The sequence below is a fragment of the Salvelinus fontinalis genome, unplaced genomic scaffold (assembly GCF_029448725.1).
Source record: "Salvelinus fontinalis isolate EN_2023a unplaced genomic scaffold, ASM2944872v1 scaffold_0002, whole genome shotgun sequence".
Lineage (NCBI taxonomy): Eukaryota > Metazoa > Chordata > Actinopteri > Salmoniformes > Salmonidae > Salvelinus > Salvelinus fontinalis.
In genome coordinates this window covers 1,770,295-1,914,473 of record NW_026600211.1, presented here as the reverse complement: position 1 = coordinate 1,914,473, position 144,179 = coordinate 1,770,295, and the positions used below count along the sequence as shown (strand labels likewise).

Here is a 144,179-nt window from a genome sequence, read left to right as displayed (position 1 = left end):
ATCTGACACAGGATAGAGTGGACACAGTAGTAGAGACTCAAAATATCTGACACACACAGGATAGAGTGGACAGTAGTAGAGACACACCATCTGACACACACAGGATAGAGTGGACAGTAGTAGAGACACAAACTATCTGACACACACAGGATAGAGTGGACAGTAGTAGAGACACACCATCTGACACACACAGGATAGAGTGGACAGTAGTAGAGACACAAACTATCTGATACACACAGGATAGAGTGGACAGTAGTAGAGAGACACCATCTGACACACACAGGATAGAGTGGACAGTAGTAGAGACACATCATCTGACACACACAGGATAGAGTGGACAGTAGTAGAGACACACCATCTGACAAAGGATAGAGTGGACAGTAGTAGAGACTCAAACTATCTGACACACACAGGATAGAGTGGACAGTAGTAGAGACACAAACTATCTGACACACAGGATAGAGTGGACAGTAGTAGAGACACACCATCTGACACACACAGGATAGAGTGGACAGTAGTAGAGACACACCATCTGACACACACAGGATAGAGTGGACAGTAGTAGAGACACACCATCTGACACACACAGGATAGAGTGGACAGTAGTAGAGACACACCATCTGACACACACATGATAGAGTGGACAGTACTAGAGACTCAAACTATCTGACACACACAGGATAGAGTGGACAGTAGTAGAGACACAAACTATCTGACACACACAGGATAGAGTGGACAGTAGTAGAGACACACCATCTGACACACACAGGATAGAGTGGACAGTAGTAGAGACACAACTATCTGACACACACAGGATAGAGTGGACAGTAGTAGAGACACAGCATCTGACACACACAGGATAGAGTGGACAGTAGTAGAGACACAAACAATCTGACACACACAGGATAGAGTGGACAGTAGTAGAGACACAAACTATCTGACACACACAGGATAGAGTGGACAGTAGTAGAGACACAAACTATCTGACACACACAGGATAGAGTGGACAGTAGTAGAGACACACCATCTGACACACACAGGATAGAGTGGACAGTAGTAGAGACACAACTATCTGACACACACAGGATAGAGTGGACAGTAGTAGAGACACACCATCTGACACACACAGGATAGAGTGGACAGTAGTAGAGACACACCATCTGACACACACAGGATAGAGTGGACAGTAGTAAAGACACAAACTATCTGACACACACAGGATAGAGTCGACAGTAGAAGAGACACACCATCTGACACACACATGATAGAGTGGACAGTAGTAGCGACACAAACTATCTGACACACACAGGATAGAGTGGACAGTAGTAGAGACACACCATCTGACACACACAGGATAGAGTGGACAGTAGTAGAGAGACACCATCTGACACACACAGGATAGAGTGGACAGTAGTAGAGACACACCATCTGAAACACACAGGATAGAGTGGACAGTAGTAGAGACACAAACTATCTGACACACACAGGATAGAGTGGACAGTAGTAGAGACTCAAACTATCTGTTACACACAGGATAGAGTGGACAGTAGTAGAGACTCAAACTATCTGACACACACAGGATAGAGTGGACAGTAGTAGAGACACACCATCTGACACACACAGGATAGAGTGGACAGTAGTAGAGGCACACCATCTGAAACACACAGGATAGAGTGGACAGTAGTAGAGACTCAAACTATCTGACACACACAGGATAGAGTGGACAGTAGTAGAGACTCAAACTATCTGACACACACAGGATAGAGTGGACAGTAGTAGAGACTCAAACTATCTGACACACACAGGATAGAGTGGACAGTAGTAGAGACACACCATCTGACACACACAGGATAGAGTGGACAGTAGTAGAGACACACCATCTGACACAGGATAGAGTGGACACAGTAGTAGAGACTCAAAATATCTGACACACACAGGATAGAGTGGACAGTAGTAGAGACACACCATCTGACACACACAGGATAGAGTGGACAGTAGTAGAGACACACCATCTGACACACACAGGATAGAGTGGACAGTAGTAGAGACACAAACTATCTGACACACACAGGATAGAGTGGACAGTAGTAGAGACACAAACTATCTGACACACACAGGATAGAGTGGACAGTAGTAGAGACACACCATCTGACACACACAGGATAGAGTGGACAGTAGTAGAGACACAACTATCTGACACAAACAGGATAGAGTGGACAGTAGTAGAGACACACCATCTGACACACACAGGATAGAGTGGACAGTAGTAGAGACACACCATCTGACACACACAGGATAGAGTGGACAGTAGTAGAGACACACCATCTGACACACACAGGATAGAGTGGACAGTAGTAGATACACACCATCTGACACACACAGGATAGAGTGGACAGTAGTAGAGACACACCATCTGACACACACATGATAGAGTGGACAGTAGTAAAGACACAAACTATCTGACACACACAGGATAGAGTCGACAGTAGAAGAGACACACCATCTGACACACACAGGAGAGAGTGGACCGTAGTAGAGACACACCATCTGACACACACAGGATAGAGTGGAGATAGTAGCGACACAAACTATCTGACACACACAGGATAGAGTGGACAGTAGTAGAGACACACCATCTGACACACACAGGATAGAGTGGACAGTAGTAGAGAGACACCATCTGACACACACAGGATAGAGTGGACAGTAGTAGAGACACACCATCTGAAACACACAGGATAGAGTGGACAGTAGTAGAGACACAAACTATCTGACACACACAGGATAGAGTGGACAGTAGTAGAGACTCAAACTATCTGTTACACACAGGATAGAGTGGACAGTAGTAGAGACTCAAACTATCTGACACACACAGGATAGAGTGGACAGTAGTAGAGACACAAACTATCTGACACACACAGGATAGAGTGGACAGTAGTAGAGACACACCATCTGACACACACAGGATAGAGTGGACAGTAGTAGAGGCACACCATCTGAAACACAAAGGATAGAGTGGACAGTAGTAGAGACTCAAACTATCTGACACACACAGGATAGAGTGGACAGTACTAGAGACTCAAACTATCTGACACACACAGGATAGAGTGGACAGTAGTAGAGACACACCATCTGACACACACAGGATAGAGTGGACAGTAGTAGAGACACACCATCTGACACAGGATAGAGTGGACACAGTAGTAGAGACTCAAAATATCTGACACACACAGGATAGAGTGGACAGTAGTAGAGACACACCATCTGACACACACAGGATAGAGTGGACAGTAGTAGAGACACAAACTATCTGACACACACAGGATAGAGTGGACAGTAGTAGAGACACACCATCTGACACACACAGGATAGAGTGGACAGTAGTAGAGACACAAACTATCTGATACACACAGGATAGAGTGGACAGTAGTAGAGAGACACCATCTGACACACACAGGATAGAGTGGACAGTAGTAGAGACACATCATCTGACACACACAGGATAGAGTGGACAGTAGTAGAGACACACCATCTGACAAAGGATAGAGTGGACAGTAGTAGAGACTCAAACTATCTGACACACACAGGATAGAGTGGACAGTACTAGAGACTCAAACTATCTGACACACACAGGATAGAGTGGACAGTAGTAGAGACACACCATCTGACACACACAGGATAGAGTGGACAGTAGTAGAGACACACCATCTGACACAGGATAGAGTGGACACAGTAGTAGAGACTCAAAATATCTGACACACACAGGATAGAGTGGACAGTAGTAGAGACACACCATCTGACACACACAGGATAGAGTGGACAGTAGTAGAGACACAAACTATCTGACACACACAGGATAGAGTGGACAGTAGTAGAGACACACCATCTGACACACACAGGATAGAGTGGACAGTAGTAGAGACACAAACTATCTGATACACACAGGATAGAGTGGACAGTAGTAGAGAGACACCATCTGACACACACAGGATAGAGTGGACAGTAGTAGAGACACATCATCTGACACACACAGGATAGAGTGGACAGTAGTAGAGACACACCATCTGACAAAGGATAGAGTGGACAGTAGTAGAGACTCAAACTATCTGACACACACAGGATAGAGTGGACAGTAGTAGAGACACAAACTATCTGACACACAGGATAGAGTGGACAGTAGTAGAGACACACCATCTGACACACACAGGATAGAGTGGACAGTAGTAGAGACACACCATCTGACACACACAGGATAGAGTGGACAGTAGTAGAGACATAAACTATCTGAAACACACAGGATAGAGTGGAAACAGTAGTAGAGACTCAAACTATCTGACACACACAGGATAGAGTGGACAGTAGTAGAGACACAAACTATCTGACACACAGGATAGAGTGGACAGTAGTAGAGACACACCATCTGACACACACAGGATAGAGTGGACAGTATTAGAGACACACCATCTGACACACACAGGATAGAGTGGACAGTAGTAGAGACACACCATCTGACACACACAGGATAGAGTGGACAGTAGTAGAGACACACCATCTGATACACACAGGATAGAGTGGACAGTAGTAGAGACACACCATCTGACACACAAAGGATAGAGTGGACAGTAGTAAAGACACACCATCTGACACACACAGGATAGAGTGGACAATAGTAGAGACACACCATCTGACACACACAGGATAGAGTGGACAGTAGTAGAGACACAAACTATCTGACACACACAGGAGAGAGTGGACAGTAGTAGAGACACACCATCTGACACACACAGGATAGAGTGGACACTAGTAGCGACACAAACTATCTGACACACACACAGGATAGAGTGGACAGTAGTAGAGACACACCATCTGACACACACAGGATAGAGTGGACAGTAGTAGAGAGACACCATATGACACACACAGGATAGAGTGGACAGTAGTAGAGACACACCATCTGAAACACACAGGATAGAGTGGACAGTAGTAGAGACACAAACTATCTGACACACACAGGATAGACTGGACAGTAGTAGAGACACAAACTATCTGACACACACAGGATAGAGTGGACAGTAGTAGAGACACATCATCTGACACACACAGGATAGAGTGGACAGTAGTAGAGACACAAACTATCTGACACACACAGGATAGAGTGGACAGTAGTAGAGACACACCATCTGACACACACAGGATAGAGTGGACAGTAGTAGAGACACACCATCTGACACACACAGGATAGAGTGGACAGTAGTAGAGACACATCATCTGACACACACAGGATAGAGTGGACAGTAGTAAAGACACAAACTATCTGACACACACAGGATAGAGTGGACAGTAGTAGAGACACAAACTATCTGACACACACAGGATAGAGTGGACAGTAGTAGAGACACAAACTATCTGACACACACAGGATAGAGTGGACAGTAGTAGAGACACATCATCTGACACACACAGGATAGAGTGGACAGTAGTAGAGGGACACTATCTGACACCCACAGGATAGAGTCGACAGTAGTAGAGACACACCATCTGACACACACAGGATAGAGTGGACAGTAGTAGAGACACATCATCTGACACACACAGGATAGAGTGGACAGTAGTATAGACACAAACTATCTGACACACACAGGATAGAGTGGACAGTAGTAGAGACACACCATCTGACACACACAGGATAGAGTGGACAGTAGTAGAGACACAAACTATCTGACACACACAGGATAGAGTGGACAGTAGTAGAGACACACCATCTGACACACACAGGATAGAATGGACAGTAGTAGAGACACACCATCTGACACACACAGGATAGAGTGGACAGTAGTAGAGACACATCATCGGACACACACAGGATAGAGTGGACAGTAGTAGAGACACAAACTATCTGACACACACAGGATAGAGTGGACAGTAGTAGAGACACACCATCTGACACACACAGGATAGAGTGGACAGTAGTAGAGACACACCATCTGACACACACAGGATAGAGTGGACAGTAGTAGAGACACACCATCTGACACACACAGGATAGAGTGGACAGTAGTAGAGACACACCATCTGACACACACAGGATAGAGTGGACAGTAGTAGAGACACATCATCTGACACACACAGGATAGAGTGGACAGTAGTAGAGACACATCATCTGACACACACAGGATAGAGTGGACAGTAGTAGAGACACAAACTATCTGACACACACAGGATAGAGTGGACAGTAGTAGAGACACACCATCTGACACACACAGGATAGAGTGGACAGTAGTAGAGACACACCATCTGACACACACAGGATAGAGTGGACAGTTGTAGAGACACAAACTATCTGACACACACAGAATAGAGTGGAAAGTAGTAGAGACACACCATCTGACACACACAGGATAGAGTGGACAGAAGTAGAGACACAAACTATCTGACACACACAGGATAGAGTGGACAGTAGTAGAGACACATGATCTGACACACACATGATAGAGTGGACAGTAGTAGAGACACAAACTATCTGACACACACAGGATAGAGTGGACAGTAGTAGAGACACACCATCTGACACACACAGGATAGAGTGGACAGTAGTAGAGACACAGCATCTGACACACACATGATAGAGTGGACAGTAGTAGAGACACAAACTATCTGACACACACAGGATAGAGTAGACAGTAGTAGAGACACAAACTATCTGACACACACAGGATAGAGTGGACAGTAGTAGAGACACACCATCTGACACACACAGGATAGAGTGGACAGTAGTAGAGACACACCATATAACACACACAGGATAGAGTGGACAGTAGTAGAGACACAAACTATCTGACACACACAGGATAGAGTGGACAGTAGTAGAGACACACCATCTGACACACACAGGATAGAGTGGACAGTAGTAGAGACACACCATCTGACACAAACAGGATAGAGTGGATAGTAGTAGAGAGACAAACTATCTGACACACACAGGATAGAGTGGACAGTAGTAGAGACACATCATCTGACACACACAGGATAGAGTGGACAGTAGTAGAGGGACACTATCTGACACCCACAGGATAGAGTGGACAGTAGTAGAGACACACCATCTGACACACACAGGATAGAGTGGACAGTAGTAGAGACACATCATCTGACACACACAGGATAGAGTGGACAGTAGTAGAGACACAAACTATCTGACACACACAGGATAGAGTGGACAGTAGTAGAGACACACCATCTGACACACACAGGATAGAGTGGACAGTAGTAGAGACACAAACTATCTGACACACACAGGATAGTGGACAGTAGTAGAGACACACCATCTGACACACACAGGATAGAGTGGACAGTAGTAGAGACACACCATCTGACACACACAGGATAGAGTGGACAGTAGTAGAGACACACCATCTGACACACACAGGATAGAGTGGACAGTAGTAGAGACACAAACTATCTGACACACACAGGATAGAGTGGACAGTAGTAGACACACACCATCTGACACACACAGGATAGAGTGGACAGTAGTAGAGACACACCATCTGACACACACAGGATAGAGTGGACAGTAGTAGAGACACAAACTATCTGACACACACAGGATAGAGTGGACAGTAGTAGAGACACACCATCTGACACACACAGGAAAGAGTGGACAGTAGTAGAGACACATCATCTGACACACACAGGATAGAGTGGACAGTAGAAGAGACACATCATCTGACACACACAGGATAGAGTGGACAGTAGTAGAGACACAAACTATCTGACACACACAGGATAGAGTGGACAGTAGTAGAGACAAACCATCTGACACACACAGGATAGAGTGGACAGTAGTAGAGACACACCATCTGACACACACAGGATAGAGTGGACAGTTGTAGAGACACAAACTATCTGACACACACAGAATAGAGTGGACAGTAGTAGAGACACACCATCTGACACACACAGGATAGAGTGGACAGTAGTAGAGACACAAACTATCTGACACACACAGGATAGAGTGGACAGTAGTAGAGACACAAACTATCTGACACACACAGGATAGAGTGGACAGTAGTAGAGACACAAACTATCTGACACACACAGGATAGAGTGGACAGTAGTAGAGACACACCATCTGACACACACAGGATAGAGTGGACAGTAGTAGAGGGACACTATCTGACACCCACAGGATAGAGTGGACAGTAGTAGAGACACACCATCTGACACACACAGGATAGAGTGGACAGTAGTAGAGACACAGCATCTGACACACACATGATAGAGTGGACAGTAGTAGAGACACAAACTATCTGACACACACAGGATAGAGTAGACAGTAGTAGAGACACAAACTATCTGACACACACAGGATAGAGTGGACAGTAGTAGAGACACACCATCTGACACACACAGGATAGAGTGGACAGTAGTAGAGACACACCATATGACACACACAGGATAGAGTGGACAGTAGTAGAGACACAAACTATCTGACACACACAGGATAGAGTGGACAGTAGTAGAGACACACCATCTGACACACACAGGATAGAGTGGACAGTAGTAGAGACACACCATCTGACACAAACAGGATAGAGTGGATAGTAGTAGAGAGACAAACTATCTGACACACACAGGATAGAGTGGACAGTAGTAGAGACACATCATCTGACACACACAGGATAGAGTGGACAGTAGTAGAGGGACACTATCTGACACCCACAGGATAGAGTGGACAGTAGTAGAGACACACCATCTGACACACACAGGATAGAGTGGACAGTAGTAGAGACACATCATCTGACACACACAGGATAGAGTGGACAGTAGTAGAGACACAAACTATCTGACACACACAGGATAGAGTGGACAGTAGTAGAGACACACCATCTGACACACACAGGATAGAGTGGACAGTAGTAGAGACACACCATCTGACACACACAGGATAGAGTGGACAGTAGTAGAGACACACCATCTGACACACACAGGATAGAGTGGACAGTAGTAGAGACACACCATCTGACACACACAGGATAGAGTGGACAGTAGTAGAGACACACCATCTGACACACACAGGATAGAGTGGACAGTAGTAGAGACACATCATCTGACACACACAGGATAGAGTGGACAGTAGTAGAGACACATCATCTGACACACACAGGATAGAGTGGACAGTAGTAGAGACACAAACTATCTGACACACACAGGATAGAGTGGACAGTAGTAGAGACACACCATCTGACACACACAGGATAGAGTGGACAGTAGTAGAGACACACCATCTGACACACACAGGATAGAGTGGACAGTTGTAGAGACACAAACTATCTGACACACACAGAATAGAGTGGAAAGTAGTAGAGACACACCATCTGACACACACAGGATAGAGTGGACAGAAGTAGAGACACAAACTATCTGACACACACAGGATAGAGTGGACAGTAGTAGAGACACATGATCTGACACACACATGATAGAGTGGACAGTAGTAGAGACACAAACTATCTGACACACACAGGATAGAGTGGACAGTAGTAGAGACACACCATCTGACACACACAGGATAGAGTGGACAGTAGTAGAGACACAGCATCTGACACACACATGATAGAGTGGACAGTAGTAGAGACACAAACTATCTGACACACACAGGATAGAGTAGACAGTAGTAGAGACACAAACTATCTGACACACACAGGATAGAGTGGACAGTAGTAGAGACACACCATCTGACACACACAGGATAGAGTGGACAGTAGTAGAGACACACCATATAACACACACAGGATAGAGTGGACAGTAGTAGAGACACAAACTATCTGACACACACAGGATAGAGTGGACAGTAGTAGAGACACACCATCTGACACACACAGGATAGAGTGGACAGTAGTAGAGACACACCATCTGACACAAACAGGATAGAGTGGATAGTAGTAGAGAGACAAACTATCTGACACACACAGGATAGAGTGGACAGTAGTAGAGACACATCATCTGACACACACAGGATAGAGTGGACAGTAGTAGAGGGACACTATCTGACACCCACAGGATAGAGTGGACAGTAGTAGAGACACACCATCTGACACACACAGGATAGAGTGGACAGTAGTAGAGACACATCATCTGACACACACAGGATAGAGTGGACAGTAGTAGAGACACAAACTATCTGACACACACAGGATAGAGTGGACAGTAGTAGAGACACAAACTATCTGACACACACAGGATAGAGTGGACAGTAGTAGAGACACACCATCTGACACACACAGGATAGAGTGGACAGTAGTAGAGACACACCATCTGACACACACAGGATAGAGTGGACAGTTGTAGAGACACAAACTATCTGACACACACAGAATAGAGTGGAAAGTAGTAGAGACACACCATCTGACACACACAGGATAGAGTGGACAGAAGTAGAGACACAAACTATCTGACACACACAGGATAGAGTGGACAGTAGTAGAGACACATGATCTGACACACACATGATAGAGTGGACAGTAGTAGAGACACAAACTATCTGACACACACAGGATAGAGTGGACAGTAGTAGAGACACACCATCTGACACACACAGGATAGAGTGGACAGTAGTAGAGACACAGCATCTGACACACACATGATAGAGTGGACAGTAGTAGAGACACAAACTATCTGACACACACAGGATAGAGTAGACAGTAGTAGAGACACAAACTATCTGACACACACAGGATAGAGTGGACAGTAGTAGAGACACACCATCTGACACACACAGGATAGAGTGGACAGTAGTAGAGACACACCATATAACACACACAGGATAGAGTGGACAGTAGTAGAGACACAAACTATCTGACACACACAGGATAGAGTGGACAGTAGTAGAGACACACCATCTGACACACACAGGATAGAGTGGACAGTAGTAGAGACACACCATCTGACACAAACAGGATAGAGTGGATAGTAGTAGAGAGACAAACTATCTGACACACACAGGATAGAGTGGACAGTAGTAGAGACACATCATCTGACACACACAGGATAGAGTGGACAGTAGTAGAGGGACACTATCTGACACCCACAGGATAGAGTGGACAGTAGTAGAGACACACCATCTGACACACACAGGATAGAGTGGACAGTAGTAGAGACACATCATCTGACACACACAGGATAGAGTGGACAGTAGTAGAGACACAAACTATCTGACACACACAGGATAGAGTGGACAGTAGTAGAGACACACCATCTGACACACACAGGATAGAGTGGACAGTAGTAGAGACACAAACTATCTGACACACACAGGATAGTGGACAGTAGTAGAGACACACCATCTGACACACACAGGATAGAGTGGACAGTAGTAGAGACACACCATCTGACACACACAGGATAGAGTGGACAGTAGTAGAGACACACCATCTGACACACACAGGATAGAGTGGACAGTAGTAGAGACACAAACTATCTGACACACACAGGATAGAGTGGACAGTAGTAGACACACACCATCTGACACACACAGGATAGAGTGGACAGTAGTAGAGACACACCATCTGACACACACAGGATAGAGTGGACAGTAGTAGAGACACAAACTATCTGACACACACAGGATAGAGTGGACAGTAGTAGAGACACACCATCTGACACACACAGGAAAGAGTGGACAGTAGTAGAGACACATCATCTGACACACACAGGATAGAGTGGACAGTAGAAGAGACACATCATCTGACACACACAGGATAGAGTGGACAGTAGTAGAGACACAAACTATCTGACACACACAGGATAGAGTGGACAGTAGTAGAGACAAACCATCTGACACACACAGGATAGAGTGGACAGTAGTAGAGACACACCATCTGACACACACAGGATAGAGTGGACAGTTGTAGAGACACAAACTATCTGACACACACAGAATAGAGTGGACAGTAGTAGAGACACACCATCTGACACACACAGGATAGAGTGGACAGTAGTAGAGACACAAACTATCTGACACACACAGGATAGAGTGGACAGTAGTAGAGACACAAACTATCTGACACACACAGGATAGAGTGGACAGTAGTAGAGACACAAACTATCTGACACACACAGGATAGAGTGGACAGTAGTAGAGACACACCATCTGACACACACAGGATAGAGTGGACAGTAGTAGAGGGACACTATCTGACACCCACAGGATAGAGTGGACAGTAGTAGAGACACACCATCTGACACACACAGGATAGAGTGGACAGTAGTAGAGACACAGCATCTGACACACACATGATAGAGTGGACAGTAGTAGAGACACAAACTATCTGACACACACAGGATAGAGTAGACAGTAGTAGAGACACAAACTATCTGACACACACAGGATAGAGTGGACAGTAGTAGAGACACACCATCTGACACACACAGGATAGAGTGGACAGTAGTAGAGACACACCATATGACACACACAGGATAGAGTGGACAGTAGTAGAGACACAAACTATCTGACACACACAGGATAGAGTGGACAGTAGTAGAGACACACCATCTGACACACACAGGATAGAGTGGACAGTAGTAGAGACACACCATCTGACACAAACAGGATAGAGTGGATAGTAGTAGAGAGACAAACTATCTGACACACACAGGATAGAGTGGACAGTAGTAGAGACACATCATCTGACACACACAGGATAGAGTGGACAGTAGTAGAGGGACACTATCTGACACCCACAGGATAGAGTGGACAGTAGTAGAGACACACCATCTGACACACACAGGATAGAGTGGACAGTAGTAGAGACACATCATCTGACACACACAGGATAGAGTGGACAGTAGTAGAGACACAAACTATCTGACACACACAGGATAGAGTGGACAGTAGTAGAGACACACCATCTGACACACACAGGATAGAGTGGACAGTAGTAGAGACACACCATCTGACACACACAGGATAGAGTGGACAGTAGTAGAGACACACCATCTGACACACACAGGATAGAGTGGACAGTAGTAGAGACACACCATCTGACACACACAGGATAGAGTGGACAGTAGTAGAGACACACCATCTGACACACACAGGATAGAGTGGACAGTAGTAGAGACACATCATCTGACACACACAGGATAGAGTGGACAGTAGTAGAGACACATCATCTGACACACACAGGATAGAGTGGACAGTAGTAGAGACACAAACTATCTGACACACACAGGATAGAGTGGACAGTAGTAGAGACACACCATCTGACACACACAGGATAGAGTGGACAGTAGTAGAGACACACCATCTGACACACACAGGATAGAGTGGACAGTTGTAGAGACACAAACTATCTGACACACACAGAATAGAGTGGAAAGTAGTAGAGACACACCATCTGACACACACAGGATAGAGTGGACAGAAGTAGAGACACAAACTATCTGACACACACAGGATAGAGTGGACAGTAGTAGAGACACATGATCTGACACACACATGATAGAGTGGACAGTAGTAGAGACACAAACTATCTGACACACACAGGATAGAGTGGACAGTAGTAGAGACACACCATCTGACACACACAGGATAGAGTGGACAGTAGTAGAGACACAGCATCTGACACACACATGATAGAGTGGACAGTAGTAGAGACACAAACTATCTGACACACACAGGATAGAGTAGACAGTAGTAGAGACACAAACTATCTGACACACACAGGATAGAGTGGACAGTAGTAGAGACACACCATCTGACACACACAGGATAGAGTGGACAGTAGTAGAGACACACCATATAACACACACAGGATAGAGTGGACAGTAGTAGAGACACAAACTATCTGACACACACAGGATAGAGTGGACAGTAGTAGAGACACACCATCTGACACACACAGGATAGAGTGGACAGTAGTAGAGACACACCATCTGACACAAACAGGATAGAGTGGATAGTAGTAGAGAGACAAACTATCTGACACACACAGGATAGAGTGGACAGTAGTAGAGACACATCATCTGACACACACAGGATAGAGTGGACAGTAGTAGAGGGACACTATCTGACACCCACAGGATAGAGTGGACAGTAGTAGAGACACACCATCTGACACACACAGGATAGAGTGGACAGTAGTAGAGACACATCATCTGACACACACAGGATAGAGTGGACAGTAGTAGAGACACAAACTATCTGACACACACAGGATAGAGTGGACAGTAGTAGAGACACACCATCTGACACACACAGGATAGAGTGGACAGTAGTAGAGACACAAACTATCTGACACACACAGGATAGTGGACAGTAGTAGAGACACACCATCTGACACACACAGGATAGAGTGGACAGTAGTAGAGACACACCATCTGACACACACAGGATAGAGTGGACAGTAGTAGAGACACACCATCTGACACACACAGGATAGAGTGGACAGTAGTAGAGACACAAACTATCTGACACACACAGGATAGAGTGGACAGTAGTAGACACACACCATCTGACACACACAGGATAGAGTGGACAGTAGTAGAGACACACCATCTGACACACACAGGATAGAGTGGACAGTAGTAGAGACACAAACTATCTGACACACACAGGATAGAGTGGACAGTAGTAGAGACACACCATCTGACACACACAGGAAAGAGTGGACAGTAGTAGAGACACATCATCTGACACACACAGGATAGAGTGGACAGTAGAAGAGACACATCATCTGACACACACAGGATAGAGTGGACAGTAGTAGAGACACAAACTATCTGACACACACAGGATAGAGTGGACAGTAGTAGAGACAAACCATCTGACACACACAGGATAGAGTGGACAGTAGTAGAGACACACCATCTGACACACACAGGATAGAGTGGACAGTTGTAGAGACACAAACTATCTGACACACACAGAATAGAGTGGACAGTAGTAGAGACACACCATCTGACACACACAGGATAGAGTGGACAGTAGTAGAGACACAAACTATCTGACACACACAGGATAGAGTGGACAGTAGTAGAGACACAAACTATCTGACACACACAGGATAGAGTGGACAGTAGTAGAGACACAAACTATCTGACACACACAGGATAGAGTGGACAGTAGTAGAGACACACCATCTGACACACACAGGATAGAGTGGACAGTAGTAGAGGGACACTATCTGACACCCACAGGATAGAGTGGACAGTAGTAGAGACACACCATCTGACACACACAGGATAGAGTGGACAGTAGTAGAGACACAGCATCTGACACACACATGATAGAGTGGACAGTAGTAGAGACACAAACTATCTGACACACACAGGATAGAGTAGACAGTAGTAGAGACACAAACTATCTGACACACACAGGATAGAGTGGACAGTAGTAGAGACACACCATCTGACACACACAGGATAGAGTGGACAGTAGTAGAGACACACCATATGACACACACAGGATAGAGTGGACAGTAGTAGAGACACAAACTATCTGACACACACAGGATAGAGTGGACAGTAGTAGAGACACACCATCTGACACACACAGGATAGAGTGGACAGTAGTAGAGACACACCATCTGACACAAACAGGATAGAGTGGATAGTAGTAGAGAGACAAACTATCTGACACACACAGGATAGAGTGGACAGTAGTAGAGACACATCATCTGACACACACAGGATAGAGTGGACAGTAGTAGAGGGACAATATCTGACACCCACAGGATAGAGTGGACAGTAGTAGAGACACACCATCTGACACACACAGGATAGAGTGGACAGTAGTAGAGACACATCATCTGACACACACAGGATAGAGTGGACAGTAGTAGAGACACAAACTATCTGACACACACAGGATAGAGTGGACAGTAGTAGAGACACACCATCTGACACACACAGGATAGAGTGGACAGTAGTAGAGACACAAACTATCTGACACACACAGGATAGTGGACAGTAGTAGAGACACACCATCTGACACACACAGGATAGAGTGGACAGTAGTAGAGACACACCATCTGACACACACAGGATAGAGTGGACAGTAGTAGAGACACACCATCTGACACACACAGGATAGAGTGGACAGTAGTAGAGACACAAACTATCTGACACACACAGGATAGAGTGGACAGTAGTAGACACACACCATCTGACACACACAGGATAGAGTGGACAGTAGTAGAGACACACCATCTGACACACACAGGATAGAGTGGACAGTAGTAGAGACACAAACTATCTGACACACACAGGATAGAGTGGACAGTAGTAGAGACACACCATCTGACACACACAGGATAGAGTGGACAGTAGTAGAGACACATCATCTGACACACACAGGATAGAGTGGACAGTAGAAGAGACACATCATCTGACACACACAGGATAGAGTGGACAGTAGTAGAGACACAAACTATCTGACACACACAGGATAGAGTGGACAGTAGTAGAGACAAACCATCTGACACACACAGGATAGAGTGGACAGTAGTAGAGACACACCATCTGACACACACAGGATAGAGTGGACAGTTGTAGAGACACAAACTATCTGACACACACAGAATAGAGTGGACAGTAGTAGAGACACACCATCTGACACACACAGGATAGAGTGGACAGTAGTAGAGACACAAACTATCTGACACACACAGGATAGAGTGGACAGTAGTAGAGACACAAACTATCTGACACACACAGGATAGAGTGGACAGTAGTAGAGACACAAACTATCTGACACACACAGGATAGAGTGGACAGTAGTAGAGACACAAACTATCTGACACACACAGGATAGAGTGGACAGTAGTAGAGACACACCATCTGACACACACAGGATAGAGTGGACAGTAGTAGAGGGACACTATCTGACACCCACAGGATAGAGTGGACAGTAGTAGAGACACACCATCTGACACACACAGGATAGAGTGGACAGTAGTAGAGACACATCATCTGACACACACAGGATAGAGTGGACAGTAGTAGAGACACAAACTATCTGACACACACAGGATAGAGTGGACAGTAGTAGAGACACACCATCTGACACACACAGGATAGAGTGGACAGTAGTAGAGACACACCATCTGACACACACAGGATAGAGTGGACAGTAGTAGAGACGCACCATCTGATACACACAGGATAGAATGGACAGTAGTAGAGACACACCATCTGACACACACAGGATAGAGTGGACAGTAGTAGATACACATCATCTGACACACACAGGATAGAGTGGACAGTAGTAGAGACACAAACTATCTGACACACACAGGATAGAGTGGACAGTAGTAGAGACACAAACTATCTGACACACACAGGATAGAGTGGACAGTAGTAGAGACACACCATCTGACACACACAGGATAGAATGGACAGTAGTAGAGACACACCATCTGACACACACAGGATAGAGTGGACAGTAGTAGAGACACATCATCTGACACACACAGGATAGAGTGGACAGTAGTAGAGACACAAACTATCTGACACACACAGGATAGAGTGGACAGTAGTAGAGACACACCATCTGACACACACAGGATAGAGTGGACAGTTGTAGAGACACACTATCTGACACACACAGAATAGAGTGGACAGTAGTAGAGACACACCATCTGACACACACAGGATAGAGTGGACAGTAGTAGAGACACAAACTATCTGACACACACAGGATAGAGTGGACAGTAGTAGAGACACAAACTATCTGACACACACAGGATAGAGTGGACAGTAGTAGAGACACAAACTATCTGACACACACAGGATAGAGTGGACAGTAGTAGAGACACACCATCTGACACACACAGGATAGAGTGGACAGTAGTAGAGACACACCATCTGACACACACAGGATAGAGTGGACAGTAGTAGAGACACAAACTATCTGACACACACAGGATAGAGTGGACAGTAGTAGAGACACACCATCTGACACACACAGGATAGAGTGGACAGTAGTAGAGACACACCATCTGACACACACAGGATAGAGTGGACAGTAGTAGAGACACATCATCTGACACACACAGGATAGAGTGGACAGTAGTAGAGACACAAACTATCTGACACACACAGGATAGAGTGGACAGTAGTAGAGACACACCATCTGACACACACAGGATAGAGTGGACAGTAGTAGAGACACAAACTATCTGACACACACAGGATAGAGTGGACAGTAGTAGAGACACACCATCTGACACACACAGGATAGAGTGGACAGTAGTAGAGACACACCATCTGACACACACAGGATAGAGTGGACAGTAGTAGAGACACATCATCTGACACACACAGGATAGAGTGGACAGTAGTAAAGACACAAACTATCTGACACACACAGGATAGAGTGGACAGTAGTAGAGACACAAACTATCTGACACACACAGGATAGAGTGGACAGTAGTAGAGACACACCATCTGACACACACAGGATAGAGTGGACAGTAGTAGAGGGACACTATCTGACACCCACAGGATAGAGTGGACAGTAGTAGAGACACACCATCTGACACACACAGGATAGAGTGGACAGTAGTAGAGACACATCATCTGACACACACAGGATAGAGTGGACAGTAGTAGAGACACAGCATCTGACACACACAGGATAGAGTGGACAGTAGTAAAGACACAAACTATCTGACACACACAGGATAGAGTGGACAGTAGTAGAGACACAAACTATCTGACACACACAGGATAGAGTGGACAGTAGTAGAGACACACCATCTGACACACACAGGATAGAGTGGACAGTAGTAGAGGGACACTATCTGACACCCACAGGATAGAGTGGACAGTAGTAGAGACACACCATCTGACACACACAGGATAGAGTGGACAGTAGTAGAGACACACCATCTGACACACACAGGATAGAGCGGACAGTAGTAGAGACACACCATCTGACACACACAGGATAGAATGGACAGTAGTAGAGACACACCATCTGACACACACAGGATAGAGTGGACAGTAGTAGAGACAGATCATCTGACACACACAGGATAGAGTGGACAGTAGTAGAGACACAAACTATCTGACACACACAGGATAGAGTGGACAGTAGTAGAGACACAAACTATCTGACACACACAGGATAGAGTGGACAGTAGTAGAGACACACCATCTGACACACACAGGATAGAGTGGACAGTAGTAGAGACACACCATCTGACACACACAGGATAGAGTGGACAGTAGTAGAGACACACCATCTGACACACACAGGATAGAGTGGACAGTAGTAGAGACACATCATCTGACACACACAGGATAGAGTGGACAGTAGTAGAGACACAAACTATCTGACACACACAGGATAGAGTGGACAGTAGTAGAGACACACCATCTGACACACACAGGATAGAGTGGACAGTAGTAGAGACACAAACTATCTGACACACACAGGATAGAGTGGACAGTAGTAGAGACACACCATCTGACACACACAGGATAGAGTGGACAGTAGTAGAGACACACCATCTGACACACACAGGATAGAGTGGACAGTAGTAGAGACACATCATCTGACACACACAGGATAGAGTGGACAGTAGTAAAGACACAAACTATCTGACACACACAGGATAGAGTGGACAGTAGTAGAGACACAAACTATCTGACACACACAGGATAGAGTGGACAGTAGTAGAGACACACCATCTGACACACACAGGATAGAGTGGACAGTAGTAGAGGGACACTATCTGACACCCACAGGATAGAGTGGACAGTAGTAGAGACACACCATCTGACACACACAGGATAGAGTGGACAGTAGTAGAGACACATCATCTGACACACACAGGATAGAGTGGACAGTAGTAGAGACACAAACTATCTGACACACACAGGATAGAGTGGACAGTAGTAGAGACACACCATCTGACACACACAGGATAGAGTGGACAGTAGTAGAGACACACCATATGACACACACAGGATAGAGTGGACAGTAGTAGAGACACACCATCTGACACACACAGGATAGAATGGACAGTAGTAGAGACACACCATCTGACACACACAGGATAGAGTGGACAGTAGTAGAGACACATCATCTGACACACACAGGATAGAGTGGACAGTAGTAGAGACACAAACTATCTGACACACACAGGATAGAGTGGACAGTAGTAGAGACACAAACTATCTGACACACACAGGATAGAGTGGACAGTAGTAGAGACACACCATCTGACACACACAGGATAGAATGGACAGTAGTAGAGACACACCATCTGACACACACAGGATAGAGTGGACAGTAGTAGAGACACATCATCTGACACACACAGGATAGAGTGGACAGTAGTAGAGACACAAACTATCTGACACACACAGGATAGAGTGGACAGTAGTAGAGACACACCATCTGACACACACAGGATAGAGTGGACAGTAGTAGAGACACACCATCTGACACACACAGGATAGAGTGGACAGTAGTAGAGACACACCATCTGACACACACAGGATAGAGTGGACAGTAGTAGAGACACACCATCTGACACACACAGGATAGAGTGGACAGTAGTAGAGACACATCATCTGACACACACAGGATAGAGTGGACAGTAGTAGAGACACAAACTATCTGACACACACAGGATAGAGTGGACAGTAGTAGAGACACACCATCTGACACACACAGGATAGAGTGGACAGTAGTAGAGACACAAACTATCTGACACACACAGGATAGAGTGGACAGTAGTAGAGACACACCATCTGACACACACAGGATAGAGTGGACAGTAGTAGAGACACACCATCTGACACACACAGGATAGAGTGGACAGTAGTAGAGACACATCATCTGACACACACAGGATAGAGTGGACAGTAGTAGAGACACAAACTATCTGACACACACAGGATAGAGTGGACAGTAGTAGAGACACAAACTATCTGACACACACAGGATAGAGTGGACAGTAGTAGAGACACACCATCTGACACACACAGGATAGAGTGGACAGTAGTAGAGGGACACTATCTGACACCCACAGGATAGAGTGGACAGTAGTAGAGACACACCATCTGACACACACAGGATAGAGTGGACAGTAGTAGAGACACATCATCTGACACACACAGGATAGAGTGGACAGTAGTAGAGACACAAACTATCTGACACACACAGGATAGAGTGGACAGTAGTAGAGACACACCATCTGACACACACAGGATAGAGTGGACAGTAGTAGAGACACACCATCTGACACACACAGGATAGAGTGGACAGTAGTAGAGACACACCATCTGACACACACAGGATAGAATGGACAGTAGTAGAGACACACCATCTGACACACACAGGATAGAGTGGACAGTAGTAGAGACACATCATCTGACACACACAGGATAGAGTGGACAGTAGTAGAGACACAAACTATCTGACACACACAGGATAGAGTGGACAGTAGTAGAGACACAAACTATCTGACACACACAGGATAGAGTGGACAGTAGTAGAGACACACCATCTGACACACACAGGATAGAATGGACAGTAGTAGAGACACACCATCTGACACACACAGGATAGAGTGGACAGTAGTAGAGACACATCATCTGACACACACAGGATAGAGTGGACAGTAGTAGAGACACAAACTATCTGACACACACAGGATAGAGTGGACAGTAGTAGAGACACACCATCTGACACACACAGGATAGAGTGGACAGTAGTAGAGACACACTATCTGACACCCACAGGATAGAGTGGACAGTAGTAGAGACACACCATCTGACACACACAGGATAGAGTGGACAGTAGTAGAGACACATCATCTGACACACACAGGATAGAGTGGACAGTAGTAGAGACACAAACTATCTGACACACACAGGATAGAGTGGACAGTAGTAGAGACACACCATCTGACACACACAGGATAGAGTGGACAGTAGTAGAGACACACCATCTGACACACACAGGATAGAGTGGACAGTAGTAGAGACACACCATCTGACACACACAGGATAGAGTGGACAGTAGTAGAGACACACCATCTGACACACACAGGATAGAGTGGACAGTAGTAGAGACACACCATCTGACACACACAGGATAGAGTGGACAGTAGTAGAGACACATCATCTGACACACACAGGATAGAGTGGACAGTAGTAGAGACACAAACTATCTGACACACACAGGATAGAGTGGACAGTAGTAGAGACACACCATCTGACACACACAGGATAGAGTGGACAGTAGTAGAGACACAAACTATCTGACACACACAGGATAGAGTGGACAGTAGTAGAGACACACCATCTGACACACACAGGATAGAGTGGACAGTAGTAGAGACACACCATCTGACACACACAGGATAGAGTGGACAGTAGTAGAGACACATCATCTGACACACACAGGATAGAGTGGACAGTAGTAGAGACACAAACTATCTGACACACACAGGATAGAGTGGACAGTAGTAGAGACACAAACTATCTGACACACACAGGATAGAGTGGACAGTAGTAGAGACACACCATCTGACACACACAGGATAGAGTGGACAGTAGTAGAGGGACACTATCTGACACCCACAGGATAGAGTGGACAGTAGTAGAGACACACCATCTGACACACACAGGATAGAGTGGACAGTAGTAGAGACACATCATCTGACACACACAGGATAGAGTGGACAGTAGTAGAGACACAAACTATCTGACACACACAGGATAGAGTGGACAGTAGTAGAGACACACCATCTGACACACACAGGATAGAGTGGACAGTAGTAGAGACACACCATCTGACACACACAGGATAGAGTGGACAGTAGTAGAGACACACCATCTGACACACACAGGATAGAATGGACAGTAGTAGAGACACACCATCTGACACACACAGGATAGAGTGGACAGTAGTAGAGACACATCATCTGACACACACAGGATAGAGTGGACAGTAGTAGAGACACAAACTATCTGACACACACAGGATAGAGTGGACAGTAGTAGAGACACAAACTATCTGACACACACAGGATAGAGTGGACAGTAGTAGAGACACACCATCTGACACACACAGGATAGAATGGACAGTAGTAGAGACACACCATCTGACACACACAGGATAGAGTGGACAGTAGTAGAGACACATCATCTGACACACACAGGATAGAGTGGACAGTAGTAGAGACACAAACTATCTGACACACACAGGATAGAGTGGACAGTAGTAGAGACACACCATCTGACACACACAGGATAGAGTGGACAGTAGTAGAGGGACACTATCTGACACCCACAGGATAGAGTGGACAGTAGTAGAGACACACCATCTGACACACACAGGATAGAGTGGACAGTAGTAGAGACACATCATCTGACACACACAGGATAGAGTGGACAGTAGTAGAGACACAAACTATCTGACACACACAGGATAGAGTGGACAGTAGTAGAGACACACCATCTGACACACACAGGATAGAGTGGACAGTAGTAGAGACACACCATCTGACACACACAGGATAGAGTGGACAGTAGTAGAGACACACCATCTGACACACACAGGATAGAATGGACAGTAGTAGAGACACACCATCTGACACACACAGGATAGAGTGGACAGTAGTAGAGACACATCATCTGACACACACAGGATAGAGTGGACAGTAGTAGAGACACAAACTATCTGACACACACAGGATAGAGTGGACAGTAGTAGAGACACAAACTATCTGACACACACAGGATAGAGTGGACAGTAGTAGAGACACACCATCTGACACACACAGGATAGAGTGGACAGTAGTAGAGACACACCATCTGACACACACAGGATAGAGTGGACAGTAGTAGAGACACATCATCTGACACACACAGGATAGAGTGGACAGTAGTAGAGACACAAACTATCTGACACACACAGGATAGAGTGGACAGTAGTAGAGACACACCATCTGACACACACAGGATAGAGTGGACAGTAGTAGAGACACATCATCTGACACACACAGGATAGAGTGGACAGTAGTAGAGACACAAACTATCTGACACACACAGGATAGAGTGGACAGTAGTAGAGACACACCATCTGACACACACAGGATAGAGTGGACAGTAGTAGAGACACACCATCTGACACACACAGGATAGAGTGGACAGTAGTAGAGACACACCATCTGACACACACAGGATAGAGTGGACAGTAGTAGAGACACACCATCTGACACACACAGGATAGAGTGGACAGTAGTAGAGACACATCATCTGACACACACAGGATAGAGTGGACAGTAGTAGAGACACAAACTATCTGACACACACAGGATAGAGTGGACAGTAGTAGAGACACAAACTATCTGACACACACAGGATAGAGTGGACAGTAGTAGAGACACACCATCTGACACACACAGGATAGAGTGGACAGTAGTAGAGACACACCATCTGACACACACAGGATAGAGTGGACAGTAGTAGAGACACATCATCTGACACACACAGGATAGAGTGGACAGTAGTAGAGACACAAACTATCTGACACACACAGGATAGAGTGGACAGTAGTAGAGACACACCATCTGACACACACAGGATAGAGTGGACAGTAGTAGAGACACACCATCTGACACACACAGGATAGAGTGGACAGTAGTAGAGACACACCATCTGACACACACAGGATAGAGTGGACAGTAGTAGAGACACAAACTATCTGACACACACAGGATAGAGTGGACAGTAGTAGAGACACACCATCTGACACACACAGGATAGAGTGGACAGTAGTAGAGACACACCATCTGACACACACAGGATAGAGTGGACAGTAGTAGAGACACACCATCTGACACACACAGGATAGAGTGGACAGTAGTAGAGACACACCATCTGACACACACAGGATAGAGTGGACAGTAGTAGAGACACATCATCTGACACACACAGGATAGAGTGGACAGTAGTAGAGACACAAACTATCTGACACACACAGGATAGAGTGGACAGTAGTAGAGACACAAACTATCTGACACACACAGGATAGAGTGGACAGTAGTAGAGACACACCATCTGACACACACAGGATAGAGTGGACAGTAGTAGAGACACACCATCTGACACACACAGGATAGAGTGGACAGTAGTAGAGACACATCATCTGACACACACAGGATAGAGTGGACAGTAGTAGAGACACAAACTATCTGACACACACAGGATAGAGTGGACAGTAGTAGAGACACACCATCTGACACACACAGGATAGAGTGGACAGTAGTAGAGACACACCATCTGACACACACAGGATAGAGTGGACAGTAGTAGAGACACACCATCTGACACACACAGGATAGAGTGGACAGTAGTAGAGACACACCATCTGACACACACAGGATAGAGTGGACAGTAGTAGAGACACACCATCTGACACACACAGGATAGAGTGGACAGTAGTAGAGACACATCATCTGACACACACAGGATAGAGTGGACAGTAGTAGAGACACAAACTATCTGACACACACAGGATAGAGTGGACAGTAGTAGAGACACAAACTATCTGACACACACAGGATAGAGTGGACAGTAGTAGAGACACACCATCTGACACACACAGGATAGAGTGGACAGTAGTAGAGGGACACTATCTGACACCCACAGGATAGAGTGGACAGAAGTAGAGACACACTATCTGACACACACAGGATAGAGTGGACAGTAGTAGAGACACACCATCTGACACACACAGGATAGAGTGGACAGTAGTAGAGACACATCATCTGACACACACAGGATAGAGTGGACAGTAGTAGAGACACAAACTATCTGACACACACAGGATAGAGTGGACAGTAGTAGAGACACACCATCTGACACACACAGGATAGAGTGGACAGTAGTAGAGACACACCATCTGACACACACAGGATAGAGTGGACAGTAGTAGAGACACAACCATCTGACACACACAGGATAGAATGGACAGTAGTAGAGACACACCATCTGACACACACAGGATAGAGTGGACAGTAGTCGAGACACATCATCTGACACACACAGGATAGAGTGGACAGTAGTAGAGACACAAACTATCTGACACACACAGGATAGAGTGGACAGTAGTAGAGACACAAACTATCTGACACACACAGGATAGGGTGGACAGTAGTAGAGACACACCATCTGACACACACAGGATAGAATGGACAGTAGTAGAGACACACCATCTGACACACACAGGATAGAGTGGACAGTAGTAGAGACACATCATCTGACACACACAGGATAGAGTGGACAGTAGTAGAGACACAAACTATCTGACACACACAGGATAGAGTGGACAGTAGTAGAGACACACCATCTGACACACACAGGATAGAGTGGACAGTAGTAGAGGGACACTATCTGACACCCACAGGATAGAGTGGACAGTAGTAGAGACACACCATCTGACACACACAGGATAGAGTGGACAGTAGTAGAGACACATCATCTGACACACACAGGATAGAGTGGACAGTAGTAGAGACACAAACTATCTGACACACACAGGATAGAGTGGACAGTAGTAGAGACACACCATCTGACACACACAGGATAGAGTGGACAGTAGTAGAGACACACCATCTGACACACACAGGATAGAGTGGACAGTAGTAGAGACACACCATCTGACACACACAGGATAGAATGGACAGTAGTAGAGACACACCATCTGACACACACAGGATAGAGTGGACAGTAGTAGAGACACATCATCTGACACACACAGGATAGAGTGGACAGTAGTAGAGACACAAACTATCTGACACACACAGGATAGAGTGGACAGTAGTAGAGACACAAACTATCTGACACACACAGGATAGAGTGGACAGTAGTAGAGACACACCATCTGACACACACAGGATAGAATGGACAGTAGTAGAGACACACCATCTGACACACACAGGATAGAGTGGACAGTAGTAGAGACACATCATCTGACACACACAGGATAGAGTGGACAGTAGTAGAGACACAAACTATCTGACACACACAGGATAGAGTGGACAGTAGTAGAGACACACCATCTGACACACACAGGATAGAGTGGACAGTAGTAGAGACACACCATCTGACACACACAGGATAGAGTGGACAGTAGTAGAGACACACCATCTGACACACACAGGATAGAGTGGACAGTAGTAGAGACACACCATCTGACACACACAGGATAGAGTGGACAGTAGTAGAGACACACCATCTGACACACACAGGATAGAGTGGACAGTTGTAGAGACACAAACTATCTGACACACACAGAATAGAGTGGACAGTAGTAGAGACACACCATCTGACACACACAGGATAGAGTGGACAGTAGTAGAGACAAAAACTATCTGACACACACAGGATAGAGTGGACAGTAGTAGAGACACAAACTATCTGACACACACAGGATAGAGTGGACAGTAGTAGAGACACAAACTATCTGACACACACAGGATAGAGTGGACAGTAGTAGAGACACACCATCTGACACACACAGGATAGAGTGGACAGTAGTAGAGACACACCATCTGACACACACAGGATAGAGTGGACAGTAGTAGAGACACATCATCTGACACACACAGGATAGAGTGGACAGTAGTAAAGACACAAACTATCTGACACACACAGGATAGAGTGGACAGTAGTAGAGACACAAACTATCTGACACACACAGGATAGAGTGGACAGTAGTAGAGACACACCATCTGACACACACAGGATAGAGTGGACAGTAGTAGAGGGACACTATCTGACACCCACAGGATAGAGTGGACAGTAGTAGAGACACACCATCTGACACACACAGGATAGAGTGGACAGTAGTAGAGACACATCATCTGACACACACAGGATAGAGTGGACAGTAGTAGAGACACACCATCTGACACACACAGGATAGAGTGGACAGTAGTAGAGACACACCATCTGACACACACAGGATAGAGTGGACAGTAGTAGAGACACACCATCTGACACACACAGGATAGAATGGGCAGTAGTAGAGACACACCATCTGACACACACAGGATAGAGTGGACAGTAGTCGAGACACATCATCTGACACACACAGGATAGAGTGGACAGTAGTAGAGACACAAACTATCTGACACACACAGGATAGAGTGGACAGTAGTAGAGACACAAACTATCTGACACACACAGGATAGGGTGGACAGTAGTAGAGACACACCATCTGACACACACAGGATAGAATGGACAGTAGTAGAGACACACCATCTGACACACACAGGATAGAGTGGACAGTAGTAGAGACACATCATCTGACACACACAGGATAGAGTGGACAGTAGTAGAGACACAAACTATCTGACACACACAGGATAGAGTGGACAGTAGTAGAGACACACCATCTGACACACACAGGATAGAGTGGACAGTAGTAGAGGGACACTATCTGACACCCACAGGATAGAGTGGACAGTAGTAGAGACACACCATCTGACACACACAGGATAGAGTGGACAGTAGTAGAGACACATCATCTGACACACACAGGATAGAGTGGACAGTAGTAGAGACACAAACTATCTGACACACACAGGATAGAGTGGACAGTAGTAGAGACACACCATCTGACACACACAGGATAGAGTGGACAGTAGTAGAGACACACCATCTGACACACACAGGATAGAGTGGACAGTAGTAGAGACACACCATCTGACACACACAGGATAGAATGGACAGTAGTAGAGACACACAATCTGACACACACAGGATAGAGTGGACAGTAGTAGAGACACACCATCTGACACACACAGGATAGAATGGACAGTAGTAGAGACACACCATCTGACACACACAGGATAGAGTGGACAGTAGTAGAGACACATCATCTGACACACACAGGATAGAGTGGACAGTAGTAGAGACACAAACTATCTGACACACACAGGATAGAGTGGACAGTAGTAGAGACACACCATCTGACACACACAGGATAGAGTGGACAGTAGTAGAGACACACCATCTGACACACACAGGATAGAGTGGACAGTAGTAGAGACACACCATCTGACACACACAGGATAGAGTGGACAGTAGTAGAGACACACCATCTGACACACACAGGATAGAGTGGACAGTAGTAGAGACACACCATCTGACACACACAGGATAGAGTGGACAGTTGTAGAGACACAAACTATCTGACACACACAGGATAGAGTGGACAGTAGTAGAGACACACCATCTGACACACACAGGATAGAGTGGACAGTAGTAGAGACAAAACTATCTGACACACACAGGATAGAGTGGACAGTAGTAGAGACACAAACTATCTGACACACACAGGATAGAGTGGACAGTAGTAGAGACACAAACTATCTGACACACACAGGATAGAGTGGACAGTAGTAGAGACACAAACTATCTGACACACACAGGATAGAGTGGACAGTAGTAGAGACACAAACTATCTGACACACACAGGATAGAGTGGACAGTAGTAGAGACACACCATCTGACACACACAGGATAGAGTGGACAGTAGTAGAGACACACCATCTGACACACACAGGATAGAGTGGACAGTAGTAGAGACACACCATCTGACACACACAGGATAGAATGGACAGTAGTAGAGACACACCATCTGACACACACAGGATAGAGTGGACAGTAGTCGAGACACATCATCTGACACACACAGGATAGAGTGGACAGTAGTAGAGACACAAACTATCTGACACACACAGGATAGAGTGGACAGTAGTAGAGACACAAACTATCTGACACACACAGGATAGGGTGGACAGTAGTAGAGACACACCATCTGACACACACAGGATAGAATGGACAGTAGTAGAGACACACCATCTGACACACACAGGATAGAGTGGACAGTAGTAGAGACACATCATCTGACACACACAGGATAGAGTGGACAGTAGTAGAGACACAAACTATCTGACACACACAGGATAGAGTGGACAGTAGTAGAGACACACCATCTGACACACACAGGATAGAGTGGACAGTAGTAGAGGGACACTATCTGACACCCACAGGATAGAGTGGACAGTAGTAGAGACACACCATCTGACACACACAGGATAGAGTGGACAGTAGTAGAGACACATCATCTGACACACACAGGATAGAGTGGACAGTAGTAGAGACACAAACTATCTGACACACACAGGATAGAGTGGACAGTAGTAGAGACACACCATCTGACACACACAGGATAGAGTGGACAGTAGTAGAGACACACCATCTGACACACACAGGATAGAGTGGACAGTAGTAGAGACACACCATCTGACACACACAGGATAGAATGGACAGTAGTAGAGACACACAATCTGACACACACAGGATAGAGTGGACAGTAGTAGAGACACACCATCTGACACACACAGGATAGAATGGACAGTAGTAGAGACACACCATCTGACACACACAGGATAGAGTGGACAGTAGTAGAGACACATCATCTGACACACACAGGATAGAGTGGACAGTAGTAGAGACACAAACTATCTGACACACACAGGATAGAGTGGACAGTAGTAGAGACACACCATCTGACACACACAGGATAGAGTGGACAGTAGTAGAGACACACCATCTGACACACACAGGATAGAGTGGACAGTAGTAGAGACACACCATCTGACACACACAGGATAGAGTGGACAGTAGTAGAGACACACCATCTGACACACACAGGATAGAGTGGACAGTAGTAGAGACACACCATCTGACACACACAGGATAGAGTGGACAGTTGTAGAGACACAAACTATCTGACACACACAGAATAGAGTGGACAGTAGTAGAGACACACCATCTGACACACACAGGATAGAGTGGACAGTAGTAGAGACAAAAACTATCTGACACACACAGGATAGAGTGGACAGTAGTAGAGACACAAACTATCTGACACACACAGGATAGAGTGGACAGTAGTAGAGACACAAACTATCTGACACACACAGGATAGAGTGGACAGTAGTAGAGACACACCATCTGACACACACAGGATAGAGTGGACAGTAGTAGAGACACACCATCTGACACACACAGGATAGAGTGGACAGTAGTAGAGACACATCATCTGACACACACAGGATAGAGTGGACAGTAGTAGAGACACAAACTATCTGACACACACAGGATAGAGTGGACAGTAGTAGAGACACAAACTATCTGACACACACAGGATAGAGTGGACAGTAGTAGAGACACACCATCTGACACACACAGGATAGAGTGGACAGTAGTAGAGGGACACTATCTGACACCCACAGGATAGAGTGGACAGTAGTAGAGACACACCATCTGACACACACAGGATAGAGTGGACAGTAGTAGAGACACATCATCTGACACACACAGGATAGAGTGGACAGTAGTAGAGACACACCATCTGACACACACAGGATAGAGTGGACAGTAGTAGAGACACACCATCTGACACACACAGGATAGAGTGGACAGTAGTAGAGACACACCATCTGACACACACAGGATAGAATGGACAGTAGTAGAGACACACCATCTGACACACACAGGATAGAGTGGACAGTAGTCGAGACACATCATCTGACACACACAGGATAGAGTGGACAGTAGTAGAGACACAAACTATCTGACACACACAGGATAGAGTGGACAGTAGTAGAGACACAAACTATCTGACACACACAGGATAGGGTGGACAGTAGTAGAGACACACCATCTGACACACACAGGATAGAATGGACAGTAGTAGAGACACACCATCTGACACACACAGGATAGAGTGGACAGTAGTAGAGACACATCATCTGACACACACAGGATAGAGTGGACAGTAGTAGAGACACAAACTATCTGACACACACAGGATAGAGTGGACAGTAGTAGAGACACACCATCTGACACACACAGGATAGAGTGGACAGTAGTAGAGGGACACTATCTGACACCCACAGGATAGAGTGGACAGTAGTAGAGACACATCATCTGACACACACAGGATAGAGTGGACAGTAGTAGAGACACAAACTATCTGACACACACAGGATAGAGTGGACAGTAGTAGAGACACACCATCTGACACACACAGGATAGAGTGGACAGTAGTAGAGACACACCATCTGACACACACAGGATAGAGTGGACAGTAGTAGAGACACACCATCTGACACACACAGGATAGAATGGACAGTAGTAGAGACACACAATCTGACACACACAGGATAGAGTGGACAGTAGTAGAGACACACCATCTGACACACACAGGATAGAATGGACAGTAGTAGAGACACACCATCTGACACACACAGGATAGAGTGGACAGTAGTAGAGACACATCATCTGACACACACAGGATAGAGTGGACAGTAGTAGAGACACAAACTATCTGACACACACAGGATAGAGTGGACAGTAGTAGAGACACACCATCTGACACACACAGGATAGAGTGGACAGTAGTAGAGACACACCATCTGACACACACAGGATAGAGTGGACAGTAGTAGAGACACACCATCTGACACACACAGGATAGAGTGGACAGTAGTAGAGACACACCATCTGACACACACAGGATAGAGTGGACAGTAGTAGAGACACACCATCTGACACACACAGGATAGAGTGGACAGTTGTAGAGACACAAACTATCTGACACACACAGAATAGAGTGGACAGTAGTAGAGACACACCATCTGACACACACAGGATAGAGTGGACAGTAGTAGAGACAAAAACTATCTGACACACACAGGATAGAGTGGACAGTAGTAGAGACACAAACTATCTGACACACACAGGATAGAGTGGACAGTAGTAGAGACACAAACTATCTGACACACACAGGATAGAGTGGACAGTAGTAGAGACACACCATCTGACACACACAGGATAGAGTGGACAGTAGTAGAGACACACCATCTGACACACACAGGATAGAGTGGACAGTAGTAGAGACACATCATCTGACACACACAGGATAGAGTGGACAGTAGTAAAGACACAAACTATCTGACACACACAGGATAGAGTGGACAGTAGTAGAGACACAAACTATCTGACACACACAGGATAGAGTGGACAGTAGTAGAGACACACCATCTGACACACACAGGATAGAGTGGACAGTAGTAGAGGGACACTATCTGACACCCACAGGATAGAGTGGACAGTAGTAGAGACACACCATCTGACACACACAGGATAGAGTGGACAGTAGTAGAGACACATCATCTGACACACACAGGATAGAGTGGACAGTAGTAGAGACACACCATCTGACACACACAGGATAGAGTGGACAGTAGTAGAGACACACCATCTGACACACACAGGATAGAGTGGACAGTAGTAGAGACACACCATCTGACACACACAGGATAGAATGGACAGTAGTAGAGACACACCATCTGACACACACAGGATAGAGTGGACAGTAGTCGAGACACATCATCTGACACACACAGGATAGAGTGGACAGTAGTAGAGACACAAACTATCTGACACACACAGGATAGAGTGGACAGTAGTAGAGACACAAACTATCTGACACACACAGGATAGGGTGGACAGTAGTAGAGACACACCATCTGACACACACAGGATAGAATGGACAGTAGTAGAGACACACCATCTGACACACACAGGATAGAGTGGACAGTAGTAGAGACACATCATCTGACACACACAGGATAGAGTGGACAGTAGTAGAGACACAAACTATCTGACACACACAGGATAGAGTGGACAGTAGTAGAGACACACCATCTGACACACACAGGATAGAGTGGACAGTAGTAGAGGGACACTATCTGACACCCACAGGATAGAGTGGACAGTAGTAGAGACACACCATCTGACACACACAGGATAGAGTGGACAGTAGTAGAGACACATCATCTGACACACACAGGATAGAGTGGACAGTAGTAGAGACACAAACTATCTGACACACACAGGATAGAGTGGACAGTAGTAGAGACACACCATCTGACACACACAGGATAGAGTGGACAGTAGTAGAGACACACCATCTGACACACACAGGATAGAGTGGACAGTAGTAGAGACACACCATCTGACACACACAGGATAGAGTGGACAGTAGTAGAGACACACAATCTGACACACACAGGATAGAGTGGACAGTAGTAGAGACACACCATCTGACACACACAGGATAGAATGGACAGTAGTAGAGACACACCATCTGACACACACAGGATAGAGTGGACAGTAGTAGAGACACATCATCTGACACACACAGGATAGAGTGGACAGTAGTAGAGACACAAACTATCTGACACACACAGGATAGAGTGGACAGTAGTAGAGACACACCATCTGACACACACAGGATAGAGTGGACAGTAGTAGAGACACACCATCTGACACACACAGGATAGAGTGGACAGTAGTAGAGACACACCATCTGACACACACAGGATAGAGTGGACAGTAGTAGAGACACACCATCTGACACACACAGGATAGAGTGGACAGTAGTAGAGACACACCATCTGACACACACAGGATAGAGTGGACAGTTGTAGAGACACAAACTATCTGACACACACAGGATAGAGTGGACAGTAGTAGAGACACACCATCTGACACACACAGGATAGAGTGGACAGTAGTAGAGACACAAACTATCTGACACACACAGGATAGAGTGGACAGTAGTAGAGACACAAACTATCTGACACACACAGGATAGAGTGGACAGTAGTAGAGACACAAACTATCTGACACACACAGGATAGAGTGGACAGTAGTAGAGACACACCATCTGACACACACAGGATAGAGTGGACAGTAGTAGAGACACACCATCTGACACACACAGGATAGAGTGGACAGTAGTAGAGACACATCATCTGACACACACAGGATAGAGTGGACAGTAGTAGAGACACAAACTATCTGACACACACAGGATAGAGTGGACAGTAGTAGAGACACAAACTATCTGACACACACAGGATAGAGTGGACAGTAGTAGAGACACACCATCTGACACACACAGGATAGAGTGGACAGTAGTAGAGGGACACTATCTGACACCCACAGGATAGAGTGGACAGTAGTAGAGACACACCATCTGACACACACAGGATAGAGTGGACAGTAGTAGAGACACATCATCTGACACACACAGGATAGAGTGGACAGTAGTAGAGACACAAACTATCTGACACACACAGGATAGAGTGGACAGTAGTAGAGACACACCATCTGACACACACAGGATAGAGTGGACAGTAGTAGAGACACACCATCTGACACACACAGGATAGAGTGGACAGTAGTAGAGACACACCATCTGACACACACAGGATAGAATGGACAGTAGTAGAGACACACCATCTGACACACACAGGATAGAGTGGACAGTAGTAGAGACACATCATCTGACACACACAGGATAGAGTGGACAGTAGTAGAGACACAAACTATCTGACACACACAGGATAGAGTGGACAGTAGTAGAGACACAAACTATCTGACACACACAGGATAGAGTGGACAGTAGTAGAGACACACCATCTGACACACACAGGATAGAATGGACAGTAGTAGAGACACACCATCTGACACACACAGGATAGAGTGGACAGTAGTAGAGACACACCATCTGACACACACAGGATAGAGTGGACAGTAGTAGAGACACATCATCTGACACACACAGGATAGAGTGGACAGTAGTAGAGACACAAACTATCTGACACACACAGGATAGAGTGGACAGTAGTAGAGACACACCATCTGACACACACAGGATAGAGTGGACAGTAGTAGAGACACAAACTGTCTGACACACACAGGATAGAGTGGACAGTAGTAGAGACACACCATCTGACACACACAGGATAGAGTGGACAGTAGTAGAGACACACCATCTGACACACACAGGATAGAGTGGACAGTAGTAGAGACACATCATCTGACACACACAGGATAGAGTGGACAGTAGTAAAGACACAAACTATCTGACACACACAGGATAGAGTGGACAGTAGTAGAGACACAAACTATCTGACACACACAGGATAGAGTGGACAGTAGTAGAGACACACCATCTGACACACACAGGATAGAGTGGACAGTAGTAGAGGGACACTATCTGACACCCACATGATAGAGTGGACAGTAGTAGAGACACACCATCTGACACACACAGGATAGAGTGGACAGTAGTAGAGACACATCATCTGACACACACAGGATAGAGTGGACAGTAGTAGAGACACAAACTATCTGACACACACAGGATAGAGTGGACAGTAGTAGAGACACACCATCTGACACACACAGGATAGAGTGGACAGTAGTAGAGACACACCATCTGACACACACAGGATAGAGTGGACAGTAGTAGAGACACACCATCTGACACACACAGGATAGAATGGACAGTAGTAGAGACACACCATCTGACACACACAGGATAGAGTGGACAGTAGTAGAGACACATCATCTGACACACACAGGATAGAGTGGACAGTAGTAGAGACACAAACTATCTGACACACACAGGATAGAGTGGACAGTAGTAGAGACACAAACTATCTGACACACACAGGATAGAGTGGACAGTAGTAGAGACACACCATCTGACACACACAGGATAGAATGGACAGTAGTAGAGACACACCATCTGACACACACAGGATAGAGTGGACAGTAGTAGAGACACATCATCTGACACACACAGGATAGAGTGGACAGTAGTAGAGACACAAACTATCTGACACACACAGGATAGAGTGGACAGTAGTAGAGACACACCATCTGACACACACAGGATAGAGTGGACAGTAGTAGAGACACACCATCTGACACACACAGGATAGAGTGGACAGTAGTAGAGACACACCATCTGACACACACAGGATAGAGTGGACAGTAGTAGAGACACACCATCTGACACACACAGGATAGAGTGGACAGTAGTAGAGACACATCATCTGACACACACAGGATAGAGTGGACAGTAGTAGAGACAGATCATCTGACACACACAGGATAGAGTGGACAGTAGTAGAGACACAAACTATCTGACACACACAGGATAGAGTGGACAGTAGTAGAGACACACCATCTGACACACACAGGATAGAGTGGACAGTAGTAGAGACACACCATCTGACACACACAGGATAGAGTGGACAGTAGTAGAGACACACCATCTGACACACACAGGATAGAGTGGATAGTAGTAGAGACACAAACTATCTGACACACACAGGATAGAGTGGACAGTAGTAGAGACACATCATCTGACACACACAGGATAGAGTGGACAGTAGTAGAGGGACACTATCTGACACCCACAGGATAGAGTGGACAGTAGTAGAGACACACCATCTGACACACACAGGATAGAGTGGACAGTAGTAGAGACACATCATCTGACACACACAGGATAGAGTGGACAGTAGTAGAGACACAAACTATCTGACACACACAGGATAGAGTGGACAGTAGTAGAGACACACCATCTGACACACACAGGATAGAGTGGACCGTAGTAGAGACACAAACTATCTGACACACACAGGATAGAGTGGACAGTAGTAGAGACACAAAATCTGACACACACAGGATAGAGTGGACAGTAGTAGAGACACACCATCTGACACACACAGGATAGAGTGGACAGTAGTAGAGACACATCATCTGACACACACAGGATAGAGTGGACAAGAGTAGAGACACAAACTATCTGACACACACAGGATAGAGTGGACAGTAGTAGAGACACACCATCTGACACACACAGGATAGAGTGGACAGTAGTAGAGACACAAACTATCTGACACACACAGGATAGAGTGGACAGTAGTAGAGACACACCATCTGACACACACAGGATAGAGTGGACAGTAGTAGAGACACACCATCTGACACACACAGGATAGAGTGGACAGTAGTAGAGACACATCATCTGACACACACAGGATAGAGTGGACAGTAGTAGAGACACATCATCTGACACACACAGGATAGAGTGGACAGTAGTAGAGACACAAACTATCTGACACACACAGGATAGAGTGGACAGTAGTAGAGACACACCATCTGACACACACAGGATAGAGTGGACAGTAGTAGAGACACACCATCTGACACACACAGGATAGAGTGGACAGTTGTAGAGACACAAACTATCTGACACACACAGAATAGAGTGGACAGTAGTAGAGACACACCATCTGACACCCACAGGATAGAGTGGACAGTAGTAGAGACACAAACTATCTGACACACACAGGATAGAGTGGACAGTAGTAGAGACACAAACTATCTGACACACACAGGATAGAGTGGACAGTAGTAGAGACACAAACTATCTGACACACACAGGATAGAGTGGACAGTAGTAGAGACACAAACTATCTGACACACACAGGATAGAGTGGACAGTAGTAGAGACACAAACTATCTGACACACACAGGATAGAGTGGACAGTTGTAGAGACACAAACTATCTGACACACACAGGATAGAGTGGACAGTAGTAGAGACACAAACTATCTGACACACACAGGATAGAGTGGACAGTAGTAGAGACACACCATCTGACACACACAGGATAGAGTGGACAGTAGTAGAGACACAAACTATCTGACACACACAGGATAGAGTGGACAGTAGTAGAGACACAAACTATCTGACACACACAGGATAGAGTGGACAGTAGTAGAGACACACCATCTGACACACACAGGATAGAGTGGACAGTAGTAGAGACACACCATCTGACACACACAGGATAGAGTGGACAGTAGTAGAGACACATCATCTGACACACACAGGATAGAGTGGACAGTAGTAGAGACACCATCTATCTGACACACACAGGATAGAGTGGACAGTAGTAGAGACACACCATCTGACACACACAGGATAGAGTGGACAGTAGTAGAGACACACCATCTGACACACACAGGATAGAGTGGACAGTTGTAGAGACACAAACTATCTGACACACACAGGATAGAGTGGACAGTAGTAGAGACACACCATCTGACACACACAGGATAGAGTGGACAGTAGTAGAGACACAAACTATCTGACACACACAGGATAGAGTGGACAGTAGTAGAGACACAAACTATCTGACACACACAGGATAGAGTGGACAGTAGTAGAGACACACCATCTGACACACACAGGATAGAGTGGACAGTAGTAGAGACACACCATCTGACACACACAGGATAGAGTGGACAGTAGTAGAGACACAAACTATCTGACACACACAGGATAGAGTGGACAGTAGTAGAGACACACCATCTGACACACACAGGATAGAGTGGACAGTAGTAGAGACACACCATCTGACACACACAGGATAGAGTGGACAGTAGTAGAGACACACCATCTGACACACACAGGATAGAGTGGACAGTAGTAGAGACACACCATCTGACACACACAGGATAGAGTGGACAGTAGTAGAGACACACCATCTGACACACACAGGATAGAGTGGACAGTAGTAGAGACACACCATCTGACACACACAGGATAGAGTGGACAGTAGTAGAGACACACCATCTGACACACACAGGATAGAGTGGACAGTAGTAGAGACACACCATCTGACACACACAGGATAGAGTGGACAGTAGTAGAGACACACCATCTGACACACACAGGATAGAGTGGACAGTAGTAGAGACACATCATCTGACACACACAGGATAGAGTGGACAGTAGTAGAGACACAAACTATCTGACACACACAGGATAGAGTGGACAGTAGTAGAGACACAAACTATCTGACACACACAGGATAGAGTGGACAGTAGTAGAGACACACCATCTGACACACACAGGATAGAGTGGACAGTAGTAGAGACACACCATCTGACACACACAGGATAGAGTGGACAGTAGTAGAGACACACCATCTGACACACACAGGATAGAGTGGACAGTAGTAGAGACACATCATCTGACACACACAGGATAGAGTGGACAGTAGTAGAGACACAAACTATCTGACACACACAGGATAGAGTGGACAGTAGTAGAGACACACCATCTGACACACACAGGATAGAGTGGACAGTAGTAGAGACACAAACTATCTGACACACACAGGATAGAGTGGACAGTAGTAGAGACACAAACTATCTGACACACACAGGATAGAGTGGACAGTAGTAGAGACACACCATCTGACACACACAGGATAGAGTGGACAGTAGTAGAGACACACCATCTGACACACACAGGATAGAGTGGACAGTAGTAGAGACACAAACTATCTGACACACACAGGATAGAGTGGACAGTAGTAGAGACACACCATCTGACACACACAGGATAGAGTGGACAGTAGTAGAGACACACCATCTGACACACACAGGATAGAGTGGACAGTAGTAGAGACACACCATCTGACACACACAGGATAGAGTGGACAGTAGTAGAGACACACCATCTGACACACACAGGATAGAGTGGACAGTAGTAGAGACACACCATCTGACACACACAGGATAGAGTGGACAGTAGTAGAGACACACCATCTGACACACACAGGATAGAGTGGACAGTAGTAGAGACACACCATCTGACACACACAGGATAGAGTGGACAGTAGTAGAGACACACCATCTGACACACACAGGATAGAGTGGACAGTAGTAGAGACACACCATCTGACACACACAGGATAGAGTGGACAGTAGTAGAGACACACCATCTGACACACACAGGATAGAGTGGACAGTAGTAGAGACACACCATCTGACACACACAGGATAGAGTGGACAGTAGTAGAGACACATCATCTGACACACACAGGATAGAGTGGACAGTAGTAGAGACACCATCTATCTGACACACACAGGATAGAGTGGACAGTAGTAGAGACACACCATCTGACACACACAGGATAGAGTGGACAGTAGTAGAGACACACCATCTGACACACACAGGATAGAGTGGACAGTAGTAGAGACACACCATCTGACACACACAGGATAGAGTGGACAGTAGTAGAGACACACCATCTGACACACACAGGATAGAGTGGACAGTAGTAGAGACACATCATCTGACACACACAGGATAGAGTGGACAGTAGTAGAGACACCATCTATCTGACACACACAGGATAGAGTGGACAGTAGTAGAGACACACCATCTGACACACACAGGATAGAGTGGACAGTAGTAGAGACACACCATCTGACACACACAGGATAGAGTGGACAGTAGTAGAGACACACCATCTGACACACACAGGATAGAGTGGACAGTAGTAGAGACACACCATCTGACACACACAGGATAGAGTGGACAGTAGTAGAGACACATCATCTGACACACACAGGATAGAGTGGACAGTAGTAGAGACACCATCTATCTGACACACACAGGATAGAGTGGACAGTAGTAGAGACACACCATCTGACACACACAGGATAGAGTGGACAGTAGTAGAGACACACCATCTGACACACACAGGATAGAGTGGACAGTAGTAGAGACACACCATCTGACACACACAGGATAGAGTGGACAGTAGTAGAGACACACCATCTGACACACACAGGATAGAGTGGACAGTAGTAGAGACACATCATCTGACACACACAGGATAGAGTGGACAGTAGTAGAGACACCATCTATCTGACACACACAGGATAGAGTGGACAGTAGTAGAGACACACCATCTGACACACACAGGATAGAGTGGACAGTAGTAGAGACACACCATCTGACACACACAGGATAGAGTGGACAGTAGTAGAGACACACCATCTGACACACACAGGATAGAGTGGACAGTAGTAGAGACACACCATCTGACACACACAGGATAGAGTGGACAGTAGTAGAGACACATCATCTGACACACACAGGATAGAGTGGACAGTAGTAGAGACACCATCTATCTGACACACACAGGATAGAGTGGACAGTAGTAGAGACACACCATCTGACACACACAGGATAGAGTGGACAGTAGTAGAGACACACCATCTGACACACACAGGATAGAGTGGACAGTAGTAGAGACACACCATCTGACACACACAGGATAGAGTGGACAGTAGTAGAGACACACCATCTGACACACACAGGATAGAGTGGACAGTAGTAGAGACACAAACTATCTGACACACACAGGATAGAGTGGACAGTAGTAGAGACACACCATCTGACACACACAGGATAGAGTGGACAGTAGTAGAGACACACCATCTGACACACACAGGATAGAGTGGACAGTAGTAGAGACACATCATCTGACACACACAGGATAGAGTGGACAGTAGTAGAGACACCATCTATCTGACACACACAGGATAGAGTGGACAGTAGTAGAGACACACCATCTGACACACACAGGATAGAGTGGACAGTAGTAGAGACACACCATCTGACACACACAGGATAGAGTGGACAGTAGTAGAGACACAAACTATCTGACACACACAGGATAGAGTGGACAGTAGTAGAGACACACCATCTGACACACACAGGATAGAGTGGACAGTAGTAGAGACACAACTATCTGACACACACAGGATAGAGTGGACAGTAGTAGAGACACAAACTATCTGACACACACAGGATAGAGTGGACAGTAGTAGAGACACACAATCTGACACACACAGGATAGAGTGGACAGTAGTAGAGACACACCATCTGACACACACAGGATAGAGTGGACAGTAGTAGAGACACAAACTATCTGACACACACAGGATAGAGTGGACAGTAGTAGAGACACACCATCTGACACACACAGGATAGAGTGGACAGTAGTAGAGACACACCATCTGACACACACAGGATAGAGTGGACAGTAGTAGAGACACACCATCTGACACACACAGGATAGAGTGGACAGTAGTAGAGACACACCATCTGACACACACAGGATAGAGTGGACAGTAGTAGAGACACACCATCTGACACACACAGGATAGAGTGGACAGTAGTAGAGACACACCATCTGACACACACAGGATAGAGTGGACAGTAGTAGAGACACACCATCTGACACACACAGGATAGAGTGGACAGTAGTAGAGACACACCATCTGACACACACAGGATAGAGTGGACAGTAGTAGAGACACACCATCTGACACACACAGGATAGAGTGGACAGTAGTAGAGACACATCATCTGACACACACAGGATAGAGTGGACAGTAGTAGAGACACAAACTATCTGACACACACAGGATAGAGTGGACAGTAGTAGAGACACAATCTATCTGACACACACAGGATAGAGTGGACAGTAGTAGAGACACACCATCTGACACACACAGGATAGAGTGGACAGTAGTAGAGACACACCATCTGACACACACAGGATAGAGTGGACAGTAGTAGAGACACACCATCTGACACACACAGGATAGAGTGGACAGTAGTAGAGACACATCATCTGACACACACAGGATAGAGTGGACAGTAGTAGAGACACAAACTATCTGACACACACAGGATAGAGTGGACAGTAGTAGAGACACACCATCTGACACACACAGGATAGAGTGGACAGTAGTAGAGACACAAACTATCTGACACACACAGGATAGAGTGGACAGTAGTAGAGACACAAACTATCTGACACACACAGGATAGAGTGGACAGTAGTAGAGACACACCATCTGACACACACAGGATAGAGTGGACAGTAGTAGAGACACACCATCTGACACACACAGGATAGAGTGGACAGTAGTAGAGACACACCATCTGACACACACAGGATAGAGTGGACAGTAGTAGAGACACATCATCTGACACACACAGGATAGAGTGGACAGTAGTAGAGACACAAACTATCTGACACACACAGGATAGAGTGGACAGTAGTAGAGACACAATCTATCTGACACACACAGGATAGAGTGGACAGTAGTAGAGACACACCATCTGACACACACAGGATAGAGTGGACAGTAGTAGAGACACACCATCTGACACACACAGGATAGAGTGGACAGTAGTAGAGACACACCATCTGACACACACAGGATAGAGTGGACAGTAGTAGAGACACATCATCTGACACACACAGGATAGAGTGGACAGTAGTAGAGACACAAACTATCTGACACACACAGGATAGAGTGGACAGTAGTAGAGACACACCATCTGACACACACAGGATAGAGTGGACAGTAGTAGAGACACAAACTATCTGACACACACAGGATAGAGTGGACAGTAGTAGAGACACAAACTATCTGACACACACAGGATAGAGTGGACAGTAGTAGAGACACACCATCTGACACACACAGGATAGAGTGGACAGTAGTAGAGACACATCATCTGACACACACAGGATAGAGTGGACAGTAGTAGAGACACAAACTATCTGACACACACAGGATAGAGTGGACAGTAGTAGAGACACACCATCTGACACACACAGGATAGAGTGGACAGTAGTAGAGACACACCATCTGACACACACAGGATAGAGTGGACAGTAGTAGACACACACCATCTGACACACACAGGATAGAGTGGACAGTAGTAGAGACACACCATCTGACACACACAGGATAGAATGGACAGTAGTAGAGACACACCATCTGACACACACAGGATAGAGTGGACAGTAGTAGAGACACATCATCTGACACACACAGGATAGAGTGGACAGTAGTAGAGACACAAACTATCTGACACACACAGGATAGAGTGGACAGTAGTAGAGACACAAACTATCTGACACACACAGGATAGAGTGGACAGTAGTAGAGACACACCATCTGACACACACAGGATAGAATGGACAGTAGTAGAGACACACCATCTGACACACACAGGATAGAGTGGACAGTAGTAGAGACACACCATCTGACACACACAGGATAGAGTGGACAGTAGTAGAGACACATCATCTGACACACACAGGATAGAGTGGACAGTAGTAGAGACACAAACTATCTGACACACACAGGATAGAGTGGACAGTAGTAGAGACACACCATCTGACACACACAGGATAGAGTGGACAGTAGTAGAGACACAAACTATCTGACACACACAGGATAGAGTGGACAGTAGTAGAGACACACCATCTGACACACACAGGATAGAGTGGACAGTAGTAGAGACACACCATCTGACACACACAGGATAGAGTGGACAGTAGTAGAGACACATCATCTGACACACACAGGATAGAGTGGACAGTAGTAGAGACACAAACTATCTGACACACACAGGATAGAGTGGACAGTAGTAGAGACACAAACTATCTGACACACACAGGATAGAGTGGACAGTAGTAGAGACACACCATCTGACACACACAGGATAGAGTGGACAGTAGTAGAGGGACACTATCTGACACCCACAGGATAGAGTGGACAGTAGTAGAGACACACCATCTGACACACACAGGATAGAGTGGACAGTAGTAGAGACACATCATCTGACACACACAGGATAGAGTGGACAGTAGTAGAGACACAAACTATCTGACACACACAGGATAGAGTGGACAGTAGTAGAGACACACCATCTGACACACACAGGATAGAGTGGACAGTAGTAGAGACACACCATCTGACACACACAGGATAGAGTGGACAGTAGTAGAGACACACCATCTGACACACACAGGATAGAATGGACTGTAGTAGAGACACACCATCTGACACACACAGGATAGAGTGGACAGTAGTAGAGACACATCATCTGACACACACAGGATAGAGTGGACAGTAGTAGAGACACAAACTATCTGACACACACAGGATAGAGTGGACAGTAGTAGAGACACACCATCTGACACACACAGGATAGAGTGGACAGTAGTAGAGACACACCATCTGACACACACAGGATAGAGTGGACAGTAGTAGAGACACACCATCTGACACACACAGGATAGAGTGGACAGTAGTAGAGACACACCATCTGACACACACAGGATAGAGTGGACAGTAGTAGAGACACACCATCTGACACACACAGGATAGAATGGACAGTAGTAGAGACACACCATCTGACACACACAGGATAGAGTGGACAGTAGTAGAGACACATCATCTGACACACACAGGATAGAGTGGACAGTAGTAGAGACACAAACTATCTGACACACACAGGATAGAGTGGACAGTAGTAGAGACACAAACTATCTGACACACACAGGATAGAGTGGACAGTAGTAGAGACACACCATCTGACACACACAGGATAGAGTGGACAGTAGTAGAGACACACCATCTGACACACACAGGATAGAGTGGACAGTAGTAGAGACACACCATCTGACACACACAGGATAGAGTGGACAGTAGTAGAGACACATCATCTGACACACACAGGATAGAGTGGACAGTAGTAGAGACACAAACTATCTGACACACACAGGATAGAGTGGACAGTAGTAGAGACACACCATCTGACACACACAGGATAGAGTGGACAGTAGTAGAGACACAAACTATCTGACACACACAGGATAGAGTGGACAGTAGTAGAGACACACCATCTGACACACACAGGATAGAGTGGACAGTAGTAGAGACACACCATCTGACACACACAGGATAGAGTGGACAGTAGTAGAGACACATCATCTGACACACACAGGATAGAGTGGACAGTAGTAAAGACACAAACTATCTGACACACACAGGATAGAGTGGACAGTAGTAGAGACACAAACTATCTGACACACACAGGATAGAGTGGACAGTAGTAGAGACACACCATCTGACACACACAGGATAGAGTGGACAGTAGTAGAGACACACCATCTGACACCCACAGGATAGAGTGGACAGTAGTAGAGACACACCATCTGACACACACAGGATAGAGTGGACAGTAGTAGAGACACATCATCTGACACACACAGGATAGAGTGGACAGTAGTAGAGACACAAACTATCTGACACACACAGGATAGAGTGGACAGTAGTAGAGACACACCATCTGACACACACAGGATAGAGTGGACAGTAGTAGAGACACACCATCTGACACACACAGGATAGAGTGGACAGTAGTAGAGACACACCATCTGACACACACAGGATAGAATGGACAGTAGTAGAGACACACCATCTGACACACACAGGATAGAGTGGACAGTAGTAGAGACACATCATCTGACACACACAGGATAGAGTGGACAGTAGTAGAGACACAAACTATCTGACACACACAGGATAGAGTGGACAGTAGTAGAGACACAAACTATCTGACACACACAGGATAGAGTGGACAGTAGTAGAGACACACCATCTGACACACACAGGATAGAATGGACAGTAGTAGAGACACACCATCTGACACACACAGGATAGAGTGGACAGTAGTAGAGACACATCATCTGACACACACAGGATAGAGTGGACAGTAGTAGAGACACAAACTATCTGACACACACAGGATAGAGTGGACAGTAGTAGAGACACACCATCTGACACACACAGGATAGAGTGGACAGTAGTAGAGACACACCATCTGACACACACAGGATAGAGTGGACAGTAGTAGAGACACACCATCTGACACACACAGGATAGAGTGGACAGTAGTAGAGACACACCATCTGACACACACAGGATAGAGTGGACAGTAGTAGAGACACATCATCTGACACACACAGGATAGAGTGGACAGTAGTGGAGACACATCATCTGACACACACAGGATATAGTGGACAGTAGTAGAGACACAAACTATCTGACACACACAGGATAGAGTGGACAGTAGTAGAGACACGCCATCTGACACACACAGGATAGAGTGGACAGTAGTAGAGACACACCATCTGACACACACAGGATAGAGTGGACAGTAGTAGAGACACACCATCTGACACACACTGGATAGAGTGGATAGTAGTAGAGACACAAACTATCTGACACACACAGGATAGAGTGGACAGTAGTAGAGACACATCATCTGACACACACAGGATAGAGTGGACAGTAGTAGAGGGACACTATCTGACACCCACAGAATAGAGTGGACAGTAGTAGAGACACACCATCTGACACACACAGGATAGAGTGGACAGTAGTAGAGACACATCATCTGACACACACAGGATAGAGTGGACAGTAGTAGAGACACAAACTATCTGACACACACAGGATAGAGTGGACAGTAGTAGAGACACACCATCTGACACACACAGGATAGAGTGGACAGTAGTAGAGACACAAACTATCTGACACACACAGGATAGAGTGGACAGTAGTAGAGACACACCATCTGACACACACAGGATAGAGTGGACAGTAGTAGAGACACACCATCTGTCACACACAGGATAGAGTGGACAGTAGTAGAGACACACCATCTGACACACACAGGATAGAGTGGACAGTAGTAGAGACACATCATCTGACACACACAGTATAGAGTGGACAATAGTAGAGACACAAACTATCTGACACACACAGGATAGAGTGGACAGTAGTAGAGACACACCATCTGACACACACAGGATAGAGTGGACAGTAGTAGAGACACAAACTATCTGACACACACAGGATAGAGTGGACAGTAGTAGAGACACACCATCTGACACACACAGGATAGAGTGGACAGTAGTAGAGACACACCATCTGACACACACAGGATAGAGTGGACAGTAGTAGAGACACATCATCTGACACACACAGGATAGAGTGGACAGTAGTAGAGACACATCATCTGACACACACAGGATAGAGTGGACAGTAGTAGAGACACAAACTATCTGACACACACAGGATAGAGTGGACAGTAGTAGAGACACACCATCTGACACACACAGGATAGAGTGGACAGTAGTAGAGACACACCATCTGACACACACAGGATAGAGTGGACAGTTGTAGAGACACAAACTATCTGACACACACAGAATAGAGTGGACAGTAGTAGAGACACACCATCTGACACCCACAGGATAGAGTGGACAGTAGTAGAGACACAAACTATCTGACACACACAGGATAGAGTGGACAGTAGTAGAGACACAAACTATCTGACACACACAGGATAGAGTGGACAGTAGTAGAGACACAAACTATCTGACACACACAGGATAGAGTGGACAGTAGTAGAGACACACCATCTGACACACACAGGATAGAGTGGACAGTAGTAGAGACACACCATCTGACACACACAGGATAGAGTGGACAGTAGTAGAGACACAAACTATCTGACACACACAGGATAGAGTGGACAGTAGTAGAGACACACCATCTGACACACACAGGATAGAGTGGACAGTAGTAGAGACACACCATCTGACACACACAGGATAGAGTGGACAGTAGTAGAGACACATCATCTGACACACACAGGATAGAGTGGACAGTAGTAGAGACACAAACTATCTGACACACACAGGGTAGAGTGGACAGTAGTAGAGACACACCATCTGACACACACAGGATAGAGTGGACAGTAGTAGAGACACACCATCTGACACACACAGGATAGAGTGGACAGTTGTAGAGACACAAACTATCTGACACACACAGGATAGAGTGGACAGTAGTAGAGACACAAACTATCTGACACACACAGGATAGAGTGGACAGTAGTAGAGACACACCATCTGACACACACAGGATAGAGTGGACAGTAGTAGAGACACACCATCTGACACACACAGGATAGACTGGACAGTAGTAGAGACACAAACTATCTGACACACACAGGATAGAGTGGACAGTAGTAGAGACACACCATCTGACACACACAGGACAGAGTGGACAGTAGTAGAGACACACCATCTGACACACACAGGATAGAGTGGACAGTAGTAGAGACACACCATCTGACACACACAGGATAGAGTGGACAGTAGTAGAGACACACCATCTGACACACACAGGATAGAGTGGACAGTAGTAGAGACACACCATCTGACACACACAGGATAGAGTGGACAGTAGTAGAGACACACCATCTGACACACACAGGATAGAGTGGACAGTAGTAGAGACACAAACTATCTGACACACACAGGATAGAGTGGACAGTAGTAGAGACACACCATCTGACACACACAGGATAGAGTGGACAGTAGTAGAGACGCACCATCTGACACACACAGGATAGAGTGGACAGTAGTAGAGACACACCATCTGACACACACAGGATAGAGTGGACAGTAGTAGAGACACACCATCTGACACACACAGGATAGAGTGGACAGTAGTAGAGACACACCATCTGACACACACAGGATAGAGTGGACAGTAGTAGAGACACAAACTATCTGACACACACAGGATAGAGTGGACAGTAGTAGAGACACACCATCTGACACACACAGGATAGAGTGGACAGTAGTAGATACACACCATCTGACACACACAGGATAGAGTGGACAGTTGTAGAGACACAAACTATCTGACACACACAGGATAGAGTGGACAGTAGTAGAGACACACCATCTGACACACACAGGATAGAGTGGACAGTAGTAGAGACACACCATCTGACACACAGGATAGAGTGGACAGTAGTAGAGACACACCATCTGACACACACAGGATAGAGTGGACAGAAGTAGAGACACAAACTATCTGACACACACAGGATAGAGTGGACAGTAGTAGAGACACACCATCTGACACACACAGGATAGAGTGGACAGTAGTAGAGACACACCATCTGACACACACAGGATAGAGTGGACAGTAGTAGAGACACAAACTATCTGACACACACAGGATAGAGTGGACAGTAGTAGAGACACACCATCTGACACACACAGGATAGAGTGGACAGTAGTAGAGACACACCATCTGACACACACAGGATAGAGTGGACAGTAGTAGAGACACACCATCTGACACACACAGGATAGAGTGGACAGTAGTAGAGACACACCATCTGACACACACAGGATAGAGTGGACAGTAGTAGAGACACAAACTATCTGACACACACAGGATAGAGTGGACAGTAGTAGAGACACAAACTATCTGACACACACAGGATAGAGTGGACAGTAGTAGAGACACAAACTATCTGACACACACAGGATAGAGTGGACAGTAGTAGAGACACACCATCTGACACACACAGGATAGAATGGACAGTAGTAGAGACACACCATCTGACACACACAGGATAGAGTGGACAGTAGTAGAGACACATCATCTGACACACACAGGATAGAGTGGACAGTAGTAGAGACACAAACTATCTGACACACACAGGATAGAGTGGACAGTAGTAGAGACACACCATCTGACACACACAGGATAGAGTGGACAGTAGTAGAGACACACCATCTGACACACACAGGATAGAGTGGACAGTAGTAGAGACACACCATCTGACACACACAGGATAGAGTGGACAGTAGTAGAGACACACCATCTGACACACACAGGATAGAGTGGACAGTAGTAGAGACACATCATCTGACACACACAGGATAGAGTGGACAGTAGTGGAGACACATCATCTGACACACACAGGATATAGTGGACAGTAGTAGAGACACAAACTATCTGACACACACAGGATAGAGTGGACAGTAGTAGAGACACGCCATCTGACACACACAGGATAGAGTGGACAGTAGTAGAGACACACCATCTGACACACACAGGATAGAGTGGACAGTAGTAGAGACACACCATCTGACACACACTGGATAGAGTGGATAGTAGTAGAGACACAAACTATCTGACACACACAGGATAGAGTGGACAGTAGTAGAGACACATCATCTGACACACACAGGATAGAGTGGACAGTAGTAGAGGGACACTATCTGACACCCACAGAATAGAGTGGACAGTAGTAGAGACACACCATCTGACACACACAGGATAGAGTGGACAGTAGTAGAGACACATCATCTGACACACACAGGATAGAGTGGACAGTAGTAGAGACACAAACTATCTGACACACACAGGATAGAGTGGACAGTAGTAGAGACACACCATCTGACACACACAGGATAGAGTGGACAGTAGTAGAGACACAAACTATCTGACACACACAGGATAGAGTGGACAGTAGTAGAGACACACCATCTGACACACACAGGATAGAGTGGACAGTAGTAGAGACACACCATCTGTCACACACAGGATAGAGTGGACAGTAGTAGAGACACACCATCTGACACACACAGGATAGAGTGGACAGTAGTAGAGACACATCATCTGACACACACAGTATAGAGTGGACAATAGTAGAGACACAAACTATCTGACACACACAGGATAGAGTGGACAGTAGTAGAGACACACCATCTGACACACACAGGATAGAGTGGACAGTAGTAGAGACACAAACTATCTGACACACACAGGATAGAGTGGACAGTAGTAGAGACACACCATCTGACACACACAGGATAGAGTGGACAGTAGTAGAGACACACCATCTGACACACACAGGATAGAGTGGACAGTAGTAGAGACACATCATCTGACACACACAGGATAGAGTGGACAGTAGTAGAGACACATCATCTGACACACACAGGATAGAGTGGACAGTAGTAGAGACACAAACTATCTGACACACACAGGATAGAGTGGACAGTAGTAGAGACACACCATCTGACACACACAGGATAGAGTGGACAGTAGTAGAGACACACCATCTGACACACACAGGATAGAGTGGACAGTTGTAGAGACACAAACTATCTGACACACACAGAATAGAGTGGACAGTAGTAGAGACACACCATCTGACACCCACAGGATAGAGTGGACAGTAGTAGAGACACAAACTATCTGACACACACAGGATAGAGTGGACAGTAGTAGAGACACAAACTATCTGACACACACAGGATAGAGTGGACAGTAGTAGAGACACAAACTATCTGACACACACAGGATAGAGTGGACAGTAGTAGAGACACACCATCTGACACACACAGGATAGAGTGGACAGTAGTAGAGACACACCATCTGACACACACAGGATAGAGTGGACAGTAGTAGAGACACAAACTATCTGACACACACAGGATAGAGTGGACAGTAGTAGAGACACACCATCTGACACACACAGGATAGAGTGGACAGTAGTAGAGACACACCATCTGACACACACAGGATAGAGTGGACAGTAGTAGAGACACATCATCTGACACACACAGGATAGAGTGGACAGTAGTAGAGACACAAACTATCTGACACACACAGGGTAGAGTGGACAGTAGTAGAGACACACCATCTGACACACACAGGATAGAGTGGACAGTAGTAGAGACACACCATCTGACACACACAGGATAGAGTGGACAGTTGTAGAGACACAAACTATCTGACACACACAGGATAGAGTGGACAGTAGTAGAGACACAAACTATCTGACACACACAGGATAGAGTGGACAGTAGTAGAGACACACCATCTGACACACACAGGATAGAGTGGACAGTAGTAGAGACACACCATCTGACACACACAGGATAGACTGGACAGTAGTAGAGACACAAACTATCTGACACACACAGGATAGAGTGGACAGTAGTAGAGACACACCATCTGACACACACAGGACAGAGTGGACAGTAGTAGAGACACACCATCTGACACACACAGGATAGAGTGGACAGTAGTAGAGACACACCATCTGACACACACAGGATAGAGTGGACAGTAGTAGAGACACACCATCTGACACACACAGGATAGAGTGGACAGTAGTAGAGACACACCATCTGACACACACAGGATAGAGTGGACAGTAGTAGAGACACACCATCTGACACACACAGGATAGAGTGGACAGTAGTAGAGACACAAACTATCTGACACACACAGGATAGAGTGGACAGTAGTAGAGACACACCATCTGACACACACAGGATAGAGTGGACAGTAGTAGAGACGCACCATCTGACACACACAGGATAGAGTGGACAGTAGTAGAGACACACCATCTGACACACACAGGATAGAGTGGACAGTAGTAGAGACACACCATCTGACACACACAGGATAGAGTGGACAGTAGTAGAGACACACCATCTGACACACACAGGATAGAGTGGACAGTAGTAGAGACACAAACTATCTGACACACACAGGATAGAGTGGACAGTAGTAGAGACACACCATCTGACACACACAGGATAGAGTGGACAGTAGTAGATACACACCATCTGACACACACAGGATAGAGTGGACAGTTGTAGAGACACAAACTATCTGACACACACAGGATAGAGTGGACAGTAGTAGAGACACACCATCTGACACACACAGGATAGAGTGGACAGTAGTAGAGACACACCATCTGACACACAGGATAGAGTGGACAGTAGTAGAGACACACCATCTGACACACACAGGATAGAGTGGACAGAAGTAGAGACACAAACTATCTGACACACACAGGATAGAGTGGACAGTAGTAGAGACACACCATCTGACACACACAGGATAGAGTGGACAGTAGTAGAGACACACCATCTGACACACACAGGATAGAGTGGACAGTAGTAGAGACACAAACTATCTGACACACACAGGATAGAGTGGACAGTAGTAGAGACACACCATCTGACACACACAGGATAGAGTGGACAGTAGTAGAGACACACCATCTGACACACACAGGATAGAGTGGACAGTAGTAGAGACACACCATCTGACACACACAGGATAGAGTGGACAGTAGTAGAGACACACCATCTGACACACACAGGATAGAGTGGACAGTAGTAGAGACACAAACTATCTGACACACACAGGATAGAGTGGACAGTAGTAGAGACACAAACTATCTGACACACACAGGATAGAGTGGACAGTAGTAGAGACACACCATCTGACACAGACAGGATAGAGTGGATAGTAGTAGAGACACAAACTATCTGACACACACAGGATAGAGTGGACAGTAGTAGAGACACAAACTATCTGACACACACAGGATAGAGTGGACAGTAGTAGAGACACACCATCTGACACACACAGGATAGAGTGGACAGTAGTAGAGACACATCATCTGACACACACAGGATAGAGTGGACAGTAGTAGTGACACATCATCTGACACAAACAGGATAGAGTGGACAGTAGTAGAGACACTAACTATCTGACACACACAGGATAGAGTGGACAGTAGTAGGGACACACCATCTGACACACACAGGATAGAGTGGACAGTAGTAGAGACACACCATCTGACACACACAGGATAGAGTGGACAGCAGTAGAGACACAAACTATTTGACACACACAGGATAGAGTGGACAGTAGTAAAGACACAGCATCTGACACACACAGGATAGAGTGGACAGTAGTAGAGACACAAACTATCTGACACACACAGGATAGAGTGGACAGTAGTAGAGACACAAACTATCTGACACACACAGGATAGAGTGGACAGTAGTAGAGACACATCATCTGACACACACAGGATAGAGTGGACAGTAGTAGAGACACAAACTATCTGAGACACACAGGATAGAGTGGACAGTAGTAGAGACACACCATCTGACACACACAGGATAGAGTGGACAGTAGTAGAGACACACCATCTGACACACACAGGATTGAGTGGACAGTAGTAGAGACACATCATCTGACACACACAGGATAGAGTGGACAGTAGTAGAGACACAAACTATCTGACACACACAGGATAGAGTGGACAGTAGTAGAGACACATCATCTGACACACACAGGATAGAGTGGACAGCAGTAGAGACACAAACTATCTGACACACACAGGATAGAGTGGACAGTAGTAGAGACACAAACTATCTGACACACACAGGATAGAGTGGACAGTAGTAGAGACACACCATCTGACACACACAGGATAGAGTGGACAGTAGTAGAGGGACACTATCTGACACCCACAGGATAGAGTGGACAGTAGTAGAGACACACCATCTGACACACACAGGATAGAGTGGACAGTAGTAGAGACACATCATCTGACACACACAGGATAGAGTGGACAGTAGTAGAGACACACCATCTGACACACACAGGATAGAGTGGACAGTAGTAGAGACAAAAACTATCTGACACACACAGGATAGAGTGGACAGTAGTAGAGACACACCATCTGACACACACAGGATAGAGTGGACAGTAGTAGAGACACGTCATCTGACACACACAGGATAGAGTGGACAGTAGTAGAGACACAAACTATCTGACACGCACAGGATAGAGTGGACAGTAGTAGAGACAAAAACTATCTGACACACACAGGATAGAGTGAACAGTAGTAGAGACACATCATCTGACACACACAGGATAGAGTGGACAGTAGTAGAGACACAAACTATCTGACACACACAGGATAGAGTGGACAGTAGTAGAGACACATCATCTGACACACACAGGATAGAGTGGACAGTAGTAGAGACACAAAATATCTGACACACACAGGATAGAGTGGACAGTAGTAGAGACACAAACTATCTGACACACACAGGATAGAGTGGACAGTAGTAGAGACACACCATCTGACACATACAGGATAGAGTGGACAGTAGTAGAGACACAAACTATCTGACACACACAGGATAGAGTGGACAGTAGTAGAGACACACCATCTGACACACACAGGATAGAGTGGACAGTAGTAGAGACACAAACTATCTGACACGCACAGGATAGAGTGGACAGTAGTAGAGACACACCATCTGACACACACAGGATAGAGTGGACAGTAGTAGAGACATAAACTATCTGACACACACAGGATAGAGTGGACAGTAGTAGAGACACAAACTATCTGACACACACAGGATAGAGTGGACAGTAGTAGAGACACAAACTATCTGACACACACAGGATAGAGTGGACAGTAGTAGAGACACACCATCTGACACACACAGGATAGAGTGGACAGTAGTAGAGACACACCATCTGACACACACAGGATAGAGTGGACAGTAGTAGAGACACAAACTATCTGACACACACAGGATAGAGTGGACAGTAGTAGAGACACACCATCTGACACACACAGGATAGATTGGACAGTAGTAGAGACACAAACTATCTGACACACACAGGATAGAGTGGACAGTAGTAGAGACACATCATCTGACACACACAGGATAGAGTGGACAGTAGTAGAGAGACACCATCTGACACACACAGGATAGAGTGGACAGTAGTAGAGAGACACCATCTGACACACACAGGATAGAGTGGACAGTAGTAGAGACACAAACTATCTGACACACACAGGATAGAGTGGACAGTAGTAGAGACACACCATCTGACACACACAGGATAGAGTGGATAGTAGTAGAGACACAAACTATCTGACACACACAGGATAGAGTGGACAGTAGTAGAGACACATGATCTGACACACACAGGATAGAGTGGACAGTAGTAGAGACACAAACTATCTGACACACACAGGATAGAGTGGACAGTAGTAGAGACACATCATCTGACACACACAGGATAGAGTGGACAGTAGTAGAGACACAAACTATCTGACACACACAGGATAGAGTGGACAGTAGTAGAGACACATCATCTGACACACACAGGATAGAGTGGACAGTAGTAGAGACACAAACTATCTGACACACACAGGATAGAGTGGACAGTAGTAGAGACACATCATCTGACACACACAGGATAGAGTGGACAGCAGTAGAGACACAAACTATCTGACACACACAGGATAGAGTGGACAGTAGTAGAGACACAAACTATCTGACACACACAGGATAGAGTGGACAGTAGTAGAGACACACCATCTGACACACACAGGATAGAGTGGACAGTAGTAGAGGGACACTATCTGACACCCACAGGATAGAGTGGACAGTAGTAGAGACACACCATCTGACACACACAGGATAGAGTGTACTGTAGTAGAGACACATCATCTGACACACACAGGATAGAGTGGACAGTAGTAGAGACACACCATCTGAAACACACAGGATAGAGTGGACAGTAGTAGAGACACACCATCTGACACACACAGGATAGAGTGGACAGTAGTAGAGACACAAACTATCTGACACACACAGGATAGAGTGGACAGTAGTAGAGACACACCATCTGACACACACAGGATAGAGTGGACAGTAGTAGAGACACGTCATCTGACACACACAGGATAGAGTGGACAGTAGTAGAGACACATCATCTGACACACACAGGATACAGTGGACAGTAGTAGAGACACAAACTATCTGACACACACAGGATAGAGTGGACAGTAGTAGAGACACACCATCTGACACACACAGGATAGAGTGGACAGTAGTAGAGACACAAACTATCTGACACACACAGGATAGAGTGGACAGTAGTAGAGACACACCATCTGACACACACAGGATAGAGTGGACAGTAGTAGAGACACGTCATCTGACACACACAGGATAGAGTGGACAGTAGTAGAGACACATCATCTGACACACACAGGATAGAGTGGACAGTAGTAGAGACACAAACTATCTGACACACACAGGATAGAGTGGACAGTAGTAGAGACACATCATCTGACACACACAGGATAGAGTGGACAGTAGTAGAGACACAAAATATCTGACACACACAGGATAGAGTGGACAGTAGTAGAGACACAAACTATCTGACACACACAGGATAGAGTGGACAGTAGTAGAGACACACCATCTGACACATACAGGATAGAGTGGACAGTAGTAGAGACACAAACTATCTGACACACACAGGATAGAGTGGACAGTAGTAGAGACACACCATCTGACACACACAGGATAGAGTGGACAGTAGTAGAGACACAAACTATCTGACACACACAGGATAGAGTGGACAGTAGTAGAGACACACCATCTGACACACACAGGATAGAGTGGACAGTAGTAGAGACATAAACTATCTGACACACACAGGATAGAGTGGACAGTAGTAGAGACACAAACTATCTGACACACACAGGATAGAGTGGACAGTAGTAGAGACACAAACTATCTGACACACACAGGATAGAGTGGACAGTAGTAGAGACACATCATCTGACACACACAGGATAGAGTGGACAGTAGTAGAGACACACCATCTGACACACACAGGATAGAGTGGACAGTAGTAGAGACACAAACTATCTGACACACACAGGATAGAGTGGACAGTAGTAGAGACACACCATCTGACACACACAGGATAGATTGGACAGTAGTAGAGACACAAACTATCTGACACACACAGGATAGAGTGGACAGTAGTAGAGACACATCATCTGACACACACAGGATAGAGTGGACAGTAGTAGAGACACACCATCTGACACACACAGGATAGAGTGGACAGTAGTAGAGAGACACCATCTGACACACACAGGATAGAGTGGACAGTAGTAGAGACACAAACTATCTGACACACACAGGATAGAGTGGACAGTAGTAGAGACACACCATCTGACACACACAGGATAGAATGGATAGTAGTAGAGACACAAACTATCTGACACACACAGGATAGAGTGGACAGTAGTAGAGACACATGATCTGACACACACAGGATAGAGTAGACAGTAGTAGAGACACAAACTATCTGACACACACAGGATAGAGTGGACAGTAGTAGAGACACATCATCTGACACACACAGGATAGAGTGGACAGTAGTAGAGACACAAACTATCTGACACACACAGGATAGAGTGGACAGTAGTCGAGACACAAACTATCTGACACACACAGGATAGAGTGGACAGTAGTAGAGACACAAACTATCTGACACACACAGGATAGAGTGGACAGTAGTAGAGACACACCATCTGACACACACAGGATAGAGTGGACAGTAGTAGAGGGACACCATCTGACACACACAGGATAGAGTGGACAGTAGTAGAGGGACACCATCTGACACACACAGGATAGAGTGGACAGTAGTAGAGACACACCATCTGACACACACAGGATAGAGTGGACAGTAGTAGAGGGACACTATCTGACACCCACAGGATAGAGTGGACAGTAGTAGAGACACAAACTATCTGACACACACAGGATAGAGTGGACAGTAGTAGAGACACATCATCTGACACACACAGGATAGAGTGGACAGTAGTAGAGACACAAACTATCTGACACACACAGGATAGAGTGGACAGTAGTAGAGACACATGATCTGACACACACAGGATAGAGTGGACAGTAGTAGAGACACAAACTATCTGACACACACAGGATAGAGTGGACAGTAGTAGAGACATACCATCTGACACACACAGGATAGAGTGGACAGTAGTAGAGACACATGATCTGACACACACAGGATAGAGTGGACAGTAGTAGAGACACAAACTATCTGACACACACAGGATAGAGTGGACAGTAGTAGAGAAACAAACTATCTGACACACACAGGATAGAGTGGACAGTAGTAGAGACACACCATCTGACACACACAGGATAGAGTGGACAGTAGTAGAGGGACACTATCTGACACCCACAGGATAGAGTGGACAGTAGTAGAGACACACCATCTGACACACACAGGATAGAGTGGACAGTAGTAGAGACACATCATCTGACACACACAGGATAGAGTGGACAGTAGTAGAGACACAAACTATCTGACACACACAGGATAGAGTGGACAGTAGTAGAGACACACCATCTGACACACACAGGATAGAGTGGACAGTAGTAGAGACACAAACTATCTGACACACACAGGATAGAGTGGACAGTAGTAGAGACACACCATCTGACACACACAGGATAGAGTGGACAGTAGTAGAGACACGTCATCTGACACACACAGGATAGAGTGGACAGCAGTAGAGACACAAACTATCTGACACACACAGGATAGAGTGGACAGTAGTAGAGACACAAACTATCTGACACACACAGGATAGAGTGGACAGTAGTAGAGACACACCATCTGACACACATAGGATAGAGTGGACAGTAGTAGAGGGACACCATCTGACACACACAGGATAGAGTGGACAGTAGTAGAGACACACCATCTGACACACACAGGATAGAGTGGACAGTAGTAGAGGGACACTATCTGACACCCACAGGATAGAGTGGACAGTAGTAGAGACACAAACTATCTGACACACACAGGATAGAGTGGACAGTAGTAGAGACACATCATCTGACACAAACAGGATAGAGTGGACAGTAGTAGAGACACATGATCTGACACACACAGGATAGAGTGGACAGTAGTAGAGACACAAACTATCTGACACACACAGGATAGAGTGGACAGTAGTAGAGACACATGATCTGACACACACAGGATAGAGTGGACAGTAGTAAAGACACAAACTATCTGACACACACAGGATAGAGTGGACAGTAGTAGAGACACACCATCTGACACACACAGGATAGAGTGGACAGTAGTAGAGACACATGATCTGACACACACAGGATAGAGTGGACAGTAGTAGAGACACACCATCTGACACACACAGGATAGAGTGGACAGTAGTAGAGGGACACTATCTGACACCCACAGGATAGAGTGGACAGTAGTAGAGACACAAACTATCTGACACACACAGGATAGAGTGGACAGTAGTAGAGACACATCATCTGACACACACAGGATAGAGTGGACAGTAGTAGAGACACGTCATCTGACACACACAGGATAGAGTGGACAGTAGTAGAGACACATCATCTGACACACACAGGATAGAGTGGACAGTAGTAGAGACACAAACTATCTGACACACACAGGATAGAGTGGACAGTAGTAGAGACACAAACTATCTGACACACACAGGATAGAGTGGACAGTAGTAGAGACACATCATCTGACACACACAGGATAGAGTGGACAGTAGTAGAGAGACACCATCTGACACACACAGGATAGAGTGGACAGTAGTAGAGAGACACCATCTGACACACACAGGATAGAGTGGACAGTAGTAGAGACACAAACTATCTGACACACACAGGATAGAGTGGACAGTAGTAGAGACACACCATCTGACACACACAGGATAGAGTGGATAGTAGTAGAGACACAAACTATCTGACACACACAGGATAGAGTGGACAGTAGTAGAGACACATGATCTGACACACACAGGATAGAGTGGACAGTAGTAGAGACACAAACTATCTGACACACACAGGATAGAGTGGACAGTAGTAGAGACACATCATCTGACACACACAGGATAGAGTGGACAGTAGTAGAGACACAAACTATCTGACACACACAGGATAGAGTGGACAGTAGTAGAGACACATCATCTGACACACACAGGATAGAGTGGACAGTAGTAGAGACACAAACTATCTGACACACACAGGATAGAGTGGACAGTAGTAGAGACACATCATCTGACACACACAGGATAGAGTGGACAGCAGTAGAGACACAAACTATCTGACACACACAGGATAGAGTGGACAGTAGTAGAGACACAAACTATCTGACACACACAGGATAGAGTGGACAGTAGTAGAGACACACCATCTGACACACACAGGATAGAGTGGACAGTAGTAGAGGGACACTATCTGACACCCACAGGATAGAGTGGACAGTAGTAGAGACACACCATCTGACACACACAGGATAGAGTGTACTGTAGTAGAGACACATCATCTGACACACACAGGATAGAGTGGACAGTAGTAGAGACACACCATCTGAAACACACAGGATAGAGTGGACAGTAGTAGAGACACACCATCTGACACACACAGGATAGAGTGGACAGTAGTAGAGACACAAACTATCTGACACACACAGGATAGAGTGGACAGTAGTAGAGACACACCATCTGACACACACAGGATAGAGTGGACAGTAGTAGAGACACGTCATCTGACACACACAGGATAGAGTGGACAGTAGTAGAGACACATCATCTGACACACACAGGATACAGTGGACAGTAGTAGAGACACAAACTATCTGACACACACAGGATAGAGTGGACAGTAGTAGAGACACACCATCTGACACACACAGGATAGAGTGGACAGTAGTAGAGACACAAACTATCTGACACACACAGGATAGAGTAGACAGTAGTAGAGACACACCATCTGACACACACAGGATAGAGTGGACAGTAGTAGAGACACGTCATCTGACACACACAGGATAGAGTGGACAGTAGTAGAGACACATCATCTGACACACACAGGATAGAGTGGACAGTAGTAGAGACACAAACTATCTGACACACACAGGATAGTGGACAGTAGTAGAGACACATCATCTGACACACACAGGATAGAGTGGACAGTAGTAGAGACACAAAATATCTGACACACACAGGATAGAGTGGACAGTAGTAGAGACACAAACTATCTGACACACACAGGATAGAGTGGACAGTAGTAGAGACACACCATCTGACACATACAGGATAGAGTGGACAGTAGTAGAGACACAAACTATCTGACACACACAGGATAGAGTGGACAGTAGTAGAGACACACCATCTGACACACACAGGATAGAGTGGACAGTAGTAGAGACACAAACTATCTGACACACACAGGATAGAGTGGACAGTAGTAGAGACACACCATCTGACACACACAGGATAGAGTGGACAGTAGTAGAGACATAAACTATCTGACACACACAGGATAGAGTGGACAGTAGTAGAGACACAAACTATCTGACACACACAGGATAGAGTGGACAGTAGTAGAGACACAAACTATCTGACACACACAGGATAGAGTGGACAGTAGTAGAGACACATCATCTGACACACACAGGATAGAGTGGACAGTAGTAGAGACACACCATCTGACACACACAGGATAGAGTGGACAGTAGTAGAGACACAAACTATCTGACACACACAGGATAGAGTGGACAGTAGTAGAGACACACCATCTGACACACACAGGATAGATTGGACAGTAGTAGAGACACAAACTATCTGACACACACAGGATAGAGTGGACAGTAGTAGAGACACATCATCTGACACACACAGGATAGAGTGGACAGTAGTAGAGACACACCATCTGACACACACAGGATAGAGTGGACAGTAGTAGAGAGACACCATCTGACACACACAGGATAGAGTGGACAGTAGTAGAGACACAAACTATCTGACACACACAGGATAGAGTGGACAGTAGTAGAGACACACCATCTGACACACACAGGATAGAATGGATAGTAGTAGAGACACAAACTATCTGACACACACAGGATAGAGTGGACAGTAGTAGAGACACATGATCTGACACACACAGGATAGAGTGGACAGTAGTAGAGACACAAACTATCTGACACACACAGGATAGAGTGGACAGTAGTAGAGACACATCATCTGACACACACAGGATAGAGTGGACAGTAGTAGAGACACAAACTATCTGACACACACAGGATAGAGTGGACAGTAGTCGAGACACAAACTATCTGACACACACAGGATAGAGTGGACAGTAGTAGAGACACAAACTATCTGACACACACAGGATAGAGTGGACAGTAGTAGAGACACACCATCTGACACACACAGGATAGAGTGGACAGTAGTAGAGGGACACCATCTGACACACACAGGATAGAGTGGACAGTAGTAGAGGGACACCATCTGACACACACAGGATAGAGTGGACAGTAGTAGAGACACACCATCTGACACACACAGGATAGAGTGGACAGTAGTAGAGGGACACTATCTGACACCCACAGGATAGAGTGGACAGTAGTAGAGACACAAACTATCTGACACACACAGGATAGAGTGGACAGTAGTAGAGACACATCATCTGACACACACAGGATAGAGTGGACAGTAGTAGAGACACAAACTATCTGACACACACAGGATAGAGTGGACAGTAGTAGAGACACATGATCTGACACACACAGGATAGAGTGGACAGTAGTAGAGACACAAACTATCTGACACACACAGGATAGAGTGGACAGTAGTAGAGACATACCATCTGACACACACAGGATAGAGTGGACAGTAGTAGAGACACATGATCTGACACACACAGGATAGAGTGGACAGTAGTAGAGACACAAACTATCTGACACACACAGGATAGAGTGGACAGTAGTAGAGAAACAAACTATCTGACACACACAGGATAGAGTGGACAGTAGTAGAGACACACCATCTGACACACACAGGATAGAGTGGACAGTAGTAGAGGGACACTATCTGACACCCACAGGATAGAGTGGACAGTAGTAGAGACACACCATCTGACACACACAGGATAGAGTGGACAGTAGTAGAGACACATCATCTGACACACACAGGATAGAGTGGACAGTAGTAGAGACACAAACTATCTGACACACACAGGATAGAGTGGACAGTAGTAGAGACACACCATCTGACACACACAGGATAGAGTGGACAGTAGTAGAGACACAAACTATCTGACACACACAGGATAGAGTGGACAGTAGTAGAGACACACCATCTGACACACACAGGATAGAGTGGACAGTAGTAGAGACACGTCATCTGACACACACAGGATAGAGTGGACAGCAGTAGAGACACAAACTATCTGACACACACAGGATAGAGTGGACAGTAGTAGAGACACAAACTATCTGACACACACAGGATAGAGTGGACAGTAGTAGAGACACACCATCTGACACACATAGGATAGAGTGGACAGTAGTAGAGGGACACCATCTGACACACACAGGATAGAGTGGACAGTAGTAGAGACACACCATCTGACACACACAGGATAGAGTGGACAGTAGTAGAGGGACACTATCTGACACCCACAGGATAGAGTGGACAGTAGTAGAGACACAAACTATCTGACACACACAGGATAGAGTGGACAGTAGTAGAGACACATCATCTGACACAAACAGGATAGAGTGGACAGTAGTAGAGACACATGATCTGACACACACAGGATAGAGTGGACAGTAGTAGAGACACAAACTATCTGACACACACAGGATAGAGTGGACAGTAGTAGAGACACATGATCTGACACACACAGGATAGAGTGGACAGTAGTAAAGACACAAACTATCTGACACACACAGGATAGAGTGGACAGTAGTAGAGACACACCATCTGACACACACAGGATAGAGTGGACAGTAGTAGAGACACATGATCTGACACACACAGGATAGAGTGGACAGTAGTAGAGACACACCATCTGACACACACAGGATAGAGTGGACAGTAGTAGAGGGACACTATCTGACACCCACAGGATAGAGTGGACAGTAGTAGAGACACAAACTATCTGACACACACAGGATAGAGTGGACAGTAGTAGAGACACATCATCTGACACACACAGGATAGAGTGGACAGTAGTAGAGACACGTCATCTGACACACACAGGATAGAGTGGACAGTAGTAGAGACACATCATCTGACACACACAGGATAGAGTGGACAGTAGTAGAGACACGTCATCTGACACACACAGGATAGAGTGGACAGTAGTAGAGACACATCATCTGACACACACAGGATAGAGTGGACAGTAGTAGAGACACAAACTATCTGACACACACAGGATAGAGTGGACAGTAGTAGAGACACATCATCTGACACACACAGGATAGAGTGGACAGTAGTAGAGACACAAAATATCTGACACACACAGGATAGAGTGGACAGTAGTAGAGACACAAACTATCTGACACACACAGGATAGAGTGGACAGTAGTAGAGACACACCATCTGACACATACAGGATAGAGTGGACAGTAGTAGAGACACAAACTATCTGACACACACAGGATAGAGTGGACAGTAGTAGAGACACACCATCTGACACACACAGGATAGAGTGGACAGTAGTAGAGACACAAACTATCTGACACACACAGGATAGAGTGGACAGTAGTAGAGACACACCATCTGACACACACAGGATAGAGTGGACAGTAGTAGAGACATAAACTATCTGACACACACAGGATAGAGTGGACAGTAGTAGAGACACAAACTATCTGACACACACAGGATAGAGTGGACAGTAGTAGAGACACAAACTATCTGACACACACAGGATAGAGTGGACAGTAGTAGAGACACATCATCTGACACACACAGGATAGAGTGGACAGTAGTAGAGACACACCATCTGACACACACAGGATAGAGTGGACAGTAGTAGAGACACAAACTATCTGACACACACAGGATAGAGTGGACAGTAGTAGAGACACACCATCTGACACACACAGGATAGATTGGACAGTAGTAGAGACACAAACTATCTGACACACACAGGATAGAGTGGACAGTAGTAGAGACACATCATCTGACACACACAGGATAGAGTGGACAGTAGTAGAGACACACCATCTGACACACACAGGATAGAGTGGACAGTAGTAGAGAGACACCATCTGACACACACAGGATAGAGTGGACAGTAGTAGAGACACAAACTATCTGACACACACAGGATAGAGTGGACAGTAGTAGAGACACACCATCTGACACACACAGGATAGAATGGATAGTAGTAGAGACACAAACTATCTGACACACACAGGATAGAGTGGACAGTAGTAGAGACACATGATCTGACACACACAGGATAGAGTGGACAGTAGTAGAGACACAAACTATCTGACACACACAGGATAGAGTGGACAGTAGTAGAGACACATCATCTGACACACACAGGATAGAGTGGACAGTAGTAGAGACACAAACTATCTGACACACACAGGATAGAGTGGACAGTAGTCGAGACACAAACTATCTGACACACACAGGATAGAGTGGACAGTAGTAGAGACACAAACTATCTGACACACACAGGATAGAGTGGACAGTAGTAGAGACACACCATCTGACACACACAGGATAGAGTGGACAGTAGTAGAGGGACACCATCTGACACACACAGGATAGAGTGGACAGTAGTAGAGGGACACCATCTGACACACACAGGATAGAGTGGACAGTAGTAGAGACACACCATCTGACACACACAGGATAGAGTGGACAGTAGTAGAGGGACACTATCTGACACCCACAGGATAGAGTGGACAGTAGTAGAGACACAAACTATCTGACACACACAGGATAGAGTGGACAGTAGTAGAGACACATCATCTGACACACACAGGATAGAGTGGACAGTATTAGAGACACAAACTATCTGACACACACAGGATAGAGTGGACAGTAGTAGAGACACATGATCTGACACACACAGGATAGAGTGGACAGTAGTAGAGACACAAACTATCTGACACACACAGGATAGAGTGGACAGTAGTAGAGACATACCATCTGACACACACAGGATAGAGTGGACAGTAGTAGAGACACATGATCTGACACACACAGGATAGAGTGGACAGTAGTAGAGACACAAACTATCTGACACACACAGGATAGAGTGGACAGTAGTAGAGAAACAAACTATCTGACACACACAGGATAGAGTGGACAGTAGTAGAGACACACCATCTGACACACACAGGATAGAGTGGACAGTAGTAGAGGGACACTATCTGACACCCACAGGATAGAGTGGACAGTAGTAGAGACACACCATCTGACACACACAGGATAGAGTGGACAGTAGTAGAGACACATCATCTGACACACACAGGATAGAGTGGACAGTAGTAGAGACACAAACTATCTGACACACACAGGATAGAGTGGACAGTAGTAGAGACACACCATCTGACACACACAGGATAGAGTGGACAGTAGTAGAGACACAAACTATCTGACACACACAGGATAGAGTGGACAGTAGTAGAGACACACCATCTGACACACACAGGATAGAGTGGACAGTAGTAGAGACACGTCATCTGACACACACAGGATAGAGTGGACAGCAGTAGAGACACAAACTATCTGACACACACAGGATAGAGTGGACAGTAGTAGAGACACAAACTATCTGACACACACAGGATAGAGTGGACAGTAGTAGAGACACACCATCTGACACACATAGGATAGAGTGGACAGTAGTAGAGGGACACCATCTGACACACACAGGATAGAGTGGACAGTAGTAGAGACACACCATCTGACACACACAGGATAGAGTGGACAGTAGTAGAGGGACACTATCTGACACCCACAGGATAGAGTGGACAGTAGTAGAGACACAAACTATCTGACACACACAGGATAGAGTGGACAGTAGTAGAGACACATCATCTGACACAAACAGGATAGAGTGGACAGTAGTAGAGACACATGATCTGACACACACAGGATAGAGTGGACAGTAGTAGAGACACAAACTATCTGACACACACAGGATAGAGTGGACAGTAGTAGAGACACATGATCTGACACACACAGGATAGAGTGGACAGTAGTAAAGACACAAACTATCTGACACACACAGGATAGAGTGGACAGTAGTAGAGACACACCATCTGACACACACAGGATAGAGTGGACAGTAGTAGAGACACATGATCTGACACACACAGGATAGAGTGGACAGTAGTAGAGACACACCATCTGACACACACAGGATAGAGTGGACAGTAGTAGAGGGACACTATCTGACACCCACAGGATAGAGTGGACAGTAGTAGAGACACAAACTATCTGACACACACAGGATAGAGTGGACAGTAGTAGAGACGCATCATCTGACACAAACAGGATAGAGTGGACAGTAGTAGAGACACATGATCTGACACACACAGGATAGAGTGGACAGTAGTAGAGACACAAACTATCTGACACACACAGGATAGAGTGGACAGTAGTAGAGACACATGATCTGACACACACAGGATAGAGTGGACAGTAGTAAAGACACAAACTATCTGACACACACAGGATAGAGTGGACAGTAGTAGAGACACACCATCTGACACACACAGGATAGAGTGGACAGTAGTAGAGACACATGATCTGACACACACAGGATAGAGTGGACAGTAGTAGAGACACACCATCTGACACACACAGGATAGAGTGGACAGTAGTAGAGACACAAACTATCTGACACACACAGGATAGAGTGGACAGTGGTAGAGACACAAACTATCTGACACACACAGGATAGAGTGGACAATAGTAGAGACACACCATCTGACACACACAGGATAGAGTGGACAGTAGTAGAGACACAAACTATCTGACACACACAGGATAGAGTGGACAGTAGTAGAGACACAAACTATCTGACACACACAGGATAGAGTGGACAGTAGTAGAGACACACCATCTGACACACACAGGATAGAGTGGACAGTAGTAGAGGCACACCATCTGACACACACAAGATAGAGTGGACAGTAGTAGAGACACACCATCTGACACACACAGGATAGAGTGGACAGTAGTAGAGACACAAACTATCTGACACACACAGGATAGAGTGGACAGTAGTAGAGACACACCATCTGACACACACAGGATAGAGTGGACAGTAGTAGAGACATACCATCTGACACACACAGGATAGAGTGGACAGTAGTAGAGACACACCATCTGACACACACAGGATAGAGTGGACAGTAGTAGAGACACACCATCTGACACACACAGAATAGAGTGGACAGTAGTAGAGACACAAACTATCTGACACACACAGGATAGAGTGGACAGTAGTAGAGACACATGATCTGACACACACATGATAGAGTGGACAGTAGTAGAGACACACCATCTGACACACACAGGATAGAGTGGACAGTAGTAGAGACACACCATCTGACACACACAGGATAGAGTGGACAGTAGTAGAGACACGTCATCTGACACACACAGGATAGAGTGGACAGTAGTAGAGACACATCATCTGACACACACAGGATAGAGTGGACAGTAGTAGAGACACAAACTATCTGACACACACAGGATAGAGTGGACAGTAGTAGAGACACATCATCTGACACACACAGGATAGAGTGGACAGTAGTAGAGACACAAAATATCTGACACACACAGGATAGAGTGGACAGTAGTAGAGACACAAACTATCTGACACACACAGGATAGAGTGGACAGTAGTAGAGACACACCATTTGACACATACAGGATAGAGTGGACAGTAGTAGAGACACAAACTATCTGACACACACAGGATAGAGTGGACAGTAGTAGAGACACACCATCTGACACACACAGGATAGAGTGGACAGTAGTAGAGACACAAACTATCTGACACACACAGGATAGAGTGGACAGTAGTAGAGACACACCATCTGACACACACAGGATAGAGTGGACAGTAGTAGAGACATAAACTATCTGACACACACAGGATAGAGTGGACAGTAGTAGAGACACAAACTATCTGACACACACAGGATAGAGTGGACAGTAGTAGAGACACAAACTATCTGACACACACAGGATAGAGTGGACAGTAGTAGAGACACACCATCTGACACACACAGGATAGAGTGGACAGTAGTAGAGACACACCATCTGACACACACAGGATAGAGTGGACAGTAGTAGAGACACAAACTATCTGACACACACAGGATAGAGTGGACAGTAGTAGAGACACACCATCTGACACACACAGGATAGATTGGACAGTAGTAGAGACACAAACTATCTGACACACACAGGATAGAGTGGACAGTAGTAGAGACACATCATCTGACACACACAGGATAGAGTGGACAGTAGTAGAGAGACACCATCTGACACACACAGGATAGAGTGGACAGTAGTAGAGAGACACCATCTGACACACACAGGATAGAGTGGACAGTAGTAGAGACACAAACTATCTGACACACACAGGATAGAGTGGACAGTAGTAGAGACACACCATCTGACACACACAGGATAGAGTGGATAGTAGTAGAGACACAAACTATCTGACACACACAGGATAGAGTGGACAGTAGTAGAGACACATGATCTGACACACACAGGATAGAGTGGACAGTAGTAGAGACACAAACTATCTGACACACACAGGATAGAGTGGACAGTAGTAGAGACACATCATCTGACACACACAGGATAGAGTGGACAGTAGTAGAGACACACCATCTGACACACACAGGATAGAGTGGACAGTAGTAGAGACACAAACTATCTGACACACACAGGATAGAGTGGACAGTAGTAGAGACACACCATCTGACACACACAGGATAGAGTGGACAGTAGTAGAGACATAAACTATCTGACACACACAGGATAGAGTGGACAGTAGTAGAGACACAAACTATCTGACACACACAGGATAGAGTGGACAGTAGTAGAGACACACCATCTGACACACACAGGATAGATTGGACAGTAGTAGAGACACAAACTATCTGACACACACAGGATAGAGTGGACAGTAGTAGAGACACATCATCTGACACACACAGGATAGAGTGGACAGTAGTAGAGAGACACCATCTGACACACACAGGATAGAGTGGACAGTAACAGAGAGACACCATCTGACACACACAGGATAGAGTGGACAGTAGTAGAGACACAAACTATCTGACACACACAGGATAGAGTGGACAGTAGTAGAGACACACCATCTGACACACACAGGATAGAGTGGATAGTAGTAGAGACACAAACTATCTGACACACACAGGATAGAGTGGACAGTAGTAGAGACACATGATCTGACACACACAGGATAGAGTGGACAGTAGTAGAGACACAAACTATCTGACACACACAGGATAGAGTGGACAGTAGTAGAGACACATCATCTGACACACACAGGATAGAGTGGACAGTAGTAGAGACACAAACTATCTGACACACACAGGATAGAGTGGACAGTAGTCGAGACACTAACTATCTGACACACACAGGATAGAGTGGACAGTAGTAGAGACACAAACTATCTGACACACACAGGATAGAGTGGACAGTAGTAGAGACACACCATCTGACACACACAGGATAGAGTGGACAGTAGTAGAGACACAAACTATCTGACACACACAGGATAGAGTGGACAGTAGTAGAGACACACCATCTGACACACACAGGATAGATTGGACAGTAGTAGAGACACAAACTATCTGACACACACAGGATAGAGTGGACAGTAGTAGAGACACATCATCTGACACACACAGGATAGAGTGGACAGTAGTAGAGAGACACCATCTGACACACACAGGATAGAGTGGACAGTAGTAGAGAGACACCATCTGACACACACAGGATAGAGTGGACAGTAGTAGAGACACAAACTATCTGACACACACAGGATAGAGTGGACAGTAGTAGAGACACACCATCTGACACACACAGGATAGAGTGGATAGTAGTAGAGACACAAACTATCTGACACACACAGGAGAGAGTGGACAGTAGTAGAGACACATGATCTGACACACACAGGATAGAGTGGACAGTAGTAGAGACACAAACTATCTGACACACACAGGATAGAGTGGACAGTAGTAGAGACACATCATCTGACACACACAGGATAGAGTGGACAGTAGTAGAGACACACCATCTGACACACACAGGATAGAGTGGACAGTAGTAGAGACACAAACTATCTGACACACACAGGATAGAGTGGACAGTAGTAGAGACACACCATCTGACACACACAGGATAGAGTGGACAGTAGTAGAGACACACCATCTGACACACACAGGATAGAGTGGACAGTAGTAGAGACACAAACTATCTGACACACACAGGATAGAGTGGACAGTAGTAGAGGGACACCATCTGACACACACAGGATAGAGTGGACAGTAGTAGAGACACACCATCTGACACACACAGGATAGAGTGGACAGTAGTAGAGGGACACTATCTGACACCCACAGGATAGAGTGGACAGTAGTAGAGACACAAACTATCTGACACACACAGGATAGAGTGGACAGTAGTAGAGACACATCATCTGACACACACAGGATAGAGTGGACAGTAGTAGAGACACAAACTATCTGACACACAAAGGATAGAGTGGACAGTAGTAGAGACACATGATCTGACACACACAGGATAGAGTGGACAGTAGTAGAGGGACACTATCTGACACCCACAGGATAGAGTGGACAGTAGTAGAGACACACCATCTGACACACACAGGATAGAGTGGACAGTAGTTGAGACACATCATCTGACACACACAGGATAGAGTGGACAGTAGTAGAGACACGTCATCTGACACACACAGGATAGAGTGGACAGCAGTAGAGACACAAACTATCTGACACACACAGGATAGAGTGGACAGTAGTAGAGACACAAACTATCTGACACACACAGGATAGAGTGGACAGTAGTAGAGACACACCATCTGACACACACAGGATAGAGTGGACAGTAGTAGAGGGACACCATCTGACACACACAGGATAGAGTGGATAGTAGTAGAGACACACCATCTGACACACACAGGATAGAGTGGACAGTAGTAGAGGGACACTATCTGACACCCACAGGATAGAGTGGACAGTAGTAGAGACACAAACTATCTGACACACACAGGATAGAGTGGACAGTAGTAGAGACACATCATCTGACACACACAGGATAGAGTGGACAGTAGTAGAGACACATGATCTGACACACACAGGATAGAGTGGACAGTAGTAGAGACACAAACTATCTGACACACACAGGATAGAGTGGACAGTAGTAGAGACACATGATCTGACACACACAGGATAGAGTGGACAGTAGTAAAGACACAAACTATCTGACACACACAGGATAGAGTGGACAGTAGTAGAGACACACCATCTGACACACACAGGATAGAGTGGACAGTAGTAGAGACACATGATCTGACACACACAGGATAGAGTGGACAGTAGTAGAGACACACCATCTGACACACACAGGATAGAGTGGACAGTAGTAGAGACACAAACTATCTGACACACACAGGATAGAGTGGACAGTAGTAGAGACACACTATCTGACACACACAGGATAGAGTGGACAGTGGTAGAGACACAAACTATCTGACACACACAGGATAGAGTGGACAGTAGTAGAGACACACCATCTGACACACACAGGATAGAGTGGACAGTGGTAGAGACACAAACTATCTGACACACACAGGATAGAGTGGACAGTAGTAGAGACACAAACTATCTGACACACACAGGATAGAGTGGACAGTAGTAGAGACACAAACTATCTGACACACACAGGATAGAGTGGACAGTAGTAGAGACACAAACTATCTGACACACACAGGATAGAGTGGACAGTAGTAGAGACACACCATCTGACACACACAGGATAGAGTGGACAGTAGTAGAGGCACACCATCTGACACACACAGGATAGAGTGGACAGTAGTAGAGACACACCATCTGACACACACAGGATAGAGTGGACAGTAGTAGAGACACAAACTATCTGACACACACAGGATAGAGTGGACAGTGGTAGAGACACAAACTATCTGACACACACAGGATAGAGTGGACAATAGTAGAGACACACCATCTGACACACACAGGATAGAGTGGACAGTAGTAGAGACACAAACTATCTGACACACACAGGATAGAGTGGACAGTAGTAGAGGGACACCATCTGACACACACAGGATAGAGTGGACAGTAGTAGAGACACACCATCTGACACACACAGGATAGAGTGGACAGTAGTAGAGGGACACTATCTGACACCCACAGGATAGAGTGGACAGTAGTAGAGACACAAACTATCTGACACACACAGGATAGAGTGGACAGTAGTAGAGACACATCATCTGACACACACAGGATAGAGTGGACAGTAGTAGAGACACAAACTATCTGACACACAAAGGATAGAGTGGACAGTAGTAGAGACACATGATCTGACACACACAGGATAGAGTGGACAGTAGTAGAGACACAAACTATCTGACACACACAGGATAGAGTGGACAGTAGTAGAGACACACCATCTGACACACACAGGATAGAGTGGACAGTAGTAGAGACACATGATCTGAAGCACAGGATAGAGTGGACAGTAGTAGAGACACAAACTATCTGACACACACAGGATAGAGTGGACAGTAGTAGAGAAACAAACTATCTGACACACACAGGATAGAGTGGACAGTAGTAGAGACACACCATCTGACACACACAGGATAGAGTGGACAGTAGTAGAGGGACACTATCTGACACCCACAGGATAGAGTGGACAGTAGTAGAGACACACCATCTGACACACACAGGATAGAGTGGACAGTAGTAGAGACACATCATCTGACACACACAGGATAGAGTGGACAGTAGTAGAGACACAAACTATCTGACACACACAGGATAGAGTGGACAGTAGTAGAGACACACCATCTGACACACACAGGATAGAGTGGACAGTAGTAGAGACACACCATCTGACACACACAGGATAGAGTGGACAGTAGTAGAGACACAAACTATCTGACACACACAGGATAGAGTGGACAGTGGTAGAGACACAAACTATCTGACACACACAGGATAGAGTGGACAATAGTAGAGACAGACCATCTGACACACACAGGATAGAGTGGACAGTAGTAGAGACACAAACTATCTGACACACACAGGATAGAGTGGACAGTAGTAGAGGGACACCATCTGACACACACAGGATAGAGTGGACAGTAGTAGAGACACACCATCTGACACACACAGGATAGAGTGGACAGTAGTAGAGGGACACTATCTGACACCCACAGGATAGAGTGGACAGTAGTAGAGACACAAACTATCTGACACACACAGGATAGAGTGGACAGTAGTAGAGACACATCATCTGACACACACAGGATAGAGTGGACAGTAGTAGAGACACAAACTATCTGACACACAAAGGATAGAGTGGACAGTAGTAGAGACACATGATCTGACACACACAGGATAGAGTGGACAGTAGTAGAGACACAAACTATCTGACACACACAGGATAGAGTGGACAGTAGTAGAGACACACCATCTGACACACACAGGATAGAGTGGACAGTAGTAGAGACACATGATCTGACACACACAGGATAGAGTGGACAGTAGTAGAGACACAAACTATCTGACACACACAGGATAGAGTGGACAGTAGTAGAGAAACAAACTATCTGACACACACAGGATAGAGTGGACAGTAGTAGAGACACACCATCTGACACACACAGGATAGAGTGGACAGTAGTAGAGGGACACTATCTGACACCCACAGGATAGAGTGGACAGTAGTAGAGACACACCATCTGACACACACAGGATAGAGTGGACAGTAGTAGAGACACATCATCTGACACACACAGGATAGAGTGGACAGTAGTAGAGACACAAACTATCTGACACACACAGGATAGAGTGGACAGTAGTAGAGACACACCATCTGACACACACAGGATAGAGTGGACAGTAGTAGAGACACAAACTATCTGACACACACAGGATAGAGTGGACAGTAGTAGAGACACACCATCTGACACACACAGGATAGAGTGGACAGTAGTAGAGACACGTCATCTGACACACACAGGATAGAGTGGACAGCAGTAGAGACACAAACTATCTGACACACACAGGATAGAGTGGACAGTAGTAGAGACACAAACTATCTGACACACACAGGATAGAGTGGACAGTAGTAGAGACACACCATCTGACACACACAGGATAGAGTGGACAGTAGTAGAGGGACACCATCTGACACACACAGGATAGAGTGGACAGTAGTAGAGACACACCATCTGACACACACAGGATAGAGTGGACAGTAGTAGAGGGACACTATCTGACACCCACAGGATAGAGTGGACAGTAGTAGAGACACAAACTATCTGACACACACAGGATAGAGTGGACAGTAGTAGAGACACATGATCTGACACACACAGGATAGAGTGGACAGTAGTAAAGACACACCATCTGACACACACAGGATAGAGTGGACAGTAGTAGAGACACACCATCTGACACACACAGGATAGAGTGGACAGTAGTAGAGACACATGATCTGACACACACAGGATAGAGTGGACAGTAGTAGAGACACACCATCTGACACACACAGGATAGAGTGGACAGTAGTAGAGACACAAACTATCTGACACACACAGGATAGAGTGGACAGTAGTAGAGACACACTATCTGACACACACAGGATAGAGTGGACAGTGGTAGAGACACAAACTATCTGACACACACAGGATAGAGTGGACAGTAGTAGAGACACACCATCTGACACACACAGGATAGAGTGGACAGTGGTAGAGACACAAACTATCTGACACACACAGGATAGAGTGGACAGTAGTAGAGACACAAACTATCTGACACACACAGGATAGAGTGGACAGTAGTAGAGACACAAACTATCTGACACACACAGGATAGAGTGGACAGTAGTAGAGACACAAACTATCTGACACACACAGGATAGAGTGGACAGTAGTAGAGACACACCATCTGACACACACAGGATAGAGTGGACAGTAGTAGAGGCACACCATCTGACACACACAGGATAGAGTGGACAGTAGTAGAGACACACCATCTGACACACACAGGATAGAGTGGACAGTAGTAGAGACACAAACTATCTGACACACACAGGATAGAGTGGACAGTGGTAGAGACACAAACTATCTGACACACACAGGATAGAGTGGACAATAGTAGAGACACACCATCTGACACACACAGGATAGAGTGGACAGTAGTAGAGACACAAACTATCTGACACACACAGGACAGAGTGGACAGTAGTAGAGACACACCATCTGACACACACAGGATAGAGTGGACAGTAGTAGAGACACAAACTATCTGACACACACAGGATAGAGTGGACAGTAGTAGAGACACACCATCTGACACACACAGGATAGAGTGGACAGTAGTAGAGACATACCATCTGACACACTGGATAGAGTGGACAGTAGTAGAGACACACCATCTGACACACACAGGATAGAGTGGACAGTAGTAGAGACACACCATCTGACACACACAGAATAGAGTGGACAGTAGTAGAGACACAAACTATCTGACACACACAGGATAGAGTGGACAGTAGCAGAGACACATGATCTGACACACACATGATAGAGTGGACAGTAGTAGAGACACACCATCTGACACACACAGGATAGAGTGGACAGTAGTAGAGACACACCATCTGACACACACAGGATAGAGTGGACAGTAGTAGAGACACAAACTATCTGACACACACAGGATAGAGTGGACAGTAGTAGAGAGACAACATCGACATTGACTAGACCAAGCCTCTCACGGCAGACTGCCACAATCACAGAAAGAGAGGAGGGACACACACATACTGTAGATATAACGAGAAAGAAAGAGGAAGAGACAGTAGGAAGCATATAGAACGACAGAGGAAGAGGAGGAGAGGCGAGGAGAAGAGAGACAGGGTGAGTTAGGCCATATGAGTGACAGAGACAGAGGCAGTGACAGATACCCAGATGCCAAACAGTGAGTGCACAGGGGATACTTACTATAATGGACACATAAATGCCACAACACCTATCACAGAGGACACAACTATGCAGAGGACCATGCTCTGATGGCTGGATGCACAGATTTAAAAGCGAAAGAAAGCGAAAACTGCCACAGAGAAATGTATGTTTTTATCTACACACAGGGAACCATAGGAGAGAGACAGAGGTTATTGCCACTAATTCACGCACACTTCATTAATGCACACACACCATTTATTGACTATATTGACTATGCCGCTGGTCACCCATAAGACAAATTGGGAAAGCCTGAACAGCATGAACTGGACACACACCGAGCGACTGAGATTATTTACACAAAATCACTGAGCTGGTGTTCATTAACACACAATCACACACACACACAGTTATTTACAAACTAGATTAGAGCACTACCCATCCAGTAGGATATTGATGAGTCCTCATATCACACAGTAGGGCACTGAGACGCAAAAAGAGAGAGAGAAAGAGAGCGAGGAAGGGAAATAGAAAGGAAGACAGAGAGAGAGGGAGAGTAAATGAGATAGAATGAAAGATAATACTTACTGAAACAGAGAGAGAAGTCCTTGGGGGAACGTGGAGTGGGTTTCAGATGAAATTAGAGGTGCAAGAAGGAAGAGATAACTTCAAGTGCGTTTAATGACGATTTCTTTCATGTTCCTTTTCTTGTCATATTGTTTCTCTCTCTCTCCACACTCGTTAATCCCCTGGGAAAGGGTTCTAAAGGTGAACTTGGGGAGGAAAGGATCTGATGTTCCTTCCTTCCTTATCATAGAACTAACCTTATCCTTCTCTCGCTCTTTCTCTCTGGACCTCTCCTGTCCACCCTAAAGCGTCCTGGATCCTTGGTGCCAACTGTGGGGGACTGTCAAAGTTGTCACTCCCCTTCTCCCCTGTCTCTCTCTCCACCCTCCCTCACCCCTCTCCCCCTCCTTCACCCGTCCCAGCAACATACATCTGTTGACTGATTGGCTGATTGATGGAGAGATCGAGTGACGATAAGTGGTTGTGTGTTTGTGTCTTTGTCAAAAGTATCCACAAAATGGATGACTCATGTGAACATGCACTTGGCATTGTTACAAACTTTGGCCAGATACACTACACTAGTCTGAGGCCTATACTTTTTCCTCCCTTATGTATTTAAAAGCAAATAATGGGGATATTGGATATTGCTGAGGTGTGATATGGTGTGGTAGGTAGGTATTACTGTAGGACTTTGCAGTAAGTACTACAGTATGATTTAATGTGTAGACTTCCATCTGATAATGTTCCATGTAAATCAAGGAATGCAACTTTAGTAAGTCAGTGTCCCTGTCTAAATACCTACGTCATCCTCTTACACATGATGTATTCTGTATGTGTGTGCGTGTCCGGGTGCGTTTGCGTGTGCGTGAAACATGTAGCAGGCACAGAAACCCAGGCCAAGTCAGTTTACGTCAGTGTATATATCTGAATATGAGGTGATACTGTACCTGACTGTATCCAATGCATGTTATTAACTGGCACTGCTAGCAAAACAGTGTCTGTCTGTCTGTCTGTCTGTCTGTCTGTCTGTCTGTCTGTGTGTGTGTGTGTGTGTCAGTAGGCTTAGCAGGGGGAGAGGGGGACATGTGGGACGGGGAGGGTGGTCTTTGCAGGAGCACCTGTTCTGTTAGTTTGACAGACAGGCTGGTGTGTGCTGGTTCAGCAGGTCAGTGAGAGGGGGGGGGGGGGGGTAGAATGATGGAGTGGTGGGGAGACAGGGAAGTAATGGGAGAGAAAAGTAGAGAGAGAGAGAGAGAGAGAGAGGTAAGGAGTCAGGACTAGATGAAGAGAGGAATGGAAGAGAGGAGAGGAAGTTACAGCTAATTAATTATGTTATATGGAGAGAAGCACATATTGATCCACAGCCTGACTACACTGAGCACAGCTAGGAGACACTGACTGCAGCAGACAAGACATTGGTACAGACGCCACCCAGATAACCACCAGTCACAGCCACAGTCAGAGCCACTGTACGGGTGAATTGTGGTTGTACAGATTTAGATGACAAGATTTCTACAATGATGAGGTTTACTCCTAAATCCAAACTTGGCAGACGTTCTACAGTGGTCTAATGTGAGAGTCCCTTTCCACACCATATGTTGTGTAATGTAGATCCACCTCTAAACTATATGCCTCACTCCCTTTAATTATTTTTCCATTGGCAAGATTAGCAAACTTAGGCATGACATGCCAGCAACAAATTCTGAACCTACACATACACACACAACTGACCAACTTATGAAAGACAAGCATTGGCATTTTGAATTCCGTAAAACGAGTGTGGAAGAGGTCAAATTTGTATTGTTGTCTATCAACAATAACAAGCCACCTGGGTCTGACAACTTGGACAGAAAATGACTGAGGATGATAGCGGATGATAATGCCACTCCTATTTGCCATCTCTTCCATCTGAGCCTACTGGAAAGTGTGTGCCCTCAGGCCTGGAGGGAAGAAAAAGTCATTCTGCTACCCAGGAATAGTAAAGCACCTTTAAAAAGGCTCAAACAGCTGACAAATCAGCCTGTTACAAAACCTTAGAAACTTTTGGACCAGATACAATGCTATTTCACAGTAAACAAATGAACAACAGGTTTTCAGCACGCTTATAGGGAAGGGCATTAAACATGCACGGCACTTACACAAATGACTGATGATTGGCTGAGAGAAATTGATACTAAAAAGATTGTGGGAGCTGTTTGGTTAGTCTTCAGTGCAGCTTTTAACATTATTGATCATAATGTTCTGCTGGAAAAACATCTGTGTTATGGTTTTACACCCCCTGCTATACTGTGGATTAGAGGTACCTGTCTAACAGAACACAGAGGGTGTTCTTTAATGGAAGACTCTCCAACATAATCCAGGTAGTCGGGCATTCCCCAAGGCAGCTGTCGAGGCTCCTTACTTTTTTCAATCTTTATTAATGACCTGCCACTGGCTCTGAGTAAAGCCAGTGTGTCTATGTATGCGGATGATTCAACACTATACACGTCAGCTACTACAGCGAGTGAAACACACACACTGATGGCATTGGAAGAAAGATTATGTAATCGTTGTTTCCTCTGGTTGCCACCTCTTCCCGTCCGGGACTCCCTTCTGATTAGCACCTGTTACCCTCCTCCTTTCTCTCGCTCCCTCTCTCTCTCTCTGAGTGTTAATCCTATACTGTGTCTGGTGCATCCTTGGTGCAGGGACGTAACCTTTCTCTGTTACTGGTGATGTGAACGGCTTCTGTCACACACACTGACACCACACACAGACACCACACAGACACCACACAGACACACTCTGACAACACACAGACACCACACATACTGACACACACTGACACACATACTGACACACACTGACACCACACAGACACAATCAGAATCACACACACTTAATCAGACACATACACAAATACATGCATGTGCACACACACATTGCAGACCTAACCTTGTCATGCTTCTGCGTACAGAAAGGCCTTCACATCTCTTTCTCATTTCCTTCTCTCTCTCTCTCTCTTTCACACACACACGCACACACATACAGTGGGGAGAAGAAGTATTTGATACACTGCCGATTTTGCAGGTTTTCCTACTTACAAAGCATGTAGAGGTCTGTAATTTTTATCATAGGTACACTTCAACTGTGAGAGACGGAATCTAAAAAATAACAAAAATCCAGAAAATCACATTGTATGATTTTTAAGTAATTCATTTGCATTTTATTGCATGACATAAGTATTTGATACATCAGAAAAGCAGAACTTAATATTTGGTACAGAAACCTTTGTTTGCAATTACAGAGATCATACGTTTCCTGTAGTTCTTGACCAGGTTTGCACACACTGCAGCAGGGATTTTGGCCCACTCCTCCATACAGACCTTCTCCAGATCCTTCAGGTTTTGGGGCTGTCACTGGGCAATACGGACTTTCAGCTCCCTCCAAAGATGTTCTATTGGGTTCAGGTCTGGAGACTGGCTAGGCCACTCCAGGACCTTGATATGTTTCTTACGGAGCCACTCCTTAGTTGCCCTGGCTGTGTGTTTTGGGTCGTTGTCATGCTGGAAGACCTAGCCACGACCCATCTTCAATGCTCTTACTGAGGGAATGAGGTTGTTGGCCAAGATCTCGCGATACATGGCCCCATCCATCCTCCCCTCAATACGGTGCAGTCGTCCTGTCCCCTTTGCAGAAAAGCATCCCCAAAGAATGATGTTTCCACCTCCATGCTTCACGGTTGGGATGGTGTTCTTGGGGTTGTACTCATCCTACTTCTTCCTCCAAACACGGAGAGTGGAGTTTAGACCAAAAAGCTCTATTTTTGTCTCATCAGACCACATGACCTTCTCCCATTCTTCCTCTGGATCATCCAGATGGTCATTGGCAAACTTCAGACGGGCCTGGACATGCGCTGGCTTGAGCAGGGGGACCTTGCGTGCGCTGCAGGATTTTAATCCATGACGGCGTAGTGTGTTACTAATGGTTCTCTTTGAGGCTGTGGTCCCAGCTCTCTTCAGGTCATTGACCAGGTCCTGCCGTGTAGTTCTGGGCTGATCCCTCACCTTCCTCATGATCATTGATGCCCTACGAGGTGAGATCTTGCATGGAGCACCAGACCGAGGGTGATTGACCGTCATCTTGAACTTCTTCCATTTTCCAATAATTGCGCCAACAGTTGTTGCCTTCTCACCAAGCTGCTTGCCTATTGTCCTGTAGCCCATCCCAGCCTTGTGCAGGTCTACAATTTTATCCCTGATGTCCTTACACAGCTCTCTGGTCTTGGGCATTGTGGAGAGGTTGGAGTCTGTTTGATTGAGTGTGTGGACAGGTGTCTGTTATACAGGTAACGAGTTCAAACAGGTGCAGTTAATACAGGTAATGAGTGGAGAACAGGAGGGCTTCTTAAAGAAAAACTAACAGGTCTGTGAGAGCCGGAATTCCTCCCGGTTGGTAGGTGATCAAATACTTATGTCATGCAATAAAATGCAAAGTAATTACTTAAAAATCATACAATGTGATTTTCTGGATTTTTGTTTTAGATTCTGTCTCTCACAGTTGAAGTGTACCTATGATAAAAATTACATGCTTTGTAAGTAGGAAAACCTGCAAAATGGCAGTGTATCAAATACTTGTTCTCCCCACTGTACATACATATACACACAGTCTGCAGATGAAAAGGAATGCTGTCCTGAAGCCCTCGCTGGCCTTAGCAGAGTAATGCATAATGTGGGTACAGCACAGTGCATTATCAGAATAAGTGTGCCCACAAGTGGCCACAGTCTGCAATGACAGGTATTACCGACATACTATCACCATGGCAACCCAGACCAATTCTGCAGGTACTGAGTAGAAGAGACTCAGCTAAACCTTGGCCATTCTAACTAATCTCAACCATGTGTGTGTTAGTGGACTTTAATACAAGGTAACAGACAACCTTCTATCCTGTGAGTTCTATCCATAGAGCCCAATCCTTCTGTTCACATTTAATGTGGAACAAGATGAAGTAACACTCAGAGGAAGCTGGTGGGAGGAGCTATAGTAGAACGGGCTCATTGTAATGGCTGGAGTGGAATAAATGGAACGGAGTCAAACACTTTTTTACCATGTATTTGATGTGTTTGGTACCATTCCATTCTAGCCATTACAATGAGCCGTTCTCCTATAGCCCCTCCCACCAGCCTCTTCTGGTAACAGTGTATGTGCTGCTGCTAAATCTTTTAAATGTTCTTTTGTTTGAGTTTGTGAGTGGTAACATAAAGAGCTTTAAAATTCAACTCTGTCATTGAAAGTTTATTGGAATCTGTGTGGGTAACTGGACAGGTAGGATAAGGTCTCCCGGGTGGCGCAGTGGTCTAGGGCACTGCATCGCAGTGCTAGCTGTGCCACCAGAGTCTCTGGGTTCACGCCCAGGCTCTGTCGCAACCGGGAGGTCTGTGGGGCGATGCACAATTGGCATAGCTGTCACGCCCTGGACTTAGTATTATTTGTTTAATTTATTATTTTAGTTAGGTCAGGGTGTGACATGGGGTATGTGTGTATTTTGGGGTATTATATGGTAGAGGGGGTGTTTGTTGTAGTTTATGGTTTTGTGTTGAGTGTATGTGTCTAGCTGTGTCTATGTTGGGTGTAGTTCTAGGAAAGTCTATGGTAGCCGGAATGGGTTCTCAATTAGAGACAGCTGATTTCGGTTGTCTCTAATTGGGAGCCATATTTAAGGCTGCCATAGGCTTTAGCTGTTTGTGGGTCATTGTTTGTGTATATGTATAGTTTGACGTAAGTAGTTTGTGTGTGCACTTACGTTTGAAGTTTTCACGATCGTTTGTTGTTTTCGTTAGTGTTGTATAAGTGTGTCGTGTTCATCTTCGTCGTTGTTATTAAAAGAAGATGTATTCAAATCATGTTGCGCCTTGGTCCTCTCGTTCATGTCAACACGATCGTGACAATAGCGTTGTCCGGGTTAGGGGTTAGGGAGGGATTGGCCGGTAGGGATATCCTTGTCTCAGTATGTACAAAAAATAAAATTAAAATAAAAAAATAATAAAATGTATGCACTCTACTGTAAGTCGCTCTGGATAAGAGCGTCTGCTAAATGACTAAAATGTAAATGTAATGAGGAAATTCACCAATAAGGTTTCATAGGAATTCAACATGAAGCAGAATTGAGTCATTTAGGATCATAGCCATTCATCATGATCATGAGAAGGATAAGACATATATATCGATCAGTTATTCAATCTATAATCTCCATCAGATTGACATCACAATTTATCAGTGCAGCAAACAATAATTACGTTTCATATTTCATCCTTTCAGTTTTGTCTTCATATGTACATCTCATTACATATTAACCATATATCAATGGCATGATTGGCTTGTGAGGATCTGTAGGGCCATGATCATTGTCTATTTACATACCACAATAGGTTTGAAGCGTGCGCTCCAAGCCGCGCTCCGCGGTATTAACTATAAACAATAACTGATGGCCCGCTCTCCCGATCACAACAGATAGTTCAGATGAAAGGTAACAGATTCGGTGGATTTACGTTGATTCATGGACACACAGAATGCCTGGATTAGACGGGGTTGAGGAAGAGAAAGCAGGCGGTGGTGGTTTCCTCCTTTTAATGAGTTGAGATCTGTCGAACATTTCCACCTGACCTAATTAAGCGCCCCTGGCCCAGCTGAGCAAGTGGCCATGATTTAAAGGACGATTCCACCAACTCCATGGGCCTTTCTACAGTCATCCTCCTTTCCTGCCATGTGTATCTCTTCAATCGCTTGGCTTTGAACTCTGGGCCACTCAGAGGCCACAGCCTGTGCCACTTCACTCTCTCTCTCTCTCTCTCCTTGTCTCTCTCTCTCTCTCTCTCCTTGTCTCTCTCTCTCTCTCCTTGTCTCTCTCTCTCTCTCTCTCCTTGTCTCTCTCTCCTTGTCTCTCTCTCTCTCTCTCTCTCCTTGTCTCTCTCTCTCTGTCTCACACACAAACACCAACCCCACAGCTCTCTGTGTCCATCAGTCCATCTGTCTGTCTATCACTTCTCTTTGAAGCACAATCCAAACTGGATGGGAACCAGACGCACACACATGTGCGAGCGCACGCACACACACGCACGCACCTGCACACAGCTGCACTGAGGCTTTCACACACCTACCCAGAAAAAAATGCATCATCATCATCTCCATCATCATCATCAGACTTTATAAACTGTCTGATTCATTCAAAAGCGTTGCAACAGCCCAGTGGCGTCAACAAAAGGAGAGACTCTTTTGAATTAATTTGTCCTTTTTATGGTAGAATCACATTGAATTAATGATGACATATGACCTCAGTTACTGTACCTCACAGTGGCCTAACATCAGAAAACTGCAGTACAGCGTGTCTCCGAAATGGAGGGTCAGGACCCATCATGGGCTCGTGCCTTATGTGTAAATACAGGGTCAAGATTTGAAAAAAAATGATTCTGTACTTGGTACATTTGGTGAATCACTAGAAAAGTTCAGGTGGATTGCAGAACAGAACACACATTGAAAGATCAGCGCTGTAGTATAATAATCTAGAGTAACACAGTATTGGAGAACAGTGCTGTAGTGTAATAATCTAGAGTAACACAGTATTGGAGAACAGTGCTGTAGTGTAATAATCTAGAGTAACACAGTATTGGAGAACAGTGCTGTAGTGTAATAATCTAGAGTAACACAGTATTGGAGAACAGTGCTGTAGTGTAATAATCTAGAGTAACACAGTATTGGAGAACAGTGCTGTAGTGTAATAATCTAACAGTAACACAGTATTGGAGAACAGTGCTGTAGTGTAATAATCTAGAGTAACACAGTATTGGAGAACAGTGCTGTAGTGTAATAATCTAGAGTAACACAGTATTGGAGAACAGTGCTGTAGTGTAATAATCTAGAGTAACACAGTATTGGAGAACAGTGCTGTAGTATAATGATCTAACAGTAACAGTATTGGAGAACAGCGCTGTAGTGTAATAATCTAGAGTAACACAGTATTGGAGAACAGTGCTGTAGTGTAATAATCTAGAGTAACACAGTATTGGAGAACAGTGCTGTAGTGTAATAATCTAGCAGTAACACAGTATTGGAGAACAGTGCTGTAGTGTAATAATCTAGAGTAACACAGTATTGGAGAACAGTGCTGTAGTGTAATAATCTAGAGTAACACAGTATTGGAGAACAGTGCTGTAGTGTAATAATCTAGAGTAACACAGTATTGGAGAACAGTGCTGTAGTGTAATAATCTAGCAGTAACACAGTATTGGAGAACAGTGCTGTAGTGTAATAATCTAGAGTAACACAGTATTGGAGAACAGCGCTGTAGTGTAATAATCTAGAGTAACACAGTATTGGAGAACAGTGCTGTAGTGTAATAATCTAACAGTAACACAGTATTGGAGAACAGCGCTGTAGTGTAATAATCTAGAGTAACACAGTATTGGAGAACAGTGCTGTAGTGTAATAATCTAGAGTAACACAGTATTGGAGAACAGTGATGTAGTGTAATAATCTAGCAGTAACACAGTATTGGAGAACAGCGCTGTAGTGTAATAATCTATCAGTAACACAGTATTGGAGAACAGTGCTGTAGTGTAATAATCTAACAGTAACACAGTATTGGAGAACAGCGCTGTAGTGTAATAATCTAACAGTAACACAGTATTGGAGAACAGCGCTGTAGTGTAATAATCTAGAGTAACACAGTATTGGAGAACAGCGCTGTAGTGTAATAATCTAGAGTAACACAGTATTGGAGAACAGTGCTGTAGTGTAATAATCTAGAGTAACAAAGTATTGGAGAACAGTGCTGTAGTGTAATAATCTAACAGTAACACCGTATTGGAGAACAGCGCTGTAGTGTAATAATCTAGAGTAACACAGTATTGGAGAACAGCGCTGTAGTGTAATAATCTAACAGTAACACCGTATTGGAGAACAGCGCTGTAGTGTAATAATCTAGAGTAACACAGTATTGGAGAACAGCGCTGTAGTGTAATAATCTAGAGTAACACAGTATTGGAGAACAGCGCTGTAGTGTAATAATCTAGAGTAACAAAGTATTGGAGAACAGTGCTGTAGTGTAATAATCTAGAGTAACACAGTATTGGAGAACAGTGCTGTAGTGGAATAATCTAGAGTAACACAGTATTGGAGAACAGTGCTGTAGTGTAATAATCTAGAGTAACACAGTATTGGAGAACAGTGCTGTAGTGTAATAATCTAGAGTAACACAGTATTGGAGAACAGCGCTGTAGTGTAATAATCTAGCAGTAACACAGTAGTGGAGAACAGTGCTGTAGTGTAATAATCTAAAGTAACACAGTATTGGAGAACAGCGCTGTAGTGTAATAATCTAGAGTAACACAGTATTGGAGAACAGCACTGTAGTGTAATAATCTAGCAGTAACACAGTATTGGAGAACAGTGCTGTAGTGTAATAATCTAGAGTAACACAGTATTGGAGAACAGCGCTGTAGTGTAATAATCTAACAGTAACACAGTAGTGGAGAACAGTGCTGTAGTGTAATAATCTAACAGTAATACAGTATTGGAGAACAGTGCTGTAGTGTAATAATCTAGAGCAACACAGTATTGGAGAACAGCGCTGTAGTGTAATAATCTAGCAGTAACACAGTATTGGAGAACAGTGCTGTAGTGTAATAATCTAGAGTAACACAGTATTGGAGAACAGTGCTGTAGTGTAATAATCTAACAGTAACACAGTATTGGAGAACAGCGCTGTAGTGTAATAATCTAACAGTAATACAGTATTGGAGAACAGTGCTGTAGTGTAATAATCTAGAGTAACAGAGTATTGGAGAACAGTGCTGTAGTGTAATAATCTAACAGTAACACAGTATTGGAGAACAGTGCTGTAGTGTAATAATCTAGAGTAACACAGTATTGGAGAACAGTGCTGTAGTGTAATAATCTAGAGTAACACAGTATTGGAGAACAGTGCTGTAGTGTAATAATCTAGAGTAACACAGTATTGGAGAACAGCGCTGTAGTGTAATAATCTAGAGTAACACAGTATTGGAGAGCAGTGCTGTAGTGTAATAATCTAGCAGTAACACAGTATTGGAGAACAGCGCTGTAGTGTAATAATCTAGAGTAATACAGTTTTGGAGAACAGTGCTGTAGTGTAATAATCTAGAGTAACACAGTATTGGAGAACAGTGCTGTAGTGTAATAATCTAGAGTAACACAGTATTGGAGAACAGCGCTGTAGTGTAATAATCTAGCAGTAACACAGTATTGGAGAACAGTGCTGTAGTGTAATAATCTAGCAGTAATACAGTATTGGAGAACAGTGCTGTAGTGTAAGAATCTAGCAGTAACACAGTATTGGAGATCAGCGCTGTATTATAATAATCTAACAGTAACACAGTATTGGAGAACAGTGCTGTAGTATAATAATCTAGAGTAACAAAGTATTGGAGAAAAGTGCTGTAGTGTAATAATCTAGAGTAACACAGTATTGGAGAACAGTGCTGTAGTGTAATAATCTAGAGTAACACAGTATTGGAGAACAGTGCTGTAGTGTAATAATCTAGAGCAACACAGTATTTGAGAACAGTGCTGTAGTGTAATAATGTAACAGTAACACAGTATTGGAGAACAGTGCTGTAGTGTAATAATCTAGAGCAACACAGTATTGGAGAACAGTGCTGTAGTGTAATAATCTAGAGTAACAAAGTATTGGAGAACAGTGCTGTAGTGTAATAATCTAGAGTAACACAGTATTGGAGAACAGTGCTGGAGTGTAATAATCTATAGTAACACAGTATTGGAGAACAGTGCTGTAGTGTAATAATCTAGAGCAACACAGTATTGGAGAACAGTGCTGTAGTGTAATAATCCAGAGTAACACAGTATTGGAGAACAGTGCTGTAGTGTAATAATCTAGAGTACCAGAGTATTGGAGAACAGTGCTGTAGTGTAATAATCTAACAGTAACACAGTATTGGAGAACAGTGCTGTAGTGTAATAATCTAGAGTAACACAGTATTGGAGAACAGTGCTGTAGTGTAATAATCTAACAGTAACACAGTATTGGAGATCAGCGCTGTAGTGTAATAATCTAGCAGTAGCACAGTATTGGAGAACAGCGCTGTAGTGTAATAATCTAGAGTAACAAAGTATTGGAGAACAGCGCTGTAGTGTAATAATCTAGAGTAACACAGTATTGGAGAACAGTGCTGTAGTGTAATAATCTAGCAGTAACACAGTATTGGAGAGCAGCGCTGTAGTGTAATAATCTAGAGTAACACAGTATTGGAGAACAGTGCTGTAGTGTAATAATCTAGAGTAACACAGTATTGGAGAACAGTGCTGTAGTGTAATAATCTAGAGTAACACAGTATTGGAGAACAGAGCTGTAGTGTAATAATCTAGAGCAACACAGTATTGGAGAACAGTGCTGTAGTGTAATAATGTAACAGTAACACAGTATTGGAGAACAGTGCTGTAGTGTAATAATCTAGAGTAACACAGTATTGGAGAACAGTGCTGTAGTGTAATAATCTAGAGTAACAAAGTATTGGAGAACAGTGCTGTAGTGTAATAATCTAGAGTAACACAGTATTGGAGAACAGTGCTGGAGTGTAATAATCTAGAGTAACACAGTATTGGAGAACAGTGCTGTAGTGTAATAATCTAGAGCAACACAGTATTGGAGAACAGTGCTGTAGTGTAATAATCCAGAGTAACACAGTATTGGAGAACAGCGCTGTAGTGTAATAATCTAAAGTAACACAGTATTGGAGAACAGCGCTGTAGTGTAATAATCTAGCAGTAATACAGTATTGGAGAACAGTGCTGTAGTGTAATAATCTAGAGTAACACAGTATTGGAGAACAGTGCTGTAGTGTAATAATCTAGCAGTAATACAGTATTGGAGAACAGTGCTGTAGTGTAATAATCTAGAGTAACACAGTATTGGAGAACAGTGCTGGAGTGTAATAATCTATAGTAACACAGTATTGGAGAACAGTGCTGTAGTGTAATAATCTAGAGCAACACAGTATTGGAGAACAGTGCTGTAGTGTAATAATCCAGAGTAACACAGTATTGGAGAACAGTGCTGTAGTGTAATAATCTAGAGTACCAGAGTATTGGAGAACAGTGCTGTAGTGTAATAATCTAACAGTAACACAGTATTGGAGAGCAGTGCTGTAGTGTAATAATCTAGAGTAACACAGTATTGGAGAACAGTGCTGTAGTGTAATAATCTAGAGTAACACAGTATTGGAGAACAGTGCTGTAGTGTAATAATCTAGAGTAACACAGTATTGGAGAACAGCGCTGTAATGTAATAATCTAGAGTAACACAGTATTGGAGAACAGTGCTGTAGTGTAATAATCTAAAGTAACACAGTATTGGAGAACAGCGCTGTAGTGTAATAATCTAGAGTAACACAGTATTGGAGAACAGTGCTGTAGTGTAATAATCTAGAGTAACACAGTATTGGAGAACAGCGCTGTAGTGTAATAATCTAAAGTAACACAGTATTGGAGAACAGCGCTGTAGTGTAATAATCTAGAGTAACACAGTATTGGAGAACAGCGCTGTAGTGTAATAATCTAGAGTAACACAGTATTGGAGAACAGTGCTGTAGTGTAATAATCTAGAGTAACACAGTATTGGAGAACAGAGCTGTAGTGTAATAATCTAGAGCAACACAGTATTGGAGAACAGTGCTGTAGTGTAATAATGTAACAGTAACACAGTATTGGAGAACAGTGCTGTAGTGTAATAATCTAGAGTAACACAGTATTGGAGAACAGTGCTGTAGTGTAATAATCTAGAGTAACAAAGTATTGGAGAACAGTGCTGTAGTGTAATAATCTAGAGTAACACAGTATTGGAGAACAGTGCTGGAGTGTAATAATCTAGAGTAACACAGTATTGGAGAACAGTGCTGTAGTGTAATAATCTAGAGCAACACAGTATTTGAGAACAGTGCTGTAGTGTAATAATGTAACAGTAACACAGTATTGGAGAACAGTGCTGTAGTGTAATAATCTAGAGTAACACAGTATTGGAGAACAGTGCTGTAGTGTAATAATCTAGCAGTAACACAGTATTGGAGAACAGCGCTGTAGTGTAATAATCTAGAGTAACAAAGTATTGGAGAACAGTGATGTAGTGTAATAATCTAGAGTAACACAGTATTGGAGAACAGCGCTGTAGTGTAATAATCTAGAGTAACAAAGTATTGGAGAACAGTGCTGTAGTGTAATAATCTAGAGTAACACAGTATTGGAGAACAGTGCTGGAGTGTAATAATCTATAGTAACACAGTATTGGAGAACAGTGCTGTAGTGTAATAATCTAGAGCAACACAGTATTGGAGAACAGTGCTGTAGTGTAATAATCCAGAGTAACACAGTATTGGAGAACAGTGCTGTAGTGTAATAATCTAGAGTACCAGAGTATTGGAGAACAGTGCTGTAGTGTAATAATCTAACAGTAACACAGTATTGGAGAACAGTGCTGTAGTGTAATAATCTAGAGTAACACAGTATTGGAGAACAGTGCTGTAGTGTAATAATCTAACAGTAACACAGTATTGGAGATCAGCGCTGTAGTGTAATAATCTAGCAGTAGCACAGTATTGGAGAACAGCGCTGTAGTGTAATAATCTAGAGTAACAGAGTATTTTAGAACAGTGCTGTAGTGTAATAATCTAGAGTAACACAGTATTGGAGAACAGTGCTGTAGTGTAATAATCTAGAGTAACACAGTATTGGAGAACAGTGCTGTAGTGTAATAATCTAGAGTAACACAGTATTGGAGAACAGTGCTGTAGTGTAATAATCTAGCAGTACCACAGTATTGGAGAGCAGTGCTGTAGTGTAATAATCTAGAGTAACACAGTATTGGAGAACAGTGCTGTAGTGTAATAATCTAGAGTAACACAGTATTGGAGAACAGTGCTGTAGTGTAATAATCTAGAGTAACACAGTATTGGAGAACAGCGCTGTAATGTAATAATCTAGAGTAACACAGTATTGGAGAACAGTGCTGTAGTGTAATAATCTAAAGTAACACAGTATTGGAGAACAGCGCTGTAGTGTAATAATCTAGCAGTTACACAGTATTGGAGAACAGTGCTGTAGTGTAATAATCTAGAGTAACACAGTATTGGAGAACAGCGCTGTAATGTAATAATCTAGCAGTTACACAGTATTGGAGAACAGTGCTGTAGTGTAATAATCTAGAGTAACACAGTATTGGAGAACAGCGCTGTAGTGTAATAATCTAAAGTAACACAGTATTGGAGAACAGCGCTGTAGTGTAATAATCTAGAGTAACACAGTATTGGAGAACAGCGCTGTAGTGTAATAATCTAGAGTAACACAGTATTGGAGAACAGTGCTGTAGTGTAATAATCTAGAGTAACACAGTATTGGAGAACAGAGCTGTAGTGTAATAATCTAGAGCAACACAGTATTGGAGAACAGTGCTGTAGTGTAATAATGTAACAGTAACACAGTATTGGAGAACAGTGCTGTAGTGTAATAATCTAGAGTAACACAGTATTGGAGAACAGTGCTGTAGTGTAATAATCTAGAGTAACAAAGTATTGGAGAACAGTGCTGTAGTGTAATAATCTAGAGTAACACAGTATTGGAGAACAGTGCTGGAGTGTAATAATCTAGAGTAACACAGTATTGGAGAACAGTGCTGTAGTGTAATAATCTAGAGCAACACAGTATTGGAGAACAGTGCTGTAGTGTAATAATCCAGAGTAACACAGTATTGGAGAACAGTGCTGTAGTGTAATAATCTAGAGTAACAGAGTATTGGAGAACAGTGCTGTAGTGTAATAATCTAACAGTAACACAGTATTGGAGAACAGTGCTGTAGTGTAATAATCTAGAGTAACACAGTATTCTAGAACAGTGCTGTAGTGTAATAATCTAACAGTAACACAGCATTGGAGAACAGCGCTGTAGTGTAATAATCTAGAGTAACACAGTATTGGAGAACAGTGCTGTAGTGTAATAATCTAGAGTAACACAGTATTGGAGAACAGTGCTGTAGTGTAATAATCTAGAGTAACACAGTATTGGAGAACAGTGCTGTAGTGTAATAATCTAGAGTAACACAGTATTGGAGAACAGTGCTGTAGTGTAATAATCTAGCAGTAACACAGTATTGGAGAACAGTGCTGTAGTGTAATAATCTAACAGTAACACAGTATTGGAGAACAGTGCTGTAGTGTAATAATCTAGAGTAACACAGTATTGGAGAACAGTGCTGTAGTGTAATAATCTAACAGTAACACAGTATTGGAGAACAGTGCTGTAGTGTAATAATCTAACAGTAATACAGTATTGGAGAACAGTGCTGTAGTATAATAATCTAGAGTAACACAGTATTGGAGAACAGTGCTGTAGTGTAATAATCTAGAGTAACAAAGTATTGGAGAACAGTGCTGTAGTGTAATAATCTAGAGTAACACAGTATTGGAGAACAGTGCTGTAGTGTAATAATCTAGAGTAACACAGTATTGGAGAACAGTGCTGTAGTGTAATAATCTAGAGCAACACAGTATTGGAGAACAGTGCTGTAGTGTAATAATGTAACAGTAACACAGTATTGGAGAACAGTGCTGTAGTGTAATAATCTAGAGTAACACAGTATTGGAGAACAGTGCTGTAGTGTAATAATCTAGAGTAACAAAGTATTGGAGAACAGTGCTGTAGTGTAATAATCTAGAGTAACACAGTATTGGAGAACAGTGCTGGAGTGTAATAATCTAGAGTAACACAGTATTGGAGAACAGTGCTGTAGTGTAATAATCTAGAGCAACAAAGTATTGGAGAACAGTGCTGTAGTGTAATAATCCAGAGTAACACAGTATTGGAGAACAGTGCTGTAGTGTAATAATCTAGAGTAACAGAGTATTGGAGAACAGTGCTGTAGTGTAATAATCTAACAGTAACACAGTATTGGAGAACAGTGCTGTAGTGTAATAATCTAGAGTAACACAGTATTGGAGAACAGTGCTGTAGTGTAATAATCTAGAGTAACACAGTATTGGAGAACAGTGCTGTAGTGTAATAATCTAGAGTAACACAGTATTGGAGAACAGTGCTGTAGTGTAATAATCTAGCAGTAACACAGTATTGGAGAACAGCGCTGTAGTGTAATAATCTAGAGTAACACAGTATTGGAGAACAGTGCTGTAGTGTAATAATCTAGCAGTAATACAGTATTGGAGAACAGTGCTGTAGTGTAATAATCTAGAGTAACACAGTATTGGAGAGCAGTGCTGTAGTGTAATAATCTAGAGTAACACAGTATTGGAGAACAGTGCTGTAGTGTAATAATCTAGAGTAACACAGTATTGGAGAACAGTGCTGTAGTGTAATAATCTAGAGTAACACAGTATTGGAGAACAGCGCTGTAGTGTAATAATCTAGCAGTAACACAGTATTGGAGAACAGTGCTGTAGTGTAATAATCTAGCAGTAATACAGTATTGGAGAACAGTGCTGTAGTGTAATAATCCAGAGTAACACAGTATTGGAGAACAGTGCTGTAGTGTAATAATCTAGCAGTAATACAGTATTGGAGAACAGTGCTGTAGTGTAATAATCCAGAGTAACACAGTATTGGAGAACAGTGCTGTAGTGTCATAATCTAGAGTAGCACAGTATTGGAGAACAGTGCTGTAGTGTAATAATCTAGAGTAACACAGTATTGGAGAACAGTGCTGTAGTGTAATAATCTAACAGTAACACAGTATTGGAGAACAGTGCTGTAGTGTAATAATCTAGAGTAACACAGTATTGGAGAACAGTGCTGTAGTGTAATAATCTAACAGTAACACAGTATTGGAGAACAGTGCTGTAGTGTAATAATCTAACAGTAATACAGTATTGGAGAACAGTGCTGTAGTATAATAATCTAGAGTAACACAGTATTGGAGAACAGTGCTGTAGTGTAATAATCTAGAGTAACAAAGTATTGGAGAACAGTGCTGTAGTGTAATAATCTAGAGTAACACAGTATTGGAGAACAGTGCTGTAGTGTAATAATCTAGAGTAACACAGTATTGGAGAACAGTGCTGTAGTGTAATAATCTAGAGCAACACAGTATTGGAGAACAGTGCTGTAGTGTAATAATGTAACAGTAACACAGTATTGGAGAACAGTGCTGTAGTGTAATAATCTAGAGTAACACAGTATTGGAGAACAGTGCTGTAGTGTAATAATCTAGAGTAACAAAGTATTGGAGAACAGTGCTGTAGTGTAATAATCTAGAGTAACACAGTATTGGAGAACAGTGCTGGAGTGTAATAATCTAGAGTAACACAGTATTGGAGAACAGTGCTGTAGTGTAATAATCTAGAGCAACACAGTATTGGAGAACAGTGCTGTAGTGTAATAATCCAGAGTAACACAGTATTGGAGAACAGTGCTGTAGTGTAATAATCTAGAGTAACAGAGTATTGGAGAACAGTGCTGTAGTGTAATAATCTAACAGTAACACAGTATTGGAGAACAGTGCTGTAGTGTAATAATCTAGAGTAACACAGTATTGGAGAACAGCGCTGTAGTGTAATAATCTAGCAGTTACACAGTATTGGAGAACAGTGCTGTAGTGTAATAATCTAGAGTAACACAGTATTGGAGAACAGTGCTGTAGTGTAATAATCTAGCAGTAACACAGTATTGGAGAGCAGTGCTGTAGTGTAATAATCTAGAGTAACACAGTATTGGAGAACAGTGCTGTAGTGTAATAATCTAGAGTAACACAGTATTGGAGAACAGTGCTGTAGTGTAATAATCTAGAGTAACACAGTATTGGAGAACAGCGCTGTAGTGTAATAATCTAGCAGTAACACAGTATTGGAGAACAGTGCTGTAGTGTAATAATCTAGCAGTAATACAGTATTGGAGAACAGTGCTGTAGTGTAATAATCCAGAGTAACACAGTATTGGAGAACAGTGCTGTAGTGTAATAATCTAGCAGTAATACAGTATTGGAGAACAGTGCTGTAGTGTAATAATCCAGAGTAACACAGTATTGGAGAACAGTGCTGTAGTGTCATAATCTAGAGTAGCACAGTATTGGAGAACAGTGCTGTAGTGTAATAATCTAGAGTAACACAGTATTGGAGAACAGTGCTGTAGTGTAATAATCTAACAGTAACACAGTATTGGAGAACAGTGCTGTAGTGTAATAATCTAGAGTAACACAGTATTGGAGAACAGTGCTGTAGTGTAATAATCTAACAGTAACACAGTATTGGAGAACAGCGCTGTAGTGTAATAATCTAGAGTAACACAGTATTGGAGAACAGTGCTGTAGTGTAATAATCCAGCAGTAACACAGTATTGGAGAACAGTGCTGTAGTATAATGATCTAACAGTAACACAGTATTGGAGAACAGTGCTGTAGTGTAATAATCTAGAGTAACACAGTATTGGAGAACAGTGCTGTAGTGTAATAATCTAGAGCAACACAGTATTGGAGAACAGCACTGTAGTGTAATAATCTAACAGTAACACAGTATTGGAGAAGAGTGCTGTAGTGTAATAATCTAACAGTAACACCGTATTGGAGATCTGCGCTGCAGTTTAATAATCTAGCAGTAATACAGTATTGGAGAACAGCGCTGTCGTGTAATAATCTAGAGTAACACAGTATTGGAGAACAGTGCTGTAGTGTAATAATCTAACAGTAACACAGTATTGGAGAACAGTGCTGTAGTGTAATAATCTAGAGCAACACAGTATTGGAGAACAGTGCTGTAGTGTAATAATCTAGCAGTAATACAGTATTGGAGAACAGTGCTGTAGTGTAATAATCTAGAGTAACACAGTATTGGAGAGCAGTGCTGTAGTGTAATAATCTAGAGTAACACAGTATTGGAGAACAGTGCTGTAGTGTAATAATCTAGAGTAACACAGTATTGGAGAACAGTGCTGTAGTGTAATAATCTAGAGTAACACAGTATTGGAGAACAGCGCTGTAGTGTAATAATCTAGCAGTAACACAGTATTGGAGAACAGTGCTGTAGTGTAATAATCTAGCAGTAATACAGTATTGGAGAACATTGCTGTAGTGTAATAATCCAGAGTAACACAGTATTGGAGAACAGTGCTGTAGTGTAATAATCTAGCAGTAATACAGTATTGGAGAACAGTGCTGTAGTGTAATAATCCAGAGTAACACAGTATTGGAGAACAGTGCTGTAGTGTCATAATCTAGAGTAGCACAGTATTGGAGAACAGTGCTGTAGTGTAATAATCTAGAGTAACACAGTATTGGAGAACAGTGCTGTAGTGTAATAATCTAACAGTAACACAGTATTGGAGAACAGTGCTGTAGTGTAATAATCTAGAGTAACACAGTATTGGAGAACAGTGCTGTAGTGTAATAATCTAACAGTAACACAGTATTGGAGAACAGTGCTGTAGTGTAATAATCTAACAGTAATACAGTATTGGAGAACAGTGCTGTAGTATAATAATCTAGAGTAACACAGTATTGGAGAACAGTGCTGTAGTGTAATAATCTAGAGTAACAAAGTATTGGAGAACAGTGCTGTAGTGTAATAATCTAGAGTAACACAGTATTGGAGAACAGTGCTGTAGTGTAATAATCTAGAGTAACACAGTATTGGAGAACAGTGCTGTAGTGTAATAATCTAGAGCAACACAGTATTGGAGAACAGTGCTGTAGTGTAATAATGTAACAGTAACACAGTATTGGAGAACAGTGCTGTAGTGTAATAATCTAGAGTAACACAGTATTGGAGAACAGTGCTGTAGTGTAATAATCTAGAGTAACAAAGTATTGGAGAACAGTGCTGTAGTGTAATAATCTAGAGTAACACAGTATTGGAGAACAGTGCTGGAGTGTAATAATCTAGAGTAACACAGTATTGGAGAACAGTGCTGTAGTGTAATAATCTAGAGCAACACAGTATTGGAGAACAGTGCTGTAGTGTAATAATCCAGAGTAACACAGTATTGGAGAACAGTGCTGTAGTGTAATAATCTAGAGTAACAGAGTATTGGAGAACAGTGCTGTAGTGTAATAATCTAACAGTAACACAGTATTGGAGAACAGTGCTGTAGTGTAATAATCTAGAGTAACACAGTATTGGAGAACAGCGCTGTAGTGTAATAATCTAGCAGTTACACAGTATTGGAGAACAGTGCTGTAGTGTAATAATCTAGAGTAACACAGTATTGGAGAACAGTGCTGTAGTGTAATAATCTAGCAGTAACACAGTATTGGAGAGCAGTGCTGTAGTGTAATAATCTAGAGTAACACAGTATTGGAGAACAGTGCTGTAGTGTAATAATCTAGAGTAACACAGTATTGGAGAACAGTGCTGTAGTGTAATAATCTAGAGTAACACAGTATTGGAGAACAGCGCTGTAGTGTAATAATCTAGCAGTAACACAGTATTGGAGAACAGTGCTGTAGTGTAATAATCTAGCAGTAATACAGTATTGGAGAACAGTGCTGTAGTGTAATAATCCAGAGAAACACAGTATTGGAGAACAGTGCTGTAGTGTAATAATCTAGCAGTAATACAGTATTGGAGAACAGTGCTGTAGTGTAATAATCCAGAGTAACACAGTATTGGAGAACAGTGCTGTAGTGTCATAATCTAGAGTAGCACAGTATTGGAGAACAGTGCTGTAGTGTAATAATCTAGAGTAACACAGTATTGGAGAACAGTGCTGTAGTGTAATAATCTAACAGTAACACAGTATTGGAGAACAGTGCTGTAGTGTAATAATCTAGAGTAACACAGTATTGGAGAACAGTGCTGTAGTGTAATAATCTAACAGTAACACAGTATTGGAGAACAGCGCTGTAGTGTAATAATCTAGAGTAACACAGTATTGGAGAACAGTGCTGTAGTGTAATAATCCAGCAGTAACACAGTATTGGAGAACAGTGCTGTAGTATAATGATCTAACAGTAACACAGTATTGGAGAACAGTGCTGTAGTGTAATAATCTAGAGTAACACAGTATTGGAGAACAGTGCTGTAGTGTAATAATCTAGAGCAACACAGTATTGGAGAACAGCACTGTAGTGTAATAATCTAACAGTAACACAGTATTGGAGAACAGTGCTGTAGTGTAATAATCTAACAGTAACACCGTATTGGAGATCTGCGCTGCAGTTTAATAATCTAGCAGTAATACAGTATTGGAGAACAGCGCTGTCGTGTAATAATCTAGAGTAACACAGTATTGGAGAACAGTGCTGTAGTGTAATAATCTAACAGTAACACAGTATTGGAGAACAGTGCTGTAGTGTAATAATCTAGAGCAACACAGTATTGGAGAACAGTGCTGTAGTGTAATAATCTAACAGTAACACCGTATTGGAGATCAGCGCTGTAGTGTAATAATCTAGAGTAACACAGTATTGGAGAACAGTGCTGTAGTGTAATAATCTAGGGTAACACAGTATTGGAGAACAGTGCTGTAGTTTAATAATCTAGCAGTAATACAGTATTGGAGAACAGAGCTGTAGTGTAATAATCTAGAGTAACACAGTATTGGAGAACAGTGCTGTAGTGTAATAATCTAACAGTAACACAATATTGGAGAACAGTGCTGTAGTGTAATAATCTAACAGTAACACAGTATTGGAGAACATTGCTGTAGTGTAATAATCTAGAGTAACACAGTATTGGAGAACAGTGCTCTAGTGTAATAATCTAGAGTAACACAGTATTGGAGAACAGTGCTGTAGTGTAATAATCTAGAGCAACACAGTATTGGAGAACAGTGCTGTAGTGTAATAATCCAGAGTAACACAGTATTGGAGAACAGTGATGTAGTGTAATAATCTAACAGTAACACAGTATTGGAGAACAGCGCTGTAGTGTAATAATCTAAAAGTAACACAGTATTGGAGAACAGTGCTGTAGTATAATGATCTAACAGTAACACAGTATTGGAGAACAGTGCTGTAGTGTAATAATCTAGAGTAACACAGTATTGGAGAACAGCGCTGTAGTGTAATAATCTAGAGTAACACAGTATTGGAGAACAGCGCTGTAGTGTAATAATCCAGAGTTACACAGTATTGGAGAACAGTGCTGTAGTATAATAATCTAGAGTAACACAGTATTGGAGAACAGTGCTGTAGTGTAATAATCTAACAGTAACACAGTATTGGAGAACAGTGCTGTAGTGTAATAATCTAGAGTAACACAGTATTGGAGAACAGCGCTGTAGTGTAATAATCTAGAGTAACACAGTATTGGAGAACAGTGCTGTAGTGTAATAATCCAGCAGTAACACAGTATTGGAGAACAGTGCTGTAGTATAATGATCTAACAGTAACACAGTATTGGAGAACAGTGCTGTAGTGTAATAATCTAGAGTAACACAGTATTGGAGAACAGTGCTGTAGTGTAATAATCTAGAGCAACACAGTATTGGAGAACAGCACTGTAGTGTAATAATCTAACAGTAACACAGTATTGGAGAACAGTGCTGTAGTGTAATAATCTAACAGTAACACCGTATTGGAGATCTGCGCTGCAGTTTAATAATCTAGCAGTAATACAGTATTGGAGAACAGCGCTGTCGTGTAATAATCTAGAGTAACACAGTATTGGAGAACAGTGCTGTAGTGTAATAATCTAACAGTAACACAGTATTGGAGAACAGTGCTGTAGTGTAATAATCTAGAGCAACACAGTATTGGAGAACAGTGCTGTAGTGTAATAATCTAACAGTAACACCGTATTGGAGATCAGCGCTGTAGTGTAATAATCTAGAGTAACACAGTATTGGAGAACAGTGCTGTAGTGTAATAATCTAGGGTAACACAGTATTGGAGAACAGTGCTGTAGTTTAATAATCTAGCAGTAATACAGTATTGGAGAACAGAGCTGTAGTGTAATAATCTAGAGTAACACAGTATTGGAGAACAGTGCTGTAGTGTAATAATCTAACAGTAACACAATATTGGAGAACAGTGCTGTAGTGTAATAATCTAACAGTAACACAGTATTGGAGAACATTGCTGTAGTGTAATAATCTAGAGTAACACAGTATTGGAGAACAGTGCTCTAGTGTAATAATCTAGAGTAACACAGTATTGGAGAACAGTGCTGTAGTGTAATAATCTAGAGCAACACAGTATTGGAGAACAGTGCTGTAGTGTAATAATCCAGAGTAACACAGTATTGGAGAACAGTGATGTAGTGTAATAATCTAACAGTAACACAGTATTGGAGAACAGCGCTGTAGTGTAATAATCTAAAAGTAACACAGTATTGGAGAACAGTGCTGTAGTATAATGATCTAACAGTAACACAGTATTGGAGAACAGTGCTGTAGTGTAATAATCTAGAGTAACACAGTATTGGAGAACAGCGCTGTAGTGTAATAATCTAGAGTAACACAGTATTGGAGAACAGCGCTGTAGTGTAATAATCCAGAGTTACACAGTATTGGAGAACAGTGCTGTAGTATAATAATCTAGAGTAACACAGTATTGGAGAACAGTGCTGTAGTGTAATAATCTAACAGTAACACAGTATTGGAGAACAGTGCTGTAGTGTAATAATCTAGAGTAACACAGTATTGGAGAACAGCGCTGTAGTGTAATAATCTAGAGTAACACAGTATTGGAGAACAGCGCTGTAGTGTAATAATCCAGAGTTACACAGTATTGGAGAACAGTGCTGTAGTATAATAATCTAGAGTAACACAGTATTGGAGAGCAGTGCTGTAGTGTAATAATCTAACAGTAACACAGTATTGGAGAACAGTGCTGTAGTGTAATAATCTAACAGTAACACAGTATTGGAGAGCAGTGCTGTAGTGTAATAATCTAACAGTAACACAGTATTGGAGAGCAGTGCTGTAGTGTAATAATCTAGCAGTAACACAGTATTGGAGAACAGCGCTGTAGTGTAATAATCTAACAGTAACACAGTATTGGAGAACAGTGCTGTAGTGTAATAATCTAGAGTAACACAGTATTGGGGAACAGTGCTGTAGTGTAATAATCTAGTCTAACACAGTTTCGGAAAACAGTGCTATAGTGTAATAATCTAGCAGTAACACAGTATTGGAGAACAGTGCTGTAGTATAATAATCTAGAGTAACACAGTATTGGAGAACAGTGCTGTAGTGTAATAATCTAGTCTAACACAGTATTGGAGAACAGTTTTGTAGTGTAATAATCTAGAGTAACACAGTATTGGAGAACAGTGCTGTAGTGTAATAATCTAGAGTAACACAGTATTGGAGAACAGTGCTGTAGTGTAATAATCTAGCAGTAACACAGTATTGGAGAACAGCGCTGTAGTGTAATAATCTAGAGCAACACAGTATTGGAGAACAGTTTTGTAGTGTAATAATCTAGAGTAACACAGTATTGGAGAACAGTGCTGTAGTGTAATAATCTAGAGTAACACAGTATTGGAGAACAGTGCTGTAGTGTAATAATCTAGAGTAACACAGTATTGGAGAACAGCGCTGTAGTGTAATAATCTAAAAGTAACACAGTATTGGAGAACAGTGCTGTAGTATAATGATCTAACAGTAACACAGTATTGGAGAACAGTGCTGTAGTGTAATAATCTAGAGTAACACAGTATTGGAGAACAGCGCTGTAGTGTAATAATCTAGAGTAACACAGTATTGGAGAACAGCGCTGTAGTGTAATAATCCAGAGTTACACAGTATTGGAGAACAGTGCTGTAGTATAATAATCTAGAGTAACACAGTATTGGAGAACAGTGCTGTAGTGTAATAATCTAACAGTAACACAGTATTGGAGAACAGTGCTGTAGTGTAATAATCTAGAGTAACACAGTATTGGAGAACAGCGCTGTAGTGTAATAATCTAGAGTAACACAGTATTGGAGAACAGCGCTGTAGTGTAATAATCCAGAGTTACACAGTATTGGAGAACAGTGCTGTAGTATAATAATCTAGAGTAACACAGTATTGGAGAACAGTGCTGTAGTGTAATAATCTAACAGTAACACAGTATTGGAGAGCAGTGCTGTAGTGTAATAATCTAACAGTAACACAGTATTGGAGAGCAGTGCTGTAGTGTAATAATCTAGAGTAACACAGTATTGGAGAACAGTGCTGTAGTATAATAATCTAGAGTAACACAGTATTGGAGAACAGCGCTGTAGTGTAATAATCTAACAGTAACACAGTATTGGAGAACAGTGCTGTAGTGTAATAATCTAGAGTAACACAGTATTGGGGAACAGTGCTGTAGTGTAATAATCTAGTCTAACACAGTATCGGAAAACAGTGCTATAGTGTAATAATCTAGCAGTAACACAGTATTGGAGAACAGTGCTGTAGTGTAATAATCTAGTCTAACACAGTATTGGAGAACAGTTTTGTAGTGTAATAATCTAGAGTAACACAGTATTGGAGAACAGTGCTGTAGTGTAATAATCTAGAGTAACACAGTATTGGAGAACAGTGCTGTAGTGTAATAATCTAGCAGTAACACAGTATTGGAGAACAGCGCTGTAGTGTAATAATCTAGAGCAACACAGTATTGGAGAACAGTTTTGTAGTGTAATAATCTAGAGTAACACAGTATTGGAGAACAGTGCTGTAGTGTAATAATCTAGAGTAACACAGTATTGGAGAACAGCGCTGTAGTGTAATAATCTAGAGTAACACAGTATTGGAGAACAGTTCTGTAGTGTAATAATCTAGAGTAACACAGTATTGGAGAACAGTGCTGTAGTGTAATAATTTATCAGTAACACATTATTGGAGAACAGTGCTGTAGTGTAATAATCTAGAGTAACACAGTATTGGAGAACAGTGCTGTAGTGTAATAATCTAACAGTAACACAGTATTGGAGAACAGTGCTGTAGTGTAATAATCTATCAGTAACACATTATTGGAGAACAGTGCTGTAGTGTAATAATCTAGCAGTAACACAGTATTGGAGAACAGTGCTGAAGTGTAATAATCTAGCAGTAACACAGTATTGGAGAACAGTGCTGTAGTGTAATAATCTAGCAGTTACACAGTATTGGAGAACAGTGCTGTAGTGTAATAATCTAACAGTAACACAGTATTGGAGAACAGTGCTGTAGTGTAATAATCTAGAGCAACACAGTATTGGAGAACAGCGCTGTAGTGTAATAATCTAACAGTAACACAGTATTGGAGAACAGTGCTGTAGTGTAATAATCTAACAGTAACACCTTATTGGAGATCAGCGCTGTAGTTTAATAATCTAGCAGTAATACAGTATTGGAGAACAGCGCTGTCGTGTAATAATCTAGAGTAACACAGTATTGGAGAACAGTGCTGTAGTGTAATAATCTAGCAGTTACACAGTATTGGAGAACAGTGCTGTAGTGTAATAATCTAACAGTAACACAGTATTGGAGAACAGTGCTGTAGTGTAATAATCTAGAGCAACACAGTATTGGAGAACAGTGCTGTAGTGTAATAATCTAACAGTAACACAGTATTGGAGAACAGTGCTGTAGTGTAATAATCTAGAGTAACACAGTATTGGAGAACAGTGCTGTAGTGTAATAATCTAGAGTAACACAGTATTGGAGAACAGTGCTGTAGTGTAATAATCTAACAGTAACACCTTATTGGAGATCAGCGCTGTAGTTTAATAATCTAGCAGTAATACAGTATTGGAGAACAGCGCTGTAGTGTAATAATCTAGAGTAACACAGTATTGGAGAACAGTGCTGTAGTGTAATAATCTAGAGTAACACAGTATTGGAGAACAGTGCTGTAGTGTAATAATCCAGAGTAACACAGTATTGGAGAACAGTGCTGTAGTGTAATAATCTAGAGTAACACAGTATTGGAGAACAGTGCTGTAGTGTAATAATCTAGAGCAACACAGTATTGGAGAACAGCGCTGTAGTGTAATAATCTAACAGTAACACAGTATTGGAGAACAGTGCTGTAGTGTAATAATCTAACAGTAACACCGTATTGGAGATCTGCGCTGCAGTTTAATAATCTAGCAGTAATATAGTATTGGAGAACAGCGCTGTCGTGTAATAATCTAGAGTAACACAGTATTGGAGAACAGTGCTGTAGTGTAATAATCTAACAGTAACACAGTATTGGAGAACAGTGCTGTAGTGTAATAATCTAACAGTAACACCGTATTGGAGATCAGCGCTGTAGTGTAATAATCTAGAGTAACACTGTATTGGAGAACAGTGCTGTAGTGTAATAATCTAGGGTAACACAGTATTGGAGAACAGTGCTGTAGTTTAATAATCTAGCAGTAATACAGTATTGGAGAACAGCGCTGTAGTGTAATAATCTAGAGTAACACAGTATTGGAGAACAGTGCTGTAGTGTAATAATCCAGAGTAACACAGTATTGGAGAACAGTGCTGTAGTGTAATAATCTAGAGTAACACAGTATTGGAGAACAGTGCTGTAGTGTAATAATCTAGAGCAACACAGTATTGGAGAACAGCGCTGTAGTGTAATAATCTAACAGTAACACAGTATTGGAGAACAGTGCTGTAGTGTAATAATCTAACAGTAACACCGTATTGGAGATCTGCGCTGCAGTTTAATAATCTAGCAGTAATACAGTATTGGAGAACAGCGCTGTCGTGTAATAATCTAGAGTAACACAGTATTGGAGAACAGTGCTGTAGTGTAATAATCTAACAGTAACACAGTATTGGAGAACAGTGCTGTAGTGTAATAATCTAACAGTAACACCGTATTGGAGATCAGCGCTGTAGTGTAATAATCTAGAGTAACACTGTATTGGAGAACAGTGCTGTAGTGTAATAATCTAGGGTAACACAGTATTGGAGAACAGTGCTGTAGTTTAATAATCTAGCAGTAATACAGTATTGGAGAACAGCGCTGTAGTGTAATAATCTAGAGTAACACAGTATTGGAGAACAGTGCTGTAGTGTAATAATCTAACAGTAACACAGTATTGGAGAACATTGCTGTAGTGTAATAATCTAGAGTAACACAGTATTGGAGAACAGTGCTCTAGTGTAATAATCTAGAGTAACACAGTATTGGAGAACAGTGCTGTAGTGTAATAATCTAGAGCAACACAGTATTGGAGAACAGTGCTGTAGTGTAATAATCCAGAGTAACACAGTATTGGAGAACAGTGCTGTAGTGTAATAATCTAACAGTAACACAGTATTGGAGAACAGCGCTGTAGTGTAATAATCTAGCAGTAATACAGTATTGGAGAACAGTGCTGTAGTGTAATAATCTAGAGCAACACAGTATTGGAGAACAGTGCTGTAGTGTAATAATCTAGAGTAACACAGTATTGGAGAACAGCGCTGTAGTGTAATAATCTAACAGTAACACAGTATTGGAGAGCAGTGCTGTAGTGTAATAATCTAACAGTAACACAGTATTGGAGAGCAGTGCTGTAGTGTAATAATCTAGCAGTAACACAGTATTGGAGAACAGCGCTGTAGTGTAATAATCTAACAGTAACACAGTATTGGAGAACAGTGCTGTAGTGTAATAATCTAGAGTAACACAGTATTGGGGAACAGTGCTGTAGTGTAATAATCTAGAGCAACACAGTATTGGAGAACAGTGCTGTAGTGTAATAATCTAACAGTAACACAGTATCGGAAAACAGTGCTATAGTGTAATAATCTAGAGTAACACAGTATTGGAGAACAGTGCTGTAGTGTAATAATCTAACAGTAACAGAGTATTGGAGAACAGCGCTGTAGTATAATAATCTAACAGTAACACAGTATTGGAGAACAGTGCTGTAGTGTAATAATCTAACAGTAACACAGTATTGGAGAACAGTGCTGTAGTGTAATAATCTAACAGTAACACAGTATTGGAGAACAGCGCTGTAGTATAATAATCTAACAGTAACACAGTATTGGAGAACAGTGCTGTAGTGTAATAATCTAGAGTAACACAGTATTGGAGAACAGTGCTGTAGTGTAATAATCTAGAGTAACACAGTATTGGAGAACAGTGCTGTAGTGTAATAATCTAGCAGTAACACAGTATTGGAGAACAGTGCTGTAGTGTAATAATCTAGCAGTAACACAGTATTGGAGAACAGTGCTGTAGTGTAATAATCTAGAGTAACACAGTATTGGAGAACAGTGCTGTAGTGTAATAATCTAACAGTAATACAGTATTGGAGAACAGTGCTGTAGTGTAATAATCTAACAGTAACACAGTATTGGAGAACAGTGCTGTAGTGTAATAATCTAACAGTAACACCGTATTGGAGAACAGTGCTGTAGTGTAATAATCTAACAGTAATACAGTATTGGAGAACAGCGCTGTAGTGTAATAATCTAGAGTAACACAGTATTGGAGAACAGCGCTGTAGTTTAATAATCTAGAGTAACACAGTATTGGAGAACAGTGCTGTAGTGTAATAATCTAGAGTAACACAGTATTGGAGAACAAAGCTGTAGTGTAATAATCTAGAGTAACACAGTATTGGAGAACAGCGCTGTAGTGTAATAATCTAGCAGTTACACAGTATTGGAGAACAGTGCTGTAGTGTAATAATCTAGAGTAACACAGTATTGGAGAACAGTGCTGTAGTGTAATAATCTAGAGTAACACAGTATTGGAGAACAGCGCTGTAGTGTAATAATCTAGAGTAACACAGTATTGGAGAACAGTGCTGTAGTGTAATAATCTAACAGTAATACAGTATTGGAGAACAGTGCTGTAGTGTAATAATCTAACAGTAACACAGTATTGGAGAACAGTGCTGTAGTGTAATAATCTAACAGTAACACCGTATTGGAGAACAGTGCTGTAGTGTAATAATCTAACAGTAATACAGTATTGGAGAACAGCGCTGTAGTGTAATAATCTAGAGTAACACAGTATTGGAGAACAGCGCTGTAGTTTAATAATCTAGAGTAACACAGTATTGGAGAACAGCGCTGTAGTGTAATAATCTAACAGTAATACAGTATTGGAGAACAGTGCTGTAGTGTAATAATCTAGAGTAACACAGTATTGGAGAACAGTGATGTAGTGTAATAATCTAGCAGTAATACAGTATTGGAGAACAGTGCTGTAGTGTAATAATCTAGAGTAACACCGTAGTGGAGAACAGTGCTGTAGTGTAATAATCTAACAGTAACACAATATTGGAGAACAGTGCTGTAGTGTAATAATCTAACAGTAACACAGTATTGGAGAACAGTGCTGTAGTGTAATAATCTAGAGTAACACAGTATTGGAGAACAGTGCTGTAGTGTAATAATCTAGCAGTAATACAGTATTGGAGAACAGTGCTGCAGTGTAATAATCTAGCAGTAACACAGTATTGGAGAACAGTTCTGTAGTGTAATAATCTAGAGTAACACAGTATTGGAGAACAGTGCTGTAGTATAATAATCTAACAGTAACACAGTATTGGAGAACAGTTCTGTAGTGTAATAATCTAGAGTAACACAGTATTGGAGAACAGTGCTGTAGTGTAATAATCTAGAGTAACACAGTATTGGAGAACAGCGCTGTAGTGTAATAATCTAGCAGTAACACAGTATTGGAGAACAGTGCTGTAGTGTAATAATCTAGCAGTAACACAGTTTTCGAGAACAGTGCTGTAGTGTAATAATCTAGCATTAACACAGTATTGGAGAACAGTGCTGTAGTGTAATAATCTAACAGTAACACAGTATTGGAGAACAGTGCTGTAGTGTAATAATCTAACAGTAACACCGTATTGGAGATCAGCGCTTTAGTGTAATAATCTAGAGTAACACAGTATTGGAGAACAGTGCTGTAGTGTAATAATCTAGAGTAACACAGTATTGGAGAACAGTGCTGTAGTTTAATAATCTAGCAGTAATACAGTATTGGAGAACAGCGCTGTAGTGTAATAATCTAGAGTAACACAGTATTGGAGAACAGTGCTGTAGTGTAATAATCTAACAGTAACACAGTATTGGAGAACAGTGCTGTAGTGTAATAATCTAGAGTAACACAGTATTGGAGAACAGTGCTGTAGTGTAATAATCTAACAGTAACACAGCATTGGAGAACAGCGCTGTAGTGTAATAATCTAGAGTAACACAGTATTGGAGAACAGTGCTGTAGTGTAATAATCTAGCAGTAACACAGTATTGGAGAACAGCGCTATAGTGTAATAATCTAGAGCAACACAGTATTGGAGAACAGTTCTGTAGTTTAATAATCTAGAGTAACACAGTATTGGAGAACAGCGCTGTAGTTTAATAATCTAGAGTAACACAGTATTGGAGAACAGTGCTGTAGTGTAATAATCTAGAGTAACACAGTATTGGAGAACAGCGCTGTAGTGTAATAATCTAGAGTAACACAGTATTGGAGAACAGCGCTGTAGTGTAATAATCTAGAGTAACACAGTATTGGAGAACAGTGCTGTAGTGTAATAATCTAGAGTAACACAGTATCGGAGAACAGCGCTGTAGTGTAATAATCTAGAGTAACACATTATTGGAGAACAGTGCTGTAGTGTAATAATCTATCAGTAACACATTATTGGAGAACAGTGCTGTAGTGTAATAATCTAGAGTAACACAGTATTGGAGAACAGTGCTGTAGTGTAATAATCTAACAGTAACACAGTATTGGAGAACAGTGATGTAGTGTAATAATCTATCAGTAACACATTATTGGAGAACAGTTCTGTAGTGTAATAATCTAGCAGTAGCACAGTATTGGAGAACAGTGCTGTAGTGTAATAATCTAGAGTAATACAGTATTGGAGAACAGTGCTGTAGTGTAATAATCTAGAGTCATACAGTATTGGAGAACAGTGCTGTAGTGTAATAATCTAGCAGTAACACAGTATTGGAGAACAGTTCTGTAGTGTAATAATCTAGAGTAACACAGTATTGGAGAACAGTGCTGTAGTGTAATAATCTAGAGTAACACAGTATTGGAGAACAGTGATGTAGTGTAATAATCTAGAGTAACACAGTATTGGAGAACAGCGCTGTAGTGTAATAATCTAGAGTAACACAGTATTGGAGAACAGCGCTGTAGTGTAATAATCTAGAGTAACACAGTATTGGAGAACAGCGCTGTAGTGTAATAATCTAACAGTAACACAGTATTGGAGAACAGTGCTGTAGTGTAATAATCTAGAGTAACACAGTATTGGAGAACAGTGCTGTAGTGTAATAATCTAGCAGTAATACAGTATTGGAGAACAGTGCTGTAGTGTAATAATCTAGAGTAACACCGTAGTGGAGAACAGTGCTGTAGTGTAATAATCTAACAGTAACACAATATTGGAGAACAGTGCTGTAGTGTAATAATCTAACAGTAACACAGTATTGGAGAACAGTGCTGTAGTGTAATAATCTAGAGTAACACAGTATTGGAGAACAGTGCTGTAGTGTAATAATCTAGCAGTAATACAGTATTGGAGAACAGTGCTGCAGTGTAATAATCTAGAGTAACACAGTATTGGAGAACAGTTCTGTAGTGTAATAATCTAGAGTAACACAGTATTGGAGAACAGTGCTGTAGTATAATAATCTAACAGTAACACAGTATTGGAGAACAGTTCTGTAGTGTAATAATCTAGAGTAACACAGTATTGGAGAACAGTGCTGTAGTGTAATAATCTAGAGTAACACAGTATTGGAGAACAGCGCTGTAGTGTAATAATCTAGCAGTAACACAGTATTGGAGAACAGTGCTGTAGTGTAATAATCTAGCAGTAACACAGTATTGGAGAACAGTGCTGTAGTGTAATAATCTAGCAGTAACACAGTATTGGAGAACAGTGCTGTAGTGTAATAATCTAACAGTAACACAGTATTGGAGAACAGTGCTGTAGTGGAATAATCTAGAGCAACACAGTATTGGAGAACAGCGCTGTAGTGTAATAATCTAACAGTAACACAGTATTGGAGAACAGTGCTGTAGTGTAATAATCTAACAGTAACACCGTATTGGAGATCAGCGCTGTAGTTTAATAATCTAGCAGTAATACAGTATTGGAGAACAGTGCTGTAGTGTAATAATCTAGAGTAACACCGTAGTGGAGAACAGTGCTGTAGTGTAATAATCTAACAGTAACACAATATTGGAGAACAGTGCTGTAGTGTAATAATCTAACAGTAACACAGTATTGGAGAACAGTGCTGTAGTGTAATAATCTAGAGTAACACAGTATTGGAGAACAGTGCTGTAGTGTAATAATCTAGCAGTAATACAGTATTGGAGAACAGTGCTGCAGTGTAATAATCTAGAGTAACACAGTATTGGAGAACAGTTCTGTAGTGTAATAATCTAGAGTAACACAGAATTGGAGAACAGTGCTGTAGTATAATAATCTAACAGTAACACAGTATTGGAGAACAGTTCTGTAGTGTAATAATCTAGAGTAACACAGTATTGGAGAACAGTGCTGTAGTGTAATAATCTAGAGTAACACAGTATTGGAGAACAGCGCTGTAGTGTAATAATCTAGCAGTAACACAGTATTGGAGAACAGTGCTGTAGTGTAATAATCTAGCAGTAACACAGTATTCGAGAACAGTGCTGTAGTGTAATAATCTAGAGTAACACAGTATTGGAGAACAGTGCTGTAGTGTAATAATCTAACAGTAACACAGTATTGGAGAACAGTGCTGTAGTGTAATAATCTAACAGTAACACAGTATTGGAGATCAGCGCTTTAGTGTAATAATCTAGAGTAACACAGTATTGGAGAACACTGCTGTAGTGTAATAATCTAGAGTAACACAGTATTGGAGAACAGTGCTGTAGTTTAATAATCTAGCAGTAATACAGTATTGGAGAACAGCGCTGTAGTGTAATAATCTAGAGTAACACAGTATTGGAGAACAGTGCTGTAGTGTAATAATCTAACAGTAACACAGTATTGGAGAACAGTGCTGTAGTGTAATAATCTAGAGTAACACAGTATTGGATAACAGTGCTGTAGTGTAATAATCTAGCAGTAACACAGTATTGGAGAACAGCGCTGTAGTGTAATAATCTAGAGCAACACAGTATTGGAGAACAGTTCTGTAGTTTAATAATCTAGAGTAACACAGTATTGGAGAACAGTGCTGTAGTGTAATAATCTAGAGTAACACAGTATTGGAGAACAGTGCTGTAGTGTAATAATCTAACAGTAACACAGTATTGGAGAACAGTGATGTAGTGTAATAATCTATCAGTAACACAGTAGTGGAGAACAGTGCTGTAGTGTAATAATCTAACAGTAACACAGTATTGGAGAACAGTGATGTAGTGTAATAATCTATCAGTAACACAGTATTGGAGAACAGTGCTGTAGTGTAATAATCTAACAGTAACACAGTATTGGAGAACAGTGCTGTAGTGTAATAATCTAGCAGTAACACAGTAGTGGAGAACAGTGCTGTAGTGTAATAATCTAGAGTAACACAGTATTGGAGAACAGTGCTGTAGTGTAATAATCTAGGGTAACACAGTATTGGAGAACAGCGCTGTAGTGTAATAATCTAACAGTAACACAGTATTGGAGAACAGTGCTGTAGTGTAATAATCTAGAGTAACACAGTATTGGAGAACAGTGATGTAGTGTAATAATCTAGCAGTAATACAGTATTGGAGAACAGTGCTGTAGTGTAATAATCTAGAGTAACACCGTAGTGGAGAACAGCGCTCTACTGTAATAATCTAGAGTAACACAGTATTGGAGAACAGTGCTGTAGTGTAATAATCTAGCAGTAATACAGTATTGGAGAACAGTGCTGTAGTATAATAATCTAACAGTAACACAGTATTGGAGAACAGTTCTGTAGTGTAATAATCTAGAGTAACACAGTATTGGAGAACAGTGCTGTAGTGTAATAATCTAGAGTAACACAGTATTGGAGAACAGCGCTGTAGTGTAATAATCTAGCAGTAACACAGTATTGGAGAACAGTGCTGTAGTGTAATAATCTAACAGTAACACCGTATTGGAGATCAGCGCTGTAGTTTAATAATCTAGCAGTAATACAGTATTGGAGAACAGCACTGTAGTGTAATAATCTAGAGTAACACAGTATTGGAGAACAGTGCTGTAGTGTAATAATCTAACAGTAACACAGTATTGGAGAACAGTGCTGTAGTGTAATAATCTAACAGTAACACCGTATTGGAGATCAGCGCTTTAGTGTAATAATCTAGAGTAACACAGTATTGGAGAACAGTGCTGTAGTGTAATAATCTAGAGTAACACAGTATTGGAGAACAGTGCTGTAGTTTAATAATCTAGCAGTAATACAGTATTGGAGAACAGCGCTGTAGTGTAATAATCTAGAGTAACACAGTATTGGAGAACAGTGCTGTAGTGTAATAATCTAACAGTAACACAGTATTGGAGAACAGTGCTGTAGTGTAATAATCTAGAGTAACACAGTATTGGAGAACAGTGCTGTAGTGTAATAATCTAACAGTAACACAGTATTGGAGAACAGCGCTGTAGTGTAATAATCTAGAGTAACACAGTATTGGAGAACAGTGCTGTAGTGTAATAATCTAGCAGTAACACAGTATTGGAGAACAGCGCTGTAGTGTAATAATCTAGAGCAACACAGTATTGGAGAACAGTTCTGTAGTGTAATAATCTAGCAGTTACACATTATTGGAGAACAGTGCTGTAGTGTAATGATCTAACAGTAACACAGTATTGGAGAACAGTGCTGTAGTGTAATAATCTAGAGTAACACAGTATTGGAGAACAGTGATGTAGTGTAATAATCTAGAGTAACACAGTATTGGAGAACAGCGCTGTAGTGTAATAATCTAGAGTAACACAGTATTGGAGAACAGCGCTGTAGTGTAATAATCTAACAGTAACACAGTATTGGAGAACAGTGCTGTAGTGTAATAATCTAGAGTAACACAGTATTGGAGAACAGTTCTGTAGTGTAATAATCTAGCAGTAATACAGTATTGGAGAACAGTGCTGTAGTGTAATAATCTAGAGTAACACCGTAGTGGAGAACAGCACTGTAGTGTAATAATCTAGAGTAACACAGTATTGGAGAACAGTGCTGTAGTGTAATAATCTAACAGTAACACAGTATTGGAGAACAGTGCTGTAGTGTAATAATCTAGCAGTAACACAGTATTGGAGAACAGTGCTGTAGTGTAATAATCTAACAGTAACACCGTATTGGAGATCAGCGCTTTAGTGTAATAATCTAGAGTAACACAGTATTGGAGAACAGTGCTGTAGTGTAATAATCTAGAGTAACACAGTATTGGAGAACAGTGCTGTAGTTTAATAATCTAGCAGTAATACAGTATTGGAGAACAGCGCTGTAGTGTAATAATCTAGAGTAACACAGTATTGGAGAACAGTGCTGTAATGTAATAATCTAACAGTAACACAATATTGGAGAACAGTGCTGTAGTGTAATAGTCTAACAGTAACACAGTATTGGAGAACAGCGCTGTAGTGTAATAATCTAGAGTAACACAGTTTTGGAGAACAGTGCTGTAGTGTAATAATCTAGAGTAACACGTTATTGGACAACAGTGCTGTAGTGTAATAATCTAACAGTAACACCGTATTGGAGAACAGCGCTGTAGTGTAATAATCTAGAGTAACACAGTATTGGAGAACAGTGCTGTAGTTTAATAATCTAGAGTAACACAGTATTGGAGAACAGCGCTGTAGTGTAATAATCTAGAGTAACACAGTATTGGAGAACAGTGCTGTAGTGTAATAATCTAGAGTAACACAGTATTGGAGAACAGCGCTGTAGTGTAATAATCTAGAGTAACACAGTATTGGAGAACAGTGCTGTAGTGTAATAATCTAGAGTAACACAGTATTGGAGAACAGCGCTGTAGTGTAATAATCTAACAGTAACACAGTATTGGAGAACAGTGCTGTATTGTAATAATCTAGAGTAACACAGTATTGGAGAACAGTGCTGTAGTGTAATAATCTAGAGTAACACAGTATTGGAGAACAGTGCTGTAATGTAATAATCTACCAGTAACACAATATTGGAGAACAGTGCTGTAGTGTAATAATCTAACAGTAACACAGTATTGGAGAACAGTGCTGAAGTGTAATAATCTAGAGTAACAAAGTATTGGAGAACAGTGCTGTAGTGTAATAATCTAGAGTAACACAATATTGGAGAACAGTGCTGTAGTGGAATAGTCTAGAGTAACACAGTATTGGAGAACAGTGCTGTAGTGTAATAATCTAGAGTAACACAGTATTGGAGAACAGTGCTGTAGTGTAATAATCTAACAGTAACACAGTATTGGAGAACAGCGCTGTAGTGTAATAATCTAGAGTAACACAGTATTGGAGAACAGCGCTGTAGTGTAATAATCTAGAGTAACACATTATTGGACAACAGTGCTGTAGTGTAATAATCTAGGGTAACACAGTATTGGAGAACAGTGCTGTAGTTTAATAATCTAGCAGTAATACAGTATTGGAGAACAGCGCTGTAGTGTAATAATCTAGAGTAACACAGTATTGGAGAACAGTGCTGTAATGTAATAATCTAACAGTAACACAACATTGGAGAACAGTGCTGTAGTGTAATAATCTAACAGTAACACAGTATTGGAGAACAGTGCTGTAGTGTAATAATCTAACAGTAACACAACATTGGAGAACAGTGCTGTAGTGTAATAATCTAACAGTAACACAACATTGGAGAACAGTGCTGTAGTGTAATAATCTAACAGTAACACAGTATTGGAGAACAGTGCTGTAGTGTAATAATCTAACAGTAACACAACATTGGAGAACAGTGCTGTAGTGTAATAATCTAACAGTAACACAACATTGGAGAACAGTGCTGTAGTGTAATAATCTAACAGTAACACAGTATTGGAGAACAGTGCTGTAGTGTAATAATCTAACAGTAACACAACATTGGAGAACAGTGCTGTAGTGTAATAATCTAACAGTAACACAACATTGGAGAACAGTGCTGTAGTGTAATAATCTAACAGTAACACAGTATTGGAGAACAGTGCTGTAGTGTAATAATCTAGAGTAACACAGTATTGGAGAACAGCGCTGTAGTGTAATAATCTAGAGTAACACAGTATTGGAGAACAGTGCTGTAGTGTAATAATCTAACAGTAACACAGTATTGGAGAACAGTGCTGTAGTGTAATAATCTAGAGTAACACAGTATTGGAGAACAGTGCTGTAGTGTAATAATCTAACAGTAACACAGTATTGGAGAACAGTGCTGTAGTGTAATAATCTAGAGTAACACAGTATTGGAGAACAGTGCTGTAGTGTAATAATCTAACAGTAACACAGTATTGGAGAGCAGTGCTGTAGTGTAATAATCTAGCAGTAACACAGTATTGGAGAACAGTGCTGTAGTGTAATAATCTAGCAGTAATACAGTATTGGAGAACAGTGCTGTAGTGTAATAATCTAGCAGTAATACAGTATTGGAGAACAGTGCTGTAGTGTAATAATCTAACAGTAACACCGTATTGGAGATCAGCGCTGTAGTGTAATAATCTAGAGTAACACAGTATTGGAGAACAGCGCTGTAGTGTAATAATCTAGAGTAACACAGTATTGGAGAACAGTGCTGTAGTGTAATAATCTAGGGTAACACAGTATTGGAGAACAGTGCTGTAGTTTAATAATCTAGAAGTAATACAGTATTGAAGAACAGCGCTGTAGTGTAATAATCTAGAGTAACACAGTATTGGAGAACAGTGCTGTAATGTAATAATCTAACAGTAACACAGTATTGGAGAACAGTGCTGTAGTGTAATAATCTAGAGTAACACAATATTGGAGAACAGTGCTGTAGTGTAATAATCTAGAGTAACACAGTATTGGAGAACAGTGCTGTAGTGTAATAGTCTAGAGTAACACAGTATTGGAGAACAGTGCTGTAGTGTAATAATCTAGAGCAACACAGTATTGGAGAACAGTGCTGTAGTGTAATAATCCAGAGTAACACAGTATTGGAGAACAGTGCTGTAGTGTAATAATCTAGAGTAACACAGTATTGGAGAACAGTGCTGTAGTGTAATAATATAGAGTAACACGTTATTGGAGAACAGTGCTGTAGTGTAATAATCTAGCAGTAACACAGTATTGGAGAACAGTGCTGTAGTGTAATAATCTAGCAGTAATACAGTATTGGAGAACAGTGCTGTAATGTAATAATCTAACAGTAACACAATATTGGAGAACAGTGCTGTAGTGTAATAATCTAGCAGTAACACAGTATTGGAGAACAGCGCTGTAGTGTAATAATCTAGAGTAACAAAGTATTGGAGAACAGTGCTGTAGTGTAATAATCTAGAGTAACACAGTATTGGAGAACAGTGCTGTAGTGTAATAATCTAGAGTAACACAGTATTGGAGAACAGTGCTGTAGTGTAATAGTCTAGAGTAACACAGTATTGGAGAACAGTGCTGTAGTTTAATAATCTAGCAGTAATACAGTATTGGAGAACAGTGCTGTAGTGTAATAATCTAACAGTAACACCGTATTGGAGATCAGCGCTGTAGTGTAATAATCTAGAGTAACACAGTATTGGAGAACAGTGCTGTAGTGTAATAATCTAACAGTAACACAGTATTGGAGAACAGTGCTGTAGTGTAATAATCTAGCAGTAATACAGTATTGGAGAACAGTGCTGTAGTGTAATAATCTAGCAGTAATACAGTATTGGAGAACAGTGCTGTAGTGTAATAATCTAGCAGTAATACAGTATTGGAGAACAGTGCTGTAGTGTAATAATCTAACAGTAACACCGTATTGGAGAACAGCGCTGTAGTGTAATAATCTAGAGTAACACAGTATTGGAGAACAGTGATGTAGTGTAATAATCTAGCAGTAACACAGTATTGGAGAACAGTGCTGTAGTGTAATAATCTAGCAGTAACACAGTATTGGAGAACAGTGCTGTAGTGTAATAATCTAGAGTAACACAGTATTGGAGAACAGCCCTGTAGTGTAATAATCTAGAGTAACACAGTATTGGAGAACAGTGCTGTAGTGTAATAATCTAGAGTAACACAGTAATGGAGAACAGTGCTGTAGTGTAATAATCTAGCAGTAACACAGTATTGGAGAACAGTGCTGTAGTGTAATAATCTAGAGTAACATAGTATTGGAGAACAGTGCTGTAGTGTAATAATCTAGAGTAACACAGTATTGGAGAACAGTGCAGTAGTGTAATAATCTAACAGTAACACAGTATTGGAGAACAGTGCTGTAGTGTAATAATCTAGAGTAACACAGTATTGGAGAACAGTGCTGTAGTGTAATAATCTAGAGTAACACAGTATTGGAGAACAGTGCTGTAATGTAATAATCTAACAGTAACACAATATTGGAGAACAGTGCTGTAGTGTAATAATCTAACAGTAACACAGTATTGGAGAACAGTGCTGAAGTGTAATAATCTAGAGTAACAAAGTATTGGAGAACAGTGCTGTAGTGTAATAATCTAGAGTAACACAATATTGGAGAACAGTGCTGTAGTGGAATAGTCTAGAGTAACACAGCATTGGAGAACAGTGCTGTAGTGTAATAGTCTAGAGTAACACAGCATTGGAGAACAGTGCTGTAGTGTAATAATCTAGAGCAACACAGTATTGGAGAACAGTGCTGTAGTGTAATAATCCGGAGTAACACAGTATTGGAGAACAGTGCTGTAGTTTAATAATCTAGAGTAACACAGTATTGGAGAACAGTGCTGTAGTGTAATAATCTAGAGTAACACAGTATTGGAGAACAGTGCTGTAATGTAATAATCTAACAGTAACACAATATTGGAAAACAGTGCTGTAGTGTAATAATCTAGAGTAACACAGCATTGGAGAACAGTGCTGTAGTGTAATAATCTAACAGTAACACAGTATTGGAGAACAGCGCTGTAGTGTAATAATCTAGAGTAACACAGTATTGGAGAACAGTGCTGTAATGTAATAATCTAACAGTAACACAATATTGGAGAACAGTGCTGTAGTTTAATAATCTAACAGTAACACCGTATTGGAGAACAGCGTTGTAGTGTAATAATCTAGAGTAACACAGTATTGGAGAACAGTGCTGTAGTGTAATAATCTAACAGTAACACAGTATTGGAGAACAGCGCTGTAGTGTAATAATCTAGAGTAACACAGTATTGGAGAACAGTGCTGTAGTGTAATAATCTAGCAGTAATACACTATTGGAGAACAGTGCTGTAGTGTAATAATCTAACAGTAACACAGTATTGGAGAACAGTGCTGTACTGTAATAATCTAGCAGTAACACAGTATTGGAGAACAGTGCTGTAGTGTAATAATCTAGAGTAACACAGTATTGGAGAACAGTGCTGTAGTGTAATAATCTAGAGTAACACAATATTGGAGAACAGTGCTGTAGTGGAATAGTCTAGAGTAACACAGCATTGGAGAACAGTGCTGTAGTGTAATAGTCTAGAGTAACACAGCATTGGAGAACAGTGCTGTAGTGTAATAATCTAGAGCAACACAGTATTGGAGAACAGTGCTGTAGTGTAATAATCCGGAGTAACACAGTATTGGAGAACAGTGCTGTAGTTTAATAATCTAGAGTAACACAGTATTGGAGAACAGTGCTGTAGTGTAATAATCTAGAGTAACACAGTATTGGAGAACAGTGCTGTAATGTAATAATCTAACAGTAACACAATATTGGAAAACAGTGCTGTAGTGTAATAATCTAGAGTAACACAGCATTGGAGAACAGTGCTGTAGTGTAATAATCTAACAGTAACACAGTATTGGAGAACAGCGCTGTAGTGTAATAATCTAGAGTAACACAGTATTGGAGAACAGTGCTGTAATGTAATAATCTAACAGTAACACAATATTGGAGAACAGTGCTGTAGTTTAATAATCTAACAGTAACACCGTATTGGAGAACAGCGTTGTAGTGTAATAATCTAGAGTAACACAGTATTGGAGAACAGTGCTGTAGTGTAATAATCTAACAGTAACACAGTATTGGAGAACAGCGCTGTAGTGTAATAATCTAGAGTAACACAGTATTGGAGAACAGTGCTGTAGTGTAATAATCTAGCAGTAATACACTATTGGAGAACAGTGCTGTAGTGTAATAATCTAACAGTAACACAGTATTGGAGAACAGTGCTGTACTGTAATAATCTAGCAGTAACACAGTATTGGAGAACAGTGCTGTAGTGTAATAATCTAGAGTAACACAGTATTGGAGAACAGTGCTGTAGTGTAATAATCTAACAGTAACACAGTATTGGAGAACAGTGCTGTACTGTAATAATCTAGCAGTAACACAGTATTGGAGAACAGTGCTGTAGTGTAATAATCTAGAGTAACACAGTATTGGAGAACAGTGCTGTAGTGTAATAATCTAACAGTAACACAGTATTGGAGAGCAGTGCTGTAGTGTAATAATCTAGCAGTAACACAGTATTGGAGAACAGTGCTGTAGTGTAATAATCTAGCAGTAATACACTATTGGAGAACAGTGCTGTAGTGTAATAATCTAACAGTAACACAGTATTGGAGAACTGTGCTGTAGTGTAATAATATAGCAGTAACACAGTATTGGAGAACAGCGCTGTAGTGTAATAATCTAGAGTAACACAGTATTGGAGAACAGTGCTGTAGTGCAATAATCTAGAGTAACACAGTATTGTAGAACAGTGCTGTAGTGTAATAATCTAGCAGTAATACAGTATTGAAGAACAGTGCTGTAGTGTAATTATCTAACAGTAACACCGTATTGGAGATCAGCGCTGTAGTGTAATAATCTAGAGTAACACAGTATTGGAGAACAGTGCTGTAGTGTAATAATCTAGGGTAACACAGTATTGGAGAACAGTGCTGTAGTTTAATAATCTAGCAGTAATACAGTATTGGAGAACAGCGCTGTAGTGTAATAATCTAGAGTAACACAGTATTGGAGAACAGTGCTGTAATGTAATAATCTAACAGTAACACAATATTGGAGAACAGTGCTGTAGTGTAATAATCTAACAGTAACACAGTATTGGAGAACAGTGCTGTAGTGTAATAATCTAGAGTAACACAGTATTGGAGAACAGTGCTGTAATGTAATAATCTAACAGTAACACAATATTGGAGAACAGTGCTGTAGTGTAATAATCTAACAGTAACACAGTATTGGAGAACAGTGCTGTAGTGTAATAATCTAGAGTAACAAAGTATTGGAGAACAGTGCTGTAGTGTAATAATCTAGAGTAACACAGTATTGGAGAACAGTGCTGTAGTGGAATAGTCTAGAGTAACACAGTATTGGAGAACAGTGCTGTAGTGTAATAATCTAGAGCAACACAGTATTGGAGAACAGTGCTGTAGTGTAATAATCCAGAGTAACACAGTATTGGAGAACAGTGCTGTAGTGTAATAATCTAGCAGTAATACAGTATTGGAGAACAGTGCTGTAATGTAATAATCTAACAGTAACACAATATTGGAGAACAGTGCTGTAGTGTAATAATCTAACAGTAACACAGTATTGGAGAACAGCGCTGTAGTGTAATAATCTAGAGTAACACAGTATTGGAGAACAGCACTGTAGTGTAATAATCTAGAGTAACACGTTATTGGACAACAGTGCTGTAGTGTAATAATCTAACAGTAACACCGTATTGGAGAACAGCGCTGTAGTGTAATAATCTAGAGTAACACAGTATTGGAGAACAGTGCTGTAGTGTAATAATCTAGAGTAACACAGTATTGGAGAACAGTGCTGTAGTGTAATAATCTAGCAGTAATACAGTATTGGAGAACAGTGCTGTAGTGTAATAATCTAACAGTAACACCGTATTGGAGATCAGCGCTGTAGTGTAATAATCTAGAGTAACACAGTATTGGAGAACAGTGCTGTAGTGTAATAATCTAGGGTAACACAGTATTGGAGAACAGTGCTGTAGTTTAATAATCTAGCAGTAATACAGTATTGGAGAACAGCGCTGTAGTGTAATAATCTAGAGTAACACAGTATTGGAGAACAGTGCTGTAATGTAATAATCTAACAGTAACACAATATTGGAGAACAGTGCTGTAGTGTAATAATCTAACAGTAACACAGTATTGGAGAACAGTGCTGTAGTGTAATAATCTAGAGTAACAAAGTATTTGAGAACAGTGCTGTAGTGTAATAATCTAGAGTAAGACAGTATTGGAGAACAGTGCTGTAGTGTAATAGTCTAGAGTAACATAGTATTGGAGAACAGTGCTGTAGTGTAATAATCTAGAGCAACACAGTATTGGAGAACAGTGCTGTAGTGTAATAATCCAGAGTAACACAGTATTGGAGAACAGTGCTGTAGTTTAATAATCTAGCAGTAACACAGTATTTGAGAACAGCGCTGTAGTATAATAATCTAGAGTAACACAGTATTGGAGAACAGTGCTGTAGTGTAATAATCTAACAGTAACACAGTATTGGAGAACAGCGCTGTAGTGTAATAATCTAACAGTAACACAGTATTGGAGAACAGCGCTGTAGTGTAATAATCTAGCAGTAACACAGTATTGGAGAACAGTGCTGTAGTGTAATAATCTAACAGTAACACAGTATTGGAGAACAGCGCTGTAGTGTAATAATCTAGAGTAACACAGTATTGGAGAACAGTGCTGTAGTGTAATAATCTAACAGTAACACAGTATTGGAGAACAGTGCTGTAGTGTAATAATCTAGAGTAACACAGTATTGGAGAACAGTGCTGTAGTGTAATAATCTAACAGTAACACAGTATTGGAGAGCAGTGCTGTAGTGTAATAATCTAGCAGTAACACAGTATTGGAGAACAGTGCTGTAGTGTAATAATCTAGCAGTAATACAGTATTGGAGAACAGTGCTGTAGTGTAATAATCTAGCAGTAACACAGTATTGGAGAACAGCGCTGTAGTGTAATAATCTAGAGTAACACAGTATTGGAGAACAGTGCTGTAGTGTAATAATCTAGAGTAACACAGTATTGGAGAACAGTGCTGTAGTTTAATAATCTAGCAGTAATACAGTATTGGAGAACAGTGCTGTAGTGTAATAATCTAGAGTAACACAGTATTGGAGAACAGCGCTGTAGTGTAATAATCTAAAGTAACACAGTATTGGAGAACAGTGCTGTAGTGTAATAATCTAGTCTAACACAGTATTGGAGAACAGCGCTGTAGTGTAAGAATCAAGCAGTAACACAGTATTGGAGAACAGCGCTGTATTGTAATAATCTAGCAGTAATACAGTATTGGAGAACAGTGCTGTAGTGTAATAATCTAGCAGTAATACAGTATTGGAGAACAGTGATGTAGTGTAATAATCTAGCAGTAACACTGTATTGGAGAACAGTGCTGTAGTGTAATAATCTAGAGTAACACAGTAGTGGAGAACAGCCCTGTAGTGTAATAATCTAGAGTAACACAGTATTGGAGAACAGCGCTGTAGTGTAATAATCTAGCAGTAACACAGTATTGGAGAACAGCGCTGTAGTGTAATAATCTAGAGTAACACAGTATTGGAGAACAGTGCTGTAGTTTAATAATCTAGCAGTAACACAGTATTTGAGAACAGCGCTGTAGTATAATAATCTAGAGTAACACAGTATTGGAGAACAGTGCTGTAGTGTAATAATCTAACAGTAACACAGTATTGGAGAACAGCGCTGTAGTGTAATAATCTAACAGTAACACAGTATTGGAGAACAGCGCTGTAGTGTAATAATCTAGCAGTAACACAGTATTGGAGAACAGTGCTGTAGTGTAATAATCTAACAGTAACACAGTATTGGAGAACAGCGCTGTAGTGTAATAATCTAGAGTAACACAGTATTGGAGAACAGTGCTGTAGTGTAATAATCTAACAGTAACACAGTATTGGAGAACAGTGCTGTAGTGTAATAATCTAGAGTAACACAGTATTGGAGAACAGTGCTGTAGTGTAATAATCTAACAGTAACACAGTATTGGAGAGCAGTGCTGTAGTGTAATAATCTAGCAGTAACACAGTATTGGAGAACAGTGCTGTAGTGTAATAATCTAGCAGTAATACAGTATTGGAGAACAGTGCTGTAGTGTAATAATCTAGCAGTAATACAGTATTGGAGAACAGTGATGTAGTGTAATAATCTAGCAGTAACACAGTATTGGAGAACAGTGCTGTAGTGTAATAATCTAGAGTAACACAGTAGTGGAGAACAGCCCTGTAGTGTAATAATCTAGAGTAACACAGTATTGGAGAACAGCGCTGTAGTGTAATAATCTAGCAGTATCACAGTATTGGAGAACAGTGCTGTAGTGTAATAATCTAGAATAACACAGTATTGGAGAACAGTGATGTAGTGTAATAATCTAGCAGTAACACAGTATTGGAGAACAGCGCTGTAGTGTAATAATCTAGAGTAACACAGTATTGGAGAACAGTGATGTAGTGTAATAATCTAGAGTAACACAGTATTGGAGAACAGCGCTGTAGTGTAATAATCTAGAGTAACACAGTATTGGAGAACAGTGTTGTAGTGTAATAATCTAGAGTAACACAGTAATGGAGAACAGTGCTGTAGTGTAATAATCTAGCAGTAACACAGTATTGGAGAACAGTGATGTAGTGTAATAATCTAGCAGTAACACAGTATTGGAGAACAGTGCTGTAGTGTAATAATCTAGCAGTAACACAGTATTGGAGAACAGTTCTGTAGTGTAATAATCTAGAGTAACACAGTATTGGAGAACATGGCTGTAGTGTAATAATCTAACAGTAACACAGTATTGGAGAACAGTGCTGTAGTGTAATAATCTAGCAGTAATACAGTATTGGAGAACAGTGATGTAGTGTAATAATCTAGCAGTAACACAGTATTGGAGAACAGTTCTGTAGTGTAATAATCTAGAGTAACACAGTATTGGAGAACAGTGCTGTAGTGTAATAATCTAGAGTAACACAGTAGTGGAGAACAGTTCTGTAGTGTAATAATCTAGAGTAACACAGTAGTGGAGAACAGTGCTGTAGTGTAATAATCTAGCAGTAACACAGTATTGGAGAACAGCGCTGTAGTGTAATAATCTAGCAGTAATACAGTATTGGAGAACAGCGCTGTAGTGTAATAATCTAGAGTAACACAGTATTGGAGAACAGTGCTGTAGTGTAATAATCTAGCAGTAACACAGTAGTGGAAAACAGTGCTGTAGTGTAATAATCTAGCAGTAACACAGTATTGGAGAACAGTGCAGTAGTGTAATAATCTAGAGTAACACAGTAGTGGAGAACAGCCCTGTAGTGTAATAATCTAGAGTAACACAGTATTGGAGAACAGCGCTGTAGTGTAATAATCTAGCAGTATCACAGTATTGGAGAACAGTGCTGTAGTGTAATAATCTAGCAGTAACACAGTATTGGAGAACAGTTCTGTAGTGTAATAATCTAGAGTAACACAGTATTGGAGAACAGTGCTGTAGTGTAATAATCTAGAGTAACACAGTATTGGAGAACAGTGATGTAGTGTAATAATCTAGAGTAACACAGTATTGGAGAACAGCGCTGTAGTGTAATAATCTAGAGTAACACAGTATTGGAGAACAGTGTTGTAGTGTAATAATCTAGAGTAACACAGTATTGGAGAACAGTGCTGTAGTGTAATAATCTAGAGTAACACAGTGTTGGAGAACAGCGCTGTAGTGTAATAATCTAGAGTAACACAGTATTGGAGAACAGCGCTGTAGTTTAATAATCTAACAGTAACACAGTATTGGAGAACAGTGCTGTAGTGTAATAATCTAGAGTAACACAGTATTGGAGAACAGTGCTGTAGTGTAATAATCTAGCAGTAATACAGTATTGGAGAACAGTGCTGTTGTGTAATAATCTAGAGTAACACAGTATTGGAGAACAGTGCTGTAGTGTAATAATCTAGAGTAACACAGTATTGGAGAACAGTGCTGTAGTGTAATAATCTAACAGTAACACAGTATTGGAGAACAGTGCTGTAGTGTAATAATCTAGAGTAACACAGTATTGGAGAACAGTGCTGTAGTGTAATAATCTAGAGTAACACAGTATTGGAGAACAGTGATGTAGTGTAATAATCTAGAGTAACACAGTATTGGAGAACAGCGCTGTAGTGTAATAATCTAGAGTAACACAGTATTGGAGAACAGTGTTGTAGTGTAATAATCTAGAGTAACACAGTATTGGAGAACAGTGCTGTAGTGTAATAATCTAGAGTAACACAGTATTGGAGAACAGCGCTGTAGTGTAATAATCTAGAGTAACACAGTATTGGAGAACAGCGCTGTAGTTTAATAATCTAACAGTAACACAGTATTGGAGAACAGTGCTGTAGTGTAATAATCTAGAGTAACACAGTATTGGAGAACAGTGCTGTAGTGTAATAATCTAGCAGTAATACAGTATTGGAGAACAGTGCTGTTGTGTAATAATCTAGAGTAACACAGTATTGGAGAACAGTGCTGTAGTGTAATAATCTAGAGTAACACAGTATTGGAGAACAGTGCTGTAGTGTAATAATCTAGAGTAACACAGTAATGGAGAACAGTGCTGTAGTGTAATAATCTAGAGTAACACAGTATTGGAGAACATGGCTGTAATGTAATAATCTAGCAGTAACACAGTATTGGAGAACAGTGCTGTAGTGTAATAATCTAGAGTAACACAGTATTGGAGAACAGTGCTGTAGTGTAATAATCTAGCAGTAATACAGTATTGGTATTAATAATGAACCAGTAGCTAGCACTGGAACTTGTTACCAAGGGCATTCATATGGTAGGTTCCATATGCACATACAGGACTCTGGCCTCTCCTCTCCTCTCTCTCCCTTCCTTCTGCACAGGAGTGTTAGGGAGATCAGTGAGATCATCCTAGAGATGAGTGGCGGCGGGCAAACCCTGGGCCTTGAAGGCCGCCTTGTGTGAAGGTTGTTGTTCCGGCCAAGCTCTAACTTACATGTTAGTGCTGTGCTGAATCAAAACCCTGCACACTGCAGCCCTCCAGAATTGAGACTGCTAGCCCTTGCTACAGGGCAGTGCATTATACATCCAGAGCCTGTCAGACTGTCATATGACATTTACATTTACATTTTAGTCATTTAGCAGACGCTCTTATCCAGAGCGACTTACAGTAGAGTGCATACATTTTATTACATTTTATTTTTATTTATTTTTTACATTTTATTACATTTTACATACTGAGACAAGGATATCCCTACCGGCCAAACCCTCCCTAACCCGGACGACGCTATGCCAATTGTGCGTCGCCCCACGGACCTCCCGGTTGCGGCCGGCTGCGACAGAGCCTGGGCGCGAACCCAGCCCAGCCTGGGCGCGAACCCAGAGACTCTGGTGGCGCAGCTAGATCCAGGAACACTGTGGTATGTCTTGTCAGCAGTAATGGTATGGTCGAGGTCAATAGAAATGGTATGGTCCTGGTCAGAAATAATGGTACGATCCAGGTCAATAGTAATGGTATGGTCCTGGCCAGTAGTAATGTTATGGTCCTGGTCAGCAGTAATGGTATGGTCTTGGTCAGTAGTAATGGTATGGTCCTGGTCAATAGTAATGGTATGGTCCTGGTCAGTAGTAATGGTATGGTCCTGGCCAGTAGTAATGGGATGGTCTTGGTCAGTATTAATGGTATTGTCCAGGTCAGTAGTAATGGTATGGTCCTGGTCAGTAGTAATGGTATGGCCCGAGTCAGCAGTAATGGTATGGTCCTGGCCAGCAGTAATGTTAAAATCCTGGTCAGTGTTAATGGTATGGTCCTGGTCAGTAGTAATGGCATTTGGTCCTGGTCAGTAATAATGGTATGGTCCTGGTCAGTAGTAATGGCATTTGATTCTGGTCAGTATTAATGGTATGGTCCTGGTCAGTAGTAATGGCATTTGATCCTGGTCAGTAGTAATGGTATGGTCATGGTCAGTAGTAATGGTATGGTCCTGGTCAGTAGTAATGGTTTAGTTCTGGTCAGTAGCAATGGTATGGTCCTGGTCAGTAGTAAATGTATGGTCCTGGTCAGTAGTAATGGTATGGTCCTGGTCAGTAGTAATGGTATGGTCCTGGTCAGTTGTAATGGTATGCTCCTTGTCAGTATTAATGGTATGGTCCTGGTCAGTAGTAAATGTATGGTCCTGGTCAGTAGTAATGGTATGGTCCTGGTCAGTAGTAATGGTATGGTCCTGGTCAGTAGTGTCATGATGTTGCCTGCTTGGGTACTTCAAACCCCATCCCCCTCTCTCTGCCTCTCCCTTTCCTACCACAACCCATGCGGTGATCACAGAGAGATGTCGTAAATTCCTGAGAATCCCCCCACCACAAACAGTATTAAGAGAGAGAGTAAACTTTCAGGACAAAGGAATTCTCTTCCACCTCACAGAACTTGGGGTACGAACATATTTCATATTCCTGCAAAAGTATGAAAGATCGGTGGACAGTCCAGCTATGAACCGGTCCATTTGTCACCACGTGGGAAACTCATGTGAGACTGTGGGACCACATTACCATACCGCTGTTTATATAATAACCTCAGATATGAGGTTTACATCTGTGTGTTGTATAAAATGAATGAGTGAGTATGATACTGTTTGTATAATTGTGTAATATGATTTTGAACTGTTTAATGAAGGAAAATACAACTCCCTGTTGTATTTCAACTAAATCCAAGGACCGCCCCTGAGCCAGTTGGGTCAGAGACCATGGAACCACCCCTCTCTGCTATCTGAATAAAAGCCCACTTTAAGAAATTACCATTTAGACCATGCTTTTCTCCATTAGGAGGAGAACGAAGGTTAAAGTACCATTGGTGCATCTTTAACCATACCACGTGGTTAAACTCTTAAGACGAATGAGAACAAGTCTTTGATATTGACTACTAGTCTGCAGCTAGGAATTCGGTATCATTGAACGCGAAGAAAGACAACCACCGAAACAATCATTCTATAACGAATGTCACTCTGAACTATCCACAATAGCCAAGACAGAGACCGACGAATCTCCAACAGAAACTAACTTCTCTCCAACGATCAAGACGACACACAATGAGCGTAACTATATATATATTGATTGCAATTGTTCCCGAATGAGTGAGCGTTCATGTGTAAGGATTAGCATGTCAATTGTTATAATTATGGACTCTGTAGTGAAATCGTAATCGAACGCCATTTTCCCCTTGTCTAATAGCCGCAATGCCGGTTCAGCCCACTAGGGCATATTGCTCCCATCATTTCATGTAACTATTTTAAGTTTGTTTGTTTGTTTATGCATTTCTGTGAATTAATGAGTTAGTAATAAATAAATGATTTAAGACAATTGATGTATGGATGACTCATAGTGAAGACTGGGTTCGTGCAGATAATCAACGATTTACGACGTTTGGAATGAGACTGACGTGAGGTAGAGTAAATAAATCATTAATTAGAAGACTATTGATCAGATATGAAAATATCTGAAAGGTTATATTGGGAAATTATAACTTTGTAATCTAATAACTTTCCCTGGTGCCCTCGAATTCATAGTTAATTAATTACGTTATTACTCAAGTGATCGCGTAATCCCTAATTACAGGAATCTATGAAAAAAACTATAAATCTTCAATTTAACGATAGCAAAGACACGACAGTAGTAATGGTATGGTCCTGGTCAGGATTAATGGTATGGTCCTGGTCAGTAGTAATGTTATGGTCCTGGTCAGTAGTTCAGTAGTAAATGTATGGTCCTGTTCAGTAGTAATGGTATGCTCCTGTTTAGTAGGAATAGTATGTTCCTGGTTAGTATTAATGGTATGGTCCTGGTCAGTAGCAATGGTATGGTCCTGGTCAGTAGTAATGGTATGGTCCTGGTCAGTAGTAATGGTATGCTCCTGGTCAGTATTAATGGTATGGTCCTGGTCAGTAGTAATGGTATGGTTCAGCTCAGTAGTAATGGTATGGTCCTGGTTAGTAGTAATGGTATGGTCCTGGTTAGTAGTAATGGTATGGTCCTGGTCAGTAGTAATGGTATGCTCCTGGTCAGTATTAATGGTATGGTCCTGGTCAGTAGTAATGGTATGGTCCTGGTCAGTAGTAATGGTATGGTCCTGGTCAGTAGTAATGGTATGCTCCTGGTCAGTATTAATGGTATGGTCCTGGTCAGTAGTAATGGTATGGTCCTGGTCAGTAGTAAATGTATGGTCCTGGTCAGTAGTAATGGTATGGTCCTGGTCAATAGTAATGGTATGGTCCTGGTCAGTAGTAATGTTATGGTCCTGGTCAGTAGTAATGTTATGGTCCTGCTCAGTAGTTCAGTAGTAATGGTATGGTCCTGGTCAGTAGTAATGGTATGGTCCTGGTCAGTATTAATGGTATGGTCCTGGTCAGTAGTAATGGTATGGTCCTGTTTAGTAGGAATAGTATGTTCCTGGTTAGTATTAATGGTATGGTCCTGGTCAGTATTAATGGTATGGTCCTGGTCAGTAGTAATGGTATGGTCCTGGTCAGTATTAATGGTATGGTCATGGTCAGTATTACTGGTATGGTCCTGGTTAGTATTAATGGTATGGTCCTGGTCAGTAGTAATGTTATGGTCCTGTTTAGTAGGAATAGTATGGTCCTGGTTAGTATTAATGGTATGGTCCTGTTTAGTAGGAATAGTATGGTCCTGGTCAGTAGTAATGGTATGGTCCTGGCCAGTAGTAATGGTATGGTCCTGGTCAGTAATAATGGTATGGTCCTGTTTAGTAGGAATAGTATGGTCCTGGTTAGTATTAATGGTATGGTCCTGTTTAGTAGGAATAGTATGGTCCTGGTCAGTAGTAATGGTATGGTCCTGGTCAGTATTAATGGTATGGTCCTGGCCAGTAGTAATGGTATGGTCCTGGTCAGTAGTAATGGTATGGTCCTGGTTAGTATTAATGTTATGGTCCTGGTCAGTAGTAATGTTATGGTTCTGGTCATTATTCATGTTATGGTCCTGTTCAGCAGTAATAGTTTTGTCCTAGTCAGTAATAATGAACTTTACCCTGATGATGCAGAGCACAGATTCAGTCAGGTCATTTAGGAGATACACCATTTAATGATGTATCGTCAGCGAGGTTCTATTAGCCTAAAGAAAGATTAATGGAACAGAAAATTGTGGGAAGGAGGAGAAAAAAACTGAAGCCTGCCTTACAAACCCAATTAGCCCCTAGAAACATCCCAACTGCACAGGTCACAAACCTAGCACATATATCAGCTACCACAGAGACCAGGACAGAAAGACCTGAATGGATTTCACTGTGAATGATGTCAACGTCATTAAAAAATGTAATTCATTATCTTAATAGATCGACAATTGGCCCAAAATAAAGTTAATCAAGTTTTAAACTTCTATTTAACTTGATTCCCTTTATGCCCTTGTTTCCATTTCTCCATGACTACTGATCTGACATCATTTGAAGGATTGTCCTGAAGGAAAGGAGACTAGTGAACGATGCCAGAAGGATGCCAGGAACACCATGTACAAATCAGCCTGAATTTAAAATCAATTAAAATTAGATTTTGTGTCACTGGCCTACACACAATACCCCATAATGTCAAAGTGGAATTGTGTTTTAAATAAAATATTAAAAGCTGAAATAATAAAATATTAACAGCTGAAATGTCTTGAGTTAATACTTTTTCAACCCCTTTGTTAAGGCAAGCCTAAATAAGTTCAGGAGTTAAAAATTTGCTTAGCATAGTCACGTAATAAGTTGCATGGACTTACTCTATGTGCAATAATAGTGTTTAACATGATTTTTGAATGACTACCTCATCTCTGTTCCCCACACATACAATTATCTGTAAGGTCCCTCAGTCGAGCAGTGAATTTCAAACACAGATTCAACCACAAAGACCATGGAGGTTTCCCAATGCCTCGCAAAGGGCTGGGTAAAAAAAAGCGGACATTGAATATACCTTTGAGCATGGTGAAGTTATAAATTACAATTTGGATGGTGTATTAATACACCCTTGTCACTACAAGGATAAATGCGTCCTTCCTAACTCATTTTCCTGAGAGGAAGGAAACCGCTCAGGGATTTCCCCATGAGGCCAATGGTGACTTTAAAACAGTTACAGAGTTTAATGGCTGTGATAGGAGAAAACTGAGGATGGCTCAATAACCTTATAGTTACTCAGAGTGGTCTCATAGACTAGACGTAACATAGTAAATGTAAATCCGGGATACTCAAATTAGTATGATATGTTAAGTTTGGTATGGTTACATAAGACAGAAGGTTACTGAAGGCAAAACCAAAAGGAGGGTGGTTGGTCAGGGTGGATGGGTAGGCATACAACGTGAACGTCTAGCACAAAACCAAAAGGAGGGTGGTTGGTCAGGGTGGATGGGTAGGCATACAACGCGAACGTCTAGCAACCCAAACGTTTCATGTTGAATCTCATCACGGACAACTTTAACATTTTAGCAACTTTCCAACTACTTACTACTTTTAGCTACTTTGCAACAACTTAGCATGTTAGCTAACTCTTCTCATAACCCTAACCTTAACTCTTTAACCTAACTCCTAAACTGAACCCTAACCTTAACCCTAACCCCTAGCCTAGCTAACGTTAGCCAGCTAGCTAACGTTAACCACAACAAATTACAATTTGTAACATATCATGAGTTTTGCAAATTAGTAACTTAATGTACGTTTTGGAAATTCTTAACACATTATACAAATTTTCATTCGAAACATATCAAACGAAATGGATGATGGACATCCACAAATGTATACATACCATACCATACCATACGAAACGTAACATATGATATTAAATGGAGAGTTGCAGATTTGCCTACAGAATAATACGAAATGCTCTGAGATCAGGTTGTCTAAATGACAGAGTGAAAAAAAGGAAGCCTGTACAGAATAAAAATATTCCAAAGATGCATCCTGTTTGCAATAAGGCACTAAAGTAAAATTTTTAAAAATGTGGCAAAGAAATGAACTCTATTCCATTCATTTTTATCCTAAAAAACTCCCTAGCCTTTGCCGATGACAAGCATACCCATACCATGATGCAGCCACCATTATGCTTAAAAATATGAAGAGTGGTACTCTGATGTTGTCACGCTCGTCTTCGGGTGAAAGAGATGAGGACCAAGGCACAGCGTGAAAATGAATACATATTTAATAAACGAAGACGAAGAACACTTTACAAAACTAAACAAAACAAACCGACGAACGTGAAGCTATATAAACAATAAGTGCAGACACAGGCAACTTAGACATAGACAATCACCCACAAACCAACAGTGAAAACAGGCTACCTTAATATGGTTCCCAATCAGAGACAATGACAAACACTTGCCTCTGATTGAGAACCATATTAGGCCAAACAACAAACCCAACATAGAAACACAAAACATAGAATGCCCACCCAGCTCACGTCCTGACCAACTAAACAAAGACTAAACAAAGTAAATAAGGTCAGGAACGTGACAGATGTATTGTGTTTGATTTGCCCCAAACATAGCACTTTTTTTAGTAAGGACATAAAGTTAAGCACAGGCAAAATCCTAGAGGAAAACCTGGTTCAGTCTGCTTTCCAACAGATACTGGGAGACAAATTCCCCTTTCAGCAGGACAATAACCTAAAACACAAGGAAAATATACACTGGAGTTGCTTACCAAGGCAACATTGAATGTTCCTGAGTAGCCTAGTTACAGTTTTGACTTAAATCGTCTTGAAAATCTATGGCAAGAGTTGAAAATGTCTATCTAGTAATGATCAACAACCAACTTGACAGAGCTTGAACTGTAAAAATAATAATGTGCAAATGTTGTAGAATCCAGGTGTGCAAAGCTCTTGGAGACCCAGAAAGACTCACTGCTAAAGGTGATTCCTTTAGCAGTGAGCATACCACCCTGTATACCACTGCTGGCTTGCTTCTGAAGCTAAGCAGGGTTGGTCCTGGTCAGTCCCTGGATGGGAGACCAGATGCTGCTGGAAGTGGTGTTGGAGGGCCAGTAGGAGGCACTCTTTCCTCTGGTCTAAAAAATATCCCAATGCCCCATGGCAGTGATTGGGGACACTGCCCTGTGTAGGGTGCCGTCTTTCGGATGGGACGTTAAACGGGTGTCCTGACTCTCTGAGGTCATTAAAAGATCCCATGGCACTTATCGTAAGAGTAGGGGTGTTAACCCCGGTGTCCTGGCTAAATTCCCAATCTGGCCCTCAAACCATCATGGTCACCTAATAATCCCCAGTTTACAATTGGCTCATTCATCCCCCTCCTCTCCCCTGTAACTATTCCCCAGGTCATTGCTGCAAATGAGAATGTGTTCTCAGTCAACTTACCTGGTAAAATAACGATAAAATAAAATAAAAAATAAATAAATTCCAACATGTATTAACTCAGGTGTGTGAATACTTACGTAAATTAGATATTTATGTTTTTCATTTTCAATACATTTGCAAACATTTCTCAAAACATGTTTTCACTTTGTCATTATGGGGTATTGTGTGTAGGAGAAAAGAATCTGTTAAATACATGTTTAATTCAGGCTGTAACACAACAACATGTGGAATAACTCATGGTGTATGAACACTTTCTGAAGGCACTGTACACACACAGGGAGGTTGAACTGAAATAAGTTAACATGATTAGCATTTATCATAAGCTTCAATTGCATCAGTGGTGCAATCAGCAACAACAAAACATTGGTCAGAATTCTTTTCTATGCATTTAACAAATTAGTGCACCTTGTTTTGAAGGCATAAGCAGCAGAAATCACAATGTAAAAACAATGTAAAAAGGACAAATTGGAGGCTATGGGTTCTCAAATTTGAACACAAAATCCACTTTTCAAAAGTGCAAACGACAGTGTCTTTAATAGTAAGAAAGTTAAATAATCTCACTCAATAATAATTACAGCTCCCACAAGAGAAGAAAAAATATAGTAATAAAGAACAATTTTACAATAAAACATTGTGACAGCGCTTTTTACAACATAATTGTTTGTACTTTGGTAGTGCAAAAGTATTGTTATAGCAGAATGTCAAAGGGTGATCTTTTTAGAATGTCCATTTACATTTCCCGCCCTATAGTTGTTGAAACAACGAAAATCAAAGGAATACTTGATTGGAAATGATTTATGAGATCAGTGATCATTTTCAGAATGGAAATAAAATACATTCAAGAGAAATTAATAAATAAATATAACCAATGTCCTCATTGGAAAGTACCATTCGGGTACTTTCGGTAATTTTCAATCCCTTTCAGTGTCGGAGTTGTCCAAGTTGAACACAGTGAAGCTACACCACCTTTGCTCTCCTCCTCCTCCTTCTCCTCCTCCTCCTCCTTCGCCTTCTCCTCCTTCGCCTTCTCCTCCTCCTTTCCTTTATTCAAGAGGATCAGCCTCAGGAAATGACCTCAGAATCTGGTTCAGAGTCAGAGTTGTCCAAGTTGGACACAGTGGAACTATACCACTCTTCTGTGCCCTCATCTTCATCCCCTCCTTCTCTTCCTCCTCCCCCTGCTCCTCTCTCGGACAGCATCGCCATAGCTGCCTGGTGGTAAGGGTGTTTGCGTCTGGTGTGTCGACGCAGGGTGTTGCGCTCGGCGAAGCGTGTGTGGCACAGCGGGCACTGGTAGGGCTTCTCTCCTGTGTGTACCCTCTGATGGCGCTGCAGCTCGCCCGCCTCCCTGAAACGCTTGGAGCAGATGGGGCACACAAAGTTCCTCTCGCCCGTGTGAATGTGCTTGTGTCTCTGTTCAGTGTCAAAGGACGAGGGTCACGTTTGTTAGATAATACTATACATTCATGTTCATATATTATGATATGTTTATATCTACTTATTACATAGCAGTCATTACAAGATGAAATCTGAAATCTGACCTAGTTCCACTTCATACACAATCAAAACAGATAATGTCTGTAGCTATGAAGTGCTTTGAAAGGCTGGTCATGGCTCACATCAACACCATTATCCCAGAAACCCTAGACCCACTCCAATTTGCATACCACCCTAACAGATCCACAGATCCAATCTCGTTTGCACTCAACACTGCCCTTTCCCACATGGACAAAAGGAACACCTATTTGAGAATGCTATTCATTTACTACAGCTCAGCGTTCAACACCATAGTGCCCTCAAAGCTCATCACTAAGCTAAGGACCCTGGTACTAAACACCTCCCTCTGCAACTGGATCCTGGACATCCTGACGGGCCGCCCCCAGGTGGTGAGGGTAGGTAACATCACAAAACGCCACACTGATCCTCAACACAGGTGCCCTTCAGGGGTGCGTGCTCAGTCCCCTCCTGTACTCCCTGTTCACTCATGACTGCACGGCCAGGCACAACTCCAACACCATCATTAAGTTTGCCGATGACACAACAGTGGTAGGCCTGATCACCAACAACAACGAGACAGCCTATAGGGAGGAGGTCAGAGACCTGGCCGTGTGGTGCCAGGACAACAACCTCTCCTTCAACGTGATCAAGTCAAAGGAGATGATTGTGGACTACAGGAAAAGGAGGACCGAGCACGCCTCCATTCTCATCGACGGTCTGTAGTGGAGCTGGTTGAGAGCTTCAAGTTCCTTGGTATCCACATTAGAGGTCGACCGATTATGATTTTTCAACGCCGATACCGATACTGATTATCGGCCGATTAAAAAAAATATATAATATGTATTTTTATATATATATATATATATATATATATATATATATATATATATATATATATCATACACACACACACATTTTTGTAATAATGACAATTGCAACAATACTGAATGAACAATGAACACTTTTATTTTAACTTAATATAATACATAAATAAAATCAATTTAGTCTCAAATAACATGAGAACATATGTTAAAACGAACCACCAGCTTTCATGGGTCTTCAATATTCCCAGTTAAGAAGTTTTGGGTTGTAGTGCAGAAAGCAGAGCTTGTCTGCATGGTCCCCTGTCAGTCTGCTCCTCCGCGAAACACAGACCTTATTTGAAGTAGATCAAGACATTCTCTATGGAAGACATGAACGGTAAAATAACGAAGGAACCCCTTTCAAGTTCAGCCGCAAGTTATTACAGGAATTATAACGCATCGACTATTTCTCTCTAAACCATATACCTTTGACTAATCCGGAAACTATAACCTTGAAAACAAAACGTTTATTCCGTTCCGTATTTTATCTAACGGGTGGCATCCATGAGTATAAATATTCCTGTTACATTGCACAACCTTCGATGTTGTCATAAAATTCTGGCAAATTAGTTCGCATTGAGCCAGGCGGCCCAAACTGTTGCATATACACTGAATCTGTGTGCAATGAACGCAAGAGAAATGACACAATTTCACCTGGTTAATATTGCCTGCTAACCTGGATTTATTTTAGCTAAATATGCAGGTTTAAAAATATATACTTGTGTATTGATTTTAAGAAAGGCATTGATGTTTATGGTTAAGTACACATTGGAGCAATGACAGTCATTGATTGATTGTTTTTTATAAGATAAGTTTAATAATAGCTAGCAATTTACCTTAGCTTACTGCATTCGCTTAACAGGCAGGCTCCTCGTGGAGTGCAATGTAATCAGGTGTTAGAGCATTGGACTAGTTAACTGTAAGGTTGCAAGATTGGATCCCCCGAGAATTCCGATTAATCGGTCGACCTCTAATCCACATCACCAACAAACTATCATGGTAAAAACACCAAGACAGTTGTGAAGAGGGCACGACAATGCTTATTCCCCCTCAGGAGACTGAAAAGATTTGGCATGGGTCCTCAGATCCTCAAAAGGCTCTACAGCTGCACCATCGAGAGCATCCTGACTGGTTGCATCACTGCCTGGTATGGCAACTGTTCGGCCTCCGACCGCAAGGCACTACAGCGGGTAGTGTGTTCGGCCCAGTACATCACTGGGGCCAAGCTTCCTGCCATCCAGGACCTCTATACCGGGCAGTGTCAGAGGAAGGCCCTAAAAATTGTCAAAGACTCCAGCCACCCCAGTCATAGACTGTTCTCTCTGCTACCACATGGCAAGTGGTACTGGAGCACCAAGTGTAGGTCAAAGTGGCTTCTAAACAGTTTTTACCCCCAAGCCATAAGACTCCTGAACATCTAATCAAATGGATATCCAGACTATTTGCATTGCCCCCCCTCTTTTACACTGCTGCTACTCTCTGTTATTATCTATGCATAGTCACTTTAATAACTCCACCTACATGTACATATTACCTCAATTACCTCTGTCCCGGTACCCCCTTATTTTACTGCTGCTCTTGAATTATTTGTTACTTTTATTTCTTATTTTATTTCTTGTTTATTTTTTGTATTTTTTTAAACTGCATTGTTGGTTAGGGGCTTGTAAGTAAGCATTTCACTGTAAGGTCTACACCTGTTGTATTCGGTGCATGTGACAAATTACATTTGATTTGATTTGAAAACAATATGTCATCATGAGCCCACCAAATCACCACACCACAAGTCAAACATTTATGAACAACTGAGCTCACCTGCAAATGGCTGGAGCGTTTGAAGGCCTTGCCACACTGCAGGCAGACATGGGGTTTGTTCTGAGAGTGGGTGATGGAGTGACGCTCCAGGTCAGACAGGTAGTAGAAGATCCTGGGGCAGAGAGGGCAGTAGAGTACCCTTCGTGGCCCAGAGGAGGGAGAAGAGGCTGGGGACAGGGGGTCCAGAGGGTCCAGCGGGTTCAGGTTCCTGGGTCCGCTGGACGGGAAGATGGGGGCAAGGGGAGGGGAGGGAGGAGCGGTGGCGGAGGAGAAGTAGAGATGGTCGTCCCATGGGAGGGAGGTGTGCTTTGACTCTGGGGCTTTTGATTGGTCAGATGCCTCCAAACTGAAGTCAAAGGACAGAGAAGGGGATTGCGGGTGTGTAAGGGGAGGGGCTTTAATAGGAGATGACCCATTTGGGACAGACTCCATTTGGGTTTCTTCAGTAGATAGTGACTGATGATTGGTGTTGGGGTCACAACAGTTTGGTTCAGTGTGTTTGTGAGGAGGTGAGCTGAGTAGAACTGCTTTAGAACTGCCATCAGCACTGGGCTGCTTGGAGGGAATGCAGGAGACCACAGAGGGGGAGGTCAGGGGGGCGGGAGGGTTAACGATGGGACTCTCTCTTGATAGGATGGTAGGGGAGTTGTTGGGTGTCGATCTAATAACTGGGTGGGAGGGATTGGCAGGGAGGGATGACACTGATGTGGCGAGCTGACCAGAAGAGAGAGAGAGAGAAAGAGGGGATGAAGAGGAGGCAGTGATTTGGGAGAGCTGACCGGTGGAGGGGTCAATGAGAGCAATGGGGGTGGAGGTAGAGAAAGACTGACCGGAGGAAGAGGTGGAGGAGGAGGAGAGGAGAAGGAACATAGAGGTGGAGGCACTGGGAGCGTTCTGGGTGAGGGAGAAGGGGAGAGAGAAGGCCAGGAGGCCTGGGTTGGCATCAGTCTTGGTTAGGGGAATGGAGGAGAGCTGGGTGGAGGAGGGGAAGAGGAGGATGGGGGTGTTGGAGGAGGGGTTAGTCAGGATCTGGATAGGCTGAGGGGGTTGGAGGTGTACAGCAGAACCAGAGGGTTGGGAAACAGCAGCACTAGCCTCACTAACAGATTTCACACCTGAATCTAGAACCTTAGGGGGTTCCGCATTCTGTGAGAGTTCTGGGTTCTTTGAGTGTTCTGTATTTTTTAGAAGTTCTGACTTCTGTGAGGGTTTCATAGACGTAATAGGAGCGGGACATATGTTTTCCTTGTGTGTGTGTGGAGTTTTTACTAAACTTTGGCTGAGGTAAGTGACCCCTGCTGTGGTTATATGAGACGACCTGTCATCCTCTACCTCCAATGAGCTGGACTGCACCTTTGGCTGGCTTGAGGGGGGGGTGTCTGGCCTGGAAGAGTTCATTTGGGGCACTTTGTGCCCCTCGGGGGTGAGTGTGTATGGAATGCCCTGGTCATCTATCAGGAGAAGACCTTCACTTTCAGAGTCTATGGAAGAGAGGGAGGTGAACACGGAGGTAGAGAAGAACAAGGGATACAAGAGAGGTCCCCCAAAAATGTCAGCTCCATCCATTCTCAATATAGAATCCTCTTCATCATCATCACCATCATCTTCCTCTACTATGTCCCTATCTCCATCCCCATCTACCTCATCTACCTCCATAAGCAGTGAGCTCTCATGCCAAAGGCTCCTCTCCTTAATCTCTCTCTTTTTAGGGAAGCTCAGATCCAACACTTCTCCCTCCTCTTCCTCTCTTCTCCCCCAAACTCCTTTCCCTGCCTCCGCTCTCTCTACTCTATCCTCTCCTGGTCTCTCTTTTCCACCATGACATTGACTAGGGGGTAGGAAAAGAGGGATCACTCTCTCATCCTCTCTATCGTTCCTTTCTTTCTCACCCCTTATCCCTCCATCCCTCTCTGCCTTGGCTGTGTCGGCCATGAGAGGCGTTTCAGGGACAATGGGACTACCATTCCTGTCTTGTGTAACATCCTTCTCTCCATCTCTCCTCTGATCCCTCTCTTCTGTTTCCATCCTGTAGAGAGGCTCCTCAGTGTGTTCTATCTCTTCAACACACACATCCTCCATCTGACCCGTACCAGTCACAGTAGTGGAGGTCAGGGCATTTCAACTGGTCCCAGACCAAACAGCTCTGGCTTCTAACCTACTCCCTTTAGAATCAGAGGGAGGCACGTCTTTGGTAGAGCTGAGAGCTGCAGAGTCTGTGATTGGCCTGTTGCACAATCCAGGAACATCTGATTTAACTCTGATTGGTTGATCGCACACACCAGGAAGTCCACTCTTGACTGTGATTGGTTGGTTGAGCCCGCAGGGCGCTCTCCCAGCCCCCCCTCGTTTGGCCTAAAAAGGTTTTGATTCGACACCTGTACTGTTTAAGGGAGCATTATTGGAGGTTACCTGGTGGGCAGGATAAGATCAAGGAGTCCACTGGCTCCTCATGGATCTCTGGCACAGTCCCCGATCTCTTCAAGGATTGGCCGACACTCCTGTTATCTGAGCCACCATTGGTCAGAACCCCTGTCTGTTGAGAATCCATTTTGGAACATGCCTGAATCTGTAAAATGGGGATTCAATATTTTATCATCTTAACAAGAGATTAATTATCACAATCAAATAATAAGAGGACTTGTCAATCAAATGACTATAGGCTTCATTGATAAGGAAGATGTCCTGAGGTGCCCAGGTGTCTTTATGCTATTTCACAGGATATCAGAGCAGCAAAATTAGGAAGTTGATTAAATTAGTATCGTGTTGTTAGAATATTTTACTTGTTATTTCATTGTGCATAATGAAATATGCCTAGACTCAAACTATTCACGTAGACTAAATAGGCTATTATGAATTTCTTAAACTCCTATTCTTGTTTTACTACAAAAACAGGGCCTTCAGGAAGTATTCACACCCTTTGACCTGTTCCGCATTTTGTTGTGTTAAAACCTGAATTGAAAATGGGTTAAATTGAGATATTTTTGTCACCGGCCTACCACACAATACCCCATAATGTCCAAGTGGAATTATGTTTTTCAACATTTTTACAAATTCATTAAAAATTAAAAGCTGAAATGTCTTGAGTCAATAAGTATTCAATCACTTTGTTATGGCAAGCCTAAATAAAGCCAGGAGTAAAATATTGCTTAACAGGTCACATAATAAATTGCATGGACTCAATCTCTGTGCTATAATATTTTTTAACATAAATGATTACCTCATCTCTGTACCCCAATTATCTCTAAGGTCCCTCAGTCGAGCAGTGAATTTCAAACACAGATTCAACCACAAATACCAGGGAAGTTTTCCAATGCCTCGCAAAGAAGGGCATCTATTGGTAAATGGGTAAAAAAAAATCCCTTTGAGCATGGTGAAGGTGCCAAAGGTGATTTTAACATGTATTGACTCAGGGGGTTGAATATTAATTACGGTGTATCATGGTGTATCAATACACTCAGTCACTACAAAGATACAGGTGTCCTTCCTATCTGAGTTGCCGGAGATTTCACCATGAGGCCAATGGTGACTTTAACAGTTACAGGGTTGAATGGCTGTGATAGGGGAAAACTGAGGATGGATCAACAACATTGTAGCTACTCGACAATACTAATCTAATTGACAGAGTTAAAAGAAGGAAGCCTGTACAGAATACAAATATTCCAAAACATGAAACCTGGTAATACTGCAAAAAATGTGCAATTCACTTTTTGTCTTGCATACAACGTGTTGTGTTTGGGGCAAATCCAATACAACACACATTACTGAGTACCACTCTCCATATTTTCAAACATAGTGGTGGCTGCATCATGTTATGGGTATGCTTGTAATCGTTAAGGACTGC

At 42.7% G+C, this 144,179-nt stretch overlaps 1 protein-coding gene across 3 annotated transcripts in view; it reads right to left on the bottom strand.

Annotated features, from left to right (window-relative positions):
• Nucleotides 1-136,347: 136,347 nt before the first annotated feature.
• The window catches only part of LOC129841853 (zinc finger protein 865-like), a 9,695-nt gene continuing 1,863 nt past the window's right edge, over nt 136,348-144,179 (bottom strand). For 2 of the 3 annotated variants that reach the window (XM_055910174.1, XM_055910175.1), the window contains exons 2-4: nt 142,748-142,904; nt 140,339-141,819; nt 136,348-137,579 (exon numbers count right to left, since the gene is read on the bottom strand). In XM_055910174.1, coding sequence (XP_055766149.1) covers nt 137,229-137,579; nt 140,339-141,819; nt 142,748-142,886 — 1,971 coding nt within the window. In that variant the 5' untranslated portion in view covers nt 142,887-142,904 and the 3' untranslated portion in view covers nt 136,348-137,228. Of the gene's footprint in view, nt 137,580-140,338; nt 142,905-144,179 lie in introns of those variants that run through there. The other variant, XM_055910173.1, reaches the window with a different exon arrangement.